The sequence below is a fragment of the Aptenodytes patagonicus genome, chromosome 1, assembly GCF_965638725.1.
Source record: "Aptenodytes patagonicus chromosome 1, bAptPat1.pri.cur, whole genome shotgun sequence".
In the NCBI taxonomy this organism is placed as follows: domain Eukaryota; kingdom Metazoa; phylum Chordata; class Aves; order Sphenisciformes; family Spheniscidae; genus Aptenodytes; species Aptenodytes patagonicus.
Genome location: NC_134949.1, coordinates 78,978,725 through 79,122,903, shown reverse-complemented (window position 1 = coordinate 79,122,903; position 144,179 = coordinate 78,978,725).

The window sequence follows — 144,179 nt, the reverse complement described above, 5'->3', positions numbered from 1 at the left end:
ATGTACAAGATGATGTCTGTTTACAGGTTAGAGGAAGCATAGCTCCAAGTAGATACTGAAGCAGCCATGCTGTGAAGCACAGATACATTTCACGTGCTCACTCTGTTTAGCCATATGTTATTTTTATATTGAGTTAGAATGAAATCTGTCCTAAAAATCATTGATGTGTAGTTGCCATTGCAAATGTGGTAGTATGCTGACAGCACCCTTCAAAATGTCCCTGAAAAGGAGCAGGATGTAGGAGGAAAGAGTAAATCAAAAGGATACAAAAGGCACAGGAAGGTGGCAGGTGGTCCAAGAAAGTACTGAGGGCCTTCATATGTGCTGCAGCATACTTTCTTTCATTGTAATGAAGAAGAAACTTGCAGCCTGTGATCAGCTGTGTCCTTCTGAGATCTGAGGATGCAATTGCGGCCAATAGTAAAACTTCCATTGACGTCAGCAGGATGAAGATTTTACCTCAAGCCAATTTACAAGACAGATGTATTTTGAGTGAAGTGGAACTAAGGACAACAGAAAATGACATGTCCCTAGCATTAAGCAGCTAGAAGGGATCCCCAGCCTCCTCAGAAGAACTGAGGAAAAACCATCTCCCTTTTACATCAATGCACGTTAGATGTGTCTTAATTTGAAATGATGGCAAGAAGAAAGCTCTCTGGGAAAAATAAATTCCACAGGGCAACAAGAGACATAAACAAAACTTTTCCAATTAAAATCTTCTGAATATTTTCTTCTTTCTGGTTTCAGAACCCCATAAATATAGTCTGACAAACTTCTAGAAATCATTGTGTGTGCTCATAAAAACTTGGTTTGCTTTTCTCTTGGGTATATATTCCTATTTAATTTAGCTTGGTGTAAGCTTAGGGTGAGAAACCACAAATTATTTTCAACACGAATATATAGAATATGGAAAGTAATCACAACAGCCTTTCTAAAAAAAGAAAACTGAAAAAGAAATACATGGAGACAATAACATTGGATAGAATTGGTAAAAATGAAAACTGAGAAGGTATTTGCTTCCCTAAAAATAGAAACTATTTTGATCAGAAAACTGAAACGTTCTCAGTTTTATTCTGGCTTTTTGACTTGTTTTAGTATCAGGAACGAAATATTGCACCCTCCAAATGGCACCCAGTATTTAACACTGCACTGCTTGTTACTTTTTCTATATTTTCCTCACACAAAACAACCCAGAAGCAACTGAGAAAATAACATAAGGCAATACAGGCAGAAGTACCATCTTATCCAATTGAAATATGAGCTATCAAAGAAAGAAAATTTATATTTGCTAAGATTCAGTAAAAATGGCAGGTCCTGTGGAATAATTTGAACGCCTATTGAACTCTTTGTCTTTTTTTGTTGTTGTTGTTATTGTTCTCTTTTCTTTCTGTTCCTTGCTTGACTTGGGCTTTCATGTCTCATGAGTTGATGCTTAATGAGAGAGATAAAATATCCCAGATATATAATGAAATGCGTATTAGATTATTTGGATTGTAATAAATAATGTTTAGGGAAGTTCTTGGGAGAGATTTTTGAAGTCAACACTTCCAAAGTCTGTGTGGCATCTAGCTTGATCAGGCCAAAATTACACAAGTATCTTCTCCCTGCTGTTAGATGGGGCTAATTGGGGGATACTACCACATTAGAAAAAAAATGCTTACACCAGTCTTGTAACACTCTTCTCCTTGCTAATAGGAGACAGGGGCAACTACTGTGGGGCTTTCCACTCCCCTAGTACCTGTTCCTGCCTGCCTGCAAGCCCTCACCCACAGCACACGTGGGGAAGCAGGAGCAGCACGGATGTCTGCCCAGTGAAGGCTGCAGCAGAAGAGGAAGGCACTGGAGGTGGGTTACCTGCAAGCAGTGTTTTCAGGCCATAAGAAAGCATGTCAAGGATGCTAATAAGTTATTTAATGTGGATCCAAAGTGTAGCACGTAGCAGGTTTTGGGAAGTAGACCTGTATACCTGGGTCTGGGGTGTTGCAAGACCGAAGAAATCTGTTTTTTAAGGCCCTATGAAGTATTTCTTCTTATGATTGATTAAAAAAGGATATGTTTTCTGTGGAAGTTATAGTGAAAACCAGCCTTTTCTCATTAAAAAAACCACCCCACAGTGCTTTACTCTTAAAAAAATTCATGGAAATATTATCACTGCTCTCTGATTGCAGTAACTCTTGTTTTAGAACTTTTTCATGGTGATTACATTTTTCCTACTGAACGAAATTAAGTTCATCATTCTTACTTTTCCAGAGGAAAGCTGAGGTATTTAATGCTAACATGAAACTTACAGTAAACGTGAAGTTTAAATGACAGTACATGATCCACAGCAGTATAAAACAGGAAGCACGACCAATTTTATAGTGGACTTCTGTACTTCCTCTCATTCTTCATTTTTATTCACATCTCAGATTGCTACCCAGATAAATTTGCACCTCTCTTCTAGACTTTTCCTTCACTGTCTGTTAATAAAACATGGCTGTCTATAATTTGTTAAACTGCTTTTGTTTAAAAAATCTATAGCTTGAGTGTGATACAAGCTTATAAATTTGTTTTTCATATTTTCTACCACAAAATTTTCACATAAGTAAAACAATATGTCTCATGAGACATTTTATAGCCACTGATAGGTTAGTAGTTTTTATTTAAAGAAAATAATAAATTGTTTCACTGTAAGCCATCATTTATGTAATGACCTAGTCAACCATTTTATATTTTTTTCTCCTTGTTTAACTACAGCAAGCTGTTTGCTTCATGATTCCCCATAGCCTTGGGAATATTTACTACTGCAAGCTTCCTATTCCTTTTATGTTCCTGAAAGGAACCTTCTGAAGTCTGGTCCAAGGAGTCAACCAGTGAGTTCACTAATCCCACTCCTGCTTGTAGGTTAAATAAACATTGCTAAGGAATTTAAGGGTGAAAAAGCTGTTTGTCTTCACCAAGGCATTGTGAAGTTTGCATGTTATCCTGTCTGGGGACATTAAACAGCACTGCTAATCTATAATACTAAAAGATATTGGGAAGACTTAAAAATTGGGTGGCATGAAAATGGTGAGGAAAGATTTATATCTTGTTTCGTGTACATTTAGAAAGAGAAAGAGGGAAGAATGTGAAAACATACATTCATAAAGAATTCTTTTGCCATAGAAAATACAATTTTTTTCTTGAGGATTTTTTCTTTTTCTCTGCTATTCAACCATTCTGCTATAAACAGAAAACAGACCTTTGGGGAAAAGGGATGGGATTGTGTGGGCTCTTTTAGGGAGGGGGCAAATATACTAATATTTTGATAGAAGTGTTGCCACTTATTCCATATATCAATCTTTCTCTGGCATAAAACCGAGAAAATGGTATTTCTTCCAAGCTATGAAGATATTCCCAAACAAGAATAATGCTGGCACTATGTATCAGTTCATAAATAAAGACAGACTGTAATAACACCTCGAATTCAACTGTTCACACCCAAACAGGAAAGAAAAATAACTAGAAGGAATTACTCCATATTGCCAGCTCAAAGGATTGAAAGTATAGGAGACCTCATAAAGGTCTTGAGCGAACAAAATACAATGGAGTCAAACAGGTTTCTACTTAAGGTCATAGTTCTGAGCTTTTCAAGATTCATAATTAGCAAGTTCTTCTCTATAACCATGCAAATTAGAAGATTTTGTTTTTAAAGGAAAGTTCATGTTGCCATATTACCCGAAACACTACAAAAATATCATATATCATACTTGTAAGATGTATCTTACAAGGGATATATGTTATCTAGACAGGGATAGGGCTTGCTATCTATGTAGAATCTCTCATTAAGAACCTGATATATCACACACACCCTGGCAAGAAAACAGCTCTTTTATGTAATTGGGAAGAATTGCTCCCAAATTCATTTCCATGAATGAAAAATACATGCCTTAATATTCACAACTCTCAAAAAATCCTCCAATGCTAGCACCTGAAAATGGGGAAGGAATTGGAAGGAATTCAGACCTTTCAAAAACATGTTTATCTCGGCCGCTGTTCAAAGGTGTCAAGAGTCAGACGTAGTCCTTGCGTAGGTGAAAGACCAAGCAGGAAGGAGATGAGCCATTTAAGACACATGATGAATGGAGTTCATCACACAGATGCAACCGACACATATAGCAGTTCAATATGTGTACTTGGTCTGATTCAATCTTTTAACGAGGCAGAGCCTCAGCTGGTCTACAGCTGTCATAGTTCAGCTGAAGGCCCCTCGAAGTGACAGCAGCACCCTTCACAACCCTGCTCCTGCTGCTGAACTCAGCTACTGAAAAGTGTTGCTGAGGTACTTCGAGTGGCTTTTCCAGATGTAACTTCTATAATTAATTCTTTCTGTGCACCCATCTGAACCTAGGACTACCATTCACATAAGCAAATGAAACTGGTGCACCTGTGAGCAGTTGGCTGTTTTGTACACGATAGTGCACGAGATACTGCTTTTGAAAATTAATCCTTTGCAAAATTTTGTTTTCAAAAAAGTTGTAAAGGCTGAACTAAAGGCTGGTGTTGAATTTTCATGGGTTTAAATTGATTGTGTTCTGCTTCACCGCAGAGATTGTCATGATGAGTTTGCTTTCTATAACCCATTCTAGTTCTTGATTTTAATGCTTAGCAGGGAATTCGGAGTGACCGTGGAAACCTGAGAACCTCAATTAGGAACAGAGTAACATCTACTAAGCATTTTCTCTCCTTTTTGCATAGAAGCTGCACACGTCATATGACTAAAATGAGGCAGCCACTAGGATGTGCAAAACATTACACAGGCATAATTCATATTTCATGAGATCCTCCACAGAGAATGGAATGGTTAAAGGGAAGAGTAAGTTATATGAAAAATGTAATAATCTGCTACGTTCCATAAAAGCATTAGCAATGCAGTAAGCAGCTAGTAGATGCTTATCGTTGTTCTTGTGCTCTTAAATTACTCTTTAACTATTTAGATTAGGATAAAAATAATGCAGACAGCAGAAAGCAAATGGTGGAATCTAACGATGGAGAAGAATGGGTCGCATCTTCTGAGAAAGAAATTTATTGTTGAGCAAATAATTGCTACTCCTAGATAAAAAGCTAAACAAGTGTATTTTTTACTGAAATAATGAGATCCTTGACTGAGAATCAAGTCAAAGGATCCCACAGGGATCCAATACTCTACCAAAAGTCATTGACACTTTCACTTCTATTTCACTTGGGCTTTTTGCAGAATGGAGATGTGACAGGTTCTGTGGTGTTTTGAAAACATCCTTGTTTTAACTGGAACCTTTGCAGTATCAAAGACCAAAAAGAACAGTTTTGGTTTTAATTATAATTTTATCATCTTTTCCTCAATTGATCAAACTTTGTACTGAATCAGTTTTTAAGAGCATGTCTTTTCTAACTCAGGACATGACTTAACTTCTTCATTAAATACTTTTACCCTACAATGTTTGTTGCCCTCATGAGGAAAAGTATTAACTACCTAAAAGTAAACATTTTAAAACGAGCTAGGCATTGAGAAAAAAAAAAATTTTTCATGTTTTCCTGTCAAAAATTACCCAATCCGGAGCTAAAGAAATACACTTTTGACATTGCCACAGCTTGTACCTATGAAGTGCAAGGAATGAAGTAGCTGCAATGTTTATACGAAACAAGCTGCAAGAATTGTACACAGCTCTTCCGAGCTGCCATGGGATAGTCACCCTGGCAGCTGTGCTCTGGTTTACCTTATGCTGTTTGTTTGAAACCAGAATTAACTGAAAGATAGAGCAAATGTCTGAGAAAGCATTAAACAAATTTCATATTCTTGTGAACTTAAGAAGTGAATGCAGGGATTTCCTAAATGCCAGCTTCCCCCAGAGTTTGAGAACCTTTCTTATTTCACCAAAGGTCTTGTTTAGGTTCTCGCAAGAAGAGATATCCTAGGGTGTGGTAATTAGAATTAATAAAGCCAGCATAAAGATGGACCATGGCTTTATACCATGAGGTGACAGAGGAGCATAAAATTCTAATAAATAAAGCTTAGAGAAATCAATTGCTTCTTCCCACTCCCCCCAGCCTCCTCTTTTTTCTCCTTTCTTTGGGGCAGTGCCATGGTTTAACCCCAGCCGGCAACTAAGCACCCCACAGCTGCTCGCTCACTCCCCCTCAGTGGGATGGGGGAGAAAATGAGAAGACTAAAAGTAAGAAAACTCATGGGTTGAGATAAAGACAGTTTAATAGGGAAAGCAAAAGTCACGCACGCAAGCAAAGCAAAACTAGGAATTCATTCACTGCTTCCCATCAGCCGGCAGGTGTTCAGCCACCCTCAGGAAAGCAGGGCTCCATCACGCGTAACGGTTCCTTGGGAAGACAAACGCCATCACTCCGAATGTCCCCCCCTTCCTTCTTCTTCCCCCAGCTTTATATGCTGAGCATGACGTCATATGGTGTGGAATATGCCTTTGGTCAGTTGGGGTCAGCTGTCCCGGCTGTGTCCCCTCCAACTTCTTGTGCACCCCCAGCCTGCTCACTGGTGGGGTGGTGTGAGAAGCAGAAAAGGTCTTGACTCTGTGTCAGCACTGCTCAGCAGTAACGAAAACATCCCGGTGTTATCAACACTGCTCCCAGCACAAATCCAAAACACAGCACTATACCAGCCACTATGAAGAAAATTAACTCTACCCCAGCCAAAACCAGCACAGGCAGCCACAATTTGTTGTGGTTTTCACCATTTTACATTGCACTCTTTTAACAATATACTGCAACAATAGTGCCTAATCTCTTTCTTATGGCCAAATGCCTTGCTGGAAGGGAATAGGAGGAAAGGAATTAATTAGCTGGCACTGACAGGAATATTTTGGCAGCCTACAGTAGGCCATTTGTGCATTCCTTTTTCATTCCAACAGAACTGAAAGGCCTTTGCTGATCAGCCCACTGAGGGACTGCAAAGGTGGCCCACGACGGTCTCCACAGACTCCCATGTCTCCACCTACCCATCTCTTTTTTCATACTGCATCATGGGACAGCCTTTGGGTTTAGTACCAGCATACTGTCTGGAGCACTGAGATCTTCTCTGAGACTGGGCTTACAGACACTAATATTTAAATACATAGCAGAAATATTCTTTGATTTGAACACTTATATGTTAGGTGAGGTACAAATACCTCAGAAAACTACAATAATCTTGCCTGGGATGTCAGCCACAAAGACCAAGCGCAGACAGGCAACAGCAGGTGAGGACAAACAATAGGAAGGCGGAGAGATGAGAAAGATGGATGAAGGTGAAATCTTCAAGACAGCAGAGTTCCTCAGACTTGCTTTTCATTTGAGAAGAAAACTTTCCATCCCATCCCCCAGTTGTGTCCTTACTTTCTTCCTTCTCCCTTCTCTCTGTCCCTCCCTTTCTACTTAGGTTGCTACCGCTCATCCATCCATCCATCCTCTTCCACTGCTTCCCAAATCTCACCAACGCTAAACCATGTCATTTGTAATAGCCTTGTTTTAACTGTATTTTGAGTGCAGATAAAGCAAGCCAGGGTTATGGGACCATAGCTGAGGTGACTTTGAGAACATTTATATACACATCATTTCATTTGATTAATCCCTAACTCTAGACTCATATTTGTAGAAATAATATCTGCACCAGTTATGTCAATATCATAGGGTTAGTACCACACTTATGCCAATATTTTGTTTGGATTTCTAGAGCCACAAATTACAGATTATGATGATACAGGAAAAAAATTATTAACTGTTTTCATGCACAAACTGTTATTTCTGTTGGAGCTGTGGAACCTAAGAGTTAATGTAAAGAAGAAGACTAGAAGAGATGGGAATGGGCTAATGTGCATTTATTATTGGGATACAGTAAGGAATTGAAAATAAGGATTTTTATATATTTTTTGTCCATATCAGAGATTTTACATTTTCTAAATAATTGAAATAGTTTTAACAGTTTAGAAACTGATAGCTGTAGGAAAAAAATATTCAGCAATAGAGGTGTAATGTTTTACAATATTTAGGCTGAGAGTGAAAAAAAAATTTACAGTTATAGTTGCTATTCTGCACTGTAAATTGCCTGAATTGCAACAGTGCAATCATTCACAGCGTGAAAAAGTTAGTCTTTATAGGATGGGGGTCCTCTTGCTGACAGGCAGAGCTGAAAATGAAGGAGTTTGTGTCCAAATGCAAATATGATTATATGCTCATTATTTCAATATTGCACGTGTGTTCCAGGTGGCAAACACTTCTTATGTTTTTCTCAACTCTCAGTAACAGAAAGATGAGATCTCCCAAAGAATTGGCAGTTTTGCATAACGATTTAAAAATCCACACTCGGGGAAATTTTTTTCTACAAAGATGACTTTTCTTTCTGATGTCAATAGGCATAACTCTTCTACTAACCCCCCAGCAGAACTAACAGAACAATGCAACACACAAGACAAAACACAAAATCAATGAACAATTAGGCCTATCTAACATAATTTATGTAGAAAATTGAAATTTTTCCAGGTCTGCTTTAGAAAGAAAGGTAAAATTTAAAAGATTTATCCTACAGTTGGAAAGGTGAGGAAAATACATCTCATACTTAAGTTCTTCTGATAAAGGAAGTATTATTGCTTAGGGAGAAGAAGAGATCATCCTAAATGATGGCAGATTTGTCCATCTTTCTCAGTAGTTCAGAGATGGAAATTATTGCTCTCTGGTGAATGATGGCCAAAATGTTTTCATGGATGAAAGTAGCTTTGTTTAAGAATTTTGGAAAATACTTCTTAACTCTGTAAATACAATATTAAGTGGTGGATACTTTAGGAAAAGATACACAAGTAGAAAATCCAGACAAGTCCTATTTAACCACTGTGCCACAGAAGGCGAGAACAGCATTCCCTTAGGAAGGGTGACAATTTAGAAAAATCCAGATTTCAGGAGCAGTGCGCATCTCTAGTTCATAAACTATTCAAAGGAGAGGAAAAAATAACTGGGAGAAAAGAAGTAATTAAATCATCTTCATTCCTGCCAGTCTGCAGTTCGTTTTGGGTAATTGCTAAAGAGCTTTACTTGCAGCGTCAGCTAGTGGCTGTGGAAGAAACTGATTAAAGCATGAGAACGCAGGGTTTGATTTTTCTGGAGGGAGTACTTGAAAGCTGATGCCACGGTCTTGCATGGGCAAGCGGCTTCTGATAAAACCAATCCGCTGGCTGTAGCAGAACACCACAATCTTCCTTTGCTGTTTTTCACCCAGCCCCTCAGTCATTTCCGTGCAAGGTGTCCTTTCCTTGTCTTCTGACATTCACTTTCTGGTCTTGGGCAAGTCATGTAATCTGTCTGAAGAAGATTTTCATTTTCATTTGTGTCGTCTTATTCCTTTCCTTCTGTGGCAGTTTCCATAGATTTGTTCAGATCTTCAGCTGAGGACCCAGCCCTTATCACAGCCAGTATTATTTTTGTTATTTGTATTTATGTCAGCTCTAAAGGAGACCAGCTACAGATGAAGGCTCCCTTTTGCAGAGTTCTCTGTATGAAAACAAAACAAAGCTGCTGTGCCCTGATGAAATTTCAGGTTAAGCATTGTATTGGGTTTGTGTGGCAAGGTTTTGGTAGCGGGGCCGCTACAGGGGTGGCTTCTGTGAGAAGCCGCTAGAAGCTTCCCCATGTCCGATAGAGCCAATGCCAGCTGGCCCCAAGACGGACCCGCTGCTGGCCAAGGCTGAGCTGGTCAGCGACGGTGGTAGTGCCTCTGTGATAACATACTTAAGAAGGGGAAAAACTGCTGCGCAACAGCAGCTGGAAGAGAGGAGTGAGAATATGTGAGAGGAACAACTCTGCAGACACCGAGGTCGGTGAAGAAGGAGGGGGAGGAGGTGCTCAGGTGCTGGAGCAGAGGTTCCCCTGCAGTCCATGGTGAAGACCATGGTGAGGCAGGCTGTCCCCCCACAGCCCATGGAGGTTAACGGTGGAGCAGATATCCACCTGCAGCCCATGGAGGACCCCATGCCGGAGCAGGTCGATGCACTCAAAGGAGGCTGTGACCCTGTGGAGAGCGCCTGCCCTGGAGCAGGCTCCTGGCAGGACCTGTGGCCCCATGGAGAGAGGAGCCCACGCTGGAGCAGGTTTGCTGGCAGGACTTGTGACCCCGTGGGGGACCCATGCTGGCGCAGTCTGTTCCTGGAGGACTGCACCCCGTGGAAAGGACCCACACTGGAGCAGTTTGTGAAGAACTGCAGCCCGTGGGAAGGACCCATGCTGGAGAAGTTCGTGGAGGACTGTCTCCCGTGGGAGGGACCCCATGCTGGAGCAGGGGAAGAGTGTGAGGAGGAGGGAGTAGCAGAGACAACACGTGATGAACTGACCACAACCCCCAGTCCCCGTCCCCCTGTGCCGCTGGGGGGAAGAAGATAGAGAAATTGGGAGTGAAGTTGAGCCTGGAAAGAAGGGAGGGGTGGGGGGAAGGTGTTTTAAGATTTAGTTTTTATTTCTCATTACCCTAATCTGATTTGATTGGTAATAAATTAAATTAATTTTTCCACAAGTTGAGTCTGTTTTGCCCGTGACAGTAATTGCAGAGTGATCTCCCTGTCCTTATCTCAACCCACGAGCCTTTTCCCTCCCCTGTCCAGCTGAGGAGGGGGGTGACAGAGAGGCTTTGGTGGGCACCTGGCATCCAGCCAGGGTCAACCCACCACAAGCATAAAGATGACAGGATTAGTATTGATCCTGAAACATAGTATTGATCGCCAAACATTTTAGGGAGAAAAATTCAAGGAACCAGCCCAAAGAGACTTGGCTGCCACAACAACTGCTAAAAAAAATCTTATGGAATGATTTAGCCATGCAACAAAAATAAATGGGGAACAAGGCAGCAGGTGTGACACAGGGCATTCACATGCTACAGTGACAGATATGGGCTGCATGTGAAATATATTTTTATGGATGTGGTAAGAAAATAAAAAAAAAATGTAGAAGAAAGGCTGATATGCAAGATCATGAGTAAAGATGTAGGAGCAGGGTAATTACTTGTTAGGGCAGACATCTTCCTTAACTTGCCGAAGCCGAGCAGCTGACTTTCAAGAACTGTTTGGGCACTTACCTCCTGGGTAAAGGTTCAAGGATAGAGGAATGCAACTGGGGACTAGACCTTTCTTCCGTTCACTTATATTACTGGGTAAGATAGTTAAATCTGCATAAGTTAGTCAAGTATGATCATACCATCTTCTGCTTATTGGGGTAACTGGCACTTAATATGTTTCTTCTAACCTGTAGCTGTAAAAAGTCCTAACTCATCTTTGTATCACCTGTCCCGTGACTTCGTCTCAACGTAACTCAATCTAGGTTGACCTAACTTGCCTGGAGTAGGTAGTCATATATGTTAAACTACCACTTATAATCTTATCCTACTCTAACTGCAACAATTAGCATAAAGGGTTTTCTAGAAAATTCTAGACTTAGGTCAGATAAAAGATTTAGGATTTATTTATTTAGGATTAAATAACAGAGGTACAGCAGGTAGCAGTAAAATGCTACTGACCAGCATCTAAAGATAATGACAGCATAACGCCTGCCTACTCACTGGTGAGCTTTTGCAGTCAAAAATTACATGGCTTGTACATACGACTATTGCAGTAGGCCCTCAAAAATATTTGAAGCTGATTGAAGAGCAAGCAAAATCATCACATTCTCAAAAAGCCCTTAAAAGTAATTTTCAAAAAAGCAATTTATGAAAAAAAGCACTTTTTCATAAACTTTACAGTTGATTGAGAAATAGGCTGAAGTTTCAGAGACAATTTTCTACACTTTTGTGGTGAAAAATTGTGAAATTGCTCCGTAAATACTACTAATGATGACTACCAATACCCCGAGCGTTCCTGGGTTTGACTCCTAAACCCTTGTTTCTCTAGCGCCATTGGACGCTATTGCTGACCCCAGTTCCCGGCTTTGGTCGTCACTAGGGCGAATGCGCGATGAGGAGACCCCTCTCCGTCCCCCTGCTGCGGTGATCTTTCCCTGTTACGGAGCCAAGCGCTGACCTTACCGCAGTCACTTTCATACAAGCACGTCCGTTCTCAGGCCGCGTTGAACGCTGTTCCTTGACCTCTCTGGATTAGGGCTGTTTCTTCTCGCCATTTTTCGTCCTCTTACTCCCAAATAAGGGGAGGGGGGGACGGGACGGGCGGTGCCGCGCCGCCGCCACCAGGGGGCAGCCGCAGACCTGCCGAGCGCCCCCCCCCCCCCCGCCGCGGCGGCGGGGTCGGCCATCTCGCCCTCCCGCCGCCGCTGCAGGGGCAAGGGCGGCCCGAAACGGGCTGGCTCTCACCCCCGGGAAGCGGCCTTGTAACCCCCTGCTGTCCCCTGTCGTGCTGGTGGGGTGGAAAGCGGGGCGCTGGCTCTTCGCAGGAGCACCGGCTTGACAGAGGCAGCCAATAAAGACTGCGGTAATCACTGTCACCGAGAAATAAACTGGTGATTTTTAGGTACTTAAGCTGTAAGTTTTACGGAAAACCTAGAGAAGCCTCACTTGGGGAGGCCTGATCTACTGCAGACAGCCTTTGGATAAGTTGGCTACATATCCAGTACTCCCTGTTCGACTAGAACAAGGGCTGCAGATTTATCTTTGGACCTAAAATGCCTTCTACTGTCTAATTTGGGGGGGTCAGTACTCTGATTTACTGACACACATGTATACTCCCCCCTTGCCCCCCCCGCTTAAACACACTGTGATGGCGTAAGGTATTTGGGAACAGGGCCATAGCATTGGAGTATATGATGGAGAACCAGGAGCGGTAAGTGCCCAGCCTCATCTCTTCTTGGCTGCCGAGGATGTCCTTTTGTGGCTTACCATCTGCACCCTACATCCATTTCACAGTCCTGGTGAGCTGGGCGCTCTCTGTGGGGCCATGCAGTAAACCCAGTCCCTGAAATGGTCTGGGTTAAGTGATTCTTCCAAAGAAATCGATCTGCTTTTCCACGTTAGGGCATTTCAGAAATGTGACTTACATTTAGAATTGTGTTTTCCCTCAGCTCTGGGGTTTTACTCATGTTTTTAAAGAATTGAAATCATTCGGGGTGCTCAAATCCAGGGCTTTGGGCCTATCAAAAAGCACCCTAGCAGAACATCTCTGCCATTTGCTGGAACCCACGCTCTGCTACCCGGCTGCTGACAGCAGAGAGCACTGGAGTCCGGAAAGGAGGGTCCTGGGGGGGCAGACCTGCTGCACTGGCTTGACATAGGGGAAGGGAAGCAGGGACTGCAGCGCTCCTTGCCAGCACCGGTGATGTGCTGGCACCAGCAGCCACCCAGTTTTGGAACGGGCCCTTCTCTGCCTTTTGGTTATGGCATCCTGTGGTTGAAAGGAGCTTAAAAAATCAATCATGACTTGCTTATTAAATACCAACAAAATGTCCTGGCTGTTTAAGGACCACACAGCCAGATCAGAAAGAACTAAAGTAAGTCCTTAAGCCTTTCTACCACCTGTAAATTCACAGCATCATGTGCTGAAGAACAAAGGCATGCGATTTTTTTTTCATCTGGCTCTGTCTAAGCCTGAACTCCTTTTCACCAGCCAATTGTTTGTAAGGAAATTTCACTGGGAAGAACAATGCTGATCTAACTGCACACCAAAGTACCTGCTGATAGTGCTGTGTATGCACAGAGGCAAAGGCATAGTCCAGCCTCTGTTCTTCTCTTGTCCTCTTGCCTCTGGAACTAACACACTAAAGCAGACCTCAAAGTATGGAGGGAATTAGATATGCAGATTTATTTGATTAACTGTGCCTAACACTGCATGTGTAAGGATGTTCTGAAAGACAGTAATAATTATATGCAAATATATTGCTATTTGACATTTCCTTCCTCTGTGAGCAAATTATCCCAGCATCTTATTGTTAACAATCTATTATTTAGCAGAACCTGCTTTGCTGCCAGAAGCCCTAACATAACTGTGTAACTTTAGGGGCTATGTTAATATTAACAACAGTGCAGGTTTTACTACACAGAAGAAAAACTATTCTGAAAGAACACTGAAGCTACGAAGACAAGCGCTCATATTGTAAGAAATATTAGACTTAAGCTTTCCTGGGCAACCTTGACTTGATCCTTTTGTTCACATGTGTTCGAATACAGCTATAGTTAAGTGATAACAAGGCATTTCCCCTAACTTCTCCCAAAATCCTAATTCCTAAATTGCTCAGAGTTGCCTTTTTCCCCTGTCTTTTCACTGTAGGAAATTGCTCGTGCAAGGAAAACTATTTTCTAAAAAGTAGTAAATTACATCATTGACTCATCTTAATGCCCAAGTCCCTGGAGACACCGATTTGCTTTAACTCACTGCAGTCTCACAATGAGTTAATTTTAGCGATTCAACTTTCCTCTAAATGTCATGAGATACTGAGGAATGCAAAGTACATGTAGGAGATGAGAACTTAAACCAATTATAGGTAGAATTTGAAAAACACTGAGAGCACCATTGGTCTAATTTCACCCAAGATGACAAGAGAATTTTGTGCTAAAAATAGTAATTTTGCTATTCTAGAAAAAAGCACAAAGCTGAATTTTTAATTTTACAGAAAGTATGTAATTGTAAAAGCTCAGTGAGGAGTACAGCTGAGAAACAAGGCAAGCAGAAGTATAGCAGCAGAAAATCTGGAACCTGACTTCACGGGTTTTGGTACCTAAGACAGAAAGATGAGTAAGATATTTGACTTCACTAACTTTATTAAATGCAACAGGTAAGCGTTCACGTTAAATCCATCTCCCTTATTTTTGATTCACAAGGAGTGTGCTGTGAGATACAACTTCCCTGGGTTTAGTTGTCATTTCTGTAGTCCTGTTCTCAATCAGAGCTGGCTTTGTGAAAATCTAAATGGGTTAGTGTACTGGGTCTGGCTGGGGTGGGGTTAGTTTTCTTCCTTGCAGCCCATAGGGTGCTGTGTTTTAGACTGGTGACAAAAACAGTGATGATAACGCACCAGTGTTTTAGCTATTGCTGAACAGTGCTCGCACAGCATCAAGGCCATCTCTGTTTCTCACTCTGCCCCCAAATCGAGGAGGCTGGGGGCGGGCAGGAGTCCGGCAGGGGATATGGCTGCGATAGCTGACCCAGCCTGGCCAAAGCGCTATTCCATACCATGTAACTTCATGTCCAGCAGTAACACCAGGGTATTCTTTGTTCCAAAGTAGCCATTGCCTGGAGACTTGCTGGGCATCAGTTTGCTGGTGGGAGGTAGTGAGTGACTGCCTTTGTATCACCTTTTTCTTTCTTTTTTTCCCCTTCACTTATTAAACTGTCTTCATCTCAACCCAGGAGTTTTTCTCACTTTTGCTCTTCTGATTCTCTCCCCCATACTGCTGGGGTGGGGGACTGAGCGAGTGGCTGGTGGGTGCTTAGTTGCTGGCCAGGGTCAACCCAGCACGATTAGACAAGATTGTTAATTGTTTACTATCCATCTGAACACGTGAATGATTTCAGGATGGACAAAGACTAAAAATAGCAGGTTTTGCTAGCAGATACGTGTGCAGAATTCCCTTTCGGCAGAGCTGGCATTTCTATGTGATTTGAAATCAGGAACTTTGCCACTATATGAAGCTACAGAAGTAGTTGAAGAAGACTTCTACTGTTTTATAATCCTATATAGCTCTGCCACTAGCAGGAGAGGTAAGTCTAAAGGGACCTCGTTTCACCGAGGGTAAGGAAGAGCTTTAAAATGTACATAAAGCACATCCAGTTCAATCCTTTTGGTTTCCGGATCAAATGGAAAACCTGTCATTTGAATGAATTCGCTCTTGAAAATACTATAAAATGTTGGTAATTAAATCAACTACTTGGGGAAAAGAACAATAACCCCTTGGGTTACGTGACTGAACCATTGTTTTCTTCTAATAAAAATGTCTGGCTGTGACATTATTGTTTTTCTTTAGGGTTTTTTTTGCACTTTACATTTCTGTCCTTTCAGTGATCGCTTTGCATTTCTGAAATGGCGTCTCCTGCCTTTACAGATCAATTTAAGTTTGTCTAATGGAGGAAGAGCAACCATGCCCAAGTGTCTTTCATAATAAAAATTTTTAAAAATCTAACTTTCCTTAACCCTAAACCAGCAGATCCCTTCTAAATGCAAATTTCAGAAAAATTGGTCACAACGTATTGGTACTGATACTTTCACTGGTATGGAACTACCTATAAAGAAGGAAATAGTTAAACCAGTAGTGATTTCTCATCAACTAACATACACCCAGTGGCAAAAGTGCAGACCATGGTGACAATGAGTTATACAGTGCCTGGGCCGTGCAGTAGAGTTTTAGCTATCCAGTAATTATTCCAATTGCTTTGATCTTATTCTCTTATCTATTTGAATTAATATTCTAATTATCACAAAGGCAGAAATGTCAGCAAAGAGGGCTTTCTCTAAACTCATCCCAGCAGCATAAAGTAAATTCACAGCAGTAAGTCTGTGCAGCCTTCTTCCTTGATCTATAGTTGTCTTGTAATAAAGTTTCCTTCCTATGCCCGTTTGAATCAGTCCCTAGAAGCCACCACCACCTAATATTCAGCCAGCCTCTCAGCAGAGGTGAAAAGCAATCGTTTATTTCCAGAAAATTTGTATATTTAAACTATAAACACTTGACAGGGAGCGTCTCAATCTGCATTTACAGTGTACTCAGTACAATGAGGCACAGGTTGTGGTATACTCCATGGTGCTACTGTAATGCAAATAACCAGGGCTCCTTTTATACTGTATGTTGGACCATTGGCTCAGTATGTCTTTTTTAAATTGTGAGCATTTGGTCCTACGTAAACAGCCCCTTGTACTACAACTATATGGCATATGCCTTACCCTACTAACTTTGCACTTGGACACAATGTTAGTAATCGCTAAAACAAGACGTGGAATTTGGGAACCGCCATATCTTAAGTAACCACTACGAAATTAAGGTGTCTTGTTGGCTCTTCAGGATCCAGCTATCTCAGCTTTCAGCTCATTTATAGAAACAGATGTGCCCATATTCTGCAGCCCTATTTACAATGCCTGTAGATCAGCAGCAGGCAGAAGAAGGAAGAGGCATGCCTCTCCTTATTTTAGAAATCAGACATTTAAAACTGTCCGCAGTACCATAATCATGTTCTGTGGCATATATCAATATGAAACCAGATCTACTTAGGTCCAGTTGACAGCCCAAGCAAAAAAAAAAAAAAAAAAAAAGTGTCTTTGGGGTATGTTGTCTTACCACAGGCGCATTCTGGAGTTCCCATCAGCTATACTGACAGTAATGATGACAAATTTAACTACTAATGCCGAAGATGTTGTGAGATTTGGCCCGCAGTCAAGTTTGGGGCTGTTCCTCTTAGCGTGCGTGCTTTGTTTGGATGTGGTAAACAAAAACATACAAATCTTCTCTAGACAAAAATTTATAGAGGATGTCTTAGGAAAATTCAATGTCCTACAGAAAAGGGTTTCCAACATGCAGGAAGAAGAAAGCAGGGATATCAATATTTCTGAAATACAGGGCATGAATAAATTACCCATATAGAAACAAAATTATTTGAAAGTTTTTAAAATGTAAACTGATGGCATTTGAATTTGAGGTCTTCTTATTTAACATGGATTTGATATGGAGGCAATGTGAATTTTAATTCTGAAATAACTATACATGATTTTCATCTATTTCCGATACATGATTTTTCCTAATTTTTTTCAGCATAACTTTTGCCAGTCCTATCCACAGCAGGAAAAGTGTGCACATGGGTTTACATCTGATGATTTTTATTGCCGGTGAATGTGCTGGGCAACATTTGCCAAGATTATAAAGGCTTTATATCATTCAGTATCTCACGGCAATGTTGGAAAGACAGCAGTGAGCTGGAGGATTACTGAAGAACCAAAATCAACGCACAGCAGTTACATTTCAGAGAATTAACTGTGTTATTTAGGTACTATTAACAGTATTGTCCAAAGAAAGGTGAGCTTATGAGTCATATCATAAGTTCAACAAATGACATGATATTTGATGAAATACTAAGTGCAATCCAAAGGAATTGCACATTTTCCTTTGAGACCACGTAATAATTTGCCTTCTGCATTACTGTATCTATACTGTGTTTATATACTGAAATATTTCCCAGAAGATAGGTACAATTATGCTTGGGATCAGGATCATTTGCATGAACATTTTGTTTGGTTGATATGAAATCTAGAGACAGTACCTCCAGTTATGCTTAAATTCTTAAATACCATTTCACGTCAAGTGTTCATTCTCGCTATGACTTCATAGAAACATAGAGTACACCTCCCACTAGTGAATAAAGTGAGCGACATTTCAAAGAAATACTGTAGAGCTGGTAACTAATGCTTAGTGCTATTCCGCTAATTAGCTTGCAGCTTAGAGAGTAGAATTAAGCAATTAATTTCCTCCACAATAGCGGTTAGTGCTTCCAGTGAACAGTGATGTATCACACAATCTACTTATTTCAGGAAGGGATAAGATAATAACATTCCACTGTCAAATATTTGTATTTCTATTGTAACTTAAGGCAGTTAATGAGACGGGGAGTTGGGTTTATATAACAACTATTATAAGAAGATAGAAAAAGCCTTCCCACATTAATATTTATCCGTGACTTTCCTTCCAATTAAAGCCTGATCCAGTAGAAGACACTGAAATCTTTGCTGCTGACTATAGTCTAGGGAGCCTCTGGACAACAAAAACCTTTCCTCAGTTATACCTTGAGGGAAAGCATCTACAACTATACCACGTCCTTGAGAGCGACGAGGCTTAGTAAAATTCAGTGCATTCAGTGAAAGTGCTAAAAGCATAGCAAAATAATATCACCTAATGACCCAGAACATGCCAAGTTAACTTTAAGTCGACAGTAATTCATGTTTGTGATAGCATTAAGAGGAAAGTACGCCTTTTGTCATTTTAAAGGCTGACAGCAAAAGGCTTGATAACTACAGATGGGAGAATTAATGTGGTGTATTAGGACAGTCAGCACATGGCCCATGGGTTGGGGAGGCTTATTGAAAGGCGGGGAAGGTTTTATTACCACCTCATATGCTAGGTAACTACCTACAGTATGGGAAATTTTGAGGACAGCATAAGCAGGAGGCGAAACAACCATCAGTCGCCAGGACAGGAGCAATAAATGTTTTTAAGGGACAAGCCAAGGTCTGGATCTTGTACCGCCAGGTTTATCACGGAACAGGCGCAACAGGCATAAGGAAACACTTGGTAGTGCTCAAGCACCTGAAGTGGTAGGAGGAAAAAGGGAGCAGGAAATAGCATCTTCAGCCAGAAGCTAATGGCAAACCAGTGGGAGAGGTGGTCACCTGGAAAGCCCAAAGAGGATGGAGAAGCATCCCCACGAGGCGAAGCCAACAGACGAGTACTGCCTCACGGCAGACCAGAAGAGTTGACTACGACTTGCCTGTTGCCTTGCATTTAGAATGCCGTAGCTTTATCAGATTCTTTAGTTTCAACATTTTCCTTAGAGTTATTAGAATTGCCCCAAATCAAGTAGCTGCCCATTAAAAGATCCTTTATAAAACACTTGATTTTCTGCTGTTAAACCCCTTTAAAACAAATGGATTGCATGTGCATTCACTATTTACTATGACATCCACTAAAGCCAGATAAACTCGGAGAACATGAAGCATAACAATTATAATTTACTGGGCACAGGTAGCTTGATGGATAGAAAAAAAATGCAAGAGGCTTTTCTGCTTTCAGCCTGATGAAGCTTAGCTAGAAACAATTAGTTTCATGATTTGGAATAAATGTGTAAAGCCAGCAGCAAAACAGCCTCGATCTCGGTCAGTTGCTGAATCTTTCAATTTATGGCAAACATACCTTAAAAGCCTATGTTATAAGCATATAATATGACATTATTCATTGGTCCTGTTCAAAGACAAAACATTTATGGTTGACTGTCTAGTGCATTTGCTAAGGTCACCCAATGCCTTATGGCACCAATATGGGTAGTTTTTACCCTTCAGTCCATCTATATAAACTATTTTATTGAAAGCTTAATTGTGCAGTGAGAAACTTTTAAATCAAATAATCCTGTAATAACTCTATGCTTAATGATGTCATATACCAGCTGTCAATCTCATCCTGCAAATACTTTGGTCACAAAGCTGTTTTATTTGCTTCTAATGTCCCAAGGGAAAAAGAAAGGGAAGGGGATTGTTTTCAACAATCATATTATAATAGGTGATTAATAACCTAAGTATTATAAATCAGAAAGTGTAGAGGAAGACCACATTCTCCTGATGAGTGGTCAAATACAAATGGCAGTGATTTTCCTATTATCAATAGAAACTTTTATTAGAGGAAAAAACATGGTAGGAAATACATGCTTCAAATATAATAATGCTTTATTGGACTGTTGTTTACAGGTATTCCAAAATACTTCACGATAAACTATTAAAACCCTTTCTCTTCTATGCCTTGGTATCCTTGATTTGTCTCTGCTTTTAAGAGGGATGGTTTGTAGTTCTGTAGTTAAGCTGCAGATGAGCTTTGCAGTTCAGGCAAGTGCTCAACCTCTTTATTACAGAGGAGCAACACAATATATTCTCAAAATTACAGATTCTGCTCTTTCAGTAAAAAGTTAGTTTTAAGAGAATTGAAAAGTGAACTGCTAAGTTATTTATGGATGAAAACTAAAATGTTCTTTCCATCAAAATAAAAAAATCTTTTCTAGAATTATCTTCCTATCAGGTAACCAGAGTTTTTGCATAGCTAAAACTCAGTGATGTCTTAGGTAATGCCTGTGTTGAAAGACTTTTAGGATTATGAGTTATTTTTCTTACAGTCTTCTTAACTGAAAACTTTTCCTTTGGCTGGACTTAGAAATAATCTATTATGTATTAAATACATCTCAAGAACTTCGTCTTAAAAATAAACAAAATGAGCCTGCATTCAGTTCTTGCTCACACTAGTGCTGTGAGGAGACTTCAGTAAGAAGACTTCAGTTCAATCTAAGTTAGATACCAGTTAAACTGAAGTAAATACACCTTTGCAGTGAACTACCTCTTGCTCCTGCTAAAATCATCCGACTTAACTGGTGTGAATTGTTAGGCGGTGTTCAGATTTGTACTTAATGAACAGGAAAATCATAAAATTATGATAACGGTGAACTTCTCTTCTGAATCCAGTATTTCCTTACCTTTCAATTAATCTATTTTGTTTTTCAAAACTCTCCTCATAGCACTGTTTGAGTAGTAACCCAATACTTACATCTGTGGAGGAATTGCAGAGTGCACATACCAGCCCTTCAATTACCTCCAGGGATGGCTGTTTAATTTTAGTAAGTAGATACTTACCATTTTGATTGTCATGAAGTTTTACAGCAGTATAACACTGAGCACTGTGGATGAAGTCATGGAACAAGCAGGTTATCCGGCTTTTGAGGTGTGCTAAATTATTTTGAAACAATTGCCCCATCTGTGAGATGAACTTGTGAGATAGCCTCACCTGTGAATACTAAGAATCCTTTTCTAGTTCTCATTCTAAGATATTACTGAATTGTACCACAAATCTCTTTACTCCCTGTCACTTAGACAGCTATTAAATCAGTCATTCACACACACAAAAATACGTAGTCTACAGGGCGCTGTTTGTTACTTACTCATTGAGCCTCAAACATTAAGTCACCTGGATATCATACCTTTTGGATAGTAGATTCTGATATGTTTTCCATATAATAACGGTGAATAGGAAGCACAGCTAATAAAAGAATGTTAAAATAGTAGCTTATAGGTAAGAACACTCTATATTTAAAACTGGATTAACTGTAATATTTCTACACTGTAGTTCTTATGACAAATTTTTCTGTCCTAAGCCAAAGTTGTACAAGAAATTCTATTATAGTCCACTCTCCCTTAGAATAAAGTTCAACCATAAGACTTTAATCTCATCACTTCCTGCGCTACTGTAGACTTTTCTGAAAGTCTGACAGTCTTCTGGCTTGCATTGTATTCCCAGAAGAGTTACTTCTGAGAGGCATGACCTATTGGAACCATGCATACATCTGTTTGTAACATCTTCCAGTAGAACTACGCTTTTTTTTTTTTTTTTAACCTTGACTTACTTATTCACCTTGATTTTGCAAACCATAACGTTTCCTTGTGGAAAAGCAGGCAGAAGATGTGTATTATCAAAATACAGCAGTGTGTCTTATGCAGTTGTGAAACATGGATAACGTTCTTCCTTGAGATCATTTTTATATATATGTATGTGTCAGAAGGGAAACGTATGCAGCACCATTTGTTTCTTGTGCTGTGGATTCTCTATAAATAATGTCATTTGTTAGTGAAATTATCCCTTTACTTCTTTTATGAGGTGAACAGTTTTGTGTTACGAGATGCATCACATGAAAGAACTAAGCTGACTGGGGCTCCCATCAGTGCTATGGTCTAAAGATAGAGCAGCAGACAGGTATGCCTCAAGGGAATTAGAATCTAAATAAGAAGGATAGATGGAGGAAAATTAAGGATAGAAGAAAAGAGACTTCCATGGATGGCATAACTAACAAAGGCTAGTCCTTAATATCTCTCTGTAATACCTAGTATCTTCCCTGACATCTAAAACATAATTGGGTATTCTGTCAGAGGCAACAGTAATAAGACTTTTCTTGAAGCCACTACTGCCTTCATGAAACTTGAGGGAATGTAATATCTTTGGAGTCTACTCTCTGTCAGATGTGTTGGGAATTGGCCAAGGAAATTCCTGAGGTGTCAGACGAAGTGAATATGGCTGTGTAAGCTTCATTTTCTTAGGAAGCCCACCCGAAGAAAAGGTAAATGACTTACCTGGTGTCTCCCAGCAAGCAAACAATACCCCTGGCAGGTTTTGTTGGCGTCTTCTGTTGCCCAGCTCCGTGCCCTTTCCTGCAGGGTCCTATGGTACAAGGCCAAAGTGACCATCTGACCCTTCCTACCCTTCAGGTACCGCTGTTTTTTCCTTTCTTTAGATTAGAACAACACACATTATTTAATTGTATTTAAAAAGGTCTGGTAACTTCATTATTTCTCCCCAAGCTGTTTTCTGAATTTGATGTCACTTGCAACTTACTGAGAAACTTCTTTTTTACTGTTGTTTGTCTGCCATTAATTAACTTAATTGATTTTGGCTCCTTTCTATCTCTCTTTCCATCTTTTATCCATTGGCATTCTCTTTCCTCTCACTTTATTTAATATGACTTTGAAGGAATGAAGATGATATAACAGTATTAGTGTGAATGGTCAGAAGAACATGGGAAAAGATCATCAGCAACAGAATATGGAATATGATGCATCTGTGTTTGTTGGTTGACATGTATATCGATATGCTAATCAACTGGTGTGGCTTGATTTGGTGAGATTTTGAGCACTCCTAAGTAACAGCTGCTACCATGATCACATGGAGCAGAACTGAACCCATAAAGTCCCAAGTAATGTGATATACAGAATCCTAAAATGTGAAGTTTGCTTCTCCATGGCTATTTTTATTGTAGATATTCACACCTGCACCGTATGGCTGTAAAAATGTTGTAAAATCAAAATCTTTCAAACCATTTAATGACAGCATTTTGCTAGCTAGACCTGATTGAGATTCACAGGTGTCAGGTGTGAGACAATAGAGGATCACTCTAATAACCTGGAGTCATCAGTGGTTTCAGTGGGACAGAATTTGAATGCAATTACAAATCCAGCCCTTAAAATCAACCTAACATAAACACAAGCCTTTCATGCATATCTCCTGTTGATATTTAACATCTCCAGTCTTTTTACAGAAAGCAGAGGGGGTGAAATGGATCATATGGAAAGTAAACTCTTACAACAACAAATAAGTTAATCAGTTGCAAGGAAGTAATTATTATCACCAGAGTAATTAGCATCACCAGAGAACTCTGATCCTTCAAAATATTTGCCAACTGTTTAAAGCTGTCCTCATACATAACAGACAAAAGGTAAAGCACTTCCTTCAGAGACTCTGAGAATGCTGTATCCCCAGCTTGCAAACATTTGCATCAAAGTTATTAGTTCTGATTCTTTGTGACATGGAGCCTAATTATATCTGAATATCTTCTCGTAATAAGAGAAGTTACTGACACCGTGTCAAAACCACTAATCTGTTGTGATTACATTTGGATATTTTCTCAGGTTGCCCTGGTTTTTTCCTCTTCTTCTGTATGACGCTTACACGGCATACTTGAGCAACTTTTCTTTCATTGCTCGTGATAGTCTGCTTATCTAGGACCCGGGAGGTTACGTAAATAACAAAACCAGAAAATTGTGCTCATGAGGACAATTTATCATCAACACTTATGACTTATTTCAGATGCTATCTTCTAGCTTATTGCACTGTAAAAAGGAAGCTTTCCTTAGTTATTATTTGTGCAGCATTTTCAGGTCAGAAAGGACCATGAAGTTGCTGTGTTATAAGAGATCTGTGACCACTCAATAAATCTGGATTGCCTTTTGATCATACTGTGGCACCCTTGAGCATTGCACTGTGATCAGAGACAAAACTGGGAAGGAGGAAGAAGCTCCAGCTACCTCTCTTCAAGGAAATGCCCCAGTAGGCATTAGCAATGTGGAGTCCATGGTAGGCTGGTGAACACTAAAACATTCCTGTCTTACTGACTCATCTGTCAACTTAATAGGAATACTAGCAGCATCGTGCCAGGGCTTTGTGAGCCCTTTTTTATTGGTATTGTGCTGGTTATCTTTACCGGCAGTGGTGTTGGGTGTCACCATTGGGAGCTGTGTAATGGCAGGTTCTACTTCTGACAGAGGTAGCATGTCCCTAGAGTTTAGGCAGACGTCACTTCAGGTTCCTCAGGTGGTGTAGTTACTTCAGTTTGGTGCTAAGGTTTAGAATAAGTCCTAGAGGCTGGAGCATTAGCTTCAGGATTTAGAAAAGCCAGGTTGTATTCCTCAGACTGCCTGTGTGACTTTGGACAGGACACTATGCTTATCTGCACCTCCAGTTCCTGTCTGCAAAGAAGGGTTGCAGCTTAGAGGGTGTTACAAGGACTTCTGCCTCAGAGAAGCATGGAAGTCGGGTTCAGAACAAATAGTGGCGTATAAACATCTGAAATATACGTGGTTTCCGGTGAATCCTTAGTGCTACCCAGGTTACCTCACTACAGATGTGGATAATGGCTTTGCTCCAACTGCTCTGTCAGCTGTACAGCACATCTTCTCCACATCTTTTCCTCCCAAATACTTGGAGGTGTGCCTTACTAAGAAGCAATCAAATCAGCTTGAGGCAGAAGCTGTCCAGAACAAAGAGGGAGTAAAAGATCAATTTGAGGTTCAAGTGTAAGGATCTTTGTCAGGACCTTATCAGGACTAGGTTGGGCATATGAAGTGGATGGTTAGAGAATCCATGTACCTCTGATGAGCGGTGCAGGTATTGCAATCCCTGGTTCCTGCTTAGAAATACAAACGTTTTAGGAGGTCTGAAAATTCACTGTTCCATAAACATGGATCAGACAGGGAGGAACCTATTGTTAATGCTGTTCTAGTTACTCAGTTTGCTGCAGCAGTTGCTGATTTGAGGCATAACAGCCCTCAGAGTCAATGCGAATAGTGGGAATGTTGCTGAGGAAAGAGGAGTCAGTGCTCAGCAAAACTGATGGCTGTATCTAAAGAAGATACTGCAGAGGGAATCCTCCCTCTTCCAGGAATTAGCTTTCCAAGCCAGATTTCAGACCACCTTGATAGTAGGACCTCTTGCAAAATGGCTTACTATTTCTTTGCAGAACACCTACTAAAATGGAGCTTTGAACATTTTACGTGAAGTTTCTGTGTGTTCCTGTAATCCAGTCAGAGAGAAACATCTCTCTTCATTTTTTCATTTGCTACCAGCTGAAAAAATAAATTGTTTTCCTATGCTCTGACATCTGGAATGCCCCTTTGTCCCCCATGTACTTTGCTCCGCACACATCCTTTCTGCACCCCCTCAATGCTATTCTACTGTCTGATCTTTTGAAAACAGCAAGCGGCTAGGGATTAAACTCAAAGCCTGACATTGTGCTGAGTGAATCGATTAGCAGCTAACACCAGCTGCCTTCAGTAAGTGATGTACGTGAAATTTGTCGTGTGCTAACTCCAAAGGATCTGAGTGACAGTAATGAGTTATGTTGCTCTACCTTCCTGAAGCCTGACAGCTGCTTTGCAAACACAGTAATTGGAGAGTTACATATTGAACACTAATAGTGAGGAGGGGGGCTGTAGAAATTGTCAAGGTTCTTGGGGTTACTTATTTTTCTAAGAAACTGTGTTTTTCTTATCCCTGTCAATTTGCCTCGTTGAAAGAAAAATCAAATCCCAGCTATGACTCAACAGCAGACTGAAAAAATAAAAAACAAATGGCATTCTTATCACTGAATTGCAGTGACTCTGACAGACTGCAGAAATATGCTAGGAGTAGCACAGTAGTTCTCACATTATTGTGTTCTCTTCTTGGGTGATGTGGGAAGCAAAAGGATTTAACAAAAATAACGGCCTTTGTTCACAGTGATGTCAGGTTAACAAAGCTTTTAAGCATATTAGCTTACTATGGGAACTATTTAGGAGAGCAATTTCCTAAAACACACATACACATCTATAAATAAGTATAAATATGTAAAAAATATATAAGTATAAATAAGTGCACTGTTGGTACTCAACCTAAAATCTTTTTTATCTCTACCAAAAGAAATAGAATTGTGCAAGGCTTGTACTGAAGCCTATCTTTAAGCAGACAAAAGGAATTACATCCACTTCAGAGCAGTGTCATTCCAGGAAAGTGCTTGCCATAAGAACATATCCGAGACATACTGTGTGGTGGAGTTTTTCTTTAAACAAACAAACAAAGAACGAACTAAATACTTACAGGACAAACGAGCTCTTGCAAACTACCAGAAAACTATGTTAGAGCAATAACTTAATAGTGCTCCAGAGCTCAATCTGATTAGTTTTCTTCATTACACAGCTAGATAGGTGCTTCTGTTTTTTCTGTTTGGTTCAGAAGGATTTCAAAGTCAGTTTATCAAATGCAGGATTTTGAATTAAGTCTAATTCTGAAATGAAAACCTGAGATGAACAGTCTCCAAATGAAAACAACTCATAATCACAGGCTTACACTCCTTCCTGATCTAGATGCACTGACATGAAATGACATTAAAGTTAATGCTAAGCACAATCTTCACGGCCTTGTTCCCAGAGAACAAGAACACTCTCCTAAGAACACAAGACGACCCTAAACATTTCCCTCTTTTCCTTACCCAGGCAGTATTTCCTCAGAGTCAATAGATATATAATGGAAGACTCTCTGGACAAAGCTGGACAAATTCTTAGTATCTGTGACCATGCGCTCTTTATTTCCCCCATCATTCAAGAACTCCATCTCTTTCAGCCTCAGTTTCTCTCCAGAGGAGCTGGCCAGAGCTGTGGGCAGCATCCCGCACGAGGTTTCCATACTGTGTGTATTGGTGTTAACATCTCCCTCTCTTTACTGAAATTGCATCCATAGACACACATCCAGAGAGCACGTTGGCCTTTGTATCACACTGTTGTATCACATCACTGTCTGATGCTCTGCCTCCATCCTATCCCTGTTCAGTGCTTTTTGAGAGCTCTTGCACCTACTCTAGGCATCTCCTTAAAGGGATTTGGCTTCATAATACTCTGTGAACATACCCTGTCAAGTACCAGATGTTGCAGGAGTTGCTTGCATCAGAGTAGTAGAATGAGAGAAGGGGGAGAAGAGCTGTTGGCAGCTGAGTACCAGCCTCAGCCAAGCAGGGAGCCTTGCAGGTCAGCAGCTGTGCCTCCTTGGTTTGCCTTCTCTAGCCACAGCCCCAGTCACTTGTTTATATTAGCCTCATTCCCGCGGTGGGTTTAATCCCTCCTTCCTCATTTGCCAGTTCTGGCTCTTCACACAGTGAACTGCAAACAGAAGAGTTTGTGCCCGGCAATGCTACCTGGCTGCTGGCACATGGGGCTGTCCCACCAGGGTGCAAGGCTGTTCGCTGACTAAGGAGGCTACAGGGAAGAGCAGCTCCAAACAACTTTGCAGTTTGGGTGGAGTGGACAAAACCAGCAGTAAGGGTGAGAAGATACAGACAGTTCTGCCAGTGACTTTTGCACCTGAATTTAAGTGTGCGTGTATCAGGCAGTTGGAGATTGCTGTGGTGAGAGTGTACAATACCAAAGAGCTGATACCATATAGTCAGCACTGGTGGCTACAGTTGTTGATGGTTTTAGCTACCCAGGTGATCAGGGCTGAGAGCTTTGTGAGGAGATAAGCTGGAACTTCCTTTCTACCACCTACCTGCTCAAATTTGGGATATTGTCCTTTTACAAGACAATTCCCAGTCCTTGGCTTCTGTCTCCGACTACACACTGTGTGATGCTTGGTGGTGGTGGTAGGGGGGTTACTTTCCCAGGCTGGGAAGGTGCCTGATCCTGCTGCTCAGCTCCTTCTTTTTTCCTCCCCATTTTCTTAGCTGCTGCTTCTTTTCTTAAAGCAAAACTAGTCTTCTCCCATATCTCAAGGTTATGCTTTTTCAGTGACCACCAGTGAGTTGTGGGGCCTCTGTTTTCAGCCTATGCCCATATTTTCAAGGCCTGTGCTGTTATCCCATGATTACACTGTGTATCATAAAGAGAAACACCAGGGATCAAGCTCTAGCTCACACAGTAAGTTTCTAAAAGTTGGTAACAAGCCTAGCAGGTCAGGATTAGGGCTTTGCACTGCGAGTATAAGGCACAGTTACTGTAAGACAGGTGGCCTGTTACTTGCACTGGCAGTACTATGTTTACTGGGCCACTGCGTACAAAAATGCTTACACAGTTATGCTGTATTAGTGTGTGTGGGTTTAAAACAGGGCAATATTAACATCTGTGCAGTGTAGTTCTCATTTCACACGTGCAACAGGCCTCTGCTTTGGCTATACTTCTGTGTAACCTTGGGTAAATCACTTTGTCCCTGGGTCTCAAAGGTACTTGGTCCTTCATTATCGCAGTGCTTTTGTTGAATCCCAGCCCTGAATTAGGTCCTCTGTAGGAGATGTCAAGACAACTTGATATCTTGATCCCTAGGCCATAGCCAAACAAAAAGCCAGGAGTTAGGAATGAAATGCAGAAGGCATCTTTTATCTGTGCTCAGAATCCTAACTCATTAATGTGGCCCTGGGGAGTTTCGTCTATTTTTTCTGTTATTAAATGAACAGAGAGAGAGGGGGAGAGAGAGACCCAGTAGCCTACACTTACAAACACATACCTGGGGTATGGTTGTTGTGACCTGAAATCACTGCCTAGTCTGATTCAATGCACAGGTCTGATTCTCTCTTGTGTGACTAGCAGATTTGTGCTTGCTAGGGAACGTTTCTGTCACGCACTCATTGAACCGTTTACTGATACCGGTCCTATCAGTCTAAACCTGAGTCTCCATACTAGAGGCGGGTGCCCTCACCACCCACTCATGAGGTAAATGGTTTGGTGTTTCTTTGAATATAGTTTGAGTGCATATATATTTGTATATGTGCAAAAGCATGCTCAACGAATACTTCAGAAAAAATAGTTATTCTGAAGATCTTGCTCTCAAGAAAGAATGTATAAGAGAAAAGGTCATTTAGCTGCTTATTTTGGGGTAACTTCTATGCTCTGTGGATGGTTTTGTATGTACTCAACTAGAAGAAATACAGGTATTTAGGCAGAAATTTTGAGGTTATTACTGGGATCCAAAAGATGAACTAGGCATTTGGAGGGCAAGTAGGTGCCCAGCTACCACTTCATCTTGGCTTTCATCTTCATCTTGCCCATAAAATGGCAATACCACTCTCAGGCTTGAGGGCTTTTAGTATTCCTCAGAGCTCAGCCAGGGTCTTTCATTGCATCCCTCTTTTTTATTAGGTTGAGTTCTTCCCAGGATGGGTGTCGTGGTTTAACCTCAGTCGGCAACTAAGTACCACGCAGCCGCTCGCTCACTCCCCCCCCACTCGGTGGGATGGGGGAGAGAATTGGAAGAGCACAAGTGAGGAAAAACTCGTGGGTTGAGATAAAAACAGTTTAATAATTGAAATAAAATGATAATAATAATATGATAATAATAATAATACACAAAGCAAGTGATGCACAGTGCAATTGCTCACCACCCGCTGACCGATGCCCAGCCAGTCCCCGAGCAGCGGCCCCCCTGGCCAGCTTTCCCCAGTTTATGTACTGAGCATGACGTCACATGGTATGGAATGTCCCTTGGGCCAGTTTGGCTGTGCCCCCTCCCAGCTTCTTGTGCACCTCCAGCCTTCTCAGTTGGTAGAGCATGGAAAACTAAAAAGTCCTTGGCTAGTGTAACAACTAAAACATCGGTGTGTTATCAACTTTGTTCTCATCCTAAATCCAAAACACTGTACCAGCTACTAGGAAGGAAATTAACTCTATCCCTGCCGAAACCAGGACAATGGGAAAAAAACAGCTGCCAGAAACAAGGCAGAATATGTGCTGGAGGGTAGAAGTGTTGTCAAGAAAAATTTTGTAGTTTGGTAGTTTTGAGACAAAGTAGTTGGAGACATCCACCTTCCTTGTGTTACAGACCATGACTGCTCAGCCTGTAGGCTTAAAGCTGGATCTAAGCGGGGACTTCTAGTGCCTGGCTGCAGAGGGAGAATTACCAAGTCTGTGTTACGGGATGAAGTTCCCTGTGTAGGGGCTCAGGACAATTAAGCAGGTAAGTGCCCAGGATTCAGGGTAGGCAGCACATTTTGTGAGAGGCCCCACAGAAAACTAATGGGCAACACCTTCAGGAGGAACATCTGTAAAACTCCGTATCTCCTCACAGATATGGGCACATATAAGTATCCACAGTTAAGTGTCAGGATAAGGGTAGGATTCACAACGTATCATTTTCTCCAGTGTCTCTCACTCTTTTCCTTTGAGTACTGATAAATGGTTTGGCCCTTCTTTGAAAGCATATACAGTTTGGGTGCAGCTCCATCGCAATATGGGTGAAGTACTCCAGGGAGTGTGAGACCTGTGTTCTTGCTCCTGAGATCAAAAGGCTTGAAACTATTCTTCCGTTTCCCATACCTTCACTGCCGTGCTAAAAAAAAATGTCAGAATGACTGCAAGGAAATACTAGACTCGTAGGGCCTCCTGTGGCACCCTGTGGTGATAAAACACCTTTCATGTGAGCAGAGGGGACCAGAGCTGCTGCCTGCTCCCTTAACAGCCAAGCTCTGATTCCCCTTGTGCTGGAGCTGATGGTACCACAATATCCAACCCTCCAAGGATGGCTTAGGCAGTAACATCGGAACAGGGATAAAGCCTCATTCTTTTAAGCTTAAAATATTTTATTCAAATTCACAGCCAGAAATATTAAAATAAGCTTTTGAGAAATAGATTTTGAGCCATACTATTGTCTGTAGCCAAACTGTGTTTCACCGGTTTCACTCCAGTGTGCTCATTATGACTCTTTGTGTGGTTGACCAGAGGTTTAAGTCTGCAGCTTTAATTCCAGTTGTAACCTGCAGCTTTATAGAACAAGTTTATGGAAATAGGTATCTGTCTGATCCTTCTTTTTCTTTTTTTTTTTTTTTGGGGGGGGGAAGCACTTATTCTGAGAAGCAGCACAGTTTGTCATCTCTAGTTCTAACAGAGGAAGGAAATTCCCCGAATACACTAAGATCTTGCAAAGCCTTTAGAGACTTAAATGGCCTGTCTAAAGTAACATAGCAGCTTAAAGGAAAAGTTGGAATCTGAGGTATAGTCCAGCTATAAACCCAGTTTTTCTTTGAGGACTAGAAGACTTGCCAAGGTCTCCCAAAATATTTCAGCGCTTTAATTGAGATCCTTCACAAAATTAATCATGCATGGGTAGTATTTGCAACATGCAGATAGCAGAAGTTCCAATTACCCCCTTAGATCCTCACCAGTCTTTTCCAAAATCTCGCAGCCTTTACTCTTCTGCTCTAAGAAATGAAGGACCCACCAACCCTCTGGTGCAAGGAAGGAAAAGTCAGACTTTCAGTCCCATGGAGAGGAATAGCTGGCAGCGTGAGCTCTGTAAATGTCTGTAGAGTACAACTGCAAATGCTAGAGACAGACTTTTCTCCACAGATGCAGTTAACTGGCTGTATGAAGTGCTGTCAATGGCTCTCACATGGCCTCAGATGGCAGTGACTGCAGCAAGTATTCCAAGTCAGTAGCCACTTTTCTTTAGCCTTTGACAATAAGGACGTTATTTACAAACAGAAATAGTAATTTCTACAAATAGATGTGGTAGTGGTCTGACAGAAAGTTTTCGGCATCTCCCTCTACTCGCTTGTGCTCAAGTCAGATGCAGAGCAGCTGCTCCGAGTCCAACCTCCTGACTCCCGTGTGAGTGAAGAGCTGGCTTTGATCTCTCATCAATAAACAAATACAAGAAAGGCTTTTTCAGTGGATGGGAGCAGTCCTGTTTCCAGGTAACCACGTCCTTTCCTCATTGATCACTGTGGAAACCCGATTCCCTCCTTCTGCTTCCTCTAAATGAGAAAGCATGTTTCCCTGCTAGCAGAGAAGGGAACTCTTTGATTTCCTATTCCAGTCCTTGACTCCGCAATAGCAGAGGGTCACTTTCAAGTCTAATGCGAGGTGCTTAGATTTCAGCAATGTTGAAACAAACAGACACCCCAGGCAGTCTCGCAGCTGCTTCAAAATAACCTGCTCAAAATTCACTGAAAAGAAATGAAAGCCTTTTTTCTTAGAGAATTGTGCTATTATGCGCAAAGATGTGGAACACAATTCAGCTCCCGTGCCTACCACCAGCCCCTCCTGGTTGGTCAGGCATTTCCACCTACAGGTTAATTACCGTCTTTCTTAGCTGATGCAAAGGACTTTTGGAAGACTTCTGTCATGAACTTGAACTCATCTAAGGTCAGGATGGAACTTTCTGAGAACATGGTTCCCATCTTAAAGAGTGTTTCCCAAACTGCCTCCTGTCGGTATTCGTTCAGATCTTCTCCTTACCGATTCGTGAGAGCATACTAGCTGACACGGAAAAGTGACATGTTACAAAAATATAGACATACTTCACCTTTCATTTTGGTTAAAATGCCCACCAGACACTACTGCTTTCACTTGTGCTTCCATCTCCACTTCAAATGTTCCCAGTTTAGAACAAAAAGGAAAGGCAGTGGCAAGTCCCAGACTCCCAAACATGATCAGGTGCCTAACTTTTGTTGGAAAGCTTTTGACCACAAAAAGTGATTTTTTTTTTGTTTGTTTCCAAAGGTTTCAAGGATTCTGCCTCATGATGTTATTTAAGTCCTGCAATATTCAGTGGTTTTGGTAACATAAAGATCTGTGTTTTTCTCTTTTGGTAATCCCATCATGTGCATGCAGTTGTCAACATATATGGAGGTATGTCCTATCAGTAGCTCAGATGGGTATATCAGAATTTTCCCCTAGTTTCTAAGCTTGCATACTGAGCTCTTATCTTCCCACACATTTCAACATTTATATTTATTTGTCTTCATCCTGGGATCTTTGCAGGTCTGCAGCCATAAATGACATTATCCATTCACCCTCAAATTATCATTATTGCTCTAAAGCTAAAGACAGCTGGAGTTTCAGACAACCAAGTAAAACAAAACAGACCTTTCCTAAATTAGCTTCAATGACAATCAGAGAATTAGTTTCCAGTCTAATAGATTATTTCCAACAAATTTACATTGCTCTTTTAAATTGCTGCCACTGAGGTTGGGGTGGGGAGAACCATGGGCAGACAGTATTTTGCTCCTTTGCTTCATGTTGCTTTAATGTGATTTTTCATATTCCTAATTTCAAAACAAGAAAAGTCTTCCAGTGAAAAACCTGCATTGAGAGCCAAGAGTTTCAATATTTTTGCATAAAATTAAGAAAAGTGCATAGTTTACTGTGGCTGGCATTTTGTTGGGTTTTCTTTTTAAATTTTTGAGTGATCTAAAAAAAAAAAAAATGTTTTACCCGATCTTCCTCGGGATATTTTTAAGGCCACTTTTTATCCTCCTCCAAGCATGCTACAGTTGAAATTGGCAGAGGCCGGTCACAGACTATGTGCAGTATTGGTCCAATTCTATTTTTAGATACACCCAAGGAGAAGCAAATGTGGCATAAGCAAAAAGCCAGAGAGCTTTTTGTCGGAGGTACTCCCTCTGCAAGAGAAGCCAATCTTGCAGGTCTTGGGAGAGCTATCTATGTGAGTTTTGTTAGAGACTTCAAAGGACCAAGATTTCACTCCAGATGAAAACCTTGGAAAAGAACCTCACTTTGGCCACTGCATCAAAGGACTGGAGTGATGTAAAATGAAAGCTAAAAGCCCTGTTTCTGGTCCAGAGGATGATTCCCTCCAGCAGAGGCAGCATGTAAAACAGCTCACAGCCTCACTCCAGATGCCTGTGCATTGCTTTCCTTTGATGGATGCTCATTCCAGTTTAAGGATAGCTCCAAGTCATAGAAAGAATCACACTTTGAATTCACTTCAGCACGATATGAGACTGCATTTCTTGCCCCTAGAGTATTGCCTCTTCTCAACACAAAGATACAATCCCGAGAATGGTACAAGCTTGTGAACAACACTATAGAAAAAAATATGCTTTCCCCTTGCATACATGCACACTGCATATAGTACAGGTCTAAGAAGATATTCTAGAATTATACTGTCAGATGCTGATTGTTTTGCATTATTCAAAGAGCTTCAGCTGAGGTAGTCCAAGTTGCTATTTCATACATTATAATAATTAACATGTGAAAAAAATACTCATTGTACCCTTCTAACTTCCAACTGTCCTTTTTGAAGGGCAGCAAATTCCCCTTTGTGATAAAACTAGCCACAAGCCAGCTTGAGCGGAGATTAAAAATGGGTTTCTGATTCTTGTCAAGCCCCACTTCAGTTTCACATCAGACTTATGGGTTTTGGTTTTACGCAGTAGCAAAACATACAGGAGCAGCAGCTCTGAAGAGTTCTTCGGGTTGCTGTCATCTCATAAGGATGAGCACCTGCTTACATATAGATTGTATAAATATGGGCTGGGGCTTTTGCAAACCGAATACAGCTGTAGGTTTGGAGAGTTCTCGTTCCATGTTCAGACTTGGAAAGATGTCAGAAACCCTGCTAACTGCTACATTTTATGTGTGTGGATATAGAAGTATACATACATGCACGTATTAGTGTTCTGGTATCTTACAGGCAAAATTTTGTGTCATATTGTGGGGAAAAAGAACTACTATAGTTGGGTTCTTGAACCAGCTACCTAGGAGAGGTGGCTCTTACAATAAATATCTGCTGGCAGCGTACGCATGCCATGTGGAGATGCTTACCCTGGACCCGCCAGGTAAGCTCCAGGACCAGCACAACTATGTCCTTGCAGAATTCCTGTTAAATATCCATTATGAAAAAACACTGCATTAACACAGCTGGAGTGTTCTGGGAGTGCAAAGGTGCTGCCTTTCAGCGTGCCGAGCTCTGCAGGCATCCTGGCACATTTACAGCCAGCTGGCCTCACTGCCCAGTGCTGCAACGACTATACAATATTCCTTCTGCCCCTGTTTTCACAGTTGCAAAATAGATTTCACACACAACTGAGGATTTGGAAACGTTTTTGTTCATGGCTGCTCCCCCACATATCTTTTCAAACCCCAACATTCTAGTTTTAATGTTCCAGTGTTTTTTGGCAAAGGATAAAATAAAAATCATAGGAAGAGCAGCAATAAATCCATTTCTTTTCCTTACAGAAAACGTAAACCAAAAAGCTCCTTAGTAAAGATCCCTTGCACTCCAATAAATAATGTTGATTGCAAATATCAAATTTGAAATAGAAAGTAAGTTTGCAGAACCAAAATATGTTTTTAACAAAGCCACACAAATGATTTGAGAATATTTTCAAAACCTATTTTTTCATTAATTCTTTGTGAAATAACTGACTGTTTTGGCCAGCTTTGGAAGATGTGCTAGTGAATTGTGCATCAGAGAGTCACCTAGACAGTAAGGCTTAGCTCGTGAATGTTTGCAAATCAGAACTGAGAATCTTAGATGGAAGCACTATAGAAATAAAAAAGATATCATAAATCCTACAGAAAACTCATTCTGTAATAGGGCTAAAGTTTATCCTGACTGGTATGAAATATGAAGCTTTTCCAAAAACCAACACACAACAGAATCAAAGCAAGTAAACAAAATATTAAAGAACTACTGTAAAACAGTGTACTATATAAACCCAAAAGGGGTCACTGACTCTTAGCTGTTGCTGCCTTCATAGAAACTTAGTGGCACCGCATGCAATGTTTAGAAGTGCCTAACTCACTTGGATGCTCCTGAAAATGTTATCCATGAGCCACCTTGCCGTTTTTTTTAAGTTTACTATTCATCAGAATATAGGCCAGTGACTAACCCCATCTGTAACAGCCAGTACCAGAAACTTCAAAGGAGATTAATACCAGAGTAGGTCCTTAACCTACCTGTGCCCCTCACTTAGTTCCCTCGATAGGGAAAGGCTGGTTTGTGCCCCAGCACACCTATTTCCAGCAGGGGTTGCAAGGAAGGGACAGGCCTCTGAGGATCTCAAGTCTTATGTCACATAACCCCAAAAACTTCGTGAAAATTTCTGCCATTGCAAACAGAAGCTAAATTGTGAATGCTGAAGGCAAACGCATTATACAAGAGAAGAACTTTAGCTGTTTAAGTGCATGCAGACAGTTTTCTCATCCTTTTTTAGCCTCTTGGTGCAGTGTAATTTCCCTTTGTTCCAGCAGGTAGAGCTATGGCTTCAAATATTTTCCAGAAAAGCAGCTGGTCTATTCATTTGGGTTGAGCACTGTCTCCCCAACTGCATGACTTTGTGTTTTAGATTAGAGCTCTGAAAAAACAAATCCAAACCAAAGCACAAGCATTCTGTTTGCACTTCCATAATTGGTAGGAAGCTAAAACTGGGATCCCATCAGCTGGACAAGCCTTAATCTCACTGCGACAACTGTAAGACTGCCCACAAATACCTAATTATATGGGCTGAAAAGCTATGCTAAAAGCCTAGCTATCTCAAGTGAAAAGGGTGCACTGTGAGGCAACATGAGGTGATATGATTTTCTGTCAAAAACAGAGAGATGGAACATCCACTCCTTTGAACTCCTGAAGCATCACCAGCAAAAACAAAAACACTGATTCCCCCCCCCCCCCCGAAAGGGACAGAAAGGAAACTCTTCAAGATGGATGGTAATCCTGTGGATTAATATATTCTTTTATTTTTTTTAGCTAAGGCTCCAAACACAGAACAAAAGAGAATCTGGAGAACTTTCAGGTTTTTAAATCATAGTTTGTTTAAGCAGTATTTAAACATTCTTTTCCCTAGATTGTCCATATATTTCCTAAGTCAGTCAGAACTGGCTGGTTTAGATAAAGCATCACCACACCCATAGTACTGTTCCCATTTGTGGATTATCATGGATAGTTTATAACCAAAAAAATATTAACAGTTTCTTGACCTAGCCTTTTCTGAACCAGGACCAGGCCTGCAGTGACTATTACACAGATGTAATAGTCTGGCTGGAGAGAATTAGATCTCTGGTCCGATTTCAGTTTCTGATGAGCAGCTGTCTGTACCAGAAAGAGAAACACCCCGAGTGCTCCTTCTCATGGGAGAGCTCACACTGAACATGAAGATTGGATCGCAAGACATTGTCTCTCCAGCCCAGTCCTGAGATGTGGTGCCAGACAAGTCAGGGGGGTGGTTTCTGTATACAGAAACCTGCATGCAGGTACACACTGCTTGAGTGACATCTTTGGAGGCTGAATCAATAAAATATCTTGGGATAATAAATGAACCTCTAAACACAAAGAGACAATTATTTGCATTTTACTACCCTTTCTGGATTTGATAGCCTTATGATAATTTATTCCTTTTGAAAAACATCGGTCCCACCCAAGGCATAATAATTCTGTAGAACTGTAATTATTGAGCTGTTTGGAATTGCTTACAAGTCACAGTTAGAGGCCATGCAGGAAAATATGAATATTGGGTATAATAAAGAGAAAGAATGCCATTCAGAATGCTTCCAGTGCTATGGTAAAGAGAAACTGGATTAACGTGTTCTGACATCAGTGAACAGTGGTGTTTTCAATGCAGGCAACGTTAATTGCATTGCTTTTCATGGAATTAGTGTGGCAAGTGCAATTTGATGGGGCTGAGTTCTCAAATGGTAGAAATTAGTCTAGTTCCATCAAAATCAATGAACCTATGTTTGCAGAGGATCAGAGCAGTAGCGTTTTGCTTTTTTCCCTACAGCCTGCTGATACTGTATCATTTTACTCTGCTATCTTTCATTATCAACATCAGTTGATAACAGTTCTTAACATGTTTGGGCCATTCACGCATAGCAGGGCTGCACATGCTGGCTTAGGCAACACCAGAGATGATGTGTTAGCCTTAGTAGTATGTCTTCCTTAATCCAATATTAGAATTGCCATGGAAACCTCTTAGCAACATAGAAGAGGAAAATGGAACGAGAAAGGAAAGGTGCAGTCAGCTCAAATGATAGTTCTAGGGGCAAAAAAACCCCAAACCTCATAAACTTACTAGCCTTGGGAAAACACAAGAAACAAAACTAAACTGCATCTGAGAAGTTCATCTTTCAGATTCCCAGGTGGATTATCTCCTCATGTCTTTCACATCCTTCTGCTTTTTGTTTTAGCAACCAAAATAGCCAAGTTGTTGTGATGCCTGCCCCGGACACTGTATTACAGATTGCACTGGTGTTCTCCAGTCCTTGCAGAGGCTTGCTTTTGCCTGCTGGGAAATGGCAGGTAATTCTGGTACTTCAGAAGTAGCTCATTGCTTCTCTGTGGCTGGCCATCCTTTTTAGCATGATCTTTTAAGATGTGCTGTGGTTCAGATACCGAGCCTATCTTTTAGTTTTAACAACAACCAGTTTTACTAGAAGCTCAGCTTCAGGTCTTGGGCTTTTTTTCTTTTTTTAACTGTGGGAATTTCCTTCTCAGAGTCTGTATTATCCTATAGAATACATTGAACATTGAGCAATATACATTTATTCAGTCACTGACAAATGGTTCCTCTGTGGTTTGACAGATTTTGACTGCATGGGCAAGATTTAAAAGATGATTAATGAAGTTAGATAGCTAGACTAACACATGTTGAAGGTGCCTGAGGAAACACCTATAACACAGGTGTAGATAAACCTCACCTCTGAGTTGGTTAGACATGCATCAGCTCCAGTCTGGGAACCATGGAGCCATGGTAACATCCAGGATAATATATAGGTTGAATATAGAATATATAGAGTCACTGGAGCACAACATGGGTATAACGGCATTTCCACCCAGCTCAGGGCTTCTGTAGAGAAACTTGAATTTGTCCTTTTTGCAACTTGGAGATGCCCTGAATTTCAGAGGCCCAGTGTTCAGTGTTTTCTGAGAAACCAGCTGCTGATTTTAATCTTTAATGTCAAAAATACTTCTAACTCCATTCACCTGCATATACACACTTTAGTCTCATGCGTTCCTGCTTATTCACCAAGTCCACATATAGGACGTGCAGCGCTGTTTCTCCTGTAAGTGGTCTTTGACAAGCTTGTGCAGCAGGCACAAGGAGTAGGCTATGTAAATGACTCAGAAATTAGGATTTTTACAGGACTGACAGCTGACATCATCAATTATTGTGCAAATAGGTTCCACTCTGACGGGAATTCACAAGGGAGACTCATACAGAGATTAGTGTTGCTTTCAGCAAGGCCAACCTCAACAGCTACATAAATGCCTAAGACAAGCCAAACTAATCGTTGTTTATAGATGTCTGATGTCTAAATGTCATGTTGGAAATTACAGCAAACTACTTACTTTACCGTAAACAAGGAAAATATATTTTATAGGTCTTTTATAGCATTAAAGACTTTTTTTGTTTTTCATTTCCAGGAGAGGTCAAATAAAATAGTCCCAGGGACTAAAACCAGAAGGACAAATGTCTTTAAAAATCAAACACAAATTACCCAATAATGTCAAAATAGGTTAAAAGGTAGTATTGCACTAGTAAGATGTAAAATAAGACATCCCAATAGATGGCCAAAAGCTTCAAAAGCAACAGTGTGTTGTGTGAAAATTGAAGAGGTAGGCATTTTCAATTACCAACAGGCTTCTGATATTCTTCAGTTTTATCAATGGACATTTATTAATGGATAGATAGAAGCAATTTTGTGCAGGTGCATTAGTAAAATAATGTTTGTGAAAATCAATAAAGCAACTTCTACTTAGTTATACCAGACTTACGATACTCAAAAGATTTACTGTCAGGGTAAACTAAACCCTTGGATATCTGCATACAGTTATCATAAAAGCTGATGTCCATTGTCCACTCGTACAGATAGGTAAAAAATGCTGTCCTTAAAAGCCATTGCAAATTCTACTTTAGTATATTTGCAAATTATCAGTTTTCTCTCTTACATTCAGGCATAGTACCATCTCGCCTTTTTCTGAGCATGTGAACTCCAATTCTGCTTTGAGACAGGTGCTAATCCTACTTCCTTTAAAGCACTGCTTCTTAGTCTTTATTAATTACATTTTGTGAACATCAATCATTAATAAGTAAGACTATTCTTATCCTTCTAACTCAGTTATAAGCGCATCAAAAAAGGTTCCAGTCTTTGCAAGGAGTGAAGGTCTAAAACACCTGTCAGAGACAAACTGTAGATGGGGAAAACTGATCACCTATGAATGAGAATATACAATGTGGCTGCCTGCAGCAGCAGCAGGAGACTAGACATGATGGCCCAGAAAACCACTGTCAGCGTAACAGGCTTTGATTTCCTGACTCTTCAAATAAGGCGATGAGTACTTTACTTGTCGGTCTAGAAAGCAGCAAGATAGTAAACTTCTAATATCGTATTTGTGCAAAACCCAGCTATTCTGCTGCAATAGTTTCGAAGCCAATGTATTTTGTGCTAATTTTTTTTCTTGCTCTTGCACAACTTCTTCATTCACAATGCAGTCAATATTTTTAAGTATGTGACTGCTGCTTGTAATAAGGCTAATAAACAGACACTGATTCCAGAAAGGTTCTCAAAATGGAAAAATCCACATAGAGAATAGACCATAATGAGCTAGTTTTCTAAGGGAAACTGGAGCTAAATGGTGGCTGAATTATTCTTCTCTTCCAAAACCACTTTAAAAAGTCCAACGAAAAAATAAACGCTCTAGAATCTAATGTTGTTTTTGAAAAGTTATATTCCAATATTATCTTGCTGTATTCATGCCTGTGACGTTAAAATGAGACCAAATGAGATAGCAGCAATTGGTTATATTGGCAATTAGATGTTATACCTCTTCCATTTAGTGTCTATACAATTTCCAACTTATTTTGATATGCACATAAGCAGAGAGCTTTAAATTTTCTGGAAAAAAGTTCCCTAAGTGCAAGCAGAAGTAAGGCCGAAGAGGCCAGTTTACAGGATGGAAAACTCACAGCTTGGTGACAATGTAACCTCATTAGTTTCTCTTCTATTTATTTCACATACATAAAAAAGAGCTGTTCCCATTAGTGTTCCCATTAAGCTCTTGATCCACCTGACCTTCTATGCTACCTCCACAGACTTTGTCCAAGATATATCAGAGATTTCCCACTAAATCCCAAACAAGGTTTCTAACTGGCAGTTCAATGCCTCGTGGAGTGGGGTTAGTTAATCACAGCGAAAGGTGGGGATAGTCTGGCAATGGAAAATCTTCAGAAGGGTAGAGCAGTTTAAAATAGTAAAATCTGTCTATTTGCTCTGCCTGCATCTGATCCTACCCCCCAAAATAATCCAATGGGAGAAGAAATTGGCATAATTTAATTAAATACAGCAAATCAGCCTTAATTACTCTGCAGAGGCTGGTTGTATGGATACTGTTTCCTGAAATTCAAACTTCCACAAAGAGCTAAAGGAAAAACTTGATTAGAGCTGTCCATAAAATTATCTATATGTGGAATTAAAGTGCCGTTCTGCATTTGTTAGCTCATGATAGTAACTAGGTTATGAGTCAGTACAAATCAGCAATAACCCTGGTTATGTGTCATAACAAGAACTCAGTATTCGACCAAGGTGGAAGTCTGGTGTGTTTGTTTCAGTCTGGGAATGCCTTAGCTCCACAGATGTTGCTTATCTTGCCACATCTAGTGGAGACGTAAGGATGATCCTTTTCAAGGCAGAGGGACAGTATCTATTCCTTTTCAATACATGTTCTTTGGAAGGAAAGTAATAGTATTGGATGCATTTGTTTCCACAATGTTTTAAGAAACTGTATAGAAACAAGCACTTCAGGGTTGAAATGTCAGAAAACAAACACAGTATGGCACAACAGTAGAAGGGAGGATTTCATTCAGACAAGGCTGGGACTCAAGCCCTACATTCTATGAGGATGCAGGAGAAAGCAGCTGAATGTTTGGAGTCAGCACAGCAGCTGATCTCCAAAACGGACCACATTTCCTGAAAGTGGTAAATTGCATGAAATTTTAATAATGTGCCCCAGAGGATCAATATGTAACAGTAGAGTTGGAAGCAAAGGCTGAAGAAATCCTAAATGTAGTTACACTCTCTCTTTTGCGTATCTCTGCAATTGAATTTCATGAACAGGAAAGCATTTGAAGCACAGTTTGCTTTGCATTGTTACTACTGACCAAAAATGAATTCATTTCCAAGGAAATCACAGCGTGGCAAAGAGGACCTGTTAAAACAAAAGCAAAAGGAATGGAATTTGAAGCTTTCCTGATCTCCAAATGATTTCATCGTCACTGTATTTTAGCATCATGTTCCCCCATCCTCTTGAAAGAACGCTCCATGGAAATAGGTTCCCGATCCAAAAACACGGCATTGTTTTTACTCTTTTACGTTTGCCTTCCATTTCTTACTGCTGAAAACATACGAATGTGACAGGAAAAATGTACCTGAACCACACTTGCACGCTGACAAGATTGTACCATGAGGGAAATTGGATAGAGAAGACATCGCTGGCAATTCTTCTGTCAGCACCCCTCTACTTTATCAGCCAGCACTGACTGGCCCTGAAGGCTGCGGAGAAGTGCTTCTCCACTGGTGGGACAATCATTGTGTTGAAAGTTCAGGGTAGCACAAAAAATAAAAAAATAAAAGACAGGGTAACCTGCAGGCTCAGATGCTCACTTCGCAGAGCGATCTGATCCGTGGCTGAATTCACACTGATTTAATGCAGGAAACAGTAATTCTGGTCCTTGATGCTCCATTTGTAGCTGGAGAGTTTGGCACAAGTCTGCTCGAGGATTTTAAAATGCTACCCCATCATTAATTCTATTTAAAAAGCAATGCAGTATAGCAGTCAACAAGGTGCCTCATTAGTTCTGCAGAGATGCTCAGCAGGGGACACTCTTTTCAGCTCTAAAATAGCAGGAATTAGAGCATAACAGAAGAAAAGTGGCTTTCTCTTTAAACAAAACCCAAGCACTTCCTTCCCATCACTCACCCTTTGTCGTTTCATATCTCTTTGCTCTTCTTAGAGGCTCACGTCCTTTCGTTTAAAGAATGAAAATATTTTTCCCTATTCTTCTTAGTTTTCCTTTAAAAACGTGATAGAAGGAATGAATACTTTGTTTAATCTTTAGCTTTAAAGTGACCAGATATCCAGAGAGAGCCAACGCAGCCTGGCTCTTACATCACAGTAAACTCAGCATAAAGTTCCTGGGTAAAAAGGACATGATTATGTACATTCACAACTGGAGGAGCTTGTTTGCTACAGGATCACACCATGCTATTCCACGGCGCTTTGTCCACACATCTGTATCTACAATGTGCCAATACAGTCCAAGCAGAGTTATGTCACCCGGCATAGGATAAGTTAATGAAAGTAAAAGCAAATAGATGTCTTGCTTTTATAGCGAGTAAGAGGTGTTTTAATCTGTATTAAATATTTTTTTTAGATTTATAGCAGATTCCATCTCTTAAATCTGTCTTTTAGTAAATCCATCAGGGAAGAGCTGACTGACTGGTGATATCTTATCCTAAGTCTCTTGTGCACCACTGCTATTACAAGGGTAGCACAAAGGGCCAGGTGAGGGCATCCCCCTGCTGTGTTAAGCACTACTCAAAAGGAAAAATGGAGACACCTTATTTCAAGGAGGAGCGTGTGGGTGCCTAGCAGTTTGTTTTATACACACATTTGTTATGAGTTTGGGAAAGTTTTAGATTTTGTACTTTTCGAAAACATTTGCCCAAACCAGAAAGCAAAGAGAAAGAGCCTAACTTTTTTTTGGTGTCTTAAAAAAATCCTTATGAATTTTGAATACTCCCAGTAGATTAGAAGAAATGCATCATTGCCATCTGCTAATCCCTTTCTTCAGTTTATTACAAACAATAACCTTTCTTTATTTAATATTTAAATCATGTTATGTAAACTTTGTCCCCAGTATAAGACCAGCACGATGTTTCTCCCTACAGTGTATTTACTAAGTTATTGATATGCATCCTAGTCTCACTCGCTCACCTCCTGAGTTCCTGTTGCCTATAAATATTCTGAAGGAGCTCCTAGAGTGTTTGGTTTTCCAGAGCACATATATCAAACAGGGACAGTAAAGCTGCTGCTTACTATCAGCATCAGAATGAATATTTTTGAGTAAAGGAAACAAATGGATGGTTTAAAGCTCCCCCCTTCCCCCCCAGTGTAGCAGTTGTTGCTAAATTGGTCAACACAAATGCTGGGAGGCTAGCACTGACTATCATAACAGAATACAACCTAAATCACTGAGGGAAATATTGTCACTTATCTGACAAGACAGAGGATAGGAGTGGGCAGAAAAGTGGAATCCAAACTAAAGCATAAGTCTCCAGCCCATCTATTACCTTGGGAAGTGTGCCTCTTAATTATGCAGCTTCACCATAACGTACAATCCTGGCTATATTTTATCCAATACTTGTGGATTTTTTTAGCTCCTAAAGAAAACAGATTTTATATACATAAAAAAGCATAAAGTGTATCTATGTATACCTGAATAAAAGATATACTTTTGCATATTTCTACTCTTCTCCTGAAGCTACCTCTCATGGCACACAACATGCCACAAACCTGTGCCACCCTTCTAGGCAGTGAGACCTTTGCTTTATAGCTAACTGAAAATTGCCAAAATTGGTGAATTAGCCTATGCTGAGCTGCATTCTGCTGCAACTGTCATGCTCTCTGTACCTGAGCTATCTCATTTAAAGTTACCTCAGATATTTCTACACACTACTTGCAGAGATTGCTGGGCTGATGCATATGATGTATCGTATCATCTGAGTAATACCTTACATTTTGAGTAGTTGAATTTTCTCCCATGTGACCTCCTGTAAAGTGAATTGTCATTTATCATTAAAAGTAATACAGCCAGGTCAAATGTGGAATTACTGTATGCACTTACAGTAGTCATCACAATAGCAACATATGGAAAAAAATGTTGGCAGCTATCAGCTGTGCCCTTTCTACTCTTGTGAACATCAGAAAACATTTTGAGAAGGTAGCCTGCTAATCTGCTTGAATGCCACATACTCTTATGAAACAAATAGATAAGCCAACCCTCACCATACATTTCCTTTTTTCGTGGAGCTTCTTTCCTAAGAAATAAATTTCAGCACTTGGTTGAACTAAGTCTGAAAAGGGAATTCTTACTGAAGAGAACTGAAGGGTGTTTTTATGCTGCTGTTTTATACTCTCAAGTGGATCAAAAAGCTTTTACTGATAATAGTGCCCAAACAAATTAACTTTGAGATCAAGGTTTCTAAATATTATTTTCAAAAAGGGCAATAAGCAAAATCTAGGTATCTTGATCTTGCTAAAAAATATTCCTGCTGCTCTTCAGAGCAGCTTATACTTTACATAGTCGAAGGTTCACAGCAGGATGATTGTCTGTGCCTAGGGGTCTGCAGAAGGCTCCTTGTCCAGGGTGGTTTGCGTCTCTCCATGCTACCTCATCAGGAGGATGTGGTGGCTGCTACATGAGGTATGCAGGTTGGTTGGCCTCAAATCCAAATAAAATTTGTAACAGACCAGTCCATAAAAAAGTGAGAGGAGCATATGAGTGACTTAGCAACTCCATAAATCCAAAGATTTTGCAGAACACTCTGTCTTTTCCACTTCATGGCTGCCTGCTAAATGGATTCGATTTTCATAAACCCTACTAAAGAAAACCAACCTTCAGGAAGACAAATGCAGTCTGGCAGCAACCATCTCCTTTTGGAGTTGATCTCTATGGGGACCTGCCTAAGTGATCATGTTAGAGTGCATTTACAGTTTCTCATACAGTTTGATTTCATAGCTATATGAAGACCATAATTCCCAGGCCTATTGTTGCCGTTAGAACTCTAAAACAGCTTTATCTACAAATATCAGGAAATTGCGATTACTTGGCATCTTCCAGTCCATGTATAGAATTGGTATGTGAGATAGGGCAGGGGCTGCTGAACTACATAACATCCATCAACTTCTTTTATTCCACCCACTTTCGTGTACAAATTTTGAAACTATGTTAAACAGACAGGAGCAGAAGGAAAGCTAGGGATCCTATCAAACTGAATTTATCAGTGTGCATTAAATAACCAGTCTGAATGAGGGCCTCATTGCTTTTGCACACTTCACTCACCAGGGTACTTCTGGGGATTTTTTTGGTTCAGACTCAATGACACAGGGACAAATATCACCAGAATTACTTTTTCAGCCTTCTGGTCTGAAGGCTCTCTTAACAATACAGCTTTGATTGCTTGTTCCTACCCTGTGCCGGCTCTAAAATGACATCTGGGTCTCTGCCTTACTAGTGGACTCATTAAGAAAATCAAAGGAAGCATCATGTATGGGGCTTGAATAAGTCCTAGCCACAATAGGATACATGACTTTTAAAGTGCATTCAGTCTTTGGGAATCACCTGATGATATCAGAATCTCAGTGTCATTGAAAATACACAAGTGTGCATACACAGGTTTACAGAAATAATACACACATAAAAAAGTGAAATCCGGATTCCATCCAAGTCAATGAGAAAACTCATTTTAATTGTGCTGGAGCCAGGATTTCAGCCTGTGAAGCTTATAATTGGAAACTTTAACTGAAAGACATAAGGCTGAAAAATTAATGCATTGCTGAGATATTTGAAGATCCTCATTAACTTAATAATTCTGCTGACGATTTATAAGCCTAAAGATATTTACCCTTCTCTTAACAGCATCTCCAATAAAATAAGACTGAGATTTGAAAGCCAACCAGATCCCTCTCTGCCAGTAACTCTTGTTGCCTTACCAGCAACGCATATGCAGCAATGCAAATTCTGTTAACTCATAACTCCCATTACCTTCTTACTCTTTAAGATATAATTGAGGGCTGTATCCAGCTTTGCTACAGCTTAATTAATAACTCTGTTGATAGACAAGCTATAAAAGAGCATCTGTAGATCTGCAAAGGAAAAAAGATCAAAAAAGTAGGAGAAACATAGTTGCATGCTTGAGTGAAGCAGTTATGCTCTGAATTGGATATGGGAAAGTCCAATTTTAAGACTAAGATTTCCCTTACATGGAATTAAAGCAAGCCAAATGCTAGACTGACACTTTGTGATCTAACTTGAGTGTATTTTGCGGGCTTAAGTCCTTTCCCTTCCTCTGTGGAAAAAGTGAGATGCATTAGCCCACCCTCCAGTACATGTTTACGTCTTCCTTTCCTTAACTGCCCTGAAACTGCTTTCCCAGCTGCTTACTGTGCTTGATCTGAAAGCCTAATGGTCACAGACTTACCCCCTTTGCACAGAGTTTAGGCAGGTGAGCACTTGGGCTTTCCTTATGACATTCTTTGCCTTGCCTTGGAGCTGGAATGCAGCTTTTTATAGCTAATCTCAAAGGTCACTCCATCTTTTCCTGCTCCCTGTTAGAAAAAGTAGCTTTGAACTCAGGTAACACTGGAAAGACGTATTTGCAGGGAAAGGTATTTACCTTCTCCTGTTCTGACCATCACACCTTACAAAAAATAGGGGTTCTTCTTGAGTGATTTTGACTTCCCATTTTCTAGCCACTCAACTTATCAAAGACACATCAAACAACTGCTTCACTGATGTTAGATTCCCACATGCAACTCATGAAGGGTTCTGTCACTCACAGAAAGCAAAGTGGCACGAGGAATAATCATGAAGCCACGAGAAGGCAGGCACAGTTCATGGCTCATGCAATGATTCTTCTGCAGCGGCTGCCTATCATCACGTTTTACCTGTTTGTATAAAGTTGTATGCATCCACTGTAGTCTGGGCTCAAAATTTCAAGGGACAAAGGAATGTAAAGCTCTGGTATAAACAATAATTGTGTGCAACTGCAAGTCTGAACTCCATTGAAAAGGAGAACTTGAAGCAGGAGTTCCTTACCCATGTTTGCAATCATAGAATCACAGAATCATTAAGGTTGGAAAAGACCTCTAAGACCATCGAGTCCAACCATCAACCCAACACCACCATGCCCACTAAACCATGTCCCTAAGCATCGCATCTACCCGTCTTTTAAATACCTCCAGGGATGGGGACTCCACCACTTCCCTGGGCAGCCTGTTCCAATGTTTAACCACTCTTTCACCAAAGAAATTTTTCCTCACGTCCAATCTAAACCTCCCCTGGCACAACTTGAGGCCATTTCCTCTCATCCTATCACTTGCTACTTGGGAGAAGAGACCGACACCCACCTCGCTACAACCTCCTTTCAGGTAGTTGTAGAGTGCGATAAGGTCTCCCCTGAGCCTCCTCTTCTCCAGACTAAACAGTCCCAGTTCCCTCAGCCGCTCCTCAGAAGACTTGTGCTCCAGACCCTTCATCAGCTTTGTTGCCCTTCTCTGGACATGCTCCAGCACCTCAATGTCCTTCTTGTAGTGAGGGGCAATCCTCGCAAGCTGTACAAGAAGTTTATGTAGTGATTGGATCCATTATTTCTCCTTTTGAGAAGCACAGGCAAGAATGGTTGCTGAACTGTTCCCACAGTTCTGCTCACGTTTTGTCAAAATAGGAAGTAAGCAGGAAGCAGAGGGTATTTTTTAATGAAGTGAATAGCACAGCTAACAATTAGGACTTCCTCTGAAGATGGGAAGGTTTTTGTGTAACAAGATGAAAAGGGAATCAAAGTCAACAATATTTCTTAGTGAGAAAGACTGATATGACCATCCTAAGGCAAACTGTCATTGGTGTAATCAGAAGCAGCAGCCTTCAGAGGATAGGAATAGTGTCATAGATTGCCTGACAGAACATGACAACTTGGTTCATAAATAGCTGCTTCTGTGAAAACAGATCCTACAGCAGAGAGGCAAAAACATATTGTAGAGGGAATCAACTTTATGTTGTGCTAGCCTCATTCTAATTGACACGCTAGTCCTCAGGCAAAAGAAGCCCCCTTCTACAGCCCACACTCCAGATTTCTGGTGTCTCATATCTTTTAAAACAAAAAAGACATGGTTCATTTTTTCTGGATGAAAGCAATCTATCAAATCAGTATAGTCAAAATTACTTCATGAGGATACACAGACTCTGCCCTAGCAGCACCGACTAAGCAGGAACTTCAGTAGAGGCTATTTTTCATCTCCACTTACTGCCTTTTTAGAAGATTGGTATAGCATGCAAGAATATTTCTGAGAAGTGCAAGACACCGCTGGGAACTAGGTCTATAAAAAGGAAATGAAGTATGAATAAAAAAAATTGCAGTGTATTAGAATGAATATGCACATGCAACATGAATATATCCATTTTTAATGACACTTTTTATAACTGTCAGTGAAGTAGAAGGTTATGGATTTCTAATTCTGAGAGAGTGATAGTAGAAAACGATGTCTTCTTCAAACAAGGTCACCCTTATAGAGTGGGCATGTACCCCAGACAGCTAGATATTGCTAGTCCAGTGCACACAGTACTCACAGTACAGGAAAACACTGCATGTTCTTAAGAACTATGCAAAGAATATCAATAATTATTTAAGGAGAACTGATTAATTTTTGTGCATACCAGGCTATGTTGTCAGAACTGAAGCATTGTACGTTCAGCTTTCTGTAGAGCTGTGGCCTCTCAAATGGCATGGATACCAGTCCCGTTCCTTTCCATTTAACCCTTACTTTTCTTTGGTTTTACTGCAGGTTAAATGCAAGAAAATATTGCCTAACATTCCTGCAGTGTTAAAATAACAGACCCAAGTGCTACTGGAGGTAAAAAAGACAAGAAAATATTTTGACATTTTATGCAATGGAGGTAACAATCAAAAGAATGGTTCCAGTACTTTGTTGCTCCAATAATTTCCTATGTTTATGCTGACAAATTTGCCCCTGATGATGACAAATTTAGTGGCAAGTTTTAAGATTACTGCGTATCTAAGACTATAAGAGCCTACCCTGCTTTTTATTTGTCTTCCTGAGTTCGTATGTGCATCTTTACTCCTCCATATCACAAAACAAACCTAATTTAATACATCTCTGATGCAGTTTAGAACTTTATTCTTACAGAAACGCAACAAGGGGTACCCAGAGGACCCTCTCCAGTGCTGGGCCCCAGGCTTTTTAGGGCAGCTCCTGCCGCCGCCCCGCACAGGTACGCAGAAGAGGCGATGAGGGGTTAACCTCGCAGCCCACGGCCCGGCCCGGCCTCGTCCTGTCCCCAGGGAGGCGCCAGATGCCCAGGGCTGGGGCTGCCTCTCGCCCGCTCTGCTCCTGGCCGGGGCGGTGGGACGGGCCCTGACTGCCAGGCCCTGCCCTGGCGCCCCGTGGGGACCTCCCGCCCCCCATGGGGGGAACCCGGTCCTGCTGCCCCCCGGCGCTGCGAGGAGCTCGTCCCGTCCCTGAGAGGCATGAGGGCAGCTGTGGCCCTGGGCCCCCCAGAGACGTCGAGGAGGGGATGCACCCTGTGTGAGGAGATGCTGGATGCAGCCCAATGCGGGAAAGCCGTGCTATTAGGTAAAGATATTTCTTTAACAATCCTTTTGTTACTAACCATGAAGGCGGCGGCGCGTTGTTTGGGCTGCGTGGTCGCCGGCGTCTTGCGTGGAGGGGCCAGAGCACGGCGGGGCCGGGCAGGCGGGCGTCACCCCCCGCTGGGCTCTCCCGCCACGCCGGCCACCTGCTGCCTGTGGTAGTCGTGGTGTGGCGAGACAGGCGGGGCCGGACCGCTCCCTCTGTTGCTTACAGTATGAAAAAATGCTGTGGAGATGCGACAGCCGAGCTCACGGGACTAGCGCCCTGTAGCAGCGAGGGAGCAGGCGTAAAGGGGACGCTGTTAAAAAAGTGAATTCTTCAGTACCACACTTCAGTCTCTTCTGCTCCGCTACTCTTGTCCCAGCGGGTCAGCAAAAGGGTGGTTCCGCAAGGCTGAAGCAGAGCAAAATAAGGGAGGAGCCCAGTCGGTTGCCACGCCGCCCCAGGGGGTGCAGGCTCCCTCCGGCCGCCCCGCTGTGCCGAGCCCTAAAGCGCCGCTGGAGCGACTGCTCTCAGCGATTTGCAGGGCAAACCTTCCCTGCAATCGCAAACTGAACGAACTCACCTGAAGGGAAGCTTTTAACGTTTGAAAAAGTTTACCTAGTGGCTATCTCCAGAATATTTTACAGAAATTTGCGTGTTCCAGTGCGGGGCACAAGCGAAGATGCCAAAGTAGAGCTGCTCAAGTGCCATCTGTGGGCTCTGCTTTTTGATAAATATTTATACTAAAGATAAGTTGACAAGCTTATGTAGAAGGAACAGCTAATTCATCTAATTCTGCAGTCGTCCAACAATTTCAACTAAAGACTCTTCTTTCTTTATATTTTTTTCTCTTCAGCACTGCAAGTCCAGTGCTAACAGACATGTCTGCTTTCACATACCTTTTAAAGTTGTATTAAGTTTATTTTAAACAGAATCTGTGGTAGTGTTGCTTGACACGGCAGAAGGACTGATTGGGTGCTCAGTGTGTTGTATGTTAAAGGGTCCGCTGCACACTTGGCTGCGTGGCATAGGCACACTTTCAGGATTTTCTTTGAAACCGAGATCAGTTGGAAATTTGTGGGCTAGAGTTGCTGGACTGTTTCATAGTCTAATTGTTTATTTTCTCTATGACTTGGATTTTCACGTGCAACTCGCCTCACGGGAGAGCTATTTGGATCATTTCTGAGGCCTTTTGAAACAGTCTCATGAAAAGCAAATGAAAAATTAAGCATAGTTATGAAATGCTTCCAGCCTATCATGCAAAAACAGGATCAGAATACAGTGTTTCAGTCTCTGCTCCCGTCGCCTTGAGAGGCTGGTCTCCGTGTTACATTAGAAGGGAGGGATGTCAGTAGTGGTGATCCCGGTTGGGGAAAGAAAGATTTTGGTTTATTTAAATGGTGTTGAATAAAAGAGCAACTTGCAGCGATTGCTGCAAGAGAAAATAATGATTTTCAATTTTAATAATATTCAAAATAGTCTAATTAAAATCTGAATTTTGTTTTGTTTTTCTTTCTGGGAGAAAAACCTGGAAGCTTGGGACTAGCAATTATAGAGATGAATAACTGCATAATAAATACTAATCTGAGCCTTGGTAATTAGACCCTGCAGCATTTTGATTTTTAAATGAGAATCTGGTTCTGAATGGATACACAAGAAAGGCAAGCAACGTATAACAGATGTAAAGAAGTAGCTAACAGACACCTTTGTACAAGACTGGGGTGTGTGTGGTGTGCCTCAGTACAGAACTTACATTGCATTTTGCCACAGGGAACTTGATAGTATTTATTGGTACTCAGCTATAATCTAAAGGCACCTGTCATTACAGATAGGGCTTGGATGTGACAGTCTCGAACGTAGTCTAAATAAGCAAGGTGCCTAGGACCTAGCCACAACAGCAAAAGAGCTTAGAAACTGGGCCTACAAAGTCTTGTCCCTCAGGTCGTGCTGTATACCTTGCAACAAAATGCAGGCCAACTAACTGTTCAAAGTGAAGTTATATGTGTAATCACTTGCTGTTTCATACAGTCAGTAACGTTATATATGTACTACAGATTAAACCAGATTCAGGCACAGAGTGAGATTCTTGTTGGAGCTCTTTATTTTTAACAAAACTTTAAATTCCTAGACTAGAAGCTGGATCACACTCTAATACTTACAGAACAGCATCCCCATCTGAGTTTCTTAAATTTCTAATCCTAGAATTACAGGAATGAGTATAGGAATTTATGTAAGTATAAAATGATTACTCTCGATTATACTACTTGTAATATGGATATGTAAGGGAGTATTCTCTGATGGATCTGTTGAAGAGTATTAGAAATAAACTTCCTTCATCTGGTTGTTCACATAATAGCACCTCAGTTGATTAAATGAACCTCAGCAAATTACTGCCTGGAGGTTAAGAAAAATCCACAAACCCAAGTTTAAATTCTGCATGGAAGAGTTTATGTGCAGCATGGATAGCTCTATTTTCACATCCTTTATTGAAATGAATTACTTTCTCAAGCAAAAAAAAAAAAAAAGAAATTTAAGAAGGAATTTATTTTATTGATGTGTGATAAGCATTTAAAGAAAAATTTTGAAGACAGAAAAAATAAACTCAATACAAAAAAAGAAAATCTAAACTATTTTCTGTTCTGAAGCAACTCCCAGGAACATAGTAAATTCAGGGTTTTGAAACTGCATGAGCCTTCACTTGCAAATCTATGATGTTTTCCTCCCATTTAATATAGTGCAATTTTACAGCAATTGTACAGTGGATTTAAGTATAATAGAACTTACTTGGCTTAATTTTCTATCCAATATTTTGTCTTTCAGCTTATTTTAGTCTTGTTCTTTCAAGTTAGAAGATCCCTCTTCTGTGGATAGAAGCAAGCCCCAAACAGTTTAGTATTCACGTCTTTCCTTTGACCTCCTATATCCCATTTGCAAGCAAACCAGGCATCACTGATAAATTGAGCGTAGTGACTGCTGTAGTATTGATTCATTATTTTCTTGTACTTTTACCATTGTATCCATGTGCTGAGACTTGATTTAGATTAGAGTGCTGTTTCGCAGGACAGTCTGTTGTGTGTTTGCATGCTCCCTTGAAGAGCAAAGGTCCTACTTCCTACACGCTGCTGTAGAACAAATACCATTACACACACTAAATCCTAGTTAATTTAAGTGGAAATATATGAATAAGATTAAATGTATGGCTTGGTTGAGAATTAAATTTTTAAAATTTAGGAGTACTGAGGTATCACTCAACCTCTTCTCTAATTGGAACTCTGTGCAGATAACCGGATATTGGACAGGCTAACGTTTGATGTATTTGGTTTGTATTTTTCAAGCTTTGTTTTGGTAAAGGGCTTGTTGACTGATGGGAATCCTGAGTGTTTACTCATTTAAATGGCTTACATTCAGTGCTTCTAGACTTAGAAAAAATGAGTTTATGCCATCTCTGTCCTACTAAAAATTACGATTAGTCTGAATCATCACCTGATTTTTATCACTCATTTCCATTCCTTATTTGGAAGGAGAACAATAAACATTATAGGTTCAACCAGTTTTTTCATCTTCTGTTACCTGCAGCAGGTAGCAGCTTCCAAAAAGAGGAGTTCCTCTGGTTCTGACCTACTCCTTCACCTAGGTTCGGTGCCCCTTGCCTTCCTCTTGGCTGTATGGTCCCACTGCTTACCTTCTTCAGACCATGTCCTCTTTGAGCTGATTCAAATAGCTAACCAAACAGAAATCTAACTCAGAAAAATAAAATGGATGTAGTTTTGCTGCAGTAGCAAGCTGAATCAGCTAACGAAGGGGTTTGAGTGCACTGGTGCAAGGAGGGAGCTGGAGGAAGTAGCAGTATTTTCTCCTTCCACCACAAAAGAGCTGGTAGTGGGGTTCAGTTCCTTTGTAGGATCACAACTTGGATAGCTTTTCAATTCTTTGACTTGGCTCGCTACGTAGGAGGATAACAAAAAATTTAAATGGGGGGGGTGGTGCTGTGATTGCAACAGCCAGCAATGGGGTCAGGCTTGCACAGACACCTGTGAATTTATTCTGCTCAGCTCCCTTTCTTGCTGTTATGCTCTGCTTTTTGCTGAGTTAATTCTCTGCTGCCTTAGTGAGCTGAAGCCCCCCTCACAGAGAGCTTCACTGAATGCTGGTTCTGGCACTGGAAGCAAGCAAAGGGAAGGAGGTGGCTGTGGAACGCTCCTTTTTTAGTGACACCATGTTACAAACTCAGCCCTCTCTGTCCAGTTGAACTACACAGTTTTGTTAGCGTCAGGCTGCAACTCTGTCTTAGTCTCATGAATTGTTGGGATGATAACAACAAACTCAGCAAATACATCTTGATAGTCCAGGTGGAGGGAAAAAGGGAGGGGTGGGGAGATGGGAAGGACCTCTCACTTGCTTTATTCTTTCTCTGTGTAGCAGTATCCGTTTCCGTGGTGTTTCACACTTTGGATCTGATAGTATGCTTCGTAGTGGCTGCTAACACAGATAGTAATGTAGTAACTTGCTCTGTTCTCTGTAATCTGTGTTGGTTCTAAAATAAGTATGCTTCAATTTTGGTTACTTAATTTAATTCATTAGTTGGCAACCAACAAGGCAGAGCTAATATCTCCTTTTTTTTCCATTTAGAGCATAGAGCCTGAGTTGACTTTGATGGATAATCAAACCTAAAGTTTAAGACCAGAAAATTAAATACTGAGGATAGTCAAAATATTTATTAAAACAGTGGATCTATTTAAACCAGAAACGTTAAGAAGATAATTGGAACACATTCATTTGCATTCATGTCAGAGTCTTTTCCTCCAGCTTTAGCACTACAAATTATTTTTTCCATGATACAGATTATTTTGGTAACACAGGCATTTAACTCTAGATAGCTTACCATCTTCATTTAATTCCTGTCCTTTTATTCTGGCATTTCTTGTTGGCCTTTTGTCTGTAATCAGTAAAGTATCCAGCACTCTCATCTTACGTTTTCTTTCAGGTGTATGAGCTGGGCTGATCCAACAGGTTTGTTCATCTTTGACTACAATACCGAATTACTGTCAAAATAAGCATCCATTTAATGCTACATTAACTAGTAGTATAAAATAGTGTGGTAGCAATCTTATTGTTACTGGTAACTGGTATATGAGCAAGACTGCGGGGTTTTAGTCCTAGGAAAATGTAGTTTTATAGAGTAATCATGATGAGGGATGAGACTGAGCTGTTAAATAGATGGTTCTTTGCTATCTTCAGATCAAAGAAATGGTAAGAAAAAACTAGGTATGACAGACCGGGAGGTGATTACTAGTGGTGGGGGGTTACCTGTAGATAAACACACATTCGACAAAGTCCCCCTCACTTTTTTTTAAGCCTTCACCTGTTGTTTCCAGGAGACGAATAGGATTTGGCAGCATTCCTCTGGAAATCAATCATTACAGCCTGGGTCCGAAGCCAAATGAAATAGATAAAAATTTCTTTGACTACCCAAGGAGATAATTCCCTGAGTGTGGTGTGTAGTCTTGGTGATAAAACCTGTTTCATTGCTAAGCTTTTTTTAAACGCTGCTGTCACACTAGGATTGGGGTGAAGCTTCAGAATTGTAATCACGAGCGAACAGACCTGTACCACAGTGGGACCCTTCTGCCTTTCTGTCAGTACAGTAACAATTCCTGAGCATAATTTAATTTTGGTATTTGTTTCGTATGTTGTTTTTTTCCTCCATCTTTTTCATTGTTGATTTGTTTTTCTTTTCTTACCCTTCTTTTATACTCAGTGATTTTTCTTTCTGGCCTTTTATTATGATCACAGATTTGCTCAAAGGCTCATAGGAATCCTAGGAAACTCTGCCTTCATGTAGAGAATATAAGATATACTGTGAGGTAGGGGAAATGCTTTGTGAAAACATCTTTTTCAAAAAATCACTATAGACTACTGCCAACAGCCTCTGTTTCACTTAAGTCAAGTGCCTTTCATTGAGAGTCTGGTCTGTTATGTGACAATAACCTTTGTGCATTTGAGAAAGCAATGCTTGTACATTGTAATTGTGATGAAATGTCATGCTTTCAACTTTCTTTTTAAAGCAGTTGTCATTGTTTAACCCCAGCCAGCAACTAAGCACCCCACAGCCGCTTGCGCACTCCCCCCTGGTGGGATGCGGGAGAGAATCGGAAGAGTAAAAGTGAGAAAACTCGTGGGTTGAGATAAAGACAGTTTAATAGGGAAAGCAAAAGCCACGCACGCAAGCAAAGCAAAACAAGGAATTCATTCACTACATCCCATCGGCAGACAGGTGTTCAGCCACCCCCAGGAAAGCAGGGCTCCATCACGCGTAACGGTTCCTTGGGAAGACAAACACGGTAACTCCGAACATCCCCCCCTTCCTTCTTCTTCCCCCAGCTTTATATGCTGAGCATGACGTCACATGGTGTGGAATATGCCTTTGGTCAGTTGGGGTCAGCTGTCCTGGCTGTGTCCCCTCCCAACTTCTTGTGCACCCCCAGCCTGCTCGCTGGTGGGGTGGGGTGAGAAGCAGAAAAGGCCTGGACTCTGTGTCAGCACTGCTCAGCAGTAACGAAAACATCCCGGTGTTATCAACACTGTTGCCAGCACAAATCCAAAACATAGCCCCATACTAGCTACTAGGAAGAAAATTAACTCTACCCCAGCCAAAACCAGCACATTCTCCACCCCTTATTCCATTCCATTTACATCATGCTCAGGTCTCACACTGTCCAATACATCCTCATTAACCACACCACCCTTCCCATCCTTTGATACAATACACAGATATCATTCCCTTAGTCTATGGACCACCCTTGTGGAATGTCCATAAATATCCACAAAATGTCCACTGAGTTCATTTAGTCCATGACTTTGGGCTCCATCTGTTACGGTGGTCACTCAGGACAGGAGAGGTCGTGTGTTGTGTGGAGTTACTGGGCACCAAAGCCAGGTCAGGTCAGGTCACTGCTGTGCTTGCACTGCTTCTTGTAAGGCTTGTCCTCCATTGGTTCAGGTGGTTCCTGCTAGAGTAATTCCTATAACATGCAACTCAAATCCCGGGTTACAACAATTTAAAGGTATTTCCATTGCAATCTTTACCCCGGTCCCTTTGGGCCAGGTTATAGGGTTTAACATTGCAATGAACTCCTCCCCTTGCCCCTGCTCCGGCTTGGATGTACCCACAGACTGCAGTCCCTTAGGGGAGTACCTGCTCCAAGTGGAGCCTTATCTCTGAGCCCCAGTCTCTCCAGAGGTATACCTGCTGCGGTGTAGACTTATCCACAGCCACAGTCGCTTTGAGATGCACCTGTTCCAGCGTGGCCTTCTCCATGGGCTACAATGCCTTCAGAGATATACCTGCTCCAGTGTGGCCTCACCCACAGCCACAGTCCCTTCAGAAGTAAACCTGCTCTAACATGGCTTCACCCATGGCTGCAGTCCCTCCAGGGGTGTACCTGCTCTGTCGTGGGCTTATCCGTGGCCACATGCTTTGAGATGCTCCAGCATGACCTCATGCACAGCCACTGATTCTTCAAGGTGTACCTGCTGCAGCATGGACTTATCCACAGCCACAGAGGCTTTGAGGTGTACCTTCTCCAGTGTGGACTTATCCTTGGGCCACAAGCCCTTCAGGGGTATACCTGCTGTGGCACAGACATGACCATGGCTACAGATGCTTCGGGATGTACCTGCTCTGGTGTGGACTTATCCACGGCCACAGACACTTCGGGGTGTCCTGCTCCTGCGTGGACTCATCCACAGGTCACAGTCCCTGCAACTCGTGCTCACACTGGAGTTCCAACCTGTCCAGTACAGCAGCACAGAAACAGCAGCGATGCCCTGGCCATCTGCCAGCCCAGGCGCATCGCCATTGCTGTTATCAGAATGTTCCCAGGCACAGCAGAGTAAGGTGATAAGCAGTACAGCAGTACAGCAAGCAGTGAAAGCAAAAAGCAGCTACTAACAAGCACTAGACTTAACTACAGTAAGGCAAGCAAGCCGCATGGCAAGCACGGAAGCCTGCCAATTAATAGCTAAACAGCTATAACAGGTATAAATTTGATCTAGCACATTCCAATCAAACCTGTCATTGTCTTGAACCCTTCGAACCCCACGTTGGGTGCCAAAAAGGACTGTCATTGTTTAACCCCAGCCGGCAACTAAGCACCACACAGCTGCTTGCGCACTCCCCCCCGGTGGGATGGGGGAGAGAATCGGAAGAGTAAAAGTGAGAAAACTCGTGGGTTGAGATAAAGACAGTTTAATAGGGAAAGCAAAAGCCACGCACGCAAGCAAAGCAAAACAAGGAATTCATTCACTACTTCCCATCAGCCGGCAAGTGTTTGGCCATCTCCAGGAAAGCAGGGCTCCATCACGCGTAACAGTTACTTGGGAAGACAAACGCCATCACTCCAAACGTCCCCCCCTTCCTTCTTCTTCCTCCAGCTTTATATGCTGAGCATGACGTCATATGGTGTGGAATATGCCTTTGGTCAGTTGGGGTCAGCTGTCCCGGCTGTGTCCCCTCCAACTTCTTGTGCACCCCCAGCCTGCTCGCTGGTGGGGTGGTGTGAGAAGCAGAAAAGGCCTTGACTCTGTGTCAGCACTGCTCAGCAGTAACGAAAACATCCCTGTGTTATCAACACTGTTGCCAGCACAAATCCAAAACATAGCCCCATCCTAGCTACTAGGAAGAAAATTAACTCTACCCCAGCCAAAATCAGCACAGCAGTACAGCTACAGCTCTACAGCTAGAGTTAGCCTAGACATAAAGTAACCCTCATTTAAAGAGGTACTGCGTTTCTTCTTGTTGTAAATATAGCTATTCTCCTGATCAGGGTCATAAATATAAACACCGTAATAAATTAATGGTTTCTCTTCCACTGCCCTGAACAATTTTACTCCAGTTCAACTAGTTCTGGTAACAACCTCATAAAGCTATGTGGATACTGGAAGTTGCCACTGGTGACTCTCGGGGTATTTGGTGCAGAATGCAATGACCCTGAGAGTCACCAACAGAATGCACCCAATATATACTAGGTTGTATATTTATAAAAATCTATACGGGGTTGTCATAGCAAGGATAAGAAGGAGCTTATCAGAATATTACAGGGAGAGAATCCAGTCCAGATTGAGCCCTTCCTCAGTTTAAAAGTAGAACTGTTCAGATAACCCATTTAATTTCAGTTGGAATCAGAAACAGAAAATGGATAGCATGTTTAGCTTAAGGGAAGGTATGTATGGAAAGTTTCTGATGATATATTTTAACTTGTATTTGGTAGTGGAAATCATATTTTTTCCATGATTGGAATTATGAAGTCCTTAAACACATATTTTTGACCTCATGTTTCCGGGATAAAGATACAGATTTTTGCATAAGAAGCTGATGCTTGTCAGCTGATAAAGGTATCAGCTCTCACCTAATCATATCTTTAATTCCAAGAAATTCAGATGTGAAATCTCATCTCTGTCCAATGACTGATAAAGCTGTTTTGGTCCAGTGAGACATTCTCAGTATATGAAGTGATTAACATCTGTTATCTTGTCAAAATTAGGTTTAGACAGAGCAGATCACTTCTGTGAAAGTGAGATGTCCAGATTCCCAATGAGACCTAGCATTTGTATCACGACCTAACATTAAAGTCAGTATTTTCAACCTAGTATGAAGTGGAAATTACAGTTACAGAAATTGCCTGAATGCCTAGCTGGCTTCATAGCAAAACATTTGACTAATTGTTACAGGAGCTCTCCATGTGGGAATTTCAGACAGTCTAGGAGATTTCCTGCAGGCAGCCCCTGCAGTCTATAGGACAGTTCATAGGAACTGTTTGCATGCCTCAATGTGTTGATTACCAACCCTGGGAGGACCAGGGGACAGCTGTATATAAGAATTTGGCAGAAAAACAGTTCAGGGAGACTTGCCCAACCCAGATGAAGACACCAGGGACCCTTGTTGCCATCCAGACGGCAAACAACCATTCTGTTCAGGAGATTCTCCGTGTGAGTGTTACTGTATGCAAAAGATCCCAGTAAATTAGGGTTTTTAATAAACACTCTGTGTCTGTACAACACTAGAGAAAAGTTCTATCATGGTATGAAGTTATACTAAGATTTGAGGGCATGTCTCAGACCTTTTCAGTTTGATTTATGTACCATTGCAGATGTGATCCTGCATGTGGCTCCTCTTGAAACCAAACAATGCAATGGAAGACATATTTCTGTGTAATACATGTCACTGATTATAGATGGCATATTAATATGCAGCAGTGGAAGAACATTCATGAATGAATCTTGTTAATCAGTTGCTCAGTGCATGCTAAATATTATTGCTGATGCACTATAACAAGTTTTAATGTTACACTGGTTCATGAATAAGATTTCTGTTAGCCAACCAAGTCTGTAGCCAAGTATTTAATACAGCTTTTTTCTTTACATTATTCCTGAATAACTGAAAGTCTTAGAACTAATTCCAGATCTCACAACTCCCATAAAGTATGGCCAAAGTCTACTAGTAGGAAATGTAGTTAAGCCTTGTGTTCATGCCCAGGTAGTATGGAGTCCTCAGTACAGGAAAGACATGGACCTGTTGAAGCGGATCCAGAGGAGGGCCACAAAAATGATCAGAGGGGTGGAACACCTCTCCTATGAAGAAAGGCTGAGAGACTTAGGGTTGTTCAGCCTGGAGAAGAGAAGGCGCCAGAGAGACCTTATTGCAGCCTATCAGTACTTAAAGGGGGCTTATAAGAAAGATGGGGACAAACTTTTTAGCAGGGCCTGTAGCAACAGGACAAGGGGGAATGGCTTTAAACTAAAAGAGGGTAGATTCAGACTAGATATAAGGAAGAAATTTTTTATGCTGAGGATGGTGAAACACTGGCACAGGTTGCCCAGAGAGATGGTAGATGCCCCATCCCTGGAAACCTTCAAGGTCAGGTTGGACGGGGCTCTGAGCAACCTGATCTAGTTGAAGATGTCCCTGCCCACGGCAGGGGGGTTGGACTAGATGACCTTTAGAGGTCCCTTCCAACCCAAACTATTTTATGATTCTATGATTCTATGCTGAATTCCTAAGAGTATGTACCTGTGAGTGGCTGCAACACTGACACTTGTCTGCATGTAGTTCATCTCTTCTTAAATTTTGAGTTAGGTGAGGTTCAAGACTTGTCCATACTACAAAATTCTATATTCAAAAGTGATTAGCTGCGGTAATTAGCTGATGTTCCTGCCAACAAATAATCTTTTCAGTGTCATGTCACCAGCTTGTATGGTGTAGTGAAAGAAAAGATGCTCAGGACCGCACCACTGACTTTCATAGAATCATAGAGTCACAGAATGGCTGAGGCTGGAAGGGACCTCTGGAGGTCATCTGGTCCAACCCCCCTGCTCAAGCAGAGCCACCTAGAGCCAGTTGCCCAGGGCTATGTCCAAATGGCTTTTGAATATCTCCAAGGAGGGAGACTCCACAACCTCTCTGGGCAACCTGTTCCAGTGCTCAGTCACCCACACAGTAAAAAAGTGTTTCCTGATGTTCAGATGGACCGTCCTCTGTTTTAGTTTGTGCCCATCGCCTCTTGTCCTGTCACTGGGCATCAGTGAAAAGAGCCTAGCTCCATCTTCTTTACGTCCTCCCTTCAGGTATTTATATACATTGGTGAGATTCCCCCTGAGCCTTCTCTTCTCCACGCTGAACAGCCCCAGCTCTCTCAGCCTTTCCTCACAGGAGAGACGCTCCAGTCCTTTTATCATGAGTGATCTTTCGCTGGATGCTCTCCAGTTGTTCCATATTAATCTTGTACTGGGGAGCCCAGAAGTGGACATAATACTTCGTGTGTCACCTGTGTTCTGCCTAGAGAACTGCTGGATCTTCTGGGGACCAGGTCCAGGATTATCAGGGAACTCCTGGGCAGGAATGTCCCAAAGGGCAGCCAAGAGCAGTGGCAGTCTCTGGGTTGTGCTTAGGGAGCTCTTCTGCCAGGGTAAAAACAACTTTTAACTACTTAACTAATTTTGGAAAGAGGAAATGATGTATCAGTGTGTTTTCCTGGGATTTTTCTTTGCAGATGGGGCCTTTTTGGCTGGTATCTTTAATCCTGTTTTCTGGAAGAGGATAGTGGCAGTGGAAAGCCGCTTCAGTGAGGGGTCTTAGATAGGATCAAGGCAGGAACAGTAACACCATCAGAAGCAGACTCATAGATAGGAACTGACAAACGATCCCAAGCATGGGATCGTTTACAGGCATGGAAATATCTTGCCCACTGTGCAAGTTTTAAAAGCAGCAAGGTTTAAAAGCAGCTCAGCTGCTACTGTACTGGGAGACATTAAACATAAGATATTTACTCATCAAGTCTCTTCGCCATCACCCAAGTTTTCTAGCTGCAGGCACTGAGTAATTTCACTACAAATTCTGCTGCTTCTCTAGCACTCTTGAGTACTCATCAGGTGAAGCTCATGACTTTGTTTTTCATATGAGCACTGACAGAGTCACAAAGGCTTATTCTGAAACATTTCGTCTAGGGTAATCAGCTGCTGTCTACTATAGCAACATTTTACTAGACCCAGCTACAGGAAGGCAGCGATCAAATACAGAATCTCTTAAGTCTTCTACCCCCTACTCTCACATTAGGCATATCAAAATAACGATGTTTATCCATACTGGCATTAACGTATTTATCTACATACTGAGCTGTCTGAAGAATGACTGCCCCAATATGACTGGAAGGGCTGTTGTGGCTCTTTAATGACATTTTCCAAAAAATGGTGCCATCCATATTTCTGCACTCAATTACATATTTTTTCAATATGATTTTTGTTTTTCCTTAGAGTACCAATGTATAGCTTTTTTGTCTGTTCTTTGTTTTGAAGGTCTTGACTATAGTATATTAATGTACATTTCTAAAACACTTTACACACTGTATTAAAAATGTGCTTTAAAAGTTACAGGTATTACACCTTACAAGAAAACATATCAGTAATGTGCATGTTAATTCCTGTGCTGTCTGTGAGGATGCAGTCAAACCTTTAGGGTATGTACTCCTCACAATATTAGACCAAGCAAATGTTCTGACTACCAAAGTCCAAGTGTAAAAGGATCCAGTAAGATAATTCTAATGGTGAAAAAAGGTGGGTAAACTCTAGCTGGTTATCCTTTCAGGCAGCAGCCTAATGGGCATTGCAGGCAAGTTTTAAATCTAATTAATGCAGCTCCCTAAAAATCATGCAGTAGAAGGTCATTTTGTTGAAAAATGGCAGTAGTTAAGGAACCTTAAATGTTATGACTCAGCAATCTTACATTCAGCAATAAATCTTGTTTTATCACCAAAGTCAAAGTAGGATTCCAGAGTATTTTGCTCTTGAACACGAATGTAAGAGCTGATATACTGGGACAGGTCAAAGACCTCTGTACCTTCTATCTGATAGGAGTCAACAGGAGATGCCTTGGTTAACAGAGCAGTCCTTCCCTAGGCAAACTCTTCAGCTTCCAACAGTCAGCAATTCAGGGACTTCCTGAAGTGCTTTCCTTTCTGTTTAATAGCTACTGATACAAGGCCTCAATATATCTGCATAATGCTACCTGCCCTCTGCAACACCAAATTCTGGAATATTTCCTATGGCTAACTTTAAATCTGTTATTTGAAGATTCAACCTGGTGTCCCTAAGTTCCCGTACTGTCAGAAACAAGGAATAACTATTCATTATTGCCCTCACCGTTCACAATTTACGGATTACCTTTACCTAATACCGTCTTAGTCATTTCTTTTCCAGGCTGAGATGTTCTAATCCACTTAGTCTTTTCTTCTCCAAAGACCTTTTTGTGCTTCTCTGATCATCTGTGTCACCACTTCCGCAGCATTTCCAGATACGTCTGAGATGGGCTAATCACACAGAGAAACAGTGGATGAGATGTGGGAGCCCAGTGTGTAGATACAGTGATATAAGGAAGCTTCCTATTTCACCCCTAACAACTCCTTTTTCCGTTGCTGGGAGTTGAGGTTAAGTCTGGAGAAAACTACTGTATTGGATTTACATGGGTTTATGTTTACTATCCACAGTGACTAAGATCATGGTCCTAGTCTATTGTCATATGCATATAGTTAAAGTGGTATTTCCCACTGCTAATTTCCAATTTAATTCAATCTGCTATTTTTTCACCTGGTGGTGTGATATCTTTGTAGGTCTGTGTAGTCTGTTTGGTTTGGAGATTCCTGAACAAGTCCAGTAACATTGGCCACCTTTTGTCACTGGAGTGACCATTCTTTCTTCCAAATGTTGTATGAACATGCTGAACAGTGTGATCCTTGAGAAATCCTGAAAATAACCTCACTTTACCATGGAACCTGGTAATGTTTTTGTCTTTTAACCTTTTCCTTCAGATTTCTAGTTTGTGACAAATTTGGGGATGAAAAACTGTTTTGAACAAATTAAATACGTATTTATTTTCTATTGAACTAGTAATCCCATAATTTTGGTCAGCTATATAAAAATGCTTTGTGGGCTGCTTAAAGTTGGTAAAGAAATGGTGTTTTGCTCATAAAATGGAGTGATTTCTTTCTGGAATACACTGTCTACCTTAATATGTTTTTTGAGGGGGAAAAACGAGGGAGGGGAAAATAGACAAATAGGGGAAATGCTCTAGGGAGAAGAAAGACAAGAGACAACTGCCAATTATCAAGTACCTTCACACAAAGCAATACTTTAAATCAGAAAGGCACAACCCATGTAAATAAAGCCATCCCAGCTGACTTCTTATATATATAGACAATTAAGCTCTAAGTTGCCTGCCTTACAGCTACTACTCTTAAGGATACTCTTAACTCTGCTGATACTCTGCTGTTGATGTCTATCTTTGTTTCTCAAGATTTGCATCATTACTCTATTCTCTTGCCTGTTTTTAGGTGGCATCTGTTACATCTTTATATCAATGAATTCAGAGCTCCTAAAAGCAATGAAACAATTACACTAGATTGTATTGAACTGGGGCAGCTGCAGAGTTCTGGTGGAACATAAGATCCAGTTTAGAGCATGTGATACTGTGGTCTGATTTCAGTTACTTTCTTTAAGGAAAAGCCCCTTCAGACTTCAAACATGTATTGAGGACCCTTACCTTACTGTGCTATGGTATTCAAAACCGATACACCAAGAATATAACAGACTCACTTTTGTCGTGCAGAAGGCCGTGCATCAGAAATAGAGAACAGGTTTATTTGAGATTGTCCTTGCACTCATGTGTGATAGGAAGCTGTTTAATGTTCAGTAGTGTTTTCTGTCACGTCTTATAGTCTGGAGAAGCCAAAAAATCCTAGGTAATTTTTTTTTTTTTTTAATGGATGCCTTGAGTATCTGTCCAGTGATGCAGAAGAGCTGATGATGTCAACATGCCTAGGAAGAAAGCAGTGATTTTTTGGCAGGTTGCATCTGCACAGTTCTGTGGAGATGTCTCTTAGTTTCTCTTGCATGCATTATTAGCATTACTAAATAGCATTAGGTGAGCACAGTCGGTGAGTTTTGTGAAGGTTATTAAGACGCTAAGTGGGTAATTCAGAAAGACACCATCTTTTCTCTGACAGTTAAGTCTTCGCAGTTACCAAAACATTGTCATGTATCTAATTTTGAAATGAGATGAATAGTTTTATATTCTAGGCATACAGCTTTAACTTTAAACATCAAATAATTTGTCTGCTTCCGTCATTTTTATTTTAAAGGTCTTATGTACAGTTTATTTCTGTGTGAGTAGGATCGCTTTTTACGTAAGCTCTTGGGTTTAGATACAATATGCTTTTAAGTGAGGATCCGAATATATTTGCTGAACATTAGGGAACAACAAACTTCTCATGCTACTTCTCATTATTCCATGTAAATAATTTCTGCAAAAGATTACTCGGTAGTGAATGTTCTTCTCTATGCAAGATTTTATACAACATTGCGTCTTGTCTCCTTTTCACTTGCAACACTAAGACAGAAACTTATTTCCTAGCCTTGCACATACTATAGCTACCAGCTGGTTTAGCTGACCGCTCTTTGTTAAGCTCTTCCCTGCATCTCTGGATCACTATTAAAAACCTTTCACAGATAACTTTCAAGGCTTGATAATTGTGTTGAAAGCCTTTTTGTGTGGTCTGTAAAATACATGCCTTTTTTTTTCTGGATTTGTTTTATGTTCACAGAAAATGCACAGATGCGTGTCCATCTGTCTAAAAGCAGCCATCCAGCATAAAGCTGTGTTTATATTTTTGCTGCTTTGTTTTTTTTCTGTTATTTGCAACAGCCTTGACCTTTCCTCCAGTTGAAAATGCCAATTTGTCTCAGATCATATGTATAAAGAGAGCTAAGATAATAAAAAATAGACATACACAACTCTCTCCTTTCTGATAAGGACTGTATAGAGCCTTCTCCTGGAAAATCTTTCTTGCAACTTAAAACTCTCAGTTGCAACTTTTGAGCTAGGAAACCCCCCAAAGTTGCAAATATTGAATGGCTTGGAGAGTCAGGACCCTTTTATTTGAAATGTGCACGTAGCAGCCTTGCATTGTGCATCCCTGCCTGAAAGTTTGGCTGTAAGCCTTAATGACAGTGGATAAAGACAAAGAAATCTGTCAGGTTTAATTATCTGTGCAATATAACACCCTTGAGGGAAATATTCTCCTCTGACTCCTAATCCCCCTTATCTTTGGTACATGTTAAAGCAGAAAGGCTGAGTTTCTTTAATAAATTGCCTGAAGTTTATCATCATGGGAAGCCTGTCACCCATGATTAAATAGCAATACAAGTCTGCTTTAGGAATAATTACTTTGAAAATGCATGTAGGTAACAAGGTTGCATTATACCTCATATTTCTCAAATTGACGGTAGGCACAGGGCCTACTTTCAGATGCTTCACTGTTGTCATGCCTGCCGCTTCTGAAAAAAATATGTACCAGCTTTTATTATGTTTTTGGAAAAAATAGGGCAGTAATGAGAATCATGTCAGTTGTAAGGAGTTAATTCTTGCTGTCAGTACTTACATGTGTAATGTTTATTTTTGAAATAATTTTGATTTTTTTTTGGATTCTAAAACACACTTTTTTTTCCACAATAAAATGCAATAATGCAAGCAGTTCTGCTTTGAAATAAGCTTTTCAAGAAACTGTTGCAAAGGGACAATATAAAAGGAATATGTAAACTTTTTGAAGTAGTGTTATCAGCACTGAATAATTGCTAGGTAAGGTACTCTGAGACAACACAAATATAGAAGTGACTGAGTTAAAGTCAGTGCCCATTTCTCTTCATTAGTAGGACACACAACTTGGATGGAGTTGTGATTTCACATTAAGAGGTAATGACTAGACTGTTAAAATGCTTCTAAATATTCTAAATCATTTCCCCTGTAATTCACTGAGTCCTAGCCAACACTGAACACTCAGCCCTTGAACACAAATTTGATGAAGATGCAAAAATCATTTGATGAGGGTTCAGAGGAATGAGCTATTCACCAACCTTGTAAACATTTGTCAAACTTTGTCCAAAATACACCAGTGTCTGCTTTACCACATGCGTAAGGGAGCAGGAAAACCAAAAGTCAAAGTGGCACCTAAAGAAAGAAGTTTTACGCTTTCATGTTTTTTACAGATTGGGATAGAAGATCATTTCCCTTTAAAAGCCAGGCTGATATTATTTATTTTGAATGTGAATTCCCTCTAGAGCTCACCTGACCCTGCAGACCCTTTCAAAATACTGATCTGTTGAAGAACCAAGAAAAACCACTACCGTGCATCAGTTCCTCTAAAAATGTTGTCCACTAGTTCAGACCTCGGATTCAGTCATCCTGGGCTGGAGCTCCTCTTTTACTCTAAGGGGCTGGTGTGTCCATGTGACCCTCTAGGAATGCTGGGGAGATAAATACGGAGATTTTGCAACAGCTATATGTTGACTTGAATTAGAAAAGGGTAGTAGACAGTGAGAAATATGTCTATTAAATACCTACCAGAACAGCTTTAGGGAGCTTACATGAAATCAGGCACTGCTTTTCTTTATCACCTGTTAAATCCTCTCTTTAGTTTGTTGATATCCAGAAGTCCAAACTGCTACCTATTTTTAGATATTTATTTGCATCAGATATAAGGCCAAATAACAAACAATCTCCAGGGTTTACATCCATCTTGATTCCAGTTTGGATTGGCAACTTGACTGTTTTTAAGAGCAGAATCTTTGAGCCCCTGGACTGCACTCCCAAAGGAAAACCTCGGACCACAGACATTTAAAATGGGAACTGCAACAGGCTCGACAGAGACCTTAGACAACAACAATCCTCCCCTGATTGTGCAGTGCACAAACAATGACTCCACTGGTTTATTTCTATTTCTGTCTCCCATAGCTTAATGATTGTGGTCCCTGTGCCCCTGCTGCTGTAGTTCGTGTGTACTCTCTTTCTTTTTGGTGCTGCTCAGAGCAGGGAGGATGGATGCAGTAGTTAATGGCAGATATAATGTTCAAGTCATTACAGAATTAGATGTCACTTTGACATTTTTCTGACTCACTTGGTGCCTTTGTGTCAGCTGCCTTCATAAGCCCAAGGGGCAAGACTTGCTTCATTAGTGTAAAGGGAATTTCAGGTATATAATTAGCAGGTGCTATGTTGGCCTGGTAACCATTGAAGTACTAAATTAAGAATCAGCGGAAAATTGAATTACTCAGATGTATAATGGCTACAAGGATCGCTTTCCTCACCTGTCAATTGCAATCTGTTCCACTGGCAAAAACAAAGTTTGCTGGCAGAAGAATGCAACCCTTGCTGTTAGCTCCTGCTAGATGACATTGCAGGAATTTATTGAAAAGGGCATCAAAAAAGAAGAGTCTGTCCCTTGTTGGTTTTTTGTGTCACCCCAGTACATGTATTAATACCAATGTATTAGTACCAGTGTACTAACTGGAGTTCTCAAGAACACATGTATGCTTTGCTATTTCAGCTACCTGTTAGCACTTACATGCTCTGGTTATTTGCTGCATAACAATTTTGGCAATAGGAACTGGGTAGTGCTCAGCCTGCCAAGACTATTTAGATCAACACTTCCATGTTTATTTAAATATCCTTCATCGATGACAGCACTGGGGTTGTCAAATTTTTCTGCAACAAAGACCATATGTGAAAAAGGTGGCATTCTGTCCCACCTTGATTTGTGGGTGCTGCATGAAGAAAATAAGAGCTGCAGGCAAAGTGTGCAGCTAGCATGTTCAACTTGGCTGGGATGTACTATGCTCTTTCCCTTTACATTGAGGTTTGCTCCATTTTTCGATCATTTTATTGCATCGTATCAATGCTCAGGCAAATAGAGGCATCTGAAAATAGATTAGTCAAACAGTCGATGCTGCCTGTCACAAATAATTGTCAGCTAATGGGATTCTGATGTTGGGCTATTTGCTGATGTGCACACAGTAGCAATGACTGCAGGTGATACAGAGTACAAGCCAAATGGCATTCATTTGCAATGAAAGAAGGCTTGACAAGTCTACTCCATCACTTGTGCTGGCAACAGAAAGCTCATCTCTGCTTTTTCAAAGGCTGACTCTGTTTCCGTTGTCCTATTCTTGGGATTTAAAGCTTGTAATGATCCATGTTTTCTTCCTTCAGGAGGGGAAGAGAAGATCAGGTTAAAATTAAACTCAGATTAAAGAAAACAGTCTTGGAATCCAACTGGATTGCACTAACCCATAGTGTGAATGCTTTAATGTAATATACTGTAGTTCTGGCAGTAATTTGTTGGGAAGTGAAGGAAGGACTTGCAATAGGCTCAGATAGTAGATACATATACCTAACATTGAAGAGAGTCTCAGGTACTCTTGTTCAACTAATTACACTTTGTTAAAATGCCTTTCCATCTTCTTATGTGACAAAGATATGTAAAATCCTAATAATGAGCTTAGTACAGACAACTCTATATAAACGGATGAATTCTGTGTATACAGACAGATGAATGTACACATGTGAGGGAGGGCCTTGGTAAAGTTCTCAGTTTCATGTACTTTCTTGTTCAAAACTTGCGGGGGGGGGGGAAACAAATACTGCAATTTTAGTGAACGTTTCCCCGTGGATATTATTTTCTACAGTAAGTAATATCTACACAACAGTCAATAACCTTCCGACAAAGGACAGCAGAAGTAGTGAGACACTGGAAGATTTCTGTTGCACTGCCAGCTGCCTGGGTTCAGAGTTGACAGTCTGCACTAATTGGCCATCAGAGTTTTTCTCTTCACTCCCTGAGGTCTGCCAGTGTTGAAGCGTGCTTAGGAGTTTGTGCAAGTTGCATGCAGTTTGTGAAAGAGAAAATGCTGTTGTTTCTAGCTGCTCAGAGACCAAGCAAAGCAAAATGTCCTTGTTAAAGAACTGTTTTACACAGGGAGTGAGGTTTTTCATAGGACTACTGTGCCTGGCAGCAAAGTTGGCTTTAGAGTTGAAGGAAAAGCACTTGTGATCTGCAGGATACAAATCCCTTGTGAGTTTGGAACTGGTGAGAAACTCTTTTCTATAATTCAAGGGGCATTTGTTATATTAAGCTACAGAAATGTGGGCGCAAAGGTTGCCTCACAGTGAGGTGAGGAAAATCTCTCATGGCCCAAAGGCTTGGTTTTGGCTGGATGCGTACCCCAGCCTTGCTGCACAGATTCAGTCGAAGTCCCTGCCTCTGACAGGTGGGACCTGCTTTGCTTTAATTTAGGGCTCTTGGAGGATGTGATTCTCTACTGAGGTCCCTTCTAGCCTCAATTTGTCCATCTAAGGCTGAAAGATTACTTACACTCTATAAATAAGCTTAGAAACTTACCACAGCAGCTCTTTTAGTAATTTCTTAATCATTTTTGTCTTTAGCAGTAGGTTTATATGGGGGAAGCATAGAGGTAGAGTTTCTGTTACTAACCTATTATATACACACACCTATATTTAGACTAATTATCTCTCAAAGTTAGGAAATACATTCTACTCAAGGCCAGCAAAACTGAGCTGGAGTTTGAGAAATTTAATAAATGGAAACATAAATATTTTGAAAGGGTAAGTTGCCTTCTTTATAAATTACTTTTTCTTACAGGAAGACTCATATTTAGATGAGATCTGCCATGAAATAAAGGAGTCTACTTGTTAAAAAAATTACTATTGGTAGTCTGACTTGTCTATTTAGATATGATAGATGATGTTTAATGAACATGGATCTTTAATTTTTGGTTTAGTGAGGCTTTCTTTTCTTTGGCCTTTGAAGGAAAAAATATTTTAATTAGATCAAAGCTGTAGAAAGCATCTCTAAAAATGAAGTGTTCATCCTCTGTGTAGTAAAGGATCATTTTTAAAGGTACAGCGTGCACCTCTGAAAAAAGCAAACGGGATAGCTTAGCAACTAGCTGAACTCTTCCACTTTTCCTATTGGGGAAAATACTTTGGACCATCTTCCCACACTCCTTGTAGATATGCTGTTAACTTTTTTATGGCCAAGGACCCACAAGGTGCTATTTTTTTTTTTCTTCCTGCATACCAGGGTTTTGCTGTAATGAAAAGCTTCAGAAAACAACCGCTACTCACTCATTCTATTCAAGGGACTGATCCTCCATTGTGCTCACACGGATCTAGACCCAATAATTTAGTGTAAACAGCTTCCAGGTTAAACTGGAATGATTTTTTTCTTGGCACTTTTTCTGCTGTACTCTGCAGTTTTTCCACCATTGTAATTCTTTCAACTTCAGCTCATCCCACATCTGCATCTCAAAGCCTAATTTTCTATTATAAACAAACATCTTCATTTTCTGTAAATATTTCCATTTTTGTGTGCACTATCTTTCAAAGAACTGCCCTCTCCTACCTACTACTTTCCACATGTTTCGTTTTGCATTGATGCTTCTAGTCCATAGAATGGTACTGGTGTGGGAAGTTTGCACTTAGGAACCAAGTGTGCTATAGTCAGTCATTGCCTTTTTGTACAGTACATATGGTTAAGGTGTATCTTCTTTAACATCAGAATGCAACCTAGTGTAGGTTCATTTAGAAGCATAAGCCACTGGTGTATTACGAGAGATAATAACAGCTGGTTGTTGTCTCTCCATCAAAGATAAGGGAAAAATCTGATTGCAGAAGCAAGAAGAGGTTTAAAAAACCTCAAAACACTCCAAAACCTTCATTCAAACTGGAAAATGAAATAAGATTGCAAAAGCCTATTCAGTGCCGAAATGATCATTTTTAGTGTTTGAATCAGTATTTGACAGGGATCGTGGCAACAAATGGCACAATTAAAATGGAAGTGTTTTTTTCAAAAAGGGATGAGGACATTGTGATGGCTTCTATAAATACAAAGAAAATGCAATTCAAATCAGCTGAACAGAGTGTTAAGAACAAGGCTAAAGCATCATCTTTAATGACAAGAAATCATTTCTGTCTGAGGCCCTTATACGTTAGTGTATAAACTGAATGCCTTATAGGCACAAAACGAGCCCAGAAAATCTAATTTTGTTTCTTTGCTATTTAACTAGAAAGGAATAATTTCTTCAGTGCTATCCGTTGTATCAGAAAGCTATTATATTAAAAATAGTAAGAGAAATTTAGACTTGAGTCCATCTTGTTGTTGTTACTAGTAGTACATACTGCTTTAAATGTATTTGCTGCTATTCTGCAGTTTGATCCAGAAAGGATTTTACAGCTGCATATTATATATGAATGAAAAAATTCTTTACAGTGCATAGCCTTAAATTGACTCCCCAGGTGCCAAAGTCCTGAGAGAACAAAGCACTGGTATTTCCTTGGTTTTGAATTTTCAATGCTTACTTCATTTATAAAATTCTGAAAATATAGATTGCTTTGTTTTTGTTTTGTTTTAACATACTTTACTGAGAGTTTTAAAACACCCAAAACTAAAACTAGAGAAACAGTGTCATGTGCAGCCACTCTGGCCTTTATGGGTTGTCCATATTTTGGATCTTCGTGAGAGATTATGTAATCTTAATTTCATTATAAAGAAAGTCACTCATCTTTTTCAGTATCTTGCATTTTCATGTGACTTCTCACACTGGAAAGCAAAGTTGTGTGAAGTTTAGGGAATTGCAGCCTAGTACAAGACAAACTATAGTCAAGGAGAGCTGCAACTTCCTCATGCATGACAAGTTTGTGCCTCAAAAAACCATCGTTTCCATTAATGTCTATGAAATCTTCACCTACCACAGTACCTTATTGGAAAATCTGTGGCAGTCGAGATGCTGCCCAAAGCAAAGCCCAGCTTGCTCAGGAAAAAAGAGGTACGTTCATGTTTTGCCATTCCTGTGAAACAGTTTTATTGACAAGTTTCATGTAGATGCTGGGGAGAGAGTGGTTTTTATTTTTGGAAATTTGCATTCAGTGAAAACTGGTTTAGAACTGGTTTTCAACCTTAAAAGAAAGAATATATGAAATATCCAACAATCCCTACACCAAATGTGAAAATAGAGAAATGTCCCAGTTTTAGTAAACCAATCTCCTTTTAAAAGCAGCTGGAAAAGCAATAAATAAAAATGAGTTGCAATCAAACCCCTTGATATCCATTTTCAGTGTAATGAAGCTTGATTTTTTTTCCGAACTGTAGTAGAGTAAAACTATAATTAATGCTCACCCAGTATGTGAATTGAATGCTACTTGTAATTACATCACCTTGGTAATGCAGTAGGATTGCACAGGACTGATTTTGGATTTTAACTGGATTTTTCTATTGGATTCACTCCTTATCAAAAAATGTGTTGTGGAAAACTCTGTATGGCTGCCTCAGGCATAATGTGCACTTGAGAGTAGTCAGGTTCATATTCAGCTCTGATATTGCTGCAGTACGTGACTTGGAAGAGTTGTTTGGCCTCTATCATTTGACTTCCTGAAAAGTGAAATGAAGAAACTATGTGCTGGAGGCTCAGGAAGTAAATCAAGATTTTTTTCTTAAATTTGGCAGTGCCTAGCAGCCTATGTCTTGCTACTGGGGCCTGTTTTGCAAAGAAGTAACACCATTTGTTCATCTGAGTAGTACTTAGGTGCCTAAAGAAGCAGATAGGTGTTCAGAGAGATTTAGAAGATAACTAAACAGATTAGGCACTTAGACTTTTTTGTCTCTTTGTAAATTAGGTGTTTGACCTACTTCTGTAACTGAAAACTGTAATGGACTCCTACATAATTTTGCAGTTCTGGTCTCAAAACGACGTTTTAGCAAACCCATAAAGCATTTATGCAAACTGACTGGGTAAGTGGAACAAAAATCGTCATTTTCTAGTGAAAGTTTTTTTCATGGTTATCGCTGACAAGCAGTAGCCTGTAAAAACAGTCATGGTGCAGACAGCACAGGAACAGCAACTTGACTTGAATGGGAACATCTGTCTTGATAAGAAAAGTTACACCTTGTCAAACAGGGAAAAATGATTGTTACGGTGACTGGCTGCAGATTTCTAAGATTACATGAGATAGCTAGGAACAGAGACGGTAAAGCTCCTTCCAGCTGGTGGGCTGAATCTCTTTCCTACAGCTATCTCCAGAAAATTGCCAGATTGTGAGTTGCCTGAGGTAGCACTGGGCATGCAATATGCAATACGTATCAATATGCAGACATTTGTGGATGATATTCCATGTTGGAGATTGGAAGGTTATTTGTAATGGTAAATAAGCGTAGTTTCTGCTTTTCATAACTTGAAAGGCACGTAATGAAAACAAGAATGAAATGTCTTTTTTAGTTTGTCTCAAAAAAAAGTCAAAGTCAAAACCCAAACGATCCTGCCTCCCCCTTAACAGCCTTAGTGATCTGCTACCGAGCTGGGATAGATCCCCGGTGTCAAAATCCCACTAGCTTTTGCAAACTCTTTGTTTTGGTGCCACTCAGTTTCTGATTGCTCAAGTTGGAACATCTGAAAAGAGCACAGCTTTTAAAGGGTTGTCTGCAGAGTGGGTTTTTTTCTAGAAAATGAGATCCTTTAAAATTGGTCATACTTCTAGCATCTTTTGAAAATTGTCATCTGTGGCTACTTCTTGTATTTGCAATCCACAGTCTCTAATGAACATTTTTGCCACCGCAAGTCATATAAAATTCAATGGTGATGTTTGACAGTGGAAGTATTTGAGGCTTTCATCTTCTGAAGCAGCTTGCAAAGGCGTATAATGAAGAAGTCACACAAACAATGTCACGATTTTCCTCAGAGTTTGCCTGGAAATGAGATTTTAAAAAATGATAGTTAACATAGCTTCCAATAACATAGCTTCTGGTGGAAAAACTGCCTTGAAATCTCAAACCAAACATCTCAAAGGACTGTGTATAGGGTTTCTCATGGAAACAAAACTGTTGTGGGATGCTTTGCTGAGCAAAATAAGGGAAGGTTTTTTTCAGGTGACGGTTTACAGGAGAGACAAGGATAAGATCATAACCCTAACCACAAGGTAAAATAAGACAGTCACTTCTTTTTTAGGATTCTGTGTAGACTTCTGGTACTAATAAACCAATTACTGCATGAAAGTCCTTTTTTTTTAGAGACCAGTCTGGAGTGTGTATCCACTGCAAGCATGTAAGACGCTTCCTTTTCTAATATAGAAAAAAATTAGCCTCAAAAAGCAGAATAAATGTAGCCTGTCTTTCAAACCTGCCTCAGCACAGACTCCTCAGGGTTTCTCATAGACGTATGCAAATAGTTTTGCACAGACAATTGTTGAATTGTCACTGTGTTTGGCATGCTTGTTTTCTCTTCTGATACTTTAATGAGATCAAGCCATACTATTCAGGGAGTGTTTTGAAGGATTCAGTCTACTGACAACATTTTGGCTCGTTTGTAGAACTCAAAACTAGTTCTGAATGTTAGGAACTTTATGGGTGCTCAGGGTAAGAGATGTGATGGAGCCCAACTCTCTATACTTCTGAAAAGAACACATAAATGCACAACTTCATGCAGACTGTTGTATTACCGCCTTTTTTAAAAGCAGGTATTTCTTCCTCCACTGATTATGCACTAATTATAAATTGGTTTCTTCTGTGATTTGAGTATATAAGATTTATGCTAAACCAGTACAGTAAAAATGAAGGTCTTATCTGTGAATCAGAAGTTGTCTATAACACGTACTTGGAGAAGTGAATCTTAAGGTGACTTTGGCTGAAGTCTGTTAAAGAAGAACAAGGAAGAAATTGTGGCTTGTGTTGATGGCATTCATTTACACTCTAAACTACAGAGTGTTAGCTGATACCCATTTTCAGCAGAAACATACAGATTTTTAAGTCCATATAATTGTGCTGGTTTTGGCTGGGGTAGAGTTAATTTTCTTCATAGTAAATTATAGTTAACATAGCTATGGGTTATGGGGCTATGTTTTGGATTTGTGCTGGGAGCAGTGTTGATAACACCGGGATGTTTTCGTTACTGCTGAGCAGTGCTGACACAGAGTCAAGGCCTTTTCTGCTTCTCACCCCACCCCACCAGCGAGCAGGCTGGGGGTGCACAAGAAGTTGGGAGGGGACACAGCCGGGACAGCTGACCCCAACTGACCAAAGGCATATTCCACACCATATGATGTCATGCTCAGCATATAAAGCTGGGGGAAGAAGAAGGAAGGGGGGGACGTTCGGAGTGATGGCGTTTGTCTTCCCAAGTAACCGTTAGGCATGATGGAGCCCTGCTTTCCTGGGGGTGGCTGCACACCTGCCTGCCGATGGGAAGCAGTGAATGAATTCCTTGCTTTGCTTTGCTTGTGTGCGTGGCTTTTGCTTTCCCTATTAAACTGTCTTTATCTCAACCCATGAGTTTTCTCACTTTTAGTCTTCTGATTCTCTCCCCCATCCCACCGGGGGGGAGTGCGCAAGCGGCTGTGGGGTGCTTAGTTGCCGGCTGGGGTTAAACCACGACAATAATTTTTCTTTCTTTAGTGGAAACAGCTCACATCAAACCGCTATTCTCCCTGTGTCGCTACTCATAGGGAATGAAGTGGGACTTAACCTGTTAGAAATAATTTCAGCTGTTATGCTCCAGTACTTATCTGAATTCACTGAAATGCAATAATCTATATCAGTCTTAAAAATCAAATTATTTCCACATCTGCTTCAACTTAAAATAAACTGGTTTTGTTGGACACATAGCATTGAGTGTTTTAGGAATGCAGCAAATGCCACTACTGGTATAGCTAATTCCCAAATGTTACATTTTTGTTTGAAAAATCTGTGAAATGAAATAAAAAAGAATTAATTCAAGTTATGTGACTTTCAAAGTTCAATCTCATGCTATGTTTTTTTGACAGCTGTAAACACTCATGAGGTGTCCATCTCCTCTATTATAGCTGTGATACTGTGCCATCTTGTGAGTCTTGAGTGAATTTTAACAGGAAGTGAAAAAAAAGGGGTGGGATTGAAACAGCATCCTCACTGGAGGTGAATGGCAAGCCTCCGGCTGACTGCAATAGAAATGGAAAGTTTAGAGAGTTTCTGCATAAAGCACGGAATCTAGTGATGCTGTTGGGATGACCGCTGGTGTTTCTTGGAAACCTGAGTCTTGTCACATTTTTTTCTTGTCCCTCACCACTCCACTTTGTTTTTCTTTCTGCAGAGGTGATCAGATTACTTTAGTCCCTTTACATGTATTTCTGTTTCTTGGATAAAAGCGTATACTTTGAACTTCCCCAACAATAGAGGCTTACTTCTATGGTCACTTTAGGTATGTGATACTCTAAGCAGCCAAAGCATCGGAAGGAATAAATGTTGCATTTCTATACTGCCGCAGTTCCCTTAACTAGTACCTGTCAGAGCTAAGGAACTGAGTTTTCTGAAACCACTTAATAATTTCCTTTGCTTTTGGTGGGATTGCAGGTATGTGTTAAGTGTGAAAGGAAAGCAAGGCAAACATCAATATATTTTAATTTTTACTTTTACTGCTGATCTTAACCATTTTCTTATCCCATAGTTCAAGATGCAGTTTCAGTCTTCCCTCAAATTAGTCCTAGGGAAACAAGCATGGAGAATAAATCCCTCGTTTTGCTCTGTAACTATAGGCCTGATCACTTCCTGCTCAAAAGCTGTAATAGCTTTTGTTTGAAATGACCTGTTGTCTTACAAATACATGCTCAAACCTATGATCAAACTTTGAGGGTTCTTTTGGATATTGCCATCATGTGATACCACAGATTGCAAGTTGCACACATTGTGCTTTGGATGATAAAATTTTCCCTCTACACTGTAGGGATGAGTAGTATAACTGCATTATCATTTTTTGCATTATCAGTAAGTTCTTGCTGTAAATGCAAACTGCTGCATATTCTTTGGTAATCCAGATCTTAGGGGAAAGTACACAGCTTCTTTTGAGACTGATAACTATAACCAAAACCAGGAGCACATACCCTGAAATGGTTAACGTCTTACTGTCATAATCAGCAAAAAATAGCTATGGCCAAAAAACCCCATTTCTTAAGCACACTTTAAAAAGTGCCACTCCTCTAGATTTCTGAGGTGGGAGACAAATTTTTGCAAGATGTCTTGTGTACATAAAGGGAGAGACGCTCAATTATCATCCAAGCTCAGGGATTTACGAGTTCTATCTTCGAAGTCTGGATAAATAAGGTTTTTTTATGATGGAGGTGATGGAAAGTGAGAATCTTTAGGCTATATTCCACTGCTATTGTACCTTACAAAGAAACTTAATTACGAGATGACTTTACCAAAACAGGATTGAGAATATGTCTTATGACGGTTACACAGGAAATATAATCCTGGATAATATGTTTAATCTATAGTTAATATTAATTTTGCTAACTGAAGAGGAGATATAATTTGATACTAACCAATTAAGATTTTAAATGAAATAAATTATTATAATTATGTGAAAACCTACTTAAACATTTCCTGAACACATCACAGTTTGTATTATATAAATGCAGAAAAATCCTTCAGTCACTAAGACAAGTAGTGATTTCACATGCCATAAAGTATTACCCAGATCTATGTGTTTTGAACATGAACTTTATTTGTTAAAATTAAGATTTCTCTTTACTTGAACTGACTTTGGGTTAGCCTTTGATCTGTTTGCAAACCTAAGATTACAAGGTGGAAGCATTTGGCCAAGACTGCTAGTCTTTTATTGCCACTTTGTGTAGTACGGCAAGCTATATTATGGTGCTGTTGGAAAGAATGTATTTCTCCATCATTGTAATATTTTTTCTTAATGTACTGTTTAATGGTTTCACAAAACTTTTTATCTGATTGCTCTGTTATTTTTTATGGTAGCAAAACACTTGTTCCACAAATAAACTGGAACAGACTTGTAAACGTAAATGTAAATTTCCACAGGGATATCAACGTGGCTACAGTGGAATGTATTAAGCAGCACTTAATGAAATTATGACATGAAGGACATTATTTGGAGAAAAAAATTTTCCCCATTAGCCCTAAGTTGCTGATAGGTAAAAGTAAATTTTGCTTTTCTGTGAACCATAACTGTGGACATTTTCTGCAATAGAAGATAGTGGAAACAACCTATTGTTCTATTTAAAATAGCTCATATAATGATAAATAATAAATGGCATTTAAAAAATCCTCTTTCCTTTTCAAAAGAAAAACAGCTTGACAAGAAGAGAAAAGTAATAGAAGTTAGTTATTAGCTGGTTGTGATTCTACAGGAAATTCAAATTAGCAGACCACTTTGAGTTCTCTTGAGGTGAGTGGGTTTTGTCCAGATGTGAGCACTGGTGCTAGAAAACGCTGTAGGATGAATCTGCGTGATGCTGCTCACCGTGTCAAGAAAAGGTTTCCTAATGGCTTCACCTCAACTTCCCACCTTTGGGACATCAATCTCTGATCTTCAGAGCATGATCCTGACCACAGAGCTGCGTTTCCGAGGTTCATTCTCCCCCTTTTTTTGAGGCTAGGGTGCCAGCTCTGAGTACAGTAGAAATAATTTCTTCTTTGTGAGACTTGGTTGTCTAGCTGCGCTCCGCTTTGGTATTCACAGATCACACTGCTTATATTAAAGGAGGAAAATACATGTGAGGATGCTCTCCCAGGTATTGGTTGCTTCTGGAGACGTAACAGGCTGCAGCTGCTGAGAGCGGTATTGCAAAGGTACCTACTCAAATGATAACCTTCTCTCTTCTCAGGTCAACAGAGAAAATGTTAAATGTTGATATTTTTTATTAGTGTTATTGGAAACCCTACTTCTGAAAGGAAAAGAAGTCTCTCTGACTCAGGACCTCAAGGATAAGAATGAAAACTGAAATAAGTATGGACTTCTTTTGCAGTGATTTATTAATATTCCTTTGAGACAACTAGTGCAGCTGAATCGTAGTCAATGCCTGCCTTTTAAAATCCCACGACTGTGAGATTTTTACTTGATTCTGTAGTCCTTTTTGGTTCATGCAAAGTGAAATGGTACTGGGACTGTTTATTTCTTTTTGCTTAGTTTGTTTTGTTTCTGTCATTGTACTACCTGTAAAATATGGAGACTGAGCTAGAAAAAGAAGAGCCATCCTGTTGTATTTTCAGTGTTATCACTGACATTTCTTTTGCTAAACTTGATGTGGATAATCCCACTAGCATAAAGAAATTAGTATTATCAGTGCAAGGTTTTTGAACTGAAGTCTGACACATTAATTGCACTTGATAAATGGTCTGGTCTAAAGCCAAAATTTTCAACAATGGTATCCAGCAACCCATGTACAAATAACAAAGACAGTAAGTTAAACCATGATTATAACCAAGACTTCATGATGTTCCCCTCAGCCTGGAACCTCAGTGTGTTCTGACAAGCACAGATATGCAGCAAGAAAAACCCTCTGATTTGGAAATCGAAGATATACTCTTGCCTTCTGTCTACTTCATGCAGTTATTCTCCTAGCTACCTAATGGACATTCTTTAATATTTTAATAGCCGATTTTGTGTTTTCCTATTATCCCTCGATGTTAGTGTAGGTCTTTAATAGAAAGGCACAGGAATATATTGCAAGGAATGGTTATTCCTAATAAATATTCTACTAATGATTTTGTGGAAGACAAAGGATATAACTGTATAGTTCCCATAGGAGAGGGACACTATTTCTATCAGTGATCATATACTGTATGTTCTATTTGTCCTGGTTTCGGCAGGGATAGAGTTAATTTCCTTCCTAGTAGCTGGTACAGTGCTGTGTTTTGGATTTAGTATGAGAACAAAGTTGATAACACACCGATGTTTTAGTTGTTGCTAGGTAATGCTTACACTAGTCAAGGACTTTTCAGCTTCCCATGCTCTACCGACTGAGAAGGCTGAAGGTGCACAAGAAGCTGGGAGGGGGCACAGCCAAACTGGCCCAAGGGACATTCCATACCATGTGACGTCATGCTCAGTACATAAACTGGGGAAAGCTGGCCGGGGGGGCCGCTGCTCGGGGACTGGCTGGGCATCGGTCGGCGGGTGGTGAGCAATTGTACTGTGCATCACTCGCTTTGTCTATTATTATTATTATTATCATATTATTATTATTATCATTTTATTTCAATTATTAAACTGTTTTTATCTCAACCCATGAGTTTTTCTCACTTGTGCTCTTGCAATTCTCTCCCCCATCCCACCGGGTGGGGGAGGAGTGAGCGAGCGGCTGCGTGGTGCTCAGTTGCCGACTGAGGTTAAACCACAACACTATTATATACAATTCTTTCATGCAGAGACTTCATTTTGAGGGTTGGGGTTTTTTCCTGCTTCAGAATTCATACTTATTCTCTTGGCCTTTATCTTCAGAGAGATACAAAGGTAGATTTTTACTTGCCTCCTGTAGTTTGTTGTTGTTCTTACTGTAGAAAAATCATTTGCTTACTGTTGTAAAATACAAAGTGTTTGTAGGGCATGTGAGACCTAACCATGCTCTGCTGGTTAGGTCAGATAAGGTAAAGGGTCCTATGCAATTGACCCTGCCTGGATTGTTCAATTGCCATTGAACATGGCAAAAACTTACTGTTATTCTTTCATTGAAATCACTGCTATGTGGCTGTAATGTATACTTTCTTCCTGGTGATGGCATAAAGTCCACGATGTTCTTCTCTTACTGCAAATTTTTTGTCGCAGTGCTCTGGCACCATCAGGTCCCAGGGATTCCCTGTGTTGCATGTTTTCTGGATCACTGGAAAGCACATCTCTGAAAAGGTCTTTAAAATAAAAGTTTCTTAGTGAGAAGAGACTTGGGACTTGTCCCCGTCTTTAAATAAGCATGAGTGTCCTCTGGCATGAATTTTCTGCTCATCTGCTAATTCAGTCAACTTGGTTGACAAGCCAATAGAAAGTTTGTCATTCCACGGCAATATCCACAGGGGTGGCTCATAACTTGACACCCCACAGGTGCACGCACCTCAGCTTGGAGCCGAAGCGAACGCTCTCTCCGGCGTGGGGAATGGCTTGGGCGCTGTTTGGTCCGCGCTCATCATCCTGCCAGGGGCAGAGCACTCTTGCAGAAGCTGGCAGGTGTTTTCCAGGCTGAGCGTGTGCTTTGCGATGCTGCCTGCATGAAGGGGTGATCCTAGTGTAACAGACTGACTCCCACCCTGTGTGTGCACAGCCCCTAGCGCCGCAGCGCTGCAGTTGTACCTGGTGTTTTTTCCGAGGCTCGGGAACTTCGATCTTCTTTTATCTTATGTTTGGAAAGGCCAAACGTCTTCTTTTATTCTGTGTTTGGATACCCTGTCCTCGTTATAATAAGAAGCTATTCCACATCAGGTGAGCTGTGCTAGGACGTGGTTGCTGTCTGCATAGTCACTGCACATAGTCGTGTAGCGAGTATCCCTGGCAAATATGTATATGCCTCCTCAATCTTCTAGGTTATTTCGTGAGAGTTTGCCTAAATTGTGCTTATCTCTACGAAAACACTGTAGTTATCCATCTAAGGCTGCTTTTATTGTCTCTTTTGGCATGGCAAAGATGCTACGTTGTACCCAGTCAGCCAGACACGGCAAACAGGACTTGCACGGGTGCAGAAGGAGGCTGCTCAATCTGCCAGTGAGCCAGGGTGGTTTCGTTACACAGCACTGTCTTCCGCTGCCTTATCCATAAGCTCTGTTGTAAATATTTTTGTGTCCTTTAAATGGCAGTGTTTGAGGAAAGAATGGGTCAGACTAAAGGTCTTGCAGGCACGTGAGCCTATCTGGCAACAGCCTGTGTAAGATGTTTGAGGCATGCGAATACGCGCACAAGAGTATGTATAGATGAGGTTTCCTACTTGCATAGCTTCCAGGTTTTTTTGGTTTGAACTTTTTTTTTTGAAGATCCAACTCACAAAGCGATTGCAAGAAGCTGAATTATTTCTGAAGGTCTTGCGCCCTTAGAGCAGTACCAAATAGCTCTTGTGTCTGCCGCCCAAATGCCAGCCTCCGCGTTTCACATCTGTTCATAGACGTTGATGAGCCAAGACCCTCCGGTTGCTGGAGGCCGTCCTCAGCACAGAGCCTGGGGGATTCGAGAGGAAAGGTATGAATTTCAGTCAGTAGGAGCAGTTTAACCCCTGCTGTGGGTTATGTGGGACACTAACTCTGTAGTGCTGGACGTGGAAATTTCCTGTCCTGCTGAGGGATTGTTAAAGCCAGCACAGGAATGCTTTCCTGTGGAAAACATGGAAGACACCCCCCCAACTTTGAAATTAAGTAAAAGGTGAGGGAGAAGGGGAAGGAAGTACCATGTCAGTGGAAATCTCTGGTGCAGAAAACTTCAGAGAGTTTGATTTTTTAATATCTTCTATTATAGATCGAATTATATCTCTAAAAATAAACCCCACATCACTTGAAATGGAAAAACAGGAACATTTCCTCCTAAAAATGACAGAACATTGCAGTCTCCCAATCTTTAAAAAGCAAAATACTACAGAAAATATATGAATCACAGTGTTTCCTGTTGCTATTTCAGAATCGACATATTCAGAAAAAATATGTATACTAATACCACTCTGAGCCCAATGCTGACCAGCTGTAGTCTGAGAAAACTGCAATCTGGATAACTATAATGTTTTTATGGTGCTCGCAACCTCTTTGGTGCCAAAAGTTTGTGTAGTAGACTTCCGGTAAGCATGAAAATGGAGACTAATTTTTGGTTACATGCTGCACTATTTTATCAAGGACCCATTTGTTCTTTCAGTAATGTGATTCTCAGTCTCTGTGATTCATCAGAGGGATTGATCTGTCTAATAAATACATCCACTCTGTCTATACTTTTAATGTTTCCTGATTAAAATAAAGCTGTTTATCCCTCTTAGCTTCAATGATTATATGTAAACAAGGATTACTTATCCAGGAATCTCATCTCCATTGCCAGTTCGCAGCATGTTCAGGCTTTCTTTGGGAATGACTGCCGCGTGAGGCATGTGTCTGCCTAAACATGTGCAACTAGTTTAGAGTTAGTCTGAACACAGGAAAAGATACAGAACAGTCTGTTCTACTGTGTTTTTATGTATATAAGTGTAATTTATTATTAATCACTATGTAACACAAAAGGAGATCTTGTAAGGGAATGAAGGGTGGAACAAGATTTGACCATTCCAACACAAACAATTTCTTTTTACCACTCTTCCTCCAAAGGGTAATAAGAACACTTATACAATGTAATTTTTATTTCTAAATAAACTGTTGGTAAAATCTATATGCTGATAAAATAATTGCTCCTTTGGGAAACAGACCTCAACTGTGAGAGGGTGTAAATTATCCCACAAAAAAATAAAATGCAAAATCAGCACAGAGTGACTTCTTATGAGAAGAGAGGAGCAACCTGTGGAGGCTATGCAAAGAGCCTCGGGTAAACTTGGACCTTGTGCGACTTGCCATTGAACAGAATCGTGTTATATTTTACACACGATTAATAGGTTATATGCATATGAAAATATGGATATTTTTGCTTAGCACGCGTCAGACAAATTAAAGGAAGCAAAATGCTTTTGGGGCTATTAAGCAAAAAGATCAAGCCATAAACCATTGATCTATGTTCATACGGAGAAATATCACTGCATCCTCTCTGCTTGTATTCTTTCCTTAGCATCTGCTCCTGGTCTGTGTCAGAGATAAGACCTTAGAAAGTATGGTCTGACCCAATATGGGCTGCCTGTAGTCATTTGTCAGTACCATGTATCAGCAATCAGGTAGTTTCGTGCTTTCTTCTTACTTATGTCTTAGGAATCTTACCAATTTTTACCATTTTTCTCTATCATGCAGAGAAACTGTGGGTTTTCCTCCTGTAGTAATGAGCAAGGATCTTGTTTAGCAACTTTGCATCATCCTTGGATAGAGGAGTGTACTAAAAGCCTGCCCATCTGAATACATACAGATGACCTGAGCCTGTCTTATCCTAGTGTTATTAGTTTTGCATGCTATAGTGTTCTCTGTGCCTACATTTGTCACCATAAAAGCCTATTGCGTTGGCTACATTATCGTTATTGTAGAAGCAGCAGTGCTGTTCTGCTTTAAGTGAACTTTTTTGACTCAACACATCCAGGGCTGCCCAAGATTAATTAATTCCAATTAATTCCAATGTATTGCAGATGGGCAACTCTCAAGACTAGTTTTAGGTCAGTTAGTAACATAGAGTTTTATAATGGCAAACCTTAAACTGCCACAGTTTGGAACAGCCGTAAATGTAAGATAATATTACTTTACTGCAGCACACAATTACTCATTCAATTGAATGAAGTTTCATAGCATCTCTTTCAGGATTGTCCTCATCATACAGATTGAACGAACTGAGGCCAGTTTAAATTCTTTTTTTTTTTTCATTTCTACCCTTAATCCATTTTGATGAAACCATTGCTCTCCTTTTCATTAAAAAAAAGGAAAAAAAAAGCCAGCTGTTGGCTTTTCAGAAGAGTCACTGTGGGGCAAGGTAATGGCATGCTCTGGCATCTCCATACAGGGTGCCAGTCTGAGGAGGCTTGCTCTGAGGCACCCAGCAGAGGAGGGATTTGACCACCTCTCTATCTTTTCAGGCTGTGTTGCTAAATAGGGTGGCTTCATTAGCAGTTATTGTAATAATATTCTAGGGCACTGAAGTTCTGGTTCAAAATTCGGATTTCTTTCCTTTCCGTACACCATACAACATGCTGTGGAGTAATGACAGCATAGTTTGTAACATGACAGTAGTCTACATCTGCTGGCTCCTGTTGTAACTACAGGGTCTGAATATTCAGACACCTAAATGGTGCTAATCATCACTTTAGCCTATAGGGAAAGGGGAGTACCCTCATACCCTCTGATGCAATACTGGAAACAATTTTTTCTTTCAATATCTTATCCATTTTCTATTCCTTTATTTTATGTCTTGCCAACTCTATTCACAATTGCGGAGATTTCTTACAATTTTTATGAGGTGTTATTTATAGGATTAGTAGAGATAGAGAATGTCTTTTCGTGAAAGTCTTAAATATTTTCTTCCTTATTAATAAATTTAAATATATTAATGCTCCCTTGCTTTTTCCCTCATCTTTCCCCAGCATGTCACACTTCTGCATTGTTTTCCCTTGCTTTAATAATATTTTTTTCTGCTTTTTTCCTTTTCTATGCTGAAGACACACTTACTTTCTCACCTCTTTTTCTCCCACCCTTTCTTTATCCTCTCTTTTGCCCTCTTTCCTTTGCATGTTTGCTTCCTTCTGATGTTTTTTGCTGCGAATGCTTTTTTTTTTCTGGGTCCTCAACTGTTTGCTTTGCAGCCCCTTTGCTGATCTACCAGAATTCCCATCATGTTTATTTTCTCGACTTGTCAGCTCAGCATGCAGACTGATCCTCTGCAGACCGCTGGTCTGATCCTATGCTGAGCTCCAGAGGAGTGGGCTGGGTAGCTGTAGTAAGACAAGTGCAAATCAGAGCTTCACGGCAGCATGAGGCACCTTTTGCCTGCAAAGAAACAGAGAGAGCAGAGCTCTGCTTTTCTGTAGTTCTTCTGTCTGCTGTATTCTCTGTTCTGAAGATGGTCTCCCCTTCACCTTAAGCTGGGGGAAGGCACAAAAGAGCTATCTTAACCAGTGATGGGCAGGGAGCTCTTTTAATAGATAATCACTGAAGTGGCTGTGGAAAAGTGTTTAATTTATCACTTGTGTAGATATAATGTTGCTTCGCTTGTGTCAGATTGATATGTTCCCTTTCTCTTTCATGAATATTCTTCTTGTTTGCTGTAAAGACATCATGCTATTTTCATGCTGTTACTTAATTTCATTGTAGAGCTATAATGGATGATTTTTGAATAGGATTCAATATTCCTGTCAGATGTACGTGAGGGCTAGAAGGTATCACTAGGTTAAGTTCTTCTTCCTTTGCAAACCTGTTAACTCTTGCAGGTGGTAATGACCTGTTCAGGTGCTCCACATCTAAAAAATTCTTAGACTCTATGCCAATTTCTTGTTTAATAAATTATCAATGAAGAAATAAACTTACTTTCTGAACCTAAAAATACATCTTTTTCTCATTAGCGGCTGAACATTACATTTTGTAATTTGGAGAGCAGAGGCAAGACTTCTTAACCATGCATGAAACATTGAGGCGTGAGGGCTTTTGATCTGATATTTTCAACTGCGAAATGGAAATCATAAACTAGCCTCTTAGTCTGCTGTAGTATTTGAATAGATAAAAACACACAGTGTCTAACTGTAAGCCCACATGCTGGGATTGTTGGCTGGCAGCCTGTTCGCAAATGCTTAAGTACTAAGCCCATATAAGTAAAACCCATTTCTTTCAAAGATTAGATAAGGGATTGCAGAATACTCAGGCACTTCGTTTCAGATCGTGAACTCAACAAACTCAATGGTTCTGGGGATGATCAAACTTCTTTATGTTTGCATGTATGGAAAACTAATTATAATATGTAGTGATGCTATTCAGCCTTAATCTTACGTAATTTTCCTTGTGTTTTCTTTACATAAACAGTTTTTCTGTATTTTCTCTAACACAGCTTCATCTCCTGTAGTTCTTGAAATTGTTTGCATACTTCAAAGAGCTCTACAGCTTAATTCTGTTGAGTTATTGATTTTGTTGAATCAGTTGTGCTCCAGAATTCACCTATCCTGGTCAGCACTGACAAGTTTTCTGACATGGATTTCTCTGGAGGAGGAGGGCTCTCACATCCTTGTTCAACAGCACAAAACTGAGCTGCAAGTGGGTTTCTATAGATGCTTGTTTTCTTTCTTAAAACACTGGATGTTTCTGTATAATTTTTTCCTAAACATCAGCTATTTGGCTTTCTTAGTTTTTAATAGATGGCTCTGACAGTCCCCAAAGTGGGGGTGTGGCTCAAGCAGACAGATGTCCCTGAGCTGGTAAAAGCTTTGCTAGTAAGACTGAAAAGCTGTAGGTACCTTTGATTGGCTTTTTTCTTTTTCCTGCCAAAAACCAATTAAGGATAGTCTCTGGACAACCTGCTTTGGAGATGGGTATACCAGTGATAAAAACTTACCCAGCACGTACAATCTAATGCTACCTTCTGAACTGTGCAAGAAAGCACTTAAGAGGATATTTTTATGGCATATATACAGTGTTTCATGTGTGAATGTTAGGAGCCTCCTCACAAATACTTTGTGATCTGACATTACATTCCTCATATAGCAAGATACTTAAGCACGTGTCTTAACTGTAAGCGTGCAGTATAATGCATGTGCTTATAGCTACCCAATAAAACATCTTCCTAAGTGAAAGTGTCTGTATTATTGTATCTGGTCTAAAAGACTAGAAATTATTTGGTAAGGGCAATTTAGTGCTCAACAGCAAAATGCCTGATTTGTTAGCACATTTGTTGCATAAATAAACATATCTTAATAAAATCCATCTACAACCTGGACCCTATACATTTTTCAGCAGTTTTTGAAGTATTTCATTGCAACAGCTGTGCTAGTCTGAGAAAAAAGTCTTGTACATGATCCTATCTTCAGAAGTAGCTGTATGTGGATTTGTATGATTTATTTTTCTACTTGTTTTTATCTATTTATTTAAGACCTTGAATTTATAATTTTTGGCACTAATTTGATATTTAGAGGTAGATGATACTTTAAAAGCTTATTTGTAATAAGTCAAAACAGAGACTTTGCATGGAAACTTAGAGAGTTTCGATTATCATCAAGGAAAATTTCTATTCCTGACCAAAATGAGAGCATCACGCTCCTGTCGTAGCAAATAATTAGGTGTCTAGAGCACTCAGCAGAGATATGAAGGATCCCAGTCCAAACCCCTGGTCTAAGTTTCACATTTGGAAGGGATTGAGACCTGTGTGAGCACGTTAGTAACCTAACTGTAACTGTTTACTCTCCTGGCTTTTTTCCCTTCGTTCTCCAGTGGTTCAAGTTCCCTGTTTTCACTCGTTATTCAGTAACACTCTTACGTAAACCTCAGTTTCATGAGATGAGAAAGCCACTTCCTGCTCAGCTCTGGTTGGAAGGCAAGGCACAAACATTTATCTTTAAGCTCGATGGAGAAGTATTCACACCTCCTAAATTTATTCATCCCAACTTCACGACATTAGAAGCTGCTGCTTTCAGTTTCTCAGTGCATACTTCTTGGAATTGCACCAGGAGATACTGGAACTGTGGAAAGAAATCTGAATTAAAAGACACAGTTCTCCCAGACAGGAACATCTGCAATCCTTATGCCACAGCAGAATCCTAAATCTCCAGCAGATTTAACACCGAATGGCAGCAAGTCAGCAGAAGCTAGTGGCAACTGATACCTGCCTATAACACAGTCGTCAGAGCATCCATCTATTGAGTTGATTGTAACTTTTGGATCTAACTTTGTTCGTTTTTTTGATGTTAAAACAAGTTGTCAGGTAGTGTGCAGTGGGCTGGGCAATATATACGTATTTTGAAAGCAGGCACATGAAGAGAACGGGCGCCATTTTAGGTTGCTAGTACCAGTTTTTCCTTTTCTCGTATCATTGCAAGAGAAACTTGATGGTGTTGCTTAGAGGGTGTAACTGATCTCCTTCTGCAATGAGGCTTAAATCAAGTAAAGTTTTATGTGGAGGACCCTGCAGAAGAGCAACTTCATGTGAAGTCAGGACTGTAAAATCGAGGAGTTTGGGAAATGTTTTTTCCAGGTAGGATTCATTCCCAGCCTCCATTTTCATTTTGTATCAATCAGCAATCTAGAGAATTTGTGTATGGCATCAAGGTTTGGGTTGGTGTTCTTGTATTTGTATTCTGTGAGACAGTCTTGAGCTCTGGGCTGTGCAGAGAGTAACCCTACAGGGAAGAGCTAGGAAAAGCATTGTCTAACTTCATTTGAGTGCAGTCTAATTGTCTGACTTCCACGAGCAATGTTCTCTCTCTGGTCCTGCAATACAATAGCTCCAGGGTGCTCTGAAGCTAGTGGAAGGTGACTTCAAAACAGATGAAAGAAAGTACTTTCCACTGCTGGGAGAGAGCTTCTGGAGCTTGTTGGAATTTTGAGAAGTGGCTGTATCTGCAGCGTTAAAAAGAGATTAAATAAGTTCCTGGGTAACAGGGTCATAAATATTTCTAAATGGACTAGGCATAGATGTGCCTACTAACATCCCTAGTACGACCCTTCTGGACACAGGGGAGTAGGATGGAGTGGGCTGCAGAAAACAGCCACGTGCACCTGCTCTGTATAAAAAGCTTCTGCCTAAATAGCACCAGCACTGCCAGGGGCAGTAGGGCAATCCTTCATTATCATGAAGCAGAGATCTGGAAATCTTACCGATAGTGCAAATACATTGATTTATTATTCCCTCTTATGAAGAATATTCACAAGCCCGGGCAAGACTAGCAACCACTTGAACTGTCCTTGAGTAAACAAAAATTCGTGTTCGGTGCTTGGTAGCAGTGCTTACTGACTACAGGAGAAGTGAGAACTAAGGGCATTCTCCTGCTTGGGTCCCAGTCTGAATGTAATGAATTTCCTGCCATGAGCTCGTGTATGCTTACCAGTGGATTTAAGGTTGAGCAGTTCTGCTCCCTGCCCTTCTTTTTGATGAAAGAATGGCAGTACTCACACAGTTGTTCCGCCTGTGTTTGTAGTGTGAGTAACTCGAGAGTCTCTCTCTTCTTCATGATGCTTTTCAACACGCTTAAGCTTTGCTCAGAGACAGGATGCTGGATGAGATGGACCACTAATCTGATCCAGTCTGACAATACTAGTCTTTCTGTCAGTATGTCAGAGATCCTACTGTACCATTCATTTACCAGCAGTATGAGAACTTAACCTAAATGACATATGGAAATGTACTGGGCAGAAAATCTAATTAAATTCAACATATTCTCCTAAATCAACTTTTACTGTCTAGCGATCCTTGCAGAATATTAAAACTTCTTCTGAAACTTTTTGCTTCTTATTTTTCTGTTGCATTCCCTAGCAATTTTAAGCATTTATTTTAAATGCCTTTTTTCCCCCCACTTACACTTCTCTCCAAAGCTTTGTGGTTGCTGTCCCCCCAGATCCTTTCTTCCAAACCTATCACCTCCAATTCTGCTCAGCTGACTGAGGAATCATAGCTCGGACCTGTGAAAGGACATTTGGGATGTTTGGATCCACAGACAGATACAGTATTTTGCCCTCTGTGAAGTTAGTTCAAGAGAGGACATCATACTGCTAGCAAACACCCTTTGATTTCTGCTTAGGATTGAGAGGAGCTCAACAGACGAGAAGAAATGCAATTCATAGCTTGTTATGCTGCGTAAGCCAGATGCTCGGCTGGGGGATGCTGAGCCCAGCGTCATTGCTCTCCTCAGGATAACCCCACACCGAGGGGGTGAGACCCCTGGGGATCTAGTAGTCAGCTAGAAAGTGAACCCTTTCAGAGCATTCCCTTCCCTTGGTGTGGTGACAGTGTTTGTGTCCTATGTCTTGTGGCTCGTAGTTACACAAGGATTTTGGTGTGAAGCTTGTGGGGTCAGGCAGGTTGGCCACACCTGATTTCAGTCCTGAGCAAAATAACAGCCCAGAAGTCCTTGGAGTATGTTTTGCCATCAGCTAAAAAGGCCAAGTAGTTTTGTAAACACACTCTTGAAAATATTTTGTGGAGAATTTTGTCATTCACTTCAAGACTTGTCCCAGTAGACCTTTTTCCATCACCTGTCTTTTGTATGTGGACTGTTGATATACAGGTAGTCATTACAGGAATAGTGTATCATTACTTTTAGTAAGGGAAAGGAAATACCACAGCCAGTGTACCTTTGTGCTTGTATAACTGTCCGTGTTACCAGCTTGCACTGACGTAGCTGTTTCTATAAAAATCACCTTTGGAAGCAAAATTATTTGAACCAATGAAGACAATTTCATAAAATCCTAGGACTGGGAAATTGTATTACATAATGGTTTGCATAGTCTGAATTTGAGTTTTCTACTTTAAACACTGAAAAAATGTAGTTTTCAGTAACTCATTTGGACCATTTAGTTGCAAACAGAATTTTCATTAAAAATTACCATTCATTTTGGTGGAAAAGAGACTTCAATGGAAAATTTTCATCCTAATCATAATGTTTTATTGAATGTTTAAAGAAAGAAATGATTATTGTTGTCTTCTGTTTAATTTATCTGTGAATTATATGTATGGTTGAAAAGTAGCTGTTGCAGGAAAAAATTATGAGTATCATTCCTCTCGTGGCATCAACTCTGGCAGTTGGCAGTGGGAGGAAGATGCCTCTTCATTGTCTGTTTGCCTTTGCTTGTTAGCTACCTTTCATAAATAAGAAATGAAAACCAGCCTTCATTCTTTTGATGTAGGTTATAAGACATTTCTGAAAGTACGTATTTTTGTCTCTTTTCATTGCCCTACACTAATGGCAAAGTCACACTCAAAACCTCCAAAGCAAAACTAGGAGTGAGAGACAAGTACTTAGGCCATATGTTTGTTAGTTTTTCTTTTACTTAGATGGCAAAGAAGTTCATAAATCCTTAACTATCTCTGCAGACTGTTGTTTGCAATGAAAAATAAGACTCTGCCAATGTATCCTACTTTCAAAAAAACCTTTTCTCCTATTTTTTTTTCTGAGCCTCAAAGATGCAAGTCTGTATAGTAGGAATGAGACTTTCTAAGGCAGATATTGTACTTAAATGCTCATCCTCCACCAAAAATCACCATGAATTGGAAATGCATGGCCTGCCTGGTTCTTTATGTACTCTAATACAACCACCTTTGAGTTTTATTGATGTAAACTGTATCATTCAGGGATCTCTCCATAAAAAATCAGCGACTGATTGGAAAGGTAGTTTCCTATAGAGGGGCTCTGACAATGCAGAAAACTAAGAATCTTGCCCTGAAATTGTGGCTCCATCACCTCAAAATGTACCTATTTAAATATATACACTTTTACATCACTGAATGCTTACAAAATACTCTTACATTTCATCTTTTACCCTCCTGTGAAGTTTAAAGCAAAACACAGTCTATCTGACTTAGAACCTGAATAATTCTAGCTGAAAGAGCCATTCTGTTGCTTGTTTTTCAGTTATTGCTCTCAGGACTGCAAGCAGAAAACTCTTTTAGGACAGAGAAGCTGTCTTAAACAGCTCTTGGTGCTATGTATGTGCTATAGCCTGCTTGTCGGTCTTGTTCCGTTGTGTTATGTCAGTAACAGTATGCGTATCACAAAATGTCAAGTAATTTTATAGCCCTTGTCAGAACTGTACATAAAATAAAAGCAGTGCAGAAGATAGGTGTTCATTCTGTCAAATGAACAAAGCCATCTAAAAGTTTTTATTATTTTTTAAAGTAGTTTAATTTGCTTTTCCCCACCTCATCACAAAGTTTTGCTATTTGACTCTCAGAAGGAAAAGAAATGGAATGGCAGCTGGAGAGGACAGGAGGATTTGCATAGCAGTAAAACTGTGGATGTGATGAACAGGAGCCATGAAGTCAGCTAAATCCCTACCTGTAATCTAAGCTAGCCAGACCTCTGTGAGCATATAAAACTGTTTTCTCCATCAGTACCATCTTTGCAGATGAGAGAGTGGCTGCCGGCGTAAATGCGTCTCCATTTTACGCCGTTTATTTCATTGCTGGAGTGAACAATCCATCAGAAAACCCCTCTGCTCAAGGGACGAGTGCTGATTTTATTGAGTTCTCAAAAATATTTCTTTGGTTTGCTGTGGAGGGAATAATTCTCTACTGAAGTCAAGTCACAACCTAGTAAATCACCTTACCAAGTAAAGAAATTCCTTGCAAGTAACAGTTGATTACAACTACTAAAACTTTAATATTGTCACTTGGCATAGGGCTTCGCATCCTGTCCAGTCCTTCCACTGCAGAGGCAGCGGGGTTGTATGGCAAAACCACTGTGGGCCAGGAGCATCTCCACTGAAATCGCAGGCTGTGGCATAAAGCATTAGCGGTGCTGTACATGGGAAAAGGGTTGCATTCAATGATTATTATGGGACAATAGTGAGCAATGAAAGAAAAATGAGTTTGTAACTCACTATACACAGCACAGACAATGAACAAACGTGTTGTTTTGGGCTCTTTATTTGAGAGGTGGTGTGACACAGCAGAAAGATGACAGTTCGTCTCTAGGTATAACTTCAGAGAGTAACAAGCGCTACAGAATCTCTGACACCACAAACGTTCTTTGAAGAGAAGCAGTTAAAACAAATATAGAAAGATAAAAAAATAAGGAATCTGATAACTTATGTCAATTATGAAAATGGAATTTTTTACATAACTCTTTCTCCTTAGTGGAAAAATGAACGCAATGCCTTCACTTCCAGTTTTAACTTCTCAAATTTAACTCAATTTTTGTATCAGATTTGGCCATGGGTTTTTTTCCTTTCATAGAGCAAAACATTTTATTTCAGGGTCAATTTAAATGTTTCTTCTTGTTTGCAATGTTTTACTCAATGTGTTTTACTTGAACTGAAAGAGGATTTCAGGAGAGAAGGGAGAGTGTTTTTTGACTGCTTTGTTTTATGTGGCATGAGCTGATTTTGTGGTTTCCTCAGTGGAGGAAGGATTTTTTTGTAAGCCCAAAATACTCATTATTTTTTAGTGCGTGATTCAGACAGTGAATGAAATACAGATCTAGTTCAGACCATCTGTTTATATTACTAATATCTGTTTTAGTTTTACAGTATTTTCCTTTTATTTCTTTCCCTGTTACTCAGTGTTTCCCATTCAGACATCAGCTCTCCTCCGTTTGTGCTCCCTCTCTCATTCTTTTATTACGATACTATGAAGCTTTTCTTTCCCAAAAACTTAGAAAAATTGTCAATTGCTTTTGTCATCTTACCTCTCTGCGGCACATGGAATAGTTATTTTCTACCCTCACAGATTATACTTTTATTGTTTCTTAGACTCATTGACCATGAGAATCTGGTAGCTCACTGTGACCACCTGATGATACTAAACCTGGGTTGTCTAATCAATACATTCTTCCCCAAGATGGTGTCCCTTCTTGCATCTTGAAACCACATTTCAGTTGCAGCACTTCTTGAAAAATGAATGTTTCACGAAATGAATATTCAAAGCATCTGCTGTTTTTTGAAAGCTGAGAATTATTTTCTTTGTCTTGAGTCCTTTCTGTGTTTGACTTTCTTTTACTTTAATTACAGTGTGGAAAAGAAGGAGGGGGAATTAAAAAGTGGACAAAGCAGACTGAAATAAACAGCACAAAATCTGTTTTCTTTAAAAGTTAGGCTTTTGATTACTTTTTTCCCTAGCAAGAAAAGGACTAAGAGGGGAAAAAAAGGTCCATGGAAAGCTGTTTTTTAAGACGATTTCTCTGGAGTGGGGTGAGTTTGAGGAAGGAATAAACTACTCCAAACTCACCTATAAACTGCTAAATACTCTTATTTTTGCTGACGTGAGTCCATTTGCAGTTGCTGACCTAGAGAGCGACAGCTCCTTAGTTCTTTCTGAATCCTGAAGCCATACATACATATGGCTTATTGTGTTGTTTATTTTATGTACCAACCAGGATTATAGAAGGAATGTACTTTCATTATGTATGGAAGGCATCCAGAAATGGGGGGGAAATAGTCAACAGTGCAGTGTTACTACCCACAGCTCCCTGCCGTGATGCTGATGGGGTATAAAGCTGTTGCCCATCATTTTGCAGGCAAGATCTGTTGTTGCCTACTAGAGAGAAGAAGAAAATTATAGTGACAAACGATAATGTTGTTGACTCCCTGGTAAGAAAGTAGAAGCTTTATTGCTCCACAATCAAACAAACAACTTCCTTTGTATCTAATGAATAGGTTCAGCTCCAAGTCAAACATAATCGCAGATAAACTCTACTAAATACAAAAGCTCAAAGCAATTAACTACCCAAACTCCATCAGTTCTTTCTCAGTGACATTTGTTACACAAATTGCAAGAAGAAAAAATTACATGCAAAAATCTCGTAGTATATTGGATCAGAATGGTTCATTTCGAAGTGGAAGCTCTGAACAAAGTTAATGATGAGAACATTATTTCTGTGATTGGTTTGGGACTGTAGCCTTATTTCACACCAAAGTTCTACCAGAAGGTGCCGCATTTTTTTTATTTATTTATTTGCTTGGGCCAGGAGCAACTATCAGGGAATTCAAGCTTACAAGAACTACATTGCTCACTTCGGTGTGCACTAGGAGCAGACCCTGAAGACACTTCAGCAGAGCAAGGGAGGAAAATGGCAGTTTAACAATCTCAAAATTCTTGATTGAAGGGAGTGCATAAGCTACACAGGGAGAAGTTGGAGACTATTTGTGATTGGTTTGGTTTTTTTGAAAGAGACCAAAATGATTAGTGTATTCATACTGGATAGAACGAAAAAAATTACATGTCCCTGCTCTGAGCAAGGTATGCAGGTTTGAAGCTGAGTCTTCTACAGGATCACTAAGAGCCTGGCATGAGACCTAATGGCTGCTTCTGTAAGATGATTTCTAACTTTGACCAGATACCTCATCTAAGACCTATAACCTTCTCCTGCTGCATCCAGCAAAAGATTTCCATGCACTAATATTTTCCAATTAAAAATGTTAGTCAGAAAGTAAATGACCACAGTTCATTTTTACACAGGGACCATGAGGACATCACTACAAATTAAAGGACTCCTGTTCTGGTTTAAGAGCCTTTGAAATGCTTCCTGACAAGCGCTCCTGCTTGTCTCCTGATGCTACTCCCAGGGAACAGAAATTTCTGAAGGTAGGAATTTCATCTCTTAAGTAATCTAGGGGGCAAATGTTTATTTGAGTGACAAAGAAGTAACCACAGACTAGTTCAACTAGCTTTGCTAAATACCCTTCCGTTTTGGGGTTAGTATAAATCAAAGATGTGTCTGACGACCTATTTTTAAACTGCTTTTCTCAAATAAATTAATTTCTAGGTCCCAGTTCTACCTTTCCCCTAAGGCTAATGCATAAACTTTTTCCTGAAAATGTAGATCAGGCAATTGTTCAAGAGTTGCTCATTTGTTCAGGGACCAGAATCTGGTACACTTCCTTGGTAAGCACCACTGTCCTTGGGGTAGAAAGTTACATTTGCTTTTTCTCAGCCAGTGAACTATGACTTTTTTTCTGAAAAGTAGCTTCAAAAGAGGAGGTGGAATAAAAGATATGAAGGTGACAGGTATGTTTCTTAACTTTCTCCAACTGAAAAGGGCATGTAAGTCATATCTCCTTTATACTGGCCAACAGAATGGGCTACAGGGTGAACATGTATGGCGAGCAAGAGTGGAAGCAGGAAGAAAAGACTAGAAAGATCAAGATCAGCACCCATTACCACCAAACTAATTTGCTTTTTTAAAGAAACTGACACTGTTTTTTGAACAAAGCTCTGCTTAGTAGCTGTGCTTTAGATACACTTTGGACATCCTTACATCCTTTAAGCTTATTTGTGGAAACCTTTGGTAAGAAGAGGCAATAAGGACTCTGGTCTAGCCAAAGCATGTGCTGGACACGGTGATTCTCAGCTGTGTAAAAGTGGCAGCAGGGCCAGGGAAAGAGTGTTATGTACATAGATAGCTTAACTTGCACTTTAATGCCTAAGGGGATTACATTTGATAATCCTGTTCTTAGACATAGATAAGTCCAAGTCTATTTGTCCAAGTCTGTTTTAGCTCAATTATGGATATAAGGCTTAAGTCAAGGACACTCCCTGATTCACCTAAGTATTTTGAAAGCATTATGGAGGACCGAAAATAATAATCTGAAACTAGAGTTACAGTTCTCAAAAATCTGTTCTCATGTCTGTGCTCCTTCAATGATGCTAAAGGAAAGGTAAACTTATTTGGAAATTTTGGTGTGTCTATACAGTACCTGGCAGAAAGGAATAAGGTAATGAACAATAAAAGTCAAATGTAGAGAGAAGTTAAGATATCATACGAAAGCCTCACTGAAGTTAGAAGTACATTACTGATTTACAACAGCTACAATCATGTAGGTCCTGGATAAGGATGGGAAAAGGTAACGGAAACCGATCATAAATACTTGAGGGGGTGGTGGAAGGAGATAGGGATAACCCATTTCTGAGGGAGGCTAATGTTTTCCATACAGAGTAATGAAAACAAATTGGCTTTTATATTTCTTATAAATCATGTCGTGATTTGGGGGCCTTTATATCCAGAGTGTTTTCAAAAGCGATGCGGAGGGACTGCTCTGTGGTTTGCACAATAAAGAGGTGCTGCTTTCCTGCTGCAGTAGAAGAGCGTGAAATTGTGGTGGCCTGTTGTTCCTGGTGCTCACCTGGACTCTCTCCTGTCTACCCACCTGCCCTAGAGCAGCAGAGCATGCTGCCTTGCAGGAGCATGGCTTCTTTGGGTCTTCTGTGTTGTTCTATTGATCGAATAAAAAGCTGCAGTAAAGAATCTCTTTTTTAAAAAGAGTAAATGTTACAGAACACCTCAATAGCAGGTTTTGCATTTGCTTTGCAACTAGCACTGGAGCTGCCTCAGGTTACAGTAGCAGCTGAACCTCTTCATTTTTTCTCCTAGTGAAAATTTGGAGATACGTGTTTCAAGCTTTCTCATCTTCTGGTTTAGTGAACTAGGAAGATGTGTTTCTCTGCTGTTTTTGCTTTACTGAAAGTATGCTAGTTTTATATTTTCAGTGCTGCATCCATGCCCCTTGTATTACTTATGAAACCTATGCTGTAACTTGGGCACTGGCAAATCTCAGAACTTCAGTTATTCAGTTTGGATGAATATTTAAAACAGCAAATAAAATATAACTCAAATTCCAGAAAAAATTTGGAAGATTCTACCTTCCTGCAGCATGCCATGGTGGTCAAAACTTTCTATCTACTCACAAAAATATTCCTCTCATGAGTCTGAATGGGGGGAATTCACCCTTGCTTGTGTGTTTGATGGCCCAGCCTCTTGCCTCCTTGTATCTACTGCCTCAGCCAGGAGACATCAAGGGGAATATCTTACTCATGAAAACTCTTTTGGCTTCTATTTCTTCTTCATTCTTGAAACAGCAGAGGGTTACTGATATGCACTCTCCGGTCCAATAGCCAGTGCATTCAAATTTGATCTCTTGCGGAGTTCTGGTGCTGCTGGGATGGCTTAGCTCAGATGGGCCTTCACACCACATAAGAAACTGGCAAAACCCAACTTCTCTGGGCTGTCCCTTTCCCAAAGTGTGTATTTCTAAGACCTTTTTGAGGAAATCCTCCCTAATCATTATGCTATAACCTGTCTACTGCTGGTAGTGGCAGTGATAGCCTGGACCTACAATGTATAACACTACAGCATTCAGTCAGCTCTTTCACTTGATCTGAGAAAGACTCAGTAGTGAACAACTGTGTGTATATACCAACTTTTCCACCATTTCTAGCACCAAGAGACCTATACCAATGCTATCATTAAAGCAGGCACTTTCCCCAGAGGCTACTTAGAGAAAATATTAAAGTTTCAACACTGTGGTTTGTAGAAGATTTGGGTCTATTATTTTACTGCTTTTCCCATCCATGACTGTAATGATTGTTTTTGCATCAATATGTTTTCAGTGTAAATGAACAATTGTATTTCATGCCTCGGGCAGTTTAATTTTTCATTACCACATTAAATACTAAAGGCTGTTTTCCTGCCTCAGATCTACAACATCTGTCAGCACTTGTCTAAAAAAGTTTGTCTGCTTTGGAAGTCAGTGTGGTATCAGACTGAGTCACCATCAAGCTAAAATTTAGAATGTGGCTCTAGCATTCCTGATAACACTTGCAAAATTGAAGAAGCTCGTGTTTTGTTTTTTTCCCCCAGAAAGCCCTAAAGGTAGCATATATGAGGTTTATGAGAAAAATCTATAAAGAATTCCTACCTCAAGGAAAAGAAGACATCATTAAGAGTAGATAAAAGTATAAGCAATGATTAAGGGTCATACCCTTACTTGGTATGAATCACTTCAGCTTTGTTGATATCAGTGAAACTTTGCTCATTTATCTCAACCAAGAATTTGGTTCAAGTGGTATATTAGAATTAACTGCTGTCCTCCACTTCCTTCTGTAAAATGAGTGGACTCTTCAGGACAGAAAGTTTTCAAGGAGCTGAGGTCTAATTGTACAATTCATTAATCTAATGTGCTTCTTTAATCACCTACTGTGTGAAGGTAGAATACAGAAGAGTGCATGTGTCCCTGAAAATGATATTATTCTAATAACCTGGGGTAGTTATCTAATGATTCTAGTGTACAAAAGGAAAGTGGAGGATTTGATATCTGAGTATCTGAATAGGGGACAAGAGAGCTCTGATTTCAGTCACAAGAGAAATTGAGCTCTCTGTGTACGGGTTAACAATTACAACTTTTCACTCTCTTCCTGGTGTGCTACATTCTTTAGACGTTCATGTATTAATTGGCTGGGTAACCAGTATCACGTAGAGAGAAAAAACACCTCCTAATTGTCCGATGATTTTCAAAACAGTCCTCCAGTGTACATATAGTGGAAATCCAAGGAATCAGTCCACCCTTCTTTCTGCGATTTCTATCTGCTCTTCCCCTTTTTCATTTCTTTGCCAATGTATTGCCACTTCTACGTCAGCCCTTCCTCAGTTTGTGTTGTGCATCTGTTTCTTAAAAGCCTCCATTTCAAAGGCTGTTAAATTTCCTTATGGTCTCACGTTCGCGTGCCCAGCTTGTCACTGGAATAAATGAGGAAGTCTGCAAAATAAGAGATATTATTTTCTTTCAAGAGATGAAATGAAACTGGTTTAGTTCATTTCTGCAACAGCAGATGCCAGCCATTTGTGTGACCATCAATCCCTCAATAGAGATCATTAACAAAAGCTTCTCTAGGCTTTGCGTATTGTTAGTGTAAGAAAGACAATGACTCTGTGGGCATATGAGTCATTATTTCACAGATGCTAATGTGATGATTTTTCTTCTTTTAGATTTCTACAGTTACTATTCTATAAAATAAAACTTGAATCCAATGACTTACTGTTAATAAAAAAATATTAGGCTGTTGGTTAAGATAAGGGATATATGAATTGAATCAGTTCCACGTGTTTCTCAGTTCCATTTTAATGGAACTGAAACGCTTCTCACCTTTGCTTCTTGTTGGGATTTGCATGCTTGAGCTCTTTGGGCTGTCCTTTGCCTCCAAAAACAGAAGAGTGGGCCCTTGGGGCTCTGTATAAAGAGCAAACTCTACCTAAGGGGCAGCTAGAAAGTGTCAGGGAAAGGAGAGAAAAAAACAGAGGACGTGAACTGTGATTCTCTGTGTTTAAGCTCATAGCTGCTCCAGAGTTGCTTTCTTAGTACTTACTGATAAAAGCGTGATTCAATGGCATGCTTTTCTTCCATGGTTCTGCTGAATTTTAAAGGATGCCAGAATTTATATTTGATCATTATTAAGAAAGAAGAGGTTCTGACCTGTTCTTGGAAAAATAAGATATTCTGTCCTCAGAGGTTAAAGTTGAAAACCCCATCATGCCTACACTTAGTGAAGAATTATTTTGGAATGTAATTTAGCCTGATAAACTACTAAAAATTGTGAAAATGGGTAAGCTGTGGGTAGCTTTCCTCTATGTCTCTTCAGCTGCTAATATGAACACATTCTGTTACCCTTTAAATTCCTCTGAAAAGCATGCTGAGAAAGTGCAGTGCCCCATTTTCTCAACATACAGATTCATTGCCCTGTAGGGTGAAGAATACCTTATTGCTGCCTGTCTTAATATTGCAGATTGCATGACTAGGTTGGCACATATCAGAGTCATGAAAAGAAGTGATTTCCAATAAATGATAACGAGCAAAGCCTTCTGGCATGTAGCAAAATACCGTGAGGTGCATTTGAACCTGTTGATCCTAACAGGCTTTTGAATGTGAGTGAACCAAAATATTTACCAACGCCTGGTTACTGTTATGGTAGTTGCACTATAAACATGGTCTTCCTGAAAACTGAAACCTGTTTAGGAGTAACAATATAAATTCTAAAGCCAATATAACACTTTTTCTGCACCGAAAATTCTTTTCAAAAAACTAAAATACTACGGGAGGTACTCCTATGCCAAAACTGAGGTTCCCATGTAAGTTGGGGGAGAAGAAGGTAATTTTAGCTTAGCCGTTACAAATTCCATTCAGAAAAATTAGGGCACTGCTCTATAGCTTAAAATTAAGCACGTGTGCTTCCCTGAACTGGGATTTTGATAGTACATAGGAATGCATCTTGTTCAAATCCAAGCTAAACAATCTTGATGTATAGAGAAGTCTAATATAGTGCCATTGATCCTACTCTGCTAGTGTCAACTGCATCTTTGCTATTGATTTTACTTAGTCTGGGTTTACCACAGTATGCTTTTCTACATCAGTTGCCTCCCTAAATGCCTCTAACAGGGATTTTAACGGCAGGAAAAAGGGTCCAAGCAGGACTAGTAAATAAATTGTGACTTCTTAAGCTTCTGGAAAGCAGAAGCAAACATGGGCTCCTCTGATGCAATTTTAAACGTCTTACTAAGATGAGAAACTTCCAGCTCCGTTAGCAGACACTTATACAATGAGCACTACCAGATGGATATTTGCGTGCCAGGACCTGGCTGGCAACTTGTCAATTCTAGTTACAGAGCAAAGCCTTTACGTCGGCAGGAGCAGAGGGGTCTCCCTACTCCTCCCAGAGTGGTTCATGCACCTGGACAGTCTTCCTCAGGAAAGTCGTTAGCACCATGCCTAGACTAAGTAAATTAACTGAGGCTAATTTCACACAACTCCTTCCCTACCTAAAATAAATGAATTTAGGGACTGAAGAGCTATGTAATTAGTGGCCTTCTCAATTCTGTGGCTTATGAAGGCTGTAGAGAGTTAAGGAAGGAAGTCTGTCCTTTGAAATGCTGAAATAGCTGGTTATTCACTTCTGGACTGTAGCTAAGACTGAAAAAAACAACAGGGAGACCTGTGCTTTCTGGTTAGGATCAAAGATGAATATGTTTGAAAGTCTTAGAAGGGTTGCTCAGTCAAACAGACTGCAACATTTTTTGATCCTATTTGATCAGGTGAGAGGGCAAAGATGGGTCTTGGCATTTTTTGGACCTGTCTTATTTCCTCTAAATATTCCCATCAGTGAGCTATTTGTTAAGAGTGTCCACAAAAATGTCAAACTTTAAGTTGAGAAAAAGAGATACTTCCAGAAGCAAGTCTGGAGCTTCATGTATGTAAATACTCCTACTATAAAACAGAATTTTAAGGGCAGTAGTATTCATTCAGCTAGGAGCATTGCTAAGGAAATTAGTATCCAGTGACAACAACTAGTAAACCTGGCATTTGAAATACTAGGCACACGTAATGAACTCACTTGAGAACAATCTTCATGGATAAACAGCCATAAAGTGAATGGTTCTGGCCAGTGAATAAATATGAAGACTTTATGTTCCTCATGAACAGATAAAGGCTTGAACTGTTTAAAAATGACTCACTGTGGACTATTAGCCTAGTTGTCTATAGAAATAAATGTTCTCATGAAGTTTGCAGCCCATGTTTGCAGACTGATGTGGTTTGGATAAAGCAGATGAAAAAGAAAATTACTAGAAACACAGGCAAACTATAAACCTTTCTGAGACTTGCCTATCCCTCCATGCTAGTCATTTTTCTTCAGTTTCAGAAGTTTGTGATTTTTTTTTTTCCTCCTGAAACTGTCTGCTACTCAGTCATGCAGCTTAATTGATTCCAGTCCTTTCATATGGTACAAGTAGGTGGCGTTGGATGCAAGGAAAGCACCTCCTTGCACGTACCGGGGGCATTCTTCCAGCCCTCTGCATTGCCAGAAAATGAGGTGTTCATATCTACATCACTGCACTTCTCTCCAACCCCATCTCCACCTTCTAACATAGAGATGCCCCCACTTGCAAAGAGATGTCTGCTAAGGAGTAGTTTCAAAGGAGAGGCACTGTAACACCACTCTATGTAATTTCCCATATAATTTCCATGAAGCTGCTTGGAGAGAAGGGGAAAAGGTATGTGTCTGAAGTAGCTCTACTCCACTCTGGTTTTCTAGTGTGCCTCCTAAAAGCCAACCTAAAAGCCTTTTGAAGTGACCCTCTGAAATAGAACAATCTCTCTTCTATTTTGCAAATATGAGGTGAGAAATCTCATGATGTGTACAATTTGGGATACTGGGAAGACCTCAGAACAACTGCTAAAAATCTTAACAGTTGTATGCTTGCATTAGTTTCATTACCTTTATTTGTATTGCGGCAGCATGGGGATGTGCCATTGAAAGATTGTTGTGTTAGGAGGGTGGTGCCCATGAAATAAAATCCTTCTCTGTCTATAGCCCAAGTATTAATTAGTTTTGATGACTCTGCTATAGTGAGTAATGCTCCTACATTGAGGTTATTTATAGTAGTGTGTTGGTGATAGCCTCATTGTTCCCTGTTAGATACAGCTGACTTATGACTTTACAAATAAATACAGATAAGGACTGGAAAGACATATTTGCTGTCCAGCTGTTTTGGGGAATTTAGTATTGAATGGACCTTCTGGTATACCAAGTCCAGTTTACTTGTTCTCACAGGCATGACACACAATAATACATTGTCTGCTATAAAATACATCTTAGATCTTCAGCCCAGGACAGTTTTTCTCAGCATCTATGAGGACAGTGTTTCAGAGCCATACTTTTCTTGTGTTACAGATCTCTCCTAGTTTCTTGTCTAGATTTATTTATTCTTTGATTCTGTGCCAACATTATCCAGTAGCTTAAATCGCAGCTTTCTCCCTGCACAAGACTTACATGAGGGCATTGGATAATGAACTGTAGGCAGGGATGATATTCCTGTCCTTGGCTTCTCTATTTGGGGTGCAAAACAATGTGCTCTGCTGTGGTGGGGCTACCCAGCCCCTGGTCATCTTAAGAGTCTTTGTGCCTTTTCCTGTTTGAGTTAATCTTTCATCACCCCAGATGATCAGGGCTATCCACAGTATTCAACACGAGTTTTTCTGAGTGCCTTTTACAATGGTACCTTGTACAAGACTTCCCTGGAAATGACTTGTCATAGGGTGCTTTTTTAAGGTATTTTGGAACTGAAAACTTATAAAATTGTTCTAAATAAGGGAGAACCCTCTAACCAGTGCATGGTACTGTCCTTCCTTTCTGTTTGTCATATGATTATAACACTAAAGCTTGAATTAGAGTAACAGATGCTATATTTTTTACCCATATGAGCTAAAGAATGGTTCCATGTAGATAAAAACGTGAACAGTTTTGGATAGTCTGAGTCTATTATAAACATAATTAATACCAGCTGTTAAATGTTTGCTGACTCATGCCTTGTACATGAAACCATTAATGCCTCTACTTTCATTGTACAACGTAACAGATCATATATAACCTACATTAATAGTAAGTATTTCTAAGCACTTATGTAATTACATCAGAAGCTTACATTTCTCCTTTATATGAGATGTAAAGCACAGAGGGATGGTTTGTATTTATAAATGCCAGGACAGAAACTGTTTTGTTCAGGAGCTGAAATTGGATCCTATATGTATTTATAGGTTTTATGTGGTTGCTTCTGCCACTATTGTCATCTACACTGAAAATCCCTATCCTCCTTTCCTGGCTGAATACAGTCTGAGCTTGCAAGTGCTGTTCAGGTTTCAAGTATGCAGCCAACTGAGCTGTTCTTATCCTTTCTACCCTGCCTCCTTGTAGTGTGGTTACAGCACATCTGGAAGCAACTGGGCACGAAAACAAGTATTTCTTTACAGATATTCTTTTAACTGCCCCTTCGCTGGTCTTCTGTCTTTTTTTGCAAACTAATTCTCTGCCTTCTAGTCTGCAGGAGATGGATGGTACTTTATATCACCTTCTTTGGTGTTTAGTTACACATTTTCCTCTTGGACTGCTTCAGACTGCCAGTGTAACACTTAGGGGCTCCAGGCTGCCAGCCATCACGTGGTCCGCCGGGCCAAGAGTGTGCTGCCAATATGCAGCTTGTTGGCCAGAGGGTTACTCGCATTCCCAGTAATACCCGGAATATTGTTCAAGGAAGCACAGGGTTGGCATCAGTAATAGGAGCATATATCATAGTAGAAACATACATCATGTGCCTGCGATGCCATGCCAGAAGCGGAGCAAGGACTGAAACAATTATACTGGGAGGCAAAGGTTACTAACCACAAGTATAGCAGAGTCCCTGCTTTCATATTTCTGCCGTGTGGAGGCTGACAAAGTACATGCCAGTGTCCCAAGAGCTGAACTCACTGATCCCTCCCCATGACACTGTTCTACAACTGATAGGGGACAGGGAAGAAGAGGCCCCAAGGAGTGAGATTTCCCTTGGGAGAACGGAGGTGGCTCACCGCAGGCTGTCCCACCAGGCATGCTGGGAAGAATCGTTCAGGACACCTTCACAGGTGGGTTTTCAGGCACCCATAAGAGGGGGAATAGAGGAGTAGGAGTTTCAACACAGCACGCCATCCACTCCATATTTGTTATTGTTTTGACAGATGCCTATGTCCAAAGGTAAGATGGCCAGTGAACTCCACAGGTATTTCATAATTGTCTGAGGTGTGCTGGGCTGCCCAAGGATTTATGCAGCGTTTCCCTTTCCTCCTTCCATCTTCCCTCCAGAACTCCTTGTTGGTTTGTGTCTTTCTTCTTTCATTCCCCCTGCGGTGTCCTTCGTGGGTTGCCCACACTGAAGCAGATTACAGAACTGAGGTCAGCAATGGAAGCTCTGTTTATAAATCTTATCCTGCCACCACGTTTTCAGGGAGAAGAAATGTCATATTTACTTTAGACTTTCAAGAAGGTTTTAATAAAATAAAGCTTTTGGCAGTGATCTTACTCAGATATGTTCCACTGTTTGTCTTGTGGGCTGACACCTGCAGTTCCAAGACAGCTGAGTTCACAAACAAAAAAAGAATACAAAAATGATGCAGCGTGCCAGCTGTGGCCTTGCAATGCAGAAATGAAGTGGGAGAAAATAATTTCTTACTTTTCCTTCAAGGAAGAAAGATAACGAGCAGGATGTCTTTGCAGGCATTTAGGTATCTGAAAGGTGGCCATTCCACCTTGGGGCTTAAGCACATCTGAGTCACCAAGAGAGGGAAAAGAGCAGGAATGCATGCCACTGCTATGAAAATGCTAAAGAGGAGTATTGAGCTCAAGGTACTTCCTGGTGATGCAAGAGAAACAGGAGAAGAGGGTGTAGGACAGGTTATTGCAACAAGAGGTGAAAAGGTGAGTGAGCTGGGATGCTGTACAGGTTCTGCATGGACCCCAGTAATAGACCCCGTGTTGAGTCCGGCACCTATGCAGACCCTTGCATGCAGTGAGTCACCTACTAAGACAAAGTCCTTCTGGCAACACAAACTCCTCTGCTAATATTTGGCCAAACATACGGGGTTGCTCAAGCCCTTGCTCCGCCACCCTCTACAGAGCACTTCTGGGACATGCAGGCTGTCTGGGAGCTGAAATTATGAGTGTTTCTCAGGAGGCAGACCGCTCAAAAGCTTGCAAGAGGGAAAACGGCTCTTGTGCTCCTGGCCCCCATGCACTCTCACAATGCCTAGGCTCCCAGAAAGCAGTTGGAAGGGGCAGAGATCCTGTATTCATCTGCATGTACTTTGAAATTGCATGCAGACCTTGGGAATTGTTTGATTGTTTCTAATTTGCATTTTAATTTTATTTATTGCACTTTCTGTGACACTGCACAATTCTTTGGCTGTTTAATAAGGATAAGCAGCCACCTCAGCTCACTACACAGTCATTTTTCTTCTCTAAACATAACTGTGAGTTTAACAAAGTTTTGTTTGGCATTTACTGTTCTCCTCATTGTGCCTATGTTTAGCATATATTGTTACTTGTAATGAAATAAATTACCACTACTATGCCAAAAGGTTTTATGAAAATATCAGGAAACTGTAAGCAGTCTATGTAAGTCAGTTAGATGGCACTCCAAGAACATAAACTAGCAGTCACTGAGGTTGCCAGTGAGATTTCATGTGGCAAGGAAATCAGCCTGCACCAATGCCATCCATAAAATTATTCAGGCACAACAATCCTTATAAAGATCAGTGGCTCCTTCATCACAGGATGATGAACTTAAAACCTCCCACATAATACTGCAACCAGTTTAAAGCACTATAACATATTAGTACAATGTGTTCCACAATAAAGCAGGACCTATACAGGAAAAAAAGCACTTGCATTTGAGAGAAATCACCCATCAAATCACCACAGTTGTCCAGGATATGAGCACAGGAGACATTCTGAATTTTCATTTCTAGTATTGAACCTGAGTTTGTGTTGCTGATAGGAAGGACATTAAGATGGATGCTTTTATCATTTACACAGATTACCAAGGACATCCATAGGAGTCCAGAATTCAGCTCATTTGTCTGTGTTTAGTATTTTTCTCAGGCTTCATATATATCACACAGGGCACAGCAGCAGATCTCCATAAACGTGATGTTTGTAATAATTACATTAGCTCTGAAAGCTCTAGCTTGTCTCCAGAATAAATGCTGAAATTGCTAAGAATATAATGAAATTATCTGTAGGGCTCCGTATCTTACATGGTCCTTAAGCAATGTTGAAAAGAATGGGAAGTGCTCCTCTAAAACATGTTTATAACTATGCAGTTGGAGAAAAAAGCTTGCCGCGTGACCTCCCCAGACCCCCAGCTTTATGAACTTTCCTAGTACTTCCCAAACTGGTATATTGATCCTATCTCTGGGATACCCCGGGTCGAGCACTGTCAAGGAGGCTTGTCCTTGGTGCTTACCAGCTTTGCTGGAAACAAGCTTTGTGCATTCGTAAGCCATCAGTTGCTCAGAGCAGTCTGGAGACTTCATTCTCTCAAGGCCAGCAGCTGTTTTCATACACATTTCTACATTTCCTATACCACATCTGGCAGGTAAGTATCTTTCATAATGGCATCACAGGCCTGCAGCGCCAGTAGCCCATCATTTGGTATATGGAAATGAGGCAGCCAGCTGTAGAGGTGTGAACTCCCTCAGTTATGAGGCATAGGACAAGCTGTATTTCCATGAAGGTCTAGTTCCTCCTGAGGTAGCTGGAGTCATCTCATGTCTAACAAATTATTTGATCCCACGCATTCTCTTCTTCCAGAAGTGATGAACGCTGGCCAATGATAGGAGGGTTGAACATTTCTGCTAAATCTGTCTTTAAAATGTTTGAACAAGAAAAGAGACTAGAGACTAGGCCAGGATCATTGATATTAAGCCCTATAAATCCTCTGCTTTCCAGAGGGAAAGGTTTGTCTATCTGGAAGCAGTTACTATTATTTGAGAAAAAAAATGAAGACTATTCACAATATATGACTGCATCAGACCTATGTTTGAAAAAGGTGTTTATCTCATGTATACCTCTGTTGCATCTGATTCCTGGGCAAGGGAAACACTGTGTGCCCATACAGCAGCCAATTTCTATTCTCTTCTTTGTTCCAACTATGTGAAATGCAGGACGAGGGATTTGAGCAGGATGTGTTGCCAGCATCTGGATGATCAATCCAGCATCTGTCTTGGGGATTAGATGATTTATTTTGTTTGTACTTCATTTGCATTATCCAATTTAAATACCACTTTATTTCTTCTAAATGTCCTATGCTCCACCTAACCACCATCTTGTTTAGGATTATAAATAACCAGATTACACTGGTCAGTTATTTAAGAGATTAAATCAAATCAAATCAATGAATAAATCAAGGGTTTCAGTCCCTTGCTGAATTCTTTCTTTCATGAAAGGAAGCTCTACTTTGTTTTTCCAGAAGCATCTTCTTTGTCTTCAGAATGTCTTGTCTCCCAGGGCTTCTCATATTGCGAGGCCTAGATTTTGGCTTTACCTAGCAGCACCCTGTAAAATTCCAACTTTTTTTCTCTAGGTATCTTAAACATCTAAGTATTTTGAGCTGGTGTTTTGCATACTAAAATCTTTGACATGTTTCTGACTCAACAAGGTTAGAATATGGAGGCTTTTTGATAAGTTCCTTTGATAGTAGGCTAAGCTAGATATTTTTTAATAAAGATGGTTTGTAAAACAGAATATGCATTTCACAAACTGTTCCTTTTCTTCTATTTTAACTTGAAGGTGAGATTAGGAAGCAAAGGAGAGGTGTCTGGAATAAGACTTTACAAATAGTATTACTTTCATCATAGTCTAAATATTCCCATAATGCAGTTGCCCATTCGTGCAATTTTTCTCTGCAAGAAATGATTCTTTGGATTGTTTCTCTGATACCTTTGTGACATTCATCTTTGATCTTCTATCTACAAATGCTGTTTTCACATAAGTAACTTTCTAATCTTATTTTGAATTTTATTAAAGAGTTGCCTTCCTTAACATCCTGGGACAGTGATTTCCATACGGATTATAGATAGCTTTCTAAAGCATTTGTTGGAGAATGGGAATATTATGCATTTATGAACTTCTAGTGGACTTCAGTATATAATACAAAAGAGTTTAATTTAGAGTTCAAAAGGCAATAACACTGTGATTGAACAAGATGATCTCTGTATACAGGCTGTTAACCTTCACATACAGTGTTTTTCATCTTGCCCCCTCTCCAGGGCTGTATCAGCAATCTTTATTCTGCTTTTAATTGTAATTCATTATTCTTGCAACATTCCCTACGAAGACAAATGTCAGCTGGTGACAATCCTGTTTCTGGCAGCAAGCCAGCCTCTCAAGTTGTATAATTTTTTCTGTTGCAGAGATTCTACTCCATTACATGTAGCTGTTTAGTCCTAATTACTCAGCCCTTAAATTGACTTCATCTTGTTCAGGAGCATAGCTTGCTACTTTCTGAAGTACAACTGAATAATTCTATCTAATGTGAGCATAGTTTTAATTCTTTCTTTTACTTTCTTTTTTTCTTGAGTTTCCAGTAACATTAGTGTTTTCTACTGCACAAGTCTTATGGTTTATGAATTTTATTTAATGAAGCCCTAAGCAGTTGGCTTTGGCCATTACTGTGTATGCTGCAGTTTGCTAAGTTAAAATTCATATACAATTTCACATGACTTCTGGGCTTGGTTTGATCTCACCAAATAGAAAATGTTTATTATATTTTGCATCAGTATAATACTGTTGGCAAACAATAGTGTTGGCTATTCTATCTGTTTGGGTTGATTGGAAGCATATTTATTACATATATGTCAAAAAAGGCATCATGTAAGTATATTATCTATTTGTGACAGATATTTAAATTGATTTCAACTTCTCAAACAATTTTCTCTGCAAATGTGGAAATCTAGGTTTTCTATAAAATCAAAAGCTAATCTCTTGCAGCTGGCAGAATTTGGACTGGGTGTGATATACCTCCCTTTCTTTCACTGTTACAAAACCTGGTATCTCCACCCATTTTCTGCGTACCTCTCTCCCTTATAATTTAAATTCATCATGCTGCTTTGATCTATCTCATGTTTTCTCCAGATGCATTGTAAGATATTATGTACAGCTAGAATATATACATACATCTCACGTACAAATCCATTCTTTTCACTGTTCTGTTTGGCACTAAACCAGTTTGTAAGATCCTAGGGGCAGAGCTCTCTCTTCTCTGTGTCCACACGCCACTATACACACTGTGAGCACTCAAAGAATAAGCCAACACACATGCAAAGACCCTCCCTGTTAATGCTAAACAAAGTTTCCATAGTTAAACATTCAGATGCCAGGAAATGCGACATTTATGACTGAATTAATAACCTCACTTATGCCCGCTACGGAACAGTGAAGTCAAAAGCCCTCTACTTTAGCAAGTGCTTCATCTGACATAGTTTTATTTTTTCAGATTTAGTTTTCAAAAAATACAAATTTAGTAAACTTTTGTCCCACAAAATCCTCACGTAACATTTTCACTGGGCCCTAGCTAACATTGTCACAGGTAGGGTAATCTCCAGGGTAATCTCCAGCAATCTGTTGACCTATGCAATTACGAGTATATCTGTGTAACAAACCCTATTGCTGGGCTTTCTTCGGACCAAGAGTATAGAGTTTTCGCATAGCATTTTCATTTTTGGGAATAAACCTTGCTTTCATAATGTTATTTGTCTGAGTCTGCAAGGCTCGACTTGTCACTGTCACAAGTAAAACATACTCCTAAAGGCTGAACAGGTAAAAGTAAGCCAAGGGGCAAATAACATCTTCAGTAAGGTTTTGCACGACACTCATTTACTGGGAATTTTAAGCAGTGAAAAAGCTTGCAGCTGCAACGCACTGCAGTGTGTTTCTGCACTAGTGCCATGGGCTTCAACCTTCACATGTTAGGGATCTCCTGCTGCAAGACCTTCCTTCTCAGGGTAATACCAGGGTAACGTAGAACTGTTCCACCGGTTTTAGTAGGACGTTTTTCATCAATAAAGGTCTTTAGAAAGGCATGATTTTTCTTCTCACAGTCGTGGTTGTATTATTCCAGACTTTTATAAGGGGTGCCCATCGCAGCAGGGCATATTCACGCTGCATATGTTTAGACTGTAAGCTACCAAAAAACCCAAACACACAGTGAGCCTTAATAATGTAAATATGTTCAGCAAATGGAGGTTGGTGGGATGAAAGTCATGCTTGAACCAAATCCATTCCCAACAGTAACTCCTTGCCTCATTGCCTGTCACAGGCGCTCCCAGTGGTAATGGGTTGGAACATTATCACTACAAATGATGCAAGTCTGAAGTTCGTCTGGTGGGTGAGCAGTGCAGGAGGTTAATTTCTGGCAGTTTCTCACTGTGTTTCTCCAAGCGCAGAGGATTTGAACTGTAATAAATGCTGGTAAACCTTAGGCAGCTGTCAGGTATGTTGACAGTGGGAAATGGGGAAGGAGGGACTGTATATGTTATGCGCTAAAACTGAATTTGTTCACACAATGATTTGCTCCAGGTATTATTAAAACTGAGCTCAACCCAGCAGCTCTTTTCTGCTCAGCTCTCACTTCCAATTTAGCTTCAGCCTGGCAAAGAGGAGTTGGTGGTCCCCTCTCAACCTCCACTCCCTGCATCCAAAGCCCCTCTGGTTATGCCAAAATGATATGCCATTCACATTTGACTTGGCAGGGTTTCACTTACCCTTCTTCTTCCTTACATTTTTATCAGCAGCGACATTGCTGCCAAGCCTTATGCACCTCTGGATGAGATTTATGCAAATTATCAGCTAGGCTATTTTGTACATTTGCTAATAATTTGCATACCACTGTACAATTTAGCTTAATGTGTGCATACTGAGCACGGGGGAAAGGCTTGTAAGTGAGGGGCCAGATGGCTATTGCAGTCTACCCACCGTGAGCTTTTCAAGCTCTCGCTTTCTTTTAAAACGGGAAGCAGTAAGAATTGCCTTTCTCCTGAGGAAAGGCTGTGCAACTTGGCTCTATGGTAAGCACAGCAGAAACGCAGAAGTGCTTTCAGCAGTAGGCAAGAGAGGGGAGTATCGGAATATGTGGTCATTGCTCCAAGCCAGCTCATCTCCCTTTTGCTCTTCAAGTCAGGCATGCATGTGCAAAGTCACACATATACTCTCCTGCTCTTTCTCTCCCTCCTTCATGCTCACTCACTACTCTGACCTCTCTGTCTACCTGTTTCTGTCTCTCAGATACAGGAAGGTGCACAATGAATTGTTGATACTTAACTTTAAAGTAACATAAGTAGCATCCTTTTGATGTGGTTGTCGATGAAGGAAAATACCTCCTTAGAAATAAAATTATATTGTACTGTTTGGGTCTAAACGTAATGTGAAAGTCAGTGGAATAATTAACTCTGTTTTAGAAAAAAACAGATTCCTGTTACGATATGCCGAAGACTGAATTTGAGGTAATAGTAACAATAATAAAAACATTGTAAAAATTTAGGATTATGGTTATTTAAAAAATGCTGGTTTTAATCAGATGGAAAAAAAATCTATTTATTTTATTGCAAGTTGCTGTCCTCAGCTTAGAACTACTTTGGTTTTGTTCAGTTCTAGCAACCCAAGTAGATCCATACTGTGCTGTTTCGTTTACTGGTGATAGGGGTTATATAAACGAGTGAAAACTCACCACATCTTCTGTTGCTTTGCTGTGCAAAGCAAGTTATTTGTTTTTAATGAAAAGGGATTGTTTGCTTAGGTCGTCTTTTTTTTTTTTTTTAATACACCTGTAAAGAGCACTGGGGAAGTTCTTTGTGTGTACACATGGGTATGCATTTGGAAAAATCACCCACCAACAGAATAAATGTAGAATATTACCATCTAATTGGAGTTTCTAAACTCATCAAGAAAAGGAACACTAAACTTTTCAAATGCTTGAAATAAATCAAATATAATTTTGCTGCCTCCTCAGTTACTTAGGTCTTGGTTTTCAGCCCACAAATATTTGTAGCTACCTTCAGGAAAGTGAACATTTCTGAAAACTGCTTTTGCAAATAATTTGTTGTCACTATCTACATAACTAATTTGGTGAGTTAAGTGGTTAAAGTGGTGAGAGTGGGAACATACGTTTTCCATTGAACATTTTGGGTATTTATGATTCAGGACATTTTTTCTTTCTTAAGCACAATAATAACATATACAGTCATCATCCCAAGTAAGCCTCACAAAGGTTAATTAATGTTTAAAAAAAAATCTCCCATGAAAATATGAAATATATTTTGCTATGGAAGATACGCCATTTGAAGTAATCTACACAAATTATAACTCTGTGAAACTTGTTTGTCCGTAATGGTGAAATGCTCTGTGGGTGTAAACATACCTGGTTTTGTTAGGATTTGTGTTTGCGTTTTTATTAATGCAGCTGTAGGGTTTTTCTCCTAATAAAATACACGTGTATTTAATACTGGGAAAATTTTCAGAGATAGACATTGTCCTGCTAAAAAATTATCTTAAAGGAAAAATTTTAGAATAGAAGGGGAATCTGTGTATTATGAATTCCCTTTGGAAAACCTAGTCTGTTTTATATTGACTTTGATTCAGAGGCTAAACTACATTTAAATATTTTACAGCAATACTGCCTTTAAATGGGTTATAAATAATACACTCAATAGCTGAACAGATGTCTCTGTGGAGTGCAAACTCTCTATATCTTAATGAGTAGATTTAATGGAGTAAAACAAACTTCCAAGCTTTCAGTTACTGGAAAACAAATGACAAGAAATCTGACATGCTGCTCTGTATAGAAGAAACAGATAAACTAGAAATAAAAGCAACAGGGAGTGCCTAGACATTTTTTTTTATTATTTTTGAGCAGTCGCATTACACAATGTCATGGCCTATAACATTTTGTTCCCACTTTTATGTTTAGAAGCAGCCTTGATTTTTATTTTCCTGCAACAGTCCTTACACAGGAACGGGAAGGACAAGGACTTGCTTTAAACAAAACTTGAAAAATACAAAAACCCTATTCAAAACCCAAGCTGGTTCTGAAAATTTAACATAGTAAAAATTCTTCAGGACTGACTTCATCATATCCTCCCGCTGAAGAGGAGACATGATGGGGCAGCAGAAGGAGAAGCATCGCTGTTCTCTGCATTTGCAAATGCTTCCACCGGCCATCCAGTATCCTTCTGCACTGTCTGTCAGCATTGCTCAGAAAATTGGGGAAGAACTTGAAAAAAGGACAACAATGGAACCTTGCACTGAAAAATATTTTCAGCCTTTTTTTTCCCCCCTTAAGTTGATTGGTTTGAAATCTTAAAAATCCTTATACTGTGAAAATATGTATCTAGAGATAATAATCCAGATTCTCAGATTCTAGAAATGAATCTAGCTACAATTACTTACAAAACCTTAAGCAAAACCCAAATCCAAAAATTGGATGATCACTCCAGACTCCATATCCTCCCGTAACACTCACGGGACATAAAATTACCAAAAAAAAAAAAAAAAAGAAAAACAAAACAAAACCAACTTTACAAAAGAGTCAGAGCTTTGGCCTTTTCATTACAAATATACCAGCCAGAAAGAGACTGTGAGTGCGATATGGTGGTGCTCCTAAAAATCAGAAATTACACGGAAGTACTCTTCAGTACTTGGCTGGGATTCAGAAATGGCATAACTCTAGTTATTCCAATTTTGTTGCTCTGCCATTTATCCCTATTCTAACTTTAGTGTTAAATCCCTTCTTTTGGGTGAAGACTGTAGATCTGTACATACTTGTATAAAGTAAGATTTCTGCTTGATATTGCAAGTCTTTTCCCAATATTTATAAAATTCTTAAAGCTGTTCCTAGTAGAAAATGATAGTGTTACAAAAACAAGTATTTTTTTACAAAATCTTATGGTATAAGTGTGTACAAATATATAATCCAACAGGGCATAGTAATATAACATTTCTGTGAACTTTTCAAACATTTTTTCCCAATTAGAACAAAAACAAATTTCAAAATGTAATTCCAAACAGAAATCCCTACCAGCCATCTGTATATTTTTGAGCAGCATCTCTGAGCAGACATCCAATAAACCCCCAAAACGCAGACAGAGAACAAGGGAATTTGGAGAGGATGAAAGACAACAGCATAATTTAGCAAACTAAGTTCACAGCTTCTCACAGCTTTGGCAGCAGTGCTATTAATTCTTACCATCTCAGGCCTTTCTGAAAGACCCTTTCTGGAAGTGTGTGAGGAGGCAAAGCCCCAAGCTTTCACTTGTAAGAAGAGTAACTTTGAAACTTTCATACTGGTGAAAGAAATTTGACACTATCAAACCTTCAAATTTGAAAGATGAAAAGGAAAACAAAAATATCCAGAATTTATTATAATTTGGTTTTTATTATTTTTATTTAAAAGCTATTGTTTTTATTACCTGGGCGAGGGATATGGAAAATTACTTTGATCGTGGCCTTTGTCAACACTAAGGTAACTTAAAACCCACCTTTGTTCTGTCTCCTTCGAAGATGAACCTCTGAGGGTTCATCTTAAGCAGCACAAAGTCTGTCTTAAGAACAACAGATAAGAAAGCTGCAAGGTTGTGAAAAGTCATCCAGTAAAACCAATGCTGGAGCGTCAAAGGCAAGCGCCTCCAGACTTCTGAGTAACTCAGACTGTACTTGACTGGAAAACATGACCTGCAAGTAAGGGTACAGGAGAAACTATCTCTAAGCAGTAGCATTTGTGCCTGGCTGAGAAGCACGTTGCTCATGAGGGGCATTCATGGCTAGCAGGAGCCTGAAACTTTGGAAGGCCCCTCAGATGCCTTCCTAGCTCAGCCCTGCACCCATCCAAGAGAAGTTGCCTCAACAGAAAAGAGTGCTTGTAATGATGATCTACATTACAAGTTAGAACCACTCACAAAGTGTATTTTCAGGGGAATAGTAAAAAAAAAAAAACGCTTGCTGCTTTTTTTCCTTTTGTTTTTAATTTTTTTTTTAAATGCTATCCTTTGTTAAGTTCTGATGAAATCTTAATTCAGCCACTTGGCGCTTCAACACTATCCTGTATGTCCAGACCTGCTGTCTATACTGAGTATACTGATATTTTCTGCTGTCTAATCATGCTCCCCTTGTATCAAACATCAGAACCCTTAGTAAATGGCTATCTTCACAGTACAGAAGTACTAAAATGTAAAGGGAAGCATATTGGAAAGCTTGTGGGAGCAAAGCCAACCACCTACTCGGAACAGCTAATGTTCTTTTATTATCAGATCTCTGGCAGCCTGTGCCAGAATGCTACATCTCATCCCCTAGATTAATTTTCACAGTTGCTGCTTGCAATATGGGGAATTTTAAAATGTACGTACCTAATTTATTTCCCTGTTTTCTCTGTGTACAACAGACATAACGCGAGGAAGTTGTACTCAAATACAAGCTCTGTGGGCTGTTTTCCAAGTTATGGCTAGCTATCATGAACACTGAACCAGGTGCATCCCAAGCACGGTGTAGTGGAGTGTGGTAGAACATATTCTGTGTCTGCCCAGGCTGGACCAGACTTGCAAGTCCCTCCTCCTAAGCAGCGTGTGATGTGCATTGAAACGTGCACTCGTTCAGCTTGGCACTGTACTGCAAAGGCTGCGGTTAGCTTTCATGCTTGCGCGGCAATTGCTTCAATGTTTAGCACAGGCATTTGTGGCTGCCAGTGCCAGTCCGAGATTGCTGCGGAGAGCAATCCCCATCCCCATCTCTGTGCACAGAATCCAAATGCACGCTCTAAAATGTGCATCTCCATGAGACGCACTGGAATTCAGGCTGAGTAGGCGCATCGTTGAATTTCGTAGCTAGCTTCTGTTGTCACTTTTTGCATTTGACAACTTCTTCATTCTGAGTGGATCTACTGTACAGTTCTATATATTAGCAACATTCTCAAATGTGTTATTATATCATAAATGTTATTTTCATATTTCTGAAGCTTTTTCTTGTGCCTAGTAATGCACAGTATCATTGACATTTTGTCAATTCTGAACTGATAATTTTGAAAAGTTAAAATTGTGAAAAAAGTAGGTCAAATTTCTTTTTTCACCTAAATTAATGATTTGTCCATTCTTTAAGTAAGAGCATTGCTTTTAAAGTAGCGTAAGCCAAAGGTTACTATTAGATGAGAAATGTGAAATTATATTAGCCATGCCTGGATTATAAGGAACAAGTAATAGTAACTCTGTTATCTCACTTCTACAAACAGCATAATTGGTGGAAAGGTTTCACAGCTTTTCCTCTTAAGGGTCTCTATATTAGGCATTTTTCATTTTAACAGTGTCCCTTTTGTTTCTTTTGAATGTATTTCAGGAAATTACTTGTTGTCACTAGTTAGGTTGGGGGGGAAGTGCCATTATTATTTGCAAGAAGATTAGTTCAGATTTTCATGAAAATCTAAGCAGCGTACGATGAGGACTCCGTCTACCCTTTCCCCCATCCCGGTTGTGCCACCACTCCTCCTCTGCGGTTCAGGTCATTAGAGGAGGTCTGGGGTTGGTGATGAGGCTGCAGTGTCATCAACAGGCTGAAAACTCAGCTCTGTTTTTCACCGAAATAAGTGGCAATAGCATTACAGCTTTCTCATCACCGAATTGACAAGCTGGCTGATGAAATAACGTGCTGTGGTTCTCGGAGAACTGCCTTCAAATCAACCTCTGCGAGGCAAGGGACAGCCCTTTTAGCACAAGCATCCAGAACAGTGGTTTGGACTGGTGTCGGCAGCAATTACTGAGACGGTCTTTCTGCTCTTGTCAAATTATTTTGCAGCCTGCGGATCTTTGTGTCTGCCTTTGTCCCCGGTTCCCGGATAGCAGACAGGTCTTGTTATCAGCTGGGGCGAACCTAGAAGTCAAGATTTTCTCTCTCCTGTGGTGTTTGTTTGTTATCTGCGCTATAAGTGCCTCCAGCCAGTTTACCCTAGCGTGTAGGGAACGGCATTTAGCTTCCCATTTAAACACCAAAGTAAATTATTGAACTCATTTGGCAATAATAGAGTTTCAACCTTTGAACGGACAGAAGTCTATTCGCACATCTCTTGGTGAATTACACCACCGCAAAGAATTTCTGTGAGAATGCCTTACAGTAAACAACAATACTCTGAGACATCCTGGATACAGGAGAGGTAGGGAGGATGATTTTGCAGTCATCTTACTTATATCTTTGAAAAATGAGAAAGTGACAAACGAGAACTAATTGTCAACTTTGACCATCCATGACACAGACCAAATCCTGCTTGTCTTCCTGGAGCAGTTGATTTGAAACTGATAGCAATGTTTAACTGTGTCCGGTAAGCAGGATTTATTATTTTGTCATATAGAGTGAGAATAGCTGGCAGAAATCTGTGAAATAATTGGCACACAACTAAAATACATCAGATGATTATCCCAGTTGAGCTCTTCCCAAAATAATTGCCAAAATAATCTAAATGTGTGGCAATATCAGTGCTATCGCAGGCAGTTCTTCAGAAATTTTCCCTTTTTTGTATTCCTCAATTTTAAGTCTAGAGTGTTTATTATGAGATGGTCCTTTACAGAAACAGAGTAAGACAAGGTTCCTGCAGATTTTACAGATAAGTCTGGATAGTAGAAAAAATTGACCAAAAAGATAATTGTATCATACCCCCACCCCCCCCAACCCATAGAAATTACTTCTCATCTGTATTTTCTGAGACTTTTTTTAATGACAGTGTTTTCTGGAAACCTCCAAGTGCTTTAGAATGAGAAGAAATTATTTTTAAACCATTTTCTAGAGAAGAAGGATTAACCTATCTATGTATTTGTGCAGGTAGAGACGAAAAATTAGTACCTTTTCTGAACAAAAATGGAAATAAACATTTCTTTCCACTAATGAAATACAAAATCATTTTAGATGTTTCAGCCAAAACATTGTCTTCCTCCAGTACAAGATAATACAATATTTGCCTATGACTGATTCTTTAAAATCTCTCTAAAATAGACACCTAAAATGTGTCTTCTATCCCCACACTTACGCAACTAAAACAGACTATATTTTCCACAGTGCCAAGGGGCTTTCCTTGAGATTTCCCATGGAAAAGAGACCAAAAAGAGTCTGCAACATAATTCAATTGTAATATATAGGTCAGCTGTATTTCAGGTATTTGTTGCATTACCTTTACGGCCACTGAAAAGGAAAAAGAGAAGGGAGAAAGAACAGAGCTTGTAACTAAGAGCTGTACGGCAAATAGAGCAGCAGCCAACCACGTGAAGGGATTTTTGCATTGAAAGAGTCCTCTGGGAACTGCTTTTGCACAGCTGCACTGATTCAGTGGTTGCTTCATGTTACCTTGTTTGTTATCTACCTACGTGAATTGTTATCTACCTACGTGAAAGATGAGGAGCATCATGAGTAACTTCCTACAACTGTACCTGCTGCCATGTGGATACCATGTATGTTCCTGTAACCAGCCTCGTGCTGTGCTCTAGGAAAGGGTGAGAGCATGTACAGCCCACGGTGATGGGGCTGTACACCATCGCCCATGCATGAGACGGATGTATAGGCAAACATCAGCAAATCTGCGAAGCTGGCGAAATCAAAGTGAAATCCTAACCTGGGAGCCATGCCAAGTTTTCACCAAAATACTGCTGAATGTTGGGTGAAGGGGAGAAACTGAAGGGAAACTTCTTCCTACATTCTTCAGCAGTACTCTGCATACACAGTTTTTCAGGTGCATTTCCCAATCCTTATTTTTGGCATTTTATTGGTTGTTACCCAAAAACAAAAAAAAAAAAGAAAAAAGAAAAAAAGGCACAGATGAGCTGTAATATTATGCATTGGGTCTAGTCTCATCTTGTTAACGGAATAGAAAAAAATACATGCAGCTCTTTGCTGACCAGATTTGCACCCAGTTTCTCATCCTACAATTTCTTTAATGAAAGAATTCAAACACTGTGTTAGAAAGATGCCATATAGCTATACTCATCATAAATTCTTGTGGGATTTTTTGGACTTTGCAACTCTTGATGCAGTATTTTCAATATAAGTAAGACCTGTCAATCATAACAACTCATATCAGGAGTGAAGTTCTAATCAACTATTTGATAATATGAAAAGTGATGAAATCAAGTCTGGAATTCATGAATAAGTGACCTGTGATGAAGTTATGTTTGGCTGATGTATAGCAACTTGTCATCTTAAATACAGCCCTAAGACTTTTCAACATACAGAAGTTTCTTCTTGGAAAGAAAAAAACCTGGGATTCAAAAGCCATCTAACTCTGCCTTTGACTTGCCAATGGTGAAATTGTTTTCTAAATCTGCTTGAATTTAACTGATTCATTTAATCCTTTTGAACAAAGTTTCCTTTAAACTTCTGCCTTATTTGCATCAAGAACTTGCATCTGAGCAACAAGCTTCTGATGCTATTTTAGTGGTCTTTTAGTGAGAAGTGCTCATTAGTTTATTAAACATTTCTTATAAATGTATTCGTTAGTTCAGCTTGTAGGAAGGTTTGATTCCTCTACTGCCTGAGTCTGCATAAGTGAACCAGATCAGCAGCTGACGGGAACTGATGTACGCACTGTGATACTCAGTCAAACCTTCAGTCATGTTTTCTTGAGGGATTTGACACCTTTGATGGGTAATGCCATCTGTGATTCCTTCCACCAGCCCAAGCTCCCTCCCCAGGCACAGTTTTTCTTAGGAAATCCATTAAAAGCCCCACTGGCAAAGAGCCCCTTTTACTTCTGATGATAGGCACTTAATGAGAGCAAGTTTCACAGTGGACCTTCAGGACTGTGTTAGCAGCTCATGAATCATAAGTGAGAGGAAAAACCCTGTTATATCTGCCATGAAGCAGTATGGAATACTGGAATATACATTCCCTAAATACGGGAATTCTATTTATGCTGAGTTAAAGGGGAACTAAGTTTTTATTAGTGCACTGCGAAAATACGAATGTGAGGTATGAGAACTGCATGCTGCATATGTGGGGCAAAGTTACTAGTAAGGGCCGTCGGGTTTGTTATTGCCTCTCGTTCTAGAGCTCTGTGTAAGTTTGCTGACATATTGCCAGTTCCATCAAAAATACACCAAAATTAGCATCACAGTGATTTTTGTAATACGGAGAAAGTCTACCAGGAAATAGATGGCAATTCCCTTCCTTTGTATGCAGTGATGCATTCAAAATCAGGACCTGGTCCTACTGTATTTCCTAACGTTAGGATAAGGAAAGACTTCTGCTTTTACTCAGGTCTCCTGTTTAAAAAAATCCAGAAAATATGTGGTGTGGATGTGTTTTTTTGTTCCTTTGCTTTGATTGTGATGGAAGGAAGTTTATGTTCCAGTTCAGGATCCAAACTGGAATTTCTAATATAAATATATTCATAAATCTCTTAAAAGTCTTTTTACTGGGTACAAGTTCTCTGCTGTGCTTGCAATGTAAACATTTCAGCATTGTGCTAATGCATTATAGCCAGAACTTGAACTTAAATAATCTCCTTTCATTTTCACAGCTGAATTTAGTGCAAATAGTAAAATTGTACAAATGATGAATAGCAATTAAGGTTATTATCTTAATAACATGTACACACATGAATAGTTCCATCAAAGACAACAGAGCTAATTTAGTGCATGAATGTCTTAGCTATTTAACATACTTTCAGTGTTAATAACTTAAGATGGAATATTTTAAGTAAATGTTTTAGGCTTTGCACAGTGTTTTTGACAGCGCTCACGATGGCACAGTGCTGCTGTTTCCTCTGACCTCATTTGCAGTGAGCTCTGTGTGAGTAGATTAATGTACAGAAGCTTTTTGAACTGCAAGGAACAACCACCTAAATTGCAAGGAGTGGGGAAAGCTGTACTGTCCATGCAAAGAATGGATAAAAAAATGGATAAAAAAGACTGAAGACCCACAAAGCTAAGTGAATATGAGTTGCTAAAATGGCTGCCTTTTCACCTAGAATATGTTAAAAAAAGTGGATGTGAGTGCCATTTTGGGAGCATATGATCCCTTTTTTCTAAATACCTCCTGTGACAGTATTTATCTTTCTTTGAAAGAAGGGAGGAAAGAAAACAATTAAGTTGCTTGCTGAGTGAGTATTCATTGTGCATTGCAGTTACACATTATGCTAACAAGCCTCAAAGGATCAAGAAAACACTTCTTTAAAACAGCTGATTGTGTATTTCAGTGTAAGAAAACAGATAGCAACTTTGAGGCTTTATTGCTAATATTTTCAGTCCTGCAAACAAAAAAATCAATTAAAGAGGGCTCCTAAATCACAAAGAGCAGTTCCTCATATTTTCCTGTATACTCAGATTCTTACTAGGAATCAATTTGTAACCTTCTGGTCCTAACAAAATACTGTCTTTCTCAGTAAGACTATCTATGGTCAGAGTATATGTAAAAAACCTAGGAAGTATTGTTCTCCTTCTTAGATGTCCCTGCTTATTGCAGGGGGGTTGGACTAGATGACCTGTAAAGGTCCCTTCCAACCCAAACTATTCTATGATTCTATGATTCTTATTTTTGCCTGAGTGGCAGAGTAAAAATCTGAGGAAATAAGAATCTTTTCTCTATATAGGATATTTCTTTTTATTTCTCTCTGCTTCCTTCATACTGTCTGCTCAGTCTACCATGCGTAGGAGACAACCATGGTTCCTCCTGTATTATTTCTCACCTCTTGCTTTCATAAGGGGACCTGATTTTCAGCACACAGAATGGATCGTTGTTAACATTTATGCTGAGCAACTTGGGCAACAGCTGTTCCATAAATGCTACAGAGTCTTTATTTCTGTCCTTATGGGAATGCTTCTAATATACATACTGCAGAAACACACATAGCCTTCTGACTTCAACATGCCTGCGATAAGCCAGGAGTCTCTGGGGCATAAGAGAAAAGTCTAGCTCAGATTCTCTCTCTTCACGTAAAAGTGCTCAAAGGAAAGGCTGTAAGGTGGATACTTCAGAGAGGAGAAAAGTTTCTGGAGGAAGAGACATGGATCTCAGGATTTCCGACACTAGGGACTTTTTTTACACTGATCTTTTCCTGACTCAACTTGACAATTTGCAAGCCATCTCCAGAGCAGACCACATACACTATGGCAAGATAGCTCCATAGTGTACTGAGTTGTGTTGACTTGTCCTGCAAAATAAAAAATTACCTTTCGCATAATGACAGACACGTAAAAAGGTAAAGTGAAAAATGGGACTTTCTACGCAACCTTCTCTTACTCATACTGCCATCTAGGTGAATTTTAAAAGTCTTTTTTTATCAAATGAGTTGAATCTCAAGAGCTAGCAACAATTTTTCATTGCATTTTGAAGAGCAGTAGTGGTAAAAGTCTTTGCAAAACCAAAGTTAGAAATGAAGTCATGTCTCTAATAGGGCAGAGCAAAGCTACTGTAACTTCATAGGGTCTTCCGGTGAGCGTCGGCCAAATTTATACATTTGACTATTGCTTCTTTTTCCATTGCTGTAAATATTAGATTGAAGTTCCTTCTAAGATCCAGACAGAGAGTCCAATAATACTATCAATCAGCTATGCGGTAGCAATATAAGGAGTATGTTGAAAAATGAGGGCAAAATGTCTTCCGTTGAGAACAGAATTCCATAGGAAAGCTTTTAGACCCTGGTGAAGCTATAGGGAACTGAGTTTATTCTCTCTCTCTGTATAATTACAGATAAGTAGAGATGAACACTTAAATATCTGTCTAGATAAAAATAGTAATTGTTTTTACTAGCCAAATGAGAAAGTTCTTTTGTGCCACAGGAAACCAGGTATTAAAGCAAAACCATCATTTTACAAGATGGAGCAGAAACCAGCTAGTATTCAGGAATTTTAAAATGAGATTTCTGACCAGAAATGTTAAATGGGAAAGCAATGCAACTCCAATCATCTAAAAAAATCTAGACCACCTGTTTTCAAACTATTTGTCCCTACTAGCTCTCTTTTCATGTCACACACATATCTCAAACTAAGCAAAAGCAGGTACAAAGGGAGTTAACGCCTTTGTATTTCACTGCAGGGAGGGGTAAGAAAAGCAAAAGGAATGTTGTTAATTATTTGATGTTTTTCTAGGTGTAAAAGCAAATTGAATGGAACTGGCATTTTACACTCAGTATTTTAGTCAAAGTCCATTCAGCATGGGAGAGAAATTTGTGCTGGCAGGGACGGCACTTACCCACCATAGCTAGGGCAAAGTGCTTTTACCTGGGAAAATTGGTTCCTACTGTACTTCTCAAAGAGTTCAGCTCGTGCAGGTGTTGATTTGGAGGTAGAATATTGATACTCAAACCCATGCCTGTTTCCGTGTCCTACCAACCCATTCGTCTCCTGCTTATTTCCACTGGCATGGGGGACCCAATACTGCTAACGATGTGAGTTCAGCCTCATCAACAAAAGAGTTAACAAGTTTTAATGACAGTTTGTATTACTGGTCACTACCATTAATAGCATGAAAGCAAGAGGGAACAGGACTTGCGATTGCTTTTCAGGGCTGAAATCACTGAGGCACTGTAATGTGATACTATGAAGTACCATTTTCGGTGATACACTTCAGAGTACAGCTGCTCTTTAATTCCCACAAACAGAACTCAGAGCTAATTAAATAACCTTTTTTCTCTACTGTTCTTTTGTACTATTGAATAAAAAAAAGAGGAAAAAGAGAATTTACTGGAGTTATTGAAAGCTCTGTTACATTAAGATTCATAGCCTCCTGAGAGACTCCAAAGCACTTTGACACCAATAGAGGCAAGTACAGGTGAAATGCAGCTGTTTCGGGGAAAATTATCATACACAATTCAGAAATGTTTTAGAAGAGAGTGAAGAAACCTATTCTGCTCTGACACCAGCAAGATCAAGAAGTTTTGAACTAAGCTGTTTCCCTTTTAACTGTGAGGGTTTCAGTAATGAAACTAGTGCTGTCCTAAGCAGGGAAATTGCAAGAGAGTAGAAAAAAGAAAGCTGGAGCTGTGATGCCGAAACTGGAATTCATGTGAGAGCTATGTCATCTATGGACTTTTGTTACCATCTGTGTGTTGTTAGATACTGTTATTAATAGGAGTATTTAACATTTATTTACATACCGCTGTCAAAATACTATCTCAGAAGTTATTATCACAGCATCTGTAGGAAGCATAAAGAAATCTGATTAATATCTATTACGAAAAATATTTCAAGTCCGAGTTTTTGTACCATGACTTGATGAACGACTGAGGTGTTTACTGAATTCTGAACTGAATAGTGGAATGTCTGAAACTATTCACTGGGTCATGAAGTATTGAATGAGATTATCTTAATTATCTGTTCTCTGGTAATTTTACTTTTTAATTTAGTATATGGATTTTACATCACTGTGCATGTCATGCAACCCTGTAGATATAATGTATATTATTATATTTTTTATATAGTTATATACAATTAATAGTATATTCTAGATACAATATAGAATCTAGAAAGATACTAAGAAAGCCTCCAAATGACAACTTTTAAATTACGCAGATTTTACTGCTTCAGAAAACCAACATCCCCTCCAACCCTGTGATTTTATTGCAGGCAAAGTAACATGGTGCATCTATGTCGCTATAAAGGCTTAGTGAGAAAAAGCACTGTAAGTTTGCTGCAGAATAGCTAAGAACATTGAGCATAGGCTGATAGCTATTCTAAACTAAGTCTGCAGTAAAATCCATAGTGCTTCTACTCTGCAAGTTTGTATAGAAGTGTTGCTGACACATTAATTATCCTATGATAAAACTAAAAGCAGGTTACCCACAATCTCTTTCCACTGAAAAGTGGAGATTCATGTCCGAGAGTCAGATCATTGTATGCTATAAATTGTATGGGGAAACAGAAATATATTTTAGCATTCAATTCGACTGTAATTTTATGCCAAAAAAAGCTCCTGTCAGATGGATACCTGTGAGACAGGCCTGTTAATAGCTGCACATTTAGTTTCTATGTGGATTTCTCTACTTTCACTGTAGACACTCATTCCTTAAAGATGGTCTGAAAGAGTTGAATGTCAATGCAAAATTCAAAGTTGATCAATGTCTCCCGTTTCATTAAGGGGGAGAATCTGAATCTGGCTCCCAGCTGAGTACAAAGAGAGTGACTTAACCTAGTTTCTACAGGATTAAGAAATTAAAATGTTGTAAGACCAAATTCTTCTACTTGCCTTAAATTTAAAAAGCCAATACAAATACATTTGACAGACTCCTAAAACTTCTTTTCCCCCAGTAGTACTTTTAGAAGTAGCATTCCCTTTATGAAATGTGCACGCCTGGCCTATGGTTGTAAATGCTTTGAGCGGAAAGCAGGATTTTTCAGTACAGCTATAATACAAAAAGTTATTGTTATGTGTGCATGAGTTAACAGCTTTGATTCGGATTAGGATGTCAAAGAGGGCTTCGCGCCATCTGATTAGTGTTATTGCTTTGGAAGCTAAGGCTTGGTTAGGCTGAGACAGTAAGAGTAGTTCTCTGAAAATCATAAATCCTAGAATAGAGAAAATGTGACATTGTCCTTGGAAGACATTAAAAATATTCATTGGATAATGTATATGTTACTTGCTCTACATACTACTAAAACATCTTCATTTAGGATCCTCAGGTCAGCACGCTCACAAATACACTAATCAGTGAAAACAAACCTGGGGGCTTGTTTTCACAGAACTAAGACAACGGGATGAGGCTGTGGCAGTGGCAGCACATGGCAAATGGGCTGGTCAAAGATCAGTCAGTCACTGTGACCAATTTTCCAGAGAACTGCTACTGAGCTGTGTGTAACTTGGCAATAGCAGTAGAGAAATTCATAGCTGTTGGAAGGATTATGGAGAAATATAAAGCTTGAATCTTTCACTGTGATCATATGCACGTGTTGCAAGATTGTTTGCAATGTCTTACACAGTAGTGTCCATCTACTCACATGTGATAGAGTTGTCCTGTCCTGTTATAGTGTTCTGGGGGAGATCAGGATCCACTTGAAGGCCATTCTGAGGGTATGGTTTGACATGCAAGTCTCAGTGGGACATGGGAATATCCATCCCCCGCGGGAATACATTCCTAAAGCCATGTTTGGGAATGAATCCCATCCTGGTGTCTTAGACTTATTCCCAAATATGTCAAACTACTCTGATCTGTAACACACTACATAATGTAATTGGCTCCATTGCTGGAACTCAATCTACTGATGATTATCTTTCATTCCCTGGGACTATGCTCATCTAGCCTGCCATCTTATCTGCTGTTTTAGAACAGCTGTGATGCTACAGACATTCAGAGCAGAGTCTGGTGTCATATATATGACAAGGCTTGAGAGGTGGGCCCATGTGAACCTCATGAAGTTCAACAAGGCCAAGTGCAAGGTCCTGCATATGGGCCAGGGCAATCCCAAGCACAAACCCAGGCTGGGCAGAGAATGCATTGAGAGAGGCCCTGAGGAGAAGGACTTGGGGGTGTTGGTTGCTGAGAAGCTCAACATGACCTAGCAATCTGCGCTTGCAGCCCAGAAAGCCAACAGTATCCTGGGCTGCATCAAAAGAAGTGTGGCCAGCAGGTCGAGGGAGGTGATTCTCCCCTTCTACTCCGCTCTCATGAGACCTCACCTGGAGTACTGCATTCACCTCTAGGGCCCCCAACATGGATCTGTTGGAGCAAGTCCAGAGGAGGGCCACAAAGGTGATCAGAGGGCTGGAGCCCCTCTCCTATGAAGACAGGCTGAGAGAGTTGGGGTTGTTCAGCCTGGAGAAGAGAAGGCTCTGGGGAGACCCTATAGCAACCTTCTAGTACCTGAAGGGGGCCTCCAAGAAAACTGGAGAGGGACTTTTTACAAGGGCATGTAGGGATAGGACAAGCGTTAATGGCTTTAAACTGAAAGAGGGTAGATTTAGATTAGATATAAGGAAATTCTTCACTACGAGGGTGGTGAGGCACTGGAACAGGTTGCCCAGAGAAGTTGTGGATGCTCCATCCCTGGAAGTGTTCAAGGCCAGGTTGGATGGAGCTTTTAGCAACCTGGTCTAGTGGAAGGTGTCCCTGCCCATGGCATGGGGGTTGGAACTAGGTGATCTTTAAGGTCCCTTCCAACCCAAACCATTCTATGATTCTATAATATATTGCTTTGAAATGCCATCATTTGGGCCTTCTATCCCAATGGAAAGTTGACTAGAGCTTTATTTGGGTACTTGTTTTATTGATTTGGCGTATTTTGGTTTCTGAGTTAATATTGCTTTTTCTAGTAACATTTCAGGCTTCTTTTAGTAGAAATAGTGGGGGTGTGACTGAGTTCCATTCTGGTAGCTGAAAGACTGGAAGTACTGTGGTAATCTAGTGCAAAGGATGCTGAGGCTCTTTTGGCTGTAGTTTTGGATTGGGCAGGAGTAGGAGAAGGAAGGAGTGGAGGAGTATGATAGAAAGAAGTGGGAGAGGATTTGAACTGAAATGAAGGAAATGCATTTTGGAAGAATTAAGAGAGAGAGTGCAAAGCCCATGGGTTCCTGGTGTGCTGCTGAGGAACAGGCACTGTTTTCCAGAGAGCTGAGAGGAATTTCAAAATAGAAAGATTTGGGTAATGGGAGATCTGACTTAGTAAATACGGGAAGGGGGATCTATGGAAACCCCCTTTATTCTTTCTTATAGGTACTAAAATCATAAAATGCAGGACCTCTACTGGAATTAGTGCTTTCTAGTTCAGAGTTTAATAATGTTCACTTTTGATAGAAGATCAAGGTGAGGACAACCTTACCTCAATTGCTGGGAAGGTGATACAGCAAATAATCTTGGAAACCATTTCAAAACATACGAAAGACGAGAAAGTGATGGGGAATAGTCAGCATGGGTTTACAAAGGAGAAATCATGCCTGACCAACCTGACAGCCTACCATCACCAGCTTGGTGGATGAAGAGAGAGAGCTGTGGATGTTGTTTATCTTGACTTTAGTAAGGCTTTCAACTCTCTGTCCCGTAAAACCCTCATAGACAAACTGATGAAATGCAGAGTAGATAAATGGACAGTGAGGTGGACTGAAAACTGGCTGAACTGCCAGGCTGAAAGGGTTACAGTCAATGGCAAAAAGTCCAGTTGAAGGCAAGTTGCTAGTGCTGTGCCCCATGGCTTGATACTGGGGCCAATACTGTTTAATATCTTTGCTAATTTCCTGGATGATGGGACAGAGTGCACCCTCAGCAAGTTTGAAGTTGATGTTGACAGATGCACCCTCAAATGTTACAAACCTGGGAGGAGTTGTTGGCACACCAGACAGTTGTGCTGCTGTACAGAGGGACCTCAACAGGCTGGAGAAATGTGCTGACAGGAATCTCAAGAAGTTTAACAAAGGGAAATGCAGTCCTGCATTTGGGGAGAAATAATCCCATGCATCACTGCATGCAAGGAGCCACCCAGCTGGAAAGCAGCTCTGCAGGGAAGGACCTGGGAGTCCTGATGGACAGACAAGTTGACCAGGAGCTAGCAATGTGCAGTCATGGCAAACAAACCCAACCACCTCCTGAGCTGCTTTAGGCAGAGCATTGCTAGCAGGTTGAGGTAGGTGATATTTCCCCTCTACTTAGCCCTGGTGCAATACATTTGGAGTGCTGTATCCAGTTCTGGGTTCCCCAGTACAAGAGAAGCATAGACATACTGGATGAGGTCCACCACAGGGCCAAAAAAATGGTTTAAGGGACTAGAGCCACTGTCATACGAGGAGAGACTGAGAGAGCTGGAACTACTCAACCTGGAGAAGAGAAGGCTCAGGTAGATCTTATTAATGTGTGTAAGTATCTGATAGGATGGAGTAGAGAAGATGGAGCCAGACTATTCTGAGTGGAGTCCAGTGACGGGACAAGAGGCAATGGGCACAAATTGAAACACAGGAGGTTCTGTCTGAACGTAAGAAAAAACCTTTCTACTGTGAGGGTGCTCAAACACTGGCACGGGTTGCCCAGAGAGATTGTGCAGTCTCCATTCTTGGAGATACTCAAAATCCAACTGGACAAGGTCCTGAGCAACCTGCTTTGAGCAGAGGGGTGGAGTAGATGATCTCCAGAGGTGCCTTCCAACCTCAACCATTCTGTGATTCTGTGATCCTCATCATGTGAGTGGAGCTAGGAAATGTGCCGGAGTCTCCTCTCTGTCTGCCAGTGACAAATCTTTACTACGGTTTTCATTTCTAAGATCCCAGATCCAATTTATAAATTTGGAATGTCTTTAGCTGGCACTGAAACACATAATTTTAAACTACATGGCAAGAATTTAATGTTCCTGGTGACACGTAATTGTCAAATGCTTTCTACTTCATTCCAAAACAGTGTGTTAAGACAATGCACCATTAGACAACAACAACCTGACTGCTGGGGTAATTAAAGATGCTGAAAGTGCTCAAGAAGAAAATTAGTGAAGTGTTCAGTGACATTTTAGATCAAACAAATGAATTTTTTTGTTTGTGATAATTTTATTATCTTCTAGAAATACTTTTTCTACAACAATCCGACCATAAACTTACTGTGCTTCTTGAGTTCTAAAATCTGTCTTACAGAAGAAAATTATCCTTTACGGGACATGGATATCTTCAAATATTATTTTATTCATCTTGGAATAGTATTTCCTTATTCTACTTGTTTAGAGATTTTCATATTGGGTATTTAGTAGCTCTTTGATGTACAAACTTAAGGTTTGCTTTTGGGTGTTTAGTTAATAAAGCAACTCTTGCTAAACATCTGTTGCATTGCTATTGTCAATATGTCACTTTGCGCTTTTCAGCATTTCAGAGGGAAGGGCTGTGCTAAGTAATGGCTGCTGTAGAGCACTCCATTGTCTCTGAAGACAATAACCCCTTCAGCCCACCTGCTTAGCAGATCACAAGCACATGCCAAGATGAAACCATAGGCAGCGTTAGAGTTGGAGTCTTTTCTCACTCTTTTTTGTTGTAGGTAGAAAGATAGCGAAAGGCAGGATAACTGGATAAGAGTTGCTCTGGCAGCCAGGAAACGCACTCTGTTAGTAGGACATTGGTTCTGTTCCTGTCTTGGCCACTTAGGTGCTGCCTGGCACTGGGGCTGCTGCCTTGTTTCCTTGTAACTTGTAAAATCGTGATTCTGGCACTGAGGTGAACATCACAGCCATTACAATAAAAGTGCTAGTAAACGTTGTTTTTGTCATATGGGTGAAGTCAGTAGGTTATGAGGTGAGGAATAACAAGGAGATTGATGATTAATATTATGTGGGCAGTTGACAAAGACTTCTCAGGAGATGCAGAGGTTGTTAGTTTACCACATTGGAAGAAGGACGTAACTCTGGGCCTGAAATACTGTGAAAAGGGGCTAGGCACCCCAGTAAAAAAAAAGACATACAGATTTTGATGAAGCAGGAGATGTCTAAACGCCTCCTTTAAAACAAACAAACAAACACACAAATCTTTTTCTGGTAAATTTAAAGTTTGATAATACCGGTGACAGAAATGACACAAACGCAGCGTTGTTCTCGATGACTCTTACTTGTGCCACCAGCTGCGTGTTTGCTATCCTCCCTCCCTGTGTGCCTCCCAGCTCCACAGTGACACCGCTTTGCAGTACCTGGTTGTTTAATTTTCTCTTGCTCTTCCCAGTCCACTGCCCCAACCCAGCTGGCAAAATCTTCTTGTTGGTCCCTCTGTCTTGCCTATCTCTCTTTCCTAGGCTCAGCCTGTCAAGCAGGGATTGAGACCAACAGTCAGCATTTTGGACTGGTTTGCCGTCCAAGAGTAGGTTTTGAGCTGTGTTTCCACATTTTTATCCTGTCACTGGACAGATCCCATCACTTTGCAAGCCACTCGTCCCTGCACTTTCTGTCAAAGGCTACTACCACCATTGCCACCACTGTTTGCTTTGCCTCCTTCTCAAGTGGATTTCTGAAAAGGAGCACGCTTGCTATATATATGGCAGAGAGGGAAGAGGGATTTAAGCTGGATCATTTCATAGATCTGGTTAAGAGCACAACCGCATGAACTGTCAGACTGACGTGGCACCGGCTGAGACAACCTCTGCGAGACTGTAGGGGACACTTAAGAGGTGGTGACTTCTTAAGCTGGGTCTGCTGTTGCCAAGTAGTATCATGCAGCCACAGGCAGCACACTTGTTCAGGAAGATGCTGGGAAGCAAGGGAAGGAATAAAGAAGGGGAAGGAAGGAACCAATAAGGAAGTGCTGGAGTGATCTGAAATGGGGCACGGTACAAAGAAATTTTTAAAAAAGCACTGAATGCCTCAGAAAGCGTAACTGATTTTAGTGCTACACATTTTAATGGTGTTATTAAATGAAGGCAGGAGGGAGTGTGCTGAAAGACTGCGCCACTGCACAGGCCAGGTAACTTCTATTCCATCCTTCTGTTTCCTAAGCCAGTTTGGTTGGTTTTCTAGAGATCTAGTTCATTCCTCAAAAGCACATATAGTTTTGTCATAGTAATTCCTACACCATGGGCTGAATATGAGCAGCCTTTGATTTGAAAATGTGAAAGGAATAGGATAGTATTAATCAGAAGCATAAATGATTTTGTTGTTTCTTCCCAATGCTTTAATAAGTCTTAAAATTACTGTTGCCATAGCGTGTAGTTTAATGATTTTCACTTGAAATTGTGAATTTCTTTTTTTCCCCAGACATGTCTCCCATGTTTCTTCTTTTTGAATTGTCACTAAAATCTTTTGGGGAAAAACAGAGAGGAGGAACAAATAGAGCTGAGGCACCTTGAAATGCAAACATATAGAAGCAACTTCTCTGAAAACTGTCTCCTGATTTTTGAGGGGGGCATTGTTGCTTCAATATTAAAAACACTTCTCCAATGGCATTTGCCTTAAGAGAAATGAAGGTCAAATAATTATTTTAGTAGTTATTTTCTTTACTAAACCTGCTCCTAAAAAATACTTTTGGCAGAATGCAGGGCAAATTGAATGCCTCATGTGAATACTTTTTTTTGGAGAAGAGGTAATGTGTGGAACTTTGATTTTCTTCTGGTTTTCTATTTGTTCTGTTTATTTAATTTTCTTCTGCTGAATGAGTGATTCTCAATCTTTCTTGATCTGTGAAATCCTAAAAAATGCATTAGTAGGCTCGGTAGGACAAATTTACTGCTAGGAATAAACCACTTTTATAGTTACCCTTTGCAGCTCCCTTAAAAATCTCTGTCGGTTCTCAGATTGATCTATGGATCATAATTTGAAAGTCACAATGGCAAAGAGAACATAGCCTCTTTAGAAAGCAAGTATTTTAAATACAGTGCTTTCTTCAGAAGACAGATTCTTGCCCTCCGTAGTGTCTGCATAGTCTTGTAGAATATTAACTTTAGGAGCCAAGATCTTAGTTGAAATCCTATAAGCATTTAATCTTCGTTTCAACATCTGAGCTCAGTTGCGTAATCACTTATAACAAATTACCCACGAAATACCTTGGATTACTCTCTAGAGCTCTAATAGAACTCATAAATTTCAACTTTTAGGAGTATTCCCCTGACAAACCGTATGTCAATAGAGGGGTCTTAGAAGCTTTAAATGAAAATTCTTCGTAAAAAATAAATATACAATAGTCCAAGCTCCATTTCAGTGACTTCTTGCTGAAACGTAAGACTGTTTTGGGGTGGACTAAAGCCAGTGTTTTAGGAAAGATGTGTAAGTATCGTAGAGTACCAACTCAGAACTTTTATTTCTTGGTAAGGCTGGATGGGGAGTGCAGCTTCTGGAAGACGTTGCTTTATGATTATTTGTTTATAACTTGGTTTTGTTCTCTTACCAGATCTGCTTCATCTGCTATGAGAATCCAGGTGAATTAGGAGTTGCAACCAACACTCAATACCCCACTTGTGCCTCCAGCCTTTCAGACAAATATTTGGGACCTGTATATAGTATATAGGTCTTTAGCATATACTAATATCTGACAAACAAGGGGACTTTTCCTCTTCTGTTTTGCACCCTGTATTTGTTTCATCCAACAAATGGGTGGGTTTAAAACAGTAGCAATTCAGAACAGCTGAGCGGTCACAGTGCAGTGGTGAAAGTGAGAACAACAGATGTGTGATCAGATGGGGTCCCTGCTTCTGTCAGTCCAGCACTATATGTGGATCCTAAACAGAGATCCCCACGTAGTCTCCTCCCTGCTATGGAACTGCTGAGTAGCATTTGCTGGCTAGGGTGTGATCAGGTATCCCATCTCACATATAACTGTTCTGGCAAAAAAATATTACTTCCCCTCAGCTGCTTGTCACCGCCCGTCTGGCAGAAATTATTGCCCCTGCACAGACAGCATAGCTACCAGAAGTGTTCAGGCATCTGCTTCTGATGAATTCACTGTAAAAGCAGAAGTAGTCCATGAAGATGACCTGGCTGCCAGGTCAGTGGGCAGTGGGAAGCAGCAGGAGATAGTAATATATTACGTTATTAAACCTGAATGATGTTGTATGGCCATGTCTATAGAGTGCTTCAGTAGTGTAATAAAACAGAAGTAATTTCCAAAAGGACAAAACCTCAAAACTCCATGTGATTTGGTAGTTCAAAGGGTGGGATTCATCAATTTCCATTATATTCCTCAACAATATTAAATCCTTCAGTATGATCACTGCAAAGTTTTTGTTTTACTCTCCTCTGTGGCCTCTCAAGTGAAACAACCTTACTCATCCCTGCAGTCTGCCAACACGCTCCCTATTTTCTCCATCAAGTTATTAATAAATATTCTAATACTAGGTGCCCTGGTGTCTGAACTCTCCATTAACCTCTCCCCCCTCTAAGAATAATCTGTTCTCTAATCCTTTGTTTCCTATGACTTCATCAGTCATTTTTAAATTTATGAAAACATCTAATAACCTTCCATCAGATTTTCTAGAACAGAAATGGAGGGCTTTTTCGCATTAACAGTATAAGGATCAGTTTGGACTTTCTCTAGTAAAATCTGTGCCAACAGGCACTGCATGGGTGATTTTCCTGTCTGCAGCAGGCATAGCTTAGAAGATCCCCTGCTCTTAGATGTACTCACTGGCTTGGTACAGGATCATCCTAAAAATTCCCTTAAGCGCAGAAATAGCTTTCCAGTATCACAATCGGTGTCTTTCAAGAAGAAGAAAAATCACCAGCCTCTATGAGGTGTGCTGGGTGTTAGGCCCAAGAATCAAGGCAGGCTTGTGGGAGCAGTTCCTGTGCCCTGGCACTCTCACGTGTCTGTACCAGCAGCCACGAGCCCCATCCACAAGCAGTCCGTAAGCCATGGACAACCCGGCAGTGACTCTGATCGGTTCAGCAAAATGTCTGGAGGCAGTCTGAATCTTGCCCATGATGATTTGGATTTTGTACTAGCTTTTTTTTCTCTCATCCTGTCTCCAAGGTGCCTACTGACTTTTGAAAGGTAACCTGGAAAAGAAAAAATCAGAAAGATTTGCTGGGCTGAAGAGCTGCTTTTAGGGCAATTGGCCAGAGTAGCTACAGCAATTTGGAGGAGGAATAGTCTTTGCACGGCACAAAATTGTACACTGCCCCAGCAGAAGTGATTTTGAGGGGGAGCAAGTAGGACAGTGCCTGAGGCAGAGGGACATCCCTGGGGACAGGCTGAAGCCAGGCTGGGCCATGGGCCCGCAGGTTGGGTCAGGATCAGCAGAGCCCATGTCCGGGCAAGAGTGTAAGAGCGATTCGAGAGCCGTCCCCGGCTCAAGGCAGACGTCAGAGTTGGAGCCAGCAGTTGCTGCAGCCAAGGGGCTGGTGCGGCCATGTCACGCTTGCAGCCGGGGTGGCCCGGGTAGGCTCTCCAGGGACCTACCTGGAAGGGGAAGCCTTTAGCCTGGTCTTGTGCAGGGCTGAGGCGCATCTAAGAAAACATCCTGACTGCTCAGTTGTATGTCCTTTCTTCTGTTTATTTTCTGCCGTAGAACATATTTACTACTCTTCCTACATCTCCCAATGAGTATCAGTTTTGTAGATCAGAAAAGAAAAAGGATTTTCTAGTAGATGTTTATAGTATACCAGTATAACTGCTTCTACCCTGTGCATTGCATTAGTATGACTACTTTTTTGCGGGGAAAAACAACACTGTTATTATCAAAATCCTTACACTGAGAGAGGTCTCGCAGCACTTACTGTATGCCAGGAGAAACCAAAGGATGGTCCTGACCCATCACACTGCTTCTGTCAAACTGCCATCAGACCCACATCTCCCTGTCGGTATACAGCTATATTCGCAATACGGCTGGATTCATGGAGCCCGTATCTGGATTATTCAAACACCCCCTCCCTAATGAAGATCTTTTAGTTCTCTTATTTTCCTTTTTAAGAGTACAAATGCCTGCCCTGTGTTTGGTGCACCAGCCCCTCGGGGTTTGCAGGGCCCCCGCTGCTGCTGTATTGCACCTGTGCCTTGGGAAAGGCTGGGTATGCAATAGCGAATACCTGAGGTAAATGGCTGGAGTGGGGATGAAGATGCTCAGGTTTTGTCAACCTGAAACAGCTTTTTTCCGCTGCAAAAGGGTTATTACGGAACGAAGAATGCTGTTTCCCTCCTTTAAAAGCTGCCCATAAAACAGGGGCAGCGGGGGGAGAGGAGAACAGAAACCTCCTTTAGGAAGGTGAGAGAATGGGTGGATTTTTTTTGGTGGATTTTTTTTTAAAAAGCTTTTGACACACTGTCATACTGTAAACACCAAAGCAAATGGTAGCAGAAGTCACCATAGCAACAAAACCTTGGTCAGTTAAAGACTTTCCAAGAAGTAGCGATTATGTCCTTCAGGTAGCAGAGAATAAGACCTCATTATATTCAACATTTGAATACTTTAATTTGCACTTTGCTTTAAGGGAAAAGGAAGGAAAACAACGAATAGAATTGTCTCTGTTCTCCTCTGGGGTGGATGATGGAGTATAATAATACAAGCCACAATAATCCTGTCACCATCCTTCCACCCTAGAAAAAGAGAAAAGGATAAACATTCCCTGATCCTTTTTTAAGTTTATAGAAGATGAATTACTCTTTAGTGACGGTGGTAAGATTCTTTCTTCCTTCTAACCCTCTAACCCCAAATTAAGCCCTTTTGAAAGCAGCAAAATATTGAAAAATATTTTAACTGAGAGGTGGTTAAGGTTTCCCCCTGCACAGGTGCCAAAGGACAAGGGAGCCCTTTTCCGCCGAGCCTGGTGCTGGGAGGGTATCCCCCTGCTGCCACATGGCAGAAGGTCCCAGCTGGAATCTGAAGCACATCGAGGCTTTGGGGAACTTGCTGGAAAGCTGAGGGTGTGCTAGTTTTTCGGTATAACAACGCTTCAGGCTGACTTTGCTGCAGTCCTTAAGAGGCTGAGCCATCCTCCAAAACAGCTGGACTTGGATGCTCTCAAAAAATGTGAAAAATGAGCCAATAACACACAACTCCGTTGTTGCCTGATGATGCTCTGAAAACTGAGGTAGTATATTTGGTGTGTTTAAAACCCAGAGCAGCAAGAAGCTTGGTCACAAGCGGTTTGCAATCAGCCTTTTTAGGATCTGAGGTATCTTTATACATTGCCCTGTGGCAGAATGAAAGGCTGTTTGAATGGATTCCCAGAGAAGATGGGAAGACCTAGTAATAGTCATATTTAGCACCCATCAAGAGAAATTATTTTAAATTTCCTATTGGAAATATTGTTCATGAACATTTGAGATTTTGAGAGGAAAATGAATTTGTATTTTAAAACTTTTTTTTTAGCCAGCTTGAGAAAAGAGGATTTGGGGCCTAACTACCAGCCACCAACTAGCACGCCAAAAGCAAATAGTTTTAAGAAACCCTTAAGAACCCAAAAACTAACAGAGCTGACATTCTGTAACATTTTGACTTAAAACAATAGATTTCAGTATTTGATGCAAGATTACAGTACTTTGTGGATTTCTTCTCCTTTCTTCAGCTCTATTAATCACTTCCAGACACAAGTATGAATTCAAAACAAAAGAAAGGTTTAATCTTTTAGAAGACTAGACAAATGCTTAGAAAGAACATTGGCTTAATTAATTTTTCTTTTACTAAATACATTTTGAAATTCTCCTCTTTTGTGGTATGACTTATCCCATTGCTTTTTATATTAGGCAGTCTCTGAATAGTACTTTCATCTTCCTATAATTCAAAAACAAGATTTTCCTAGTGGGACCACAGCAATAAATTGTTCAGCCTGGAAGCACAGTGCTTGTTCTGATAAGAGGTTACAAAACTGGTATCTTCTACCTCCATAGAATAATTCCCATTTTTTCTTCAGATTTATCATTTGACTTTTGCATTGGCTTTGTTTAATCCTGTGGGTCTCTCAGGACTAATACAGCTAATACGGAGTGCAGTTCCTAAATTATATGGCCTAATTTATATGTATAATGTAATTTGGGTTATGCGTCTACAAAAAATGGTTGATGTTGTGTAGTCGTTTTCACCCATGGAAGCTCACTGAGCTCAAACAGGCCGTCTAAAGCCTTGCATAGACCCACAGGACTTCTGTTGCTCTTCTGTATGGCATATGAGATATGTAGAAGTCTCTCTAGAGAGAAAGTGGTGTGTCTGTGCGACCAGCTGTTACGAAGTTCCTCTCTTTGTTGGTAAACACAATGTGATTTTAACAGAAATCAGAGAAGCCCTATGAAGTCAGTACTTTGATGTCATTTTCACAGAGATACTTTTTATACCGTTTGCAGGAAAGTTATCAGTAATAGCACTGTTTGTATAGGGAGTCCAGGGAGCCATGCAAACCTTTTGATTTTATCAACAAATAGAAAAGCTGTATTCTCCCGTGGCTTGTAAAAGCATGAGCAGGAAGAAGTCAAATGTGGTGCCATAGTTAGGACTCTGAAAATAGGTTAAAGGTTAATAATAATAATAATAATAATAATAATAATAATCTTCAGCATTTTTATTGACCTGTCTGCATATAAAGCTGGATAAATATTTTGACCTACTTTTACCTATTTTAATGAATAAAGCATATGGGTCACTGGCAGAACGAAAACAGAATCTCTAGGTGCACAGTAAGTCCATAGCAAGAGGACAGCTGAGTAATGTAGTTTGACACATTTCCTTACCTGCCCATCAGCTCTTTTGCCCTATGTTTACATAGCAGACCACAGCTGTCTCTACATCAGATATCTTAAAGGATAGATAACAGAAATATTTTGGGAAATTATTTGGCTTGACATTGTTGAGATGCCAAGGAAACTTGGCACAGCTGTTGTGGAGGCTGAAAATATGCAGAAGTGAGAATCTGCTGGTTGGAAAACTCCAAGGAAAAGAAAGCAGCCTGGGAGATGACAAGATGGCTCTGTACTTATTTGTCATCTGTCAGGGCCATAATCTTGGTTTATGTATAGAATCTGTTAATTAGAGCTGTAATGAACTGTTCAGTTCACTTTGTTCAGGTACTTGCAGACTTAGGGACAAAAGCCAGTGCCTGAAGACCCAGGGGACTAATTAAGTACACAGCATTTCAAATAATTAACATCCTAGTCAGATGTTTTCAGTGACTATAAGTATATTATGCTATCACTGCCCTGCCCTAGAGCAACCTCAGGCCAGGTTTTTTAAACACTCTTATTCTGTAATCTATTTTATCTGTTAACCCACACAAATGTCAGGGATTCTTTAATAAGTTTGTAAAATAAATCTTCAGCAAAACTTGTTCTTTCCAAAGAAGTCATTGTCATGATGAGATGACCCAGGCTGTGATCCTTAAAATCTATTATTTGTGTATCAACTTAAACTAAAAAGACCTATTGGCAGAAGAGATTTTTGCAGAAGGGTGATGCCAGACTTTTGTACTTCTTATTGGATTATGTTGTCTGTGTAGATAAAAGACCAGTTAGACATCTTGTTGCATATTGACAATTGCATTCCCATGTAGTACAACTGAACTTTTAGCTTTGGTAAAATGTGGCAGCCTAAAGCCCAGTGACAGTAAAAAATATGGATCTGCTTTTTAAACAAGCAGCAAGTTATCAAAGGAGTCTTCTAATCTGGAAGAACAGATCAGATCAATCTTTGAGAAAGTGTCCAAAAGTAACAAAAGGTAAAATAATTCAGAGCCAGTAACAAGACTTCATTCCTAGTGAGTTAGTTCCTTTAAGCATTATGAGACAATATTAAGAAGGCATTGCTTCATGACTTGTTAGGTGAGGTCAGTTTATCAGCGTGTTTGCTTAACCTTCTGGATTAATTATTCAGACTGATAGGCTGAGATCTCTGCATCTTCCCTTCCATTCTTAGTCAGCGGTAGACTTTCTGATTTCAGAAAGCCTTCTGTGAATGGTTATACGTAATTTTCATGATTCTACAGTCTTGGAAAGGATATATGTGACTATTTGTTACCTTGTGTGGTGGGTTGACCCTGGCTGGACGCCAGGTGCCCACCAAGCTGCTCAATCACTCCCCTCATCAGCTGGATAGGGGAGAGAAATGTAATGAAAGGCTCGTGGGTCAAGATAAGGACAGGGAGATCACTCAGCAGTTACTGTCATGGGCAAAACAGACTGGACTTGGGGAAAAATTAATTTAATTTATTGCCAATCAAATCAGATTAGGGTAATGAGAAATAAACCCAAATCTTAAAAACACCTTCCCCCCACCCCTCCCTTCTTCCCAGGCTCAACTTCACTCCCAATTTCTCTACCTCCTCCCTTCCAGCGGCGCAGGGGGACGGGGACTGGGGGTTGCGGTCAGTTCATCACACGTTGTCTCTGCCGCACCTTCCTCCTCAGGGGGAGGACTCCTCACGCTCTTCCCCTGCTCCAGCGTGGGGTCCCTCCCACGGGAGACAGTCCTCCACAAACTTCTCCAACGTGAGTCCTTCCCACGGGGTGCAGTCCTTCAGGAACAGACTCCTCCAGCGTGGGTCCCCCACGGGGTCACAAGTCCTGCCAGCAAACCTGCTCTAGCGTGGGCTCCTCTCTCCATGGGGCCACAGGTCCTGCCAGGAGCCTGCTCCAGCACGGGCTTCCCATGGGGTCACAGCCTCCTTCGGGCATCCATGTGCTCTGGCATGGGGTCCCCCATGGGCTGCAGGTGGATATCTGCTCCACCGTTAACCTCCATGGGCTGCAGGGGGACAGCCTGCCTCACCATGGTCTTCACCACGGGCTGCAGAGGAATCTCTGCTCCTGTGCTTGAGCACCTCCTCCCCCTCCTTCACTGACCTTGGTGTCTGCAGAGTTGTTTCTCTCACATATCCTCACTCCTCTCTCCGGCTGCTGTTTCACAGCAGTTTTTTCCCCTTCTTAAATATGTTATCACAGAGGCACTACCACTGTCGCTGACTGGCTCGGCCTTGGCCAGCAGCAGGTCCGTCTTGGGGCCAGCTGGCATTGGCTCTATCGGACATGGGGAAGCTTCTAGCAGCTTCTCACAGAAGCCACCCCTGTAGCAGCCCCGCTACCAAAACCTTGCCACACAAACCCAATACACCTTGGGTCCCCAGACTGAGCATAGCCCTGCTTGCTCCTGGTACTTTTACTGGTTATATTAATGGGAGGATTCAGGATGTGTCACCTTTCTTTTGTGCAGGTGTTACCAAAATTTATAACCAGCCCTTACCAGTTGTAGCTAGCAAGTAGCAGGCTTGTGCCTGAGAGTGCAAAAGTTCGGTTTTTGACATTCACCCGCACCCACTCACATGCAGACAATTATCAGCTGCCTGTCAGCATTCACAATTTAAGTTATTTTTTGTCTACCAGAAGGGCCGAGTCCTGAGGCAGCACAGTACTACAGCGTACAGAACTTGGCTCCGATCTCTCCTATATGTGA